We start from the raw sequence: 142,324 nt of genomic DNA, 5'->3' as shown, positions 1-142,324 counted from the left end.
CTGAGGCTTTGGACCACTGACCTCTCAGCCCCCACCCTGTGTCATCAATATTATTTTTGCATTTTATGTCACAATGGGCTTTTCGTGCGAGGGGGTCGCTCACCGAAACACACACCCTCCGTGCCTCCCACCTGTGAGCTCCGTGGGCGCTTTCTGGTTCCACCGGCTTCGGCTTCGGCTTCCAGGCGGTCGTGCCTCCCTGTCACAGCCCTCACTGCATTCTGCTCACTAGCCCTCAGGACGGCCAGAAAATCCCACGCTTTTCCTAATAAAGTTAATATTCGAAAGGATCGCTAAGCTTCCAGATCAAATCCACTGATGAGAGCTTAACAGACAAACCATTTCACCTGACCTGTTCTAAGTGAAGATGACTTTCCACTTCGGTCTCTTCGGTGTTTCCTGAGCACCTGCTATGTGCTTACTGCCGTCCTCCTAGCCACGTCCTGCTTGAGGCACCGTCTGGAAGAGTCTGCGTGCTTAGGACGGACAGACTCTTGAAATCCTAGCGTTCCAAAGGTTTCCTGGAATGTTTGCATCGAACCCACTCTTCCTCTCCAAGGTGACCTCTCTAGATGGGAGACAAATTAAAAGTGCCTGCCTGGAACAGGTATCGGATGCTTCTCAGTGGGATTGCCAATGCTACCAACCAGACCTTCTCGCTATCCGCTGGTTGAGAAGCTGTGTGTGTGAGACCAGGAGAGAATGAGGGAGCAAATACAGCTGTCGCTATTGATTCTAAATGACAAGACTGGTTTTATCACCACGGGTATAATTATCAGTGCTACCTATCACCTTTACATCTTGTTTATATAATAGTCCAAGAAGCTAAAAAAAAAAAATTTTTTTTTTTTTTTGGCGTATCTTAGATTTCACAGACACCCGCTAAATTGGGTTGAATCCTAGCTTCTTCTTAGATCATAAGTGTCTTAGTTTTTTAGGGTCATGTAAGAAATTACCACAAACTCAGTGGCTTCAAACAACACACACTTTTTTTTTTTTTTTTTTTTAAATCTCACAGCTTCCACGAGTTAACTAGGTTCTCTGCACGGGGAGTCACAAGACTGCAGTCAGTGCATCAGCTGGAGCTGGGGTCCCCTCTGGGCTCAGGGTCCGTCCTCTCCCAGGCTCACTCCCAGGGCAGAATTCTCCTCAGAGCTGTATATCTCCCGGCTGTTTTTTTCTTGGAAGCCAGGAAGGGAGAGAGAGAACCTGCTGCTTTGTCTCTGACCTCCAGATTCTCTTGTAAAAGGCTCATCTGATTAGGTCAGACCCACCCAGGATAATTTCTCTTTCGATTAACTGAAAGACAACTGATTAGGGATCTTAATTATATCTGCAAAATCCCTTCACCTTTGCCACTAAGGGAATGAAACACAGGAATGATATCCTATTACCTTTGCAGTGTTCTTTTGGTTAAAAAGAAATTAAGGGCCTTCTCACACCCAAGGGGAGGAGGTTACACACGGGTGGGGGACGCTGGAGGTCATCTTGGAATCTGCAGGCTGGACAGTGATCTGCAGCTTTTCGATCAATTTATGGTTAGCAGAGCAACAGGCACACAATGGAAAAATAATGAATGCACATGGAGAATTTAGTGATTGGGAATGAATGAATGTTTTTGAAGACACACAGTTTCTTCCAGAGCACACCCTGGAAAAGGTCATCTTTTCCCTCCAGTAGGTCTGAAATGGGCTGGGGTGGAGGGAAGCGTGGGCGGGTGACCATTCAGAAAGTACGGGAGCTAAAAGAAACGTGAGCTGGGAAAGCCAGGGCCCATTTCTGTCCTCTGCAAGCAGCGTGAGCTTCCCCTGTCTGGGGAGCACGGGGAAACCGTACCTGCCTTCCCTTGCACGGCTGTTGAGCAGGAAAAAGAGACCGACGAGCTGCGGGGACAAAGGTCTGATTGTCCTGACCCAGGACCGTTGAGGTGCTGGTGGTTAACAATATGCTGAAATCTCAAAAGGTGGGCGGGTGATCACATCACCAGGAGCCGGACTTGTTTTTTTTTTAGTGATAACCAGTGAGGCATTCTTGAGACGCAGCCAAGTCTCTCCCATAAACTGGGGAATGCATTTTCTGAGCCCACATTAGGGAGGAAGAGCCCCTTCCAAACTTCCTCCGGAGTTCTACCCCCAAGTCGAGTTCTAGGTCCAAAAACCCTGCCGTGCAGCCTCTCCAGCCGGCCTCCACCGTCCCCCCACCCATCTGTGGGTGTCCACAACGCACACAAAGGAAGTGAGATAGTGGGGAGTCTGGGGCCATTCTTGGTCACGTGAGAACTGCTGCTCAGCTAGCCAGAGCGGTGCAGCTGCACAGAACGAGCACAGATCCAGTCCAGGCTGGGGACTGTGCTCTGCACGGTGCCCGCCCGCGGAGCAAGCTTCCCTCCTGCAAGGAAACCGTCGGCTGATAATGTGTTAAGATCAGATTAATGTCGGAAATAAACATGTAATAAATAATAATAGTGTAATAATAGTGGTTGTCACTGCGAAGGTTCTGTCTGTTGGAAATATGAGATCCAGAGTGTGGCTTTCTTAGGCTAATTTTGCCCTTATTTAAAAGAAACTGACAGATGTACTTTATAACGTGGAAGATAATTTAAAAAGGAAAGAATGGGAGAACACCAACTCGTTATTTCTTGTTTAGCCGTTGCCTTGTTCTTTTTGGCTCAGAAAGGACAAGAAAGTTTTTGTTTTCTGAAAGAATCGATAAAAAAATTAGAGTCTACCCTCCACTTCTCCCACCCTGGCCTCAGTTTCCCCACGCCACTATGCCTGGGTTCTAAATTCTCCAGGAAGCTACGTGACTTCGCCCTCAATCCAGGGCTGTGGTCATTTGCGTGGAAAGAAAATAAGCATTTTTAGTGCTTTGGAAGCCAGCTCAGTTTATGATTCGCACACCTTGGAGCTTTCGGTTAGTGGAAACACCCCAACGGCGCTATCTCAATGCGTTGTCCCTGACTCATCAGAAGGAACGGTCCCGCGATGGAGGAAGCCGGATTGTGACTTTTCTGTATTCCCGCACCAGCTTAAGCACGCATTCTAGAACACGAAGCAATTTGAATACAGCACCTTGCTTTTGAGTCACACACCTAAGATATTTTCGTATCAGAGATGCTTAAAGCACAACTTAGACGGGACACAAAGACTGAGTCGGACGAGGGCAAAGTAAGAACAGGAAGCGAAATGTCTTATAATAACCGCCTGGTCTGGACTATGGACTGGGTTGGAATTTTCAGATGAGAGGATCTTGTTTTTGAAAGCCGTGTTGACAAACTGATACTGTATTTTTAGCATGCCTCGAATGGAAAGCATGCAAGATATGTGAACAATATATTTCCAAATATGACACATATTTATAAAACACAGTAAACGCATGACAGATTGAGTAGGATATGTGGAAAAATAACAGCTGTGCTACACCCTATTTCTTAGCAAATTCATACACAACAAATGACATTCATGTCCCATGTTCTGCAAAATCTATTTTTTAAGCGTTTTAGAAAAGGATGTAGGGAATGAAAACAAGTTTGCAAACAAACAAAAAAAAAAGACGGATGTGAATTTAAGTGACATGTCATGTAATTAGCATGTAGAACATTAGTTCTGGCGAGGTTACCTCATTTCCCCCAGCATGCGGCCTTTTGATGGAAATGATAGTAAATGAAGCATTAGAAGCGATTTGCATTTTAGGGTGAGCTAAAATGTCACATATAAGGAAAAACATATAGAAAATTTCAGGCTCTAAGACAACCAGTATGTGTGCCAATGACGTGAAGATTCACTTAGATGGACTAGAATTGGCGGCAGTCGTAGTTTGTGGCATCGAAGACAAGACTGGGTTCTGAACGAGAAACATCTGACCAGAGACTCTTGGATTTGAAGAAAAGGCCATAGAGATCCATGCTATGTTCTAAAGCAGGGACTGAGAAGCAGTGTTTTTAAGGAGAGAGTATTAGCGGTAGCAATACTCTATGAGTACAGCGGTAGCAAAGCAATGTGTAAGGACAGTGATATGAGTCCCTTATTTGTGACACAGACATCTACGATTTACACATGAGTCTTCTCATTTTCAAGTCCGTAATCCTATTTGAGCTACGGAACAGTCCTGTGAGTGAGGCCTGTAAGAAAGATTTCATCATTCACACTGTCCTCACAAAGAAACCAAGAGTTTGTTACTTGAGGGTCACACTTAGAGGAAATGCCGAAGCAAGCAACAGGGCTCTTTGTTCATTTAAGATGCTACCTGGGAGAGAGGGGGGTTACAGGCATTTTTTTTTTTTTTACTCTTCTTTTGACTTCTGCTTTTTTCCAAATGTTCTGCAATGAGAAAATATTATAACTATAAAATGACATTAAATATTATCGCTGTAAATAAGGAACAAAATCCCTATCCTTGTTCCTTTTAGACCACTCCCTTGACTCCACTCCCTTGTCTCCACTCCCTGCTTAAAGCTGGACCAGAACTTGCTGGGCCATTCAGTGCGGGGCCTCTGCCCCTAGGCAGAGAATGCAGAGCCCTATTCGCAGGCTGAGCTGGTGTTAGTCAATGCAGAACAGATCAGACTGTGAGTCTAGAATACTGAATTTGCATCCTATTTTCTACAATGCTGGGAAGTTCCCTCATATCTGTGTGCCCTAGTTTCCTGTTCTGTATCCTTTTGGCCAGATAGGGAGTGTTTCAAGATTCCGAAGCAAACATTGCCTTATCAAAGAAAGGTGATGCTAAGATTACATTCTTATGGGAGACTTTGCTGAAACGTTGAAATACAGCAGTTGAGTTCTGCTTGGCCTTGGCCTCATTGAAAGGAGACTTTGGGTAGGAGGAATATGGGAATGGAAGGGCGGGTGGGCATGGGAGTTGGCGGAGAGGGAAATGTATCAGTTGAGTTGAATGGGAAGTCATGGGCGGGTATCCTGAGCTCCTTTGGTCCTTCCCTCGTGGACACGGTTCTAACCGGGCCATCCTCACTTATGGACACGCCACAGAAACTCATGCCAGGAGGCCATCTGACCTAGTGTCGTAGATAAGAACAGACCAGACTGCTTCCTTGACCTTGGGTGAAGCAACTTAGCCTCTCCATTTCCCACTTTCTCTATCTGTAAATAGATGATCTCACTGGGCGCTGAGGGATAATCGAGATCAAATTCCTGAAGGATTTTTAGCTCCTTAGAATGCTTCAGTTTTAACCTTTAGGAAGGAGGCGGGCTCTTGGAACCTTCTGAGAATCCAGTGAGAGCTGGGAGCCTTCCTCCCAGAACAACATATGCATAACCATCAACTTGCATATAAACTCATATGGTTCATAGATTCCCTGAAGCTTAAACTTCTTTTAAGTTAGAAACAAACACACACCTGCCTTAAAAGAGAAGCGTTGCAAACATGTAAAAGATAAATCATGGGTCATTTTCATCATGTCACTGTCATCCCAGGGACTTCGTTCATGAATCTCATGTGCTATGTTATAACCACTATCCTCATTTCATTATTATTAAAAATACTCTACCGTATCTTTTGGTGTTCATCCTCCCCCTGACCCCCAGCATCTGTTTTTTTTAATTATTATTTACACTCTAAGAGCCTTGGAACCAAGGATGCTTTGCTGCTGGCCCTGTGTGTAAGAGAACATAGGTCTCTTCCATCCAAGTATAATCAAGTAAATAAATAAGAATATGTTTAACTAAAGTGAATTGTTAAAATGGGCTCTTCTTCATCACTCTTGGACAGCTGAAATTACAATGAGAGAAAATGAAAATGAAAAGAGAAAGAAAAATGAAAATGAAAATCTCAACGTGTTATAGAGGACACTTGACACACACATTCAATCCAAGACTGATGAAAATTTGCATACTTATTATACTTATTATTTATTCTAAAATAATAAAAAAGCAGTGGTCTTGACGAAAGAATTAAAAAAAAAAAAGACAGTATTTTATGCATTGGTTCCAAAGGAGCCAGCCCATTTATTCAATAATGAAAAAAAGCATTATTTTCACATTGCCACCTAATGTCTCCTGTTTTCCTCTGTCATTATTTAGCTCAGCTGGAAATTAGGGATATTCCTTAGTTACACTGAAAAAAAAAATCACTGGTATTATGAAAGAGCACTTATCTTTTGTAGACAACTGGACTTCCTTCAGAAAAAGACACTTGTGTGCCGTTAAGGTACCTCTTGGATTTCTACTGGACCCTCCTGTCTTTTCTTTTCCCATTTGGGCACCATGGGTAGGTTTTTAGCACACCAGAATCCGCAGTCCTCTCTCTCTCTCTGAGATATATGTGTGTGTGTATATATATTTTTTCTTTTTACTATCTCCTATAAAAGGAGCCCGCTATTGATTGCAGCTGACTGGGTGGTTTTAGTTGATATCTAAGCAACACTAACCCAGATAGGGATTAGCATTACATCAGCTGTCAGGCGAGGAAGCCTGGCAGCATGCCAGCCTGTAAAAACGGAACGCGTTTGCGTCACTGTTCCCTTGGTAATGCTTCTTGGAGCCTTGTCAGCTGTCCCCTGAGGTTGTTTCCTTAATATGTCAACAGACATTCCTGAATCTTTAATGCTGGATGGCTCTTTTCCTCTTCCAAAAACACTTAGGTGACCAAGCAGCTGGTGTATCCTGTTGCTATGATCTTTTGAAATGTATTTCTTTCATGAAATAGGTGTTTGTTCTATTCAAAACATGCGAGGGGATTTAAGAAGGTTTAGATTTCTGCTTCTCCGTGTTAGAGGACCTATTTTTGAAGAAATAGGGAAGCCAGCTTAGTGCAGAGAGCTGCTTCTCTGCTTTTATCTTCCGTAGGAAAACCCCTTATTCCCTCACCAGCTTATCCGAACCCTCCAATTATCCTGTTACAGTGTGACATTGCATAGAACAAAACAGCTGGTTGAAAGACCGGGCTGGAATTTGCCCCCATTTATGATAGGCTCTCTGACCTTGCTCTAAGAACATCCGTGAGACAGAATAAGGTGTGGACAGCGACCTTGAGCGTCGTCCCCTGCCTATCGAGGACCACAAATAAGAAAGATTTGTCAACCACGGCCCACGTGAAATCTATTTCCTCATTTTCCCGATGCATTTTCTTCTTGCTGTCCTGGCAACTCGATCTCCACTTCCATCTTGGAAAATTTTACACTGAAAAGGACCGTATCTGGGGGGTGGGGTGGGCAGGGGAGCCTCGCGCTCACATGCCTTCTTTCTCCCTCTCTCTCTGCAAGTAAACGTAGCTCATTGGCACTGGGTTATTTCCCCCTGCTCAAGTAACCCTCCAGATCATTACGCAGTTGCTGTAACAGTTAATTACAGTCAATAGTTTGAGCAACTTCAATTTGGAAAGAAGTCATTTGGTTTTTGGAGGGTTAGTGTGGCGGTGTTATTAAATCCACTTAATCATAAGGGACCGTGATGGAGTACATAATCGGGGGAGAAGCCGCTTCCCCCACTGTCGGAGGGGTGCCTCTCACCACCAGCCGCCCAGCGGGTGCACGCCTTGTCCTTTTGGAAACACGTTAAGGGAGCTCTGTGGTCGTGGAATCTGCCTCTGGGCTACGTCTCCCGAGAGGGCTGCTTCCTCATTCTGCAAGCTGATGTAGCAATCCGGTTTCTGTTCCACAAATCCTCTGCCCTCGGTGCCCAGCCTCCTGGGAGCCCCTCGATCATCCCCACTGAAGAGGGTCCCCGTGGTTCACCGGAGGAGAATAGAAACAGAGCTGCCCAGAGGGGGAGAGATTTAGGATCACTCGATTTTGGCATCGGGAGGGATTTTGAGAGATTTAGTGAAACTCAAAACTCGACGTTCATTTTAAGAATGAGAAATCCGAAGTTTGCTGGTGTGGCCCAGTTGGTGTCAGTTCTGCGAGGAGGACCTGTCTGCCCTGGCCTCCGTCCTTCCTAGCACGGCAGCTCTTGTCCAGGGGCAGGGCTGGCTTGGGGCAGACGGGGGAACTCTTCTTCCCAGTTTGGTGCCTTGTAGAGGAGTTGGAGGCTTGAGGACCACTGCGGGAAATGGACAAGAAGAATGAGGTTCAACTCCAGCGGGCTGTCACCGGAACAGTTTCTTTTTTTCTTCACTTAGCTGGGGACCCACGAGAGAGCTTTCCTATATGCACCCCCCTTACTCCAGCCAAGGCACCCCAACCCTGGCTGCACAGGTGCCTTGGCGGGACTGGGGAGGCAGCAGGAGTGAGCCGAGCCGTGGCTGCGAGGCCAGAGGCTCAGAATCTAGATGGTGCTGAGGACAGCATTTAATGGGACTCTTGCTCCCTTTCCCTTAGGATCTCAGAAGGAAAAAAAATATATATATATCACATAGACACACCCAGAAAGTGGAAGGAGGACTTTTAACCTTCACATAAGGCTTGCATATCCAGAAGAAGATTTCCTCGCCCTTGACTTCTCTTTCTCCAAAGTCCACACACCCTCCATGGGCTGGGATGGTGCACTGGGTTTGGTGACTGTGATTCACAGGGAGGACTTTGGGGGTCCAATCTCCTGAGTTTCAGTCCACGCTCGCCTGCTTGGTAGCTGTGCAATCTTAGGCAAGATTTTATACGCAGTGGGAAACGGAGAGAACACTATTTAGTTTAATGGATATCAGCACAAAAGTGATCGGAACGCCTCAGCCACTGCTCTTCCCGTCACTTTAGGAATTCTTGGAGAGAATTCCCAAGGCAATTTATAAACACACATCTTCTGCGTTGTTGGGTGGGAATGCACTGGTAATCAGTGTATCGGCCTCGGGAACAGGAGGGGCACCTATGGACAGGGAGATGGGTTGGTGGGAACAGTGCAAATTACCTAGACCTTGACCTTGACCAAGCTGTGTATCAACACACCTCTCACCTAAAGGGTTAGAGCCAGCTTCCGTTTGCCGGGGAGCCCCACGTTCTAGCCTTCCTGGCTTCTGGGCTCCTGGTTCCTTCATGCAGTCTAGCTACTGGACACAACTGCAGGGGAGAGAGAGAAAGTGCGAAAGGACTAAGGGTTAGCATCAGCACACACGGCACAGGGAGGGCTTTACTCTCTGTAGACAACAGAGGGTTTCATACTATTATCCTTTATACAAATTACAAAAAAAATTCTTAGGTACTCCTGGGTGGCTCAGTCTGTCGAACGTCTGCCTTCGGCTCAGGTCGTGATCCCAGGATCCTGGGATCGAGCCCCACATCGGGCTCCCTGCTCAGGGGGGAGTCTGATTTCCTTCTCCATCTGCCTCTCCCCTCTCTGCTCATGCTCTCTCTCTCTCTCAAGTGAGTGAATAAAATCTTAAAAAACCCCGCATTCTTAGACCATAGGACTTGTCTCAGATTGAAGAGCACATAACTGTGGCCGTGAGGCCTCGACGCTCCTTCCTCGGAATGTCGCTCCCTACCACACGCATTCACATGCCTGCACACATGGGCAGACGCTCACACATGCGGACACGTGCACACACGTGTGTGCACACATGTGCAGGCGCACACACGCACACACCCAGATGGGCATGATATAGGCCAGGAAGACGTTCCCCAGGAGCCTCCAGTGCGTGGAGAGGTAGCTACAGAGATGGGGCTCTGGGCTCACATAAACCCAGGAACCAGGAACCTGTGACGAGCTTCGTGTCCCCCAAGGGACGGGGACAGACAGACCGGGCATAGGAAAAACTGGAATGTCCCCCTTTGTGTTTCCCGAGGTGCCTCTGGCCATCGTGACCAGCGCGAGTGGGCCGCCTTGCGAATCAGCCTTTCTCTCTCAAGCGCTGGAATGAGTCACTTGGCAAAGAGCTTCATGGGGAAATTACAAACCTTCCGTGTCACCTATGGAAACCATGGTGGGGTTTTTGTTTGTTTTTGGTTTCTCTTGCCCTTGTCCTCACTTCTGCTGTGGGAGAGGGCATGGGGAACCACACGCTACACACGTGTTGCACACATGTGCCCCAACTCCAGATGTGTGCCGGGAGCTCAGGCTGGAGGGCCCTGGGATTTCCTCTTTCCAGTCCCCGTCCCACTCCTCTGCCATCGGCGGTGGCTTTGCTTCTCTTGCTTCTGCCGTGGGAAAAGTGGACTCCGGGAGCAGGCGGGGCTCATGCTCTGGGAGGCGCCTCTGCGTTTCCCATGGTGCCAAGGGAAAGGCTTTCTCTGGGAGCTCTTGGGACATGTTTTGGGGAGGGGTTTCTTGCTTCATGTTCTCCACAGGTCTTAGGGGTGACTTTCACCCTCATTACCATGAAACCATAAATCGTCTTACGCCTCTGATACGTATGCTCTTTTCATGGTTGGTTCATTGAAAATGTCTTTCCTGGAAACAAGAGAGTAGCTCCTAATTTTTTAAAAGCAATCTTCTGTCCCAGCGGCTGTCACCCATACACACTCAGTCACTCGGGGGTAGTTTCAGAGCACCTTCTGTGGTTCAGGCGCTGTTCAACGAGCAGAGGCTATCGCAGTGAACAACACCGACACACTTCTTGTCCCAAGGAAGTTGTACTAAATGACTCAAAACACTTCGGAGATAGTCCACAAACCAAACTTAGAATTAAAGTCAATGCACTGAAGCTTTACTTGAATTGGAGAGCCTGGGTGGCTCAGTAGGTCATGTCCAGCCCTTGATGCTGGCTCAGATTGTGATATTGGGGTTGTGAGATCGAGCCCCTCGTCAGTGTCTGTGCTCAGCATGCAGCCTGCTTGATTCTCTCTCCCTCTCCCTCTGCCCCTCCCACTTGGGCTCTCTCTTTCTCTCTCTCAAATAAATAAATATGTCTTTTTAAAAAATGTTCTAAATGGCTCATTTTTCTTTAGGGACATAGAAAACAACTAAGACCCTTCGCTATAGAGAACAAACTGATGGTCACCGGCGGGGAGGTGGGCGGCAGAGGGGCAAAACAGATGATGGGGATGGAGGAGGGCACCTGTCGTGACGCACGTCGGCCCCATGTTGAACCACAATACCGTGGACCCACAGCTAACATAACATTGACCGTTAGCTACACTGGGCTTTAAAACAAAATGAAACCAAAAAAGACGCATATCTTAACAAAAGGAAGCTGTTAGTTGAAGGATGGTTTGTTGTTGTTGTTGTTTTTTAAAGGAAACAACTGTTCAAATAAACTGCTTATTTTTGTAAATCTGGCCCTTACTGGTTTTAATGGGTGGCTCACTCATTCTTTGATTTATTGAACGCTGCAGGGGGCCAGGCACTGTGCTCTGTGATAGAAACACAGAGTTTAATGAGACACGGTCCCTGCCTTCAGGGAGCTCGAAATCCTGTAAGAAGAGCAGAGGGAGAGATGTGGGTGGTAGCCGTGCCACGGGCTGTCCTCGAGGGATGGGCTCCGCCCAACACGGGACAAGTCTTCCGAGAGAAGAAACTCAAACTGTCTCTTTAACATGAGCTTACAAATAAGTCCTTATAAGAGCCAGTGCCTCGTCTCCATCCTTTCCTGTCTAACGTGCGTCCACAGAGGCTGTAAAGGATTTGGCCACATTATCCAGCTACCAGTAAACCGCCACACCAGCCCTTGGGTGGGGGAAGCTGCTTAGTATTCTATTTTGTGCATTGCAGAGATTAAATTCCAAATTCACTGGCGCTGAAGATGAAACAGCTAATTACATACAGTAATTGCATTTAAAACCCATGCCTTTGAGTGACTGATGAAATCTTCTTTTTAAATGCTCCTGAAACTCAATGTACCCAGCCGCGAACTGTGGTTAAGGGGCAGCGTATTTTTAGTCTCGTCGTGTGGGCACACCTCCATCCTCTTTCACCCATGGCCCTTCCTTGAATTCAGTCTCTGAATTGAGAAGAATCCTTTTGTCAAAAAGGAAGAAGTAGAATTGTCCCTATTTGCAGGTGTCATGATATTACATTTAGAAAACCCTAGAGACTCTGCCCCTCCCTAACCCCCACCCAAAAAAAACCCCAGTAGAACTTATAAACAGATTCAGTAAAGTTGCAGGATACAAAACCGATGTATAAGAATCAGTTGCATTTCTACACACTAGGCACAATCTGTCAGAAAGAGAAATTAAGAAAATCCCATTTTCAGTAACATCAACAAGGATAAAATACTTGGGGATAAATTTAACCAGCGAGATGAAAGAGCTGTACCCTGAAAACTATCAAACACAGATAAAAGAAATTGGAGAAGACACAAAAAATGGAAAGATATCCTGTGTTTGTGGATTGGAACCATTAGTATCGTTAAAATGTCCATACCACCCACAGCAATCTGCAGATTTAGGGTTTTTCTTATCAAAATCCTGATGACATTTTTCACAGAAATGGGAAAAGCAATCCTAAAATTGGTATGGAACCACAAAAGACCTTGAATAGCCAAAGCAATCCTGAGAGAGAAGAATGAAGCTGTAGGAACCACATTTCCTGATTTCAAACAAAGCTACAGTAATCAAAACAGTACGGTGTTGGCTTAAAAACAGAGAGATCAATGGAACAGAATAGACAGCTCAGAAATAAACCCACACTTATATGATCAATTATTATTCAACAAAGAGACCAAGGATGTACAAGGGGAGAAGGATAATCTATCTCTTCAATAAACAGTAGGAGAAAAACCAAATATCCAGCGCAAAAGAATGAACCCGGACCTTTATCGCCACCAAACACAAAAATCAACTCAAAATGTATTAAAGACATGAATATAAGACCCCAAAACGTAAAATTCTTTGAAGAAAAATCTCCTTAATACTGGTCTTGGCAATGATTTTTTTTTCTTTATTTGACACTGAAAGCAAAGGCAACAAAAGCAAAAATAAACAAGTGGGATCCATCAAGATAAAAAGCTTCTGCGTGACGAAGAAACCATCAACAAAATGAAAAGGCATCTATAAAATGGAAAAAATATTTGCTAAACTCTATGCCTGGTAGGAGGTTAATATCCAAAATATACAAAGAACCCATACAACATAATAACAAAATATAATAACAACCCAACTTTAAAAATGGGCAAAGGACTTGAACGGACATTTTTCCAAAGAAGACATAGAAATGGCCAACAGATACATGGAAAGGTGCTCAACATCACTCATCCTCAGGAAAACGCAAACCAAAACCACAATGAGCGATCCCCTGACACCTGTCAGAATGGCTAAAACACAAGAAACAACAAGTGTTGGCAAGGATGTACAGAGAAAGGAACTCTCGCCCACTGTTGGTGAGAATGCAAATTAGTGTAGCCACATGGAAAACAGTAGGGCGGTTCCTCAAAAAACTAAAAATAGAATTACCATATGATCCAGTAATTCCACTATTGGGTAATTACCCAAAGATTACAAAAACACTAATTCGAAAATGTACACACACCCCTATGTTTATTGCAGCATTATTTACAAAAGCCAAAGTATGGAACATGGAAGCAGCCAGTGTCCGTCAAGTGAGGAATGGATAAAGAAGATGTGGTGGGTATGTGTGTGTGCGTGTGTGTGTGTGTGTATAATGGAATATTACTCAGCCATGAAAAGAATGAAGTCTTGCCATTTGCAACAGCAAGGATAGATCTGGAGAATATAATGCCAAGTGAGGTAAGTTAGAGACAGACAAACACCATACGATTTCACTCATATGTGGAGTTTAAGAAACAAAACAAAGAAAATGAAAGACAAAAAAACATTAGACTCCTAAATATAGAGAACAAAGTGGAAGTTATGGGGGGTGGGGTTGGTGAAATAGGTGATTAAGAATACGCATAACACATTGAGCACCAATAAATGTATAGAATCGTCCAATCACGATGCTGGACACCTGAAACTAATATAACACTGTACATTAATTATACTGGAATTAAAAAACTAAAATAAAAAAAAAAAAAGAGGAGAGCTCCTGAAATTTAGGAGACCTGAAAAAAAAAAAAAAAAGAGAGAGAGACAAGGGATAACAAATGTTGGCAAATCTGTGGAGAAGCAGGACCCCTGTGCGCTGGTGGTGGGAATGCAAACTGGTGCAGCCACTGTGGAAAACAATTTGGAACTTCCTCAAAAAAATTAAAAATAGAACTACCTTATGATCCAGCAATACCACTTCTGGATATATAGCCAAAGGAAACAAAGTCATTGTCTCAAAAGAATACATGTCCCCCCATGTGCATGGCAACATTGTTCACAATAGCCAAGGTATGGAAACAACCTATGTGTCCTTTGACAGAGGAATGTCAGTAAAGAAAATGTGATGTCTATATAAAGACATAGATAGAGATATCACAATGAAATACTATTCAGCCTTAAAAGAATCCTGCCATTTGCGGCACACGCGTTCACCGGTGGAGGGTATTATGCTGCGCGAAACAAGCTGGACAGAGAGACACAAAAATGCGTGGGATCACTTACATTTGGAATCTTAAACACACACACACACACACACACACACACACACACACAAACTAGATCTCAGACACAGAGAGTAGAATGTCAATTTCCAAGGGCTAGGGTGGATGGGGGGCATAGGGAGGACTTGGTAAAAGGGTACAGCCTTTCAGCAAGGAAATGAACAAGATATGAGGACCTTACGTATAAAAGTGACTGTACCTGATAATACTATATTGTATAATTGCATTTGCTAAGAGAGTAGAATTTATGTATTCTTGCTAAAAACCAAGTTACTCTCTGTGGTGCTGGCCATGTTCGTTAACCGAATTGTGGGATTCCTTTTACAACGTTCATGTTCATGCCATCATCGTGCTTACAGCACAGTATTTTTTTTTTCAATTTTTAGCAGTTTCCTCTATAATATTTGAAAGCTTATAATTTCAATACTTCCAATTTGTAGCATTTTAAATATATATTTAAGGCTCGGTGGTGTTCTCACTCCTAATTTTAGTCATTAGTTATGAAAATGTATTCAGGCATTTATTAGAATTTATTCATGGAATCCATTATTCATTATAAACATCTGGGGAAGGGAAGGTACACAGACCTTGTGTGGTGTGTGAGCTCCCGCCAGGGCTGTGGCTGGGGATCTCAGCTCAGGACACGGCCGTGTGCTTGGAGGACATTCGGTTTCGTTTTCTTTCCCCTCCATGCCTAGCTGAGGCTTCTGGACCTGTTTCAGTTGGACGGAAAAGGAAGGAAGTTATGTCAGATGAATCATTTCACTGTGTGTTGCTTTACAGAATCACTTCCCTGGATAATTAATAAAAGATTGACAGGAAGAATGTCCCTGGAATAATTAGCAGGCAGCTTCAGAATAGGAACGTCTATTTTTCTCATTGCTCAGCCACACAGGGCACCTTGTTTTGGCCACTGGAGCATTTCTGACAGAGGTGGAGGCAAGCCTTCGAGCAGGCTGCACGGCTGACCCTCGTTCAGACACAGAGACCCCGTCCTCCCGACCACGGAGGCACCACAGAAAGCTGCCACGACCAGGAAAGAGCCCCTGCCCAAGCCCCAAGCCCCAAGCCCACCTTTCTAGAATCTTCTGTTCTGCATGCTGTCTTTGGCATTTCCTCGCTCTGACTCACATCTTTATCATGAGGTGAAGTTTCTAGTTTGTAGGCAAATAAGTCAGGCAGTGCAAACTCAAGTGACATAAAGGTTGTTGTTGTCGTTGCTGGGTTTTGTTTGTTTGTTTGTTGGGGGGTTTTTCCCCCTGTTTTTTTTACAGAAGATGGTGCAAAAAGTTTTTGGGGACTGGGAATCCTAAATCCCGTCTGGCCAAAAACCGCGTATTGCTCCCACGACAGCGAATTGCCTTAAACCTTGTTGACTAACGTGGGGACCATCCACTGATTTGCTTTTGGGGTCCAGATGCTGAGCTGACTGCAGCTCCCGTTTTTCCTTACTGTGGTTTTCATATTTTTGCTTTTAAACAAATTGTGTTCCTTTTTTGTGATTATCCTTTCCCTCCTCTTTTACTTGAGCGGAATAACGTCTTCTGATTCCATCGTCACGCGGATACGTATCACAGCTTTATTAATATCTTGACAATCTTCCTCATATTAAGAAGTTAACTCTGGCTCTCATGTGGCCTTTGACCTCTCACAAGTCACTTGAAGGCTTTGAATTTCGGGTCCCCCAACTATAAGGAGGTGGTGGGACTAGAAGGTTTCTGGTTCCTTCCAATGACAAAAAAAAAAAAAAAAATCCGTGGTCCTGAAGTGTGCCTGGGTTGGCTTGGGGCAGAACTTCACTTGATTATGGGGTATGTGAGGACGCCTCAAGACCCCTTTGGGGGCTCTGCCTTACCCCCCCAGAGCCTCCTCCCCCCACCTCTCCCCATCTCTCCTCCAGCCATCTCCCTCCCTCACCTCCCAGCCTTTCAGCGCTCTGCTGCCCCAGGCCAAGAGCTCAGACCCACATGCAGGCTTCAGGGAAGAGAGGCCACAGGGAGTCCAGCCCCCCCTCCTGGTGAGGCAATGTGGGGGTGACTTGGGGCATACAGATTTTCTCGTTTTCTTGCAGGGCGTGCCAGGGAAGGGGCTGTGGGCTTTGCAACCCTCTGGACTGTTCTGGGTGATTTGGACCCATGCCTCTCCTGACAGGTTGCTTTCCTAACCTGGGACGATGGGGCACCCTGTTCATCCCCTCCCACAGGTCATTAACTTTTTCAAGTCTGTTGGAGAAGCTGCTGTTTTGACAGTCATTGTAACTGTGACTTAATCGGCACGATTTCCACGGCTAATTTCACGTGCAGAGGATGGTGCTGTCACACCTCTGACAGGGTTTCTCCCTCGACAAGTGAGAGCCGCCCTCCCGCTCAGACCTCCGAGGAGGGGTGGGACTGGGTCCTGGACAGGTGCCGCCTGTTTACACTCTCAGGGGACAGCATAGACCTCCAGGACGGGAGTGGGGAGACGATTTCAGATCGAAACCCAGTGTGCCCCAGCCAAACCCCATCACGCCTCAGCTGCCCGTTGACAACAGGGTGCTAATAAGGGACCCAGCTCACCAGGGGGTGTGGGTGCACTTGAACTGATTTTATGTAGCAGGCCACAAGTGCTCAGTATTATTACAGTAATAGGAAGAGAGCCATCATTAGCATTTTTAAGCCCTGGGGATACTTGAAAATCAGAAACTCGCAGAGGTGCTGATAACGGGCCCGCCTAAGAGCTAGAACACAATCACCAAGCTGCCGGCATTTAACTCATCACTGTGCACAGTAATTTGGATTACATCAGTCTGAAAGGGGGCTGGGAATGTGGAAGGGGTGGTAATTAAAAAAAAATCCTTTTCTATGTGTTCATTTAATCAACAAATATCGGCAGAGTGTCGGGATTTGTTCCTGGCGGGGGGTGAAGGTACCCCGCGGCGCAGCCCTCCTCGGGGAACGGGAGGGAGGGGGGAATCAGAGGGTGGGGGTTATTCGGGAGCCTGGGGAGAGCAAGCAGCAGGATCCTGGGGCAGATGGACAAGGGTCGGGGGTAGGGGAGCCCTAGCACAGGGCCTGGCGCCCTGTGGACCCCCCCAGAATGTTCTGGAATGAATGAACTAAACAAGTAAGAAGGAAAAACAGTCAGAAAGTCCATAGAGGGGTGGGATAGGTTCCGCCGAGTTAGAGGCGGCAAAGCCCAGGAAAATCATCGCGTTCCGGGGCGTGAGGCCCCGGAGGAACAGCATGATGGTGGCGGACGGCCCAGATACAGACCTGGGTTGTTCCCAAGAATCCGGGGCACAAAGGACAGAGAGAAAGGAAGCAGGGCCAGGCCTTGGGAAAGGAGCAGACCCAAGTAGCTCCTCTCAGCAACAGTTCTGAGTCCTCTCTGGTTCAGGCAGGCCTCCTCCCAGCTTCCCAGCAGGTGATGTTCTGAGCTGTTCTTGCGATTCCGTCCTTGCTGTGTGTTTTAATAAATATTTTTCCACTTCATCCTCACAGCCATGATTTGGCCGTTGGCACTGGCCCGGTTTTTCAGATGATGAACCTAGGCTCAGAGAGGTTCAGCCGCTTCCCCGAGGTCACACAGCAGGTGCACATGAGAGCTAGGAGCTGGAACCAGGTATGTCTGACTTCAGAGCCTGGGTTTGTGGTTTGTTCTCCTTCATCAGCGCATTTCATAGACTCACAGAACCTCCAGGCTGGGAGGGAGCTGGAAGATCCTATAGAGGAGCCCTCCGAGTGGGGCGGGGCTCCTTTTCCAGAATTCAGCATAAATTGCTTATGCTCTTGCTCCGGAAGCTGCAAACAAGGACGAAAAGGGGGGAGAGAAGGAAGACGGGGAAAAGCGAGGGAGGGAGAGAGGCAGGGAGGGAGGAAATAAAGTCCCCCTTCCATGGACACACTGAGAATCTCATTGACAGAAAAGCCTGGCACGAAGCTCTTTTAATTTCGGCGAACCTGAACAGTTTGCACATTATGTTTCGTGTCGTTCTTGTGTCCAGTTACATTTGGAGGGGGGCCCGTCGCCTGCTTGGGGCTGGAAGTCTCGGGCGGCCCTGGCCAGGCTGAGCTTTGTCCTGGCCCCCGAGACGCGCTCTCTTCTTCCCAGGCCGTGCGTTTTCTCCTCCTGACAAAGGTCCTCACTGGCTGCCCTCCTCGTGGAGCTTTTCTATCACATCCCCCCAGTGTGACCCCATGTCGGTGGCAGCCTGGGGGGCCCCATCCCGCCTGCCCAGGCTTCCTGAGTGAGACCAGACCCAGGGAGAAAGTAGGAAACAGGCCGCGGGCAGTCTCCCAGCCGCGTTAGAGAACAGCGCGCAGCTTTCCTGGATCTGGCACCTCGGGGAGACGCCGCTCCAAGAGCCTGCGGTGAAATGGGGTGCAGAGAGGTGACTCGGTTACTTGGCAAGTGTTTGTGGGGAGACCGCTCTGGGACCTAGATGAGTAGCAACTCTGTCTAAACCTCGTGGTTTGCAGATACGAGGGCTTTCGTTCTGTGCGCCAGGGAGCTGCTCTGGGGTCCCCGAAGAGGGGGGACGGGGCCTGCAGGAACTCCACAGCCTTCTGAAGAGCAGACGCGGCTGTGACCGGCCACGGTTGCCGCCAGGCCCCTCCTGATGCCTGAGAACGTGCCGGAGGGCGCCAGGAATCTAAGGGCGCAAGAAGGAAGGCTTCCTGCCCTCTGGTGGCTTCGAGTCTAGGCCAGGGACAAATGAGAAGACACGGAGGGGCTGAGCTAGGTGACAATACCGGTAAGGACAGTAGAGATTTAAAAAGGAAGAGACAGGTGCGGACGCGGGTAGCTGGAGGAGCTTCCGGCACGAGGAGGGGCCTGAGGAAGGCCTGGGACGAATCTGGGTGGAGAGTGGGAAGGTGGACGCGGGATGGCGAGGGCAGAGTTGAGGGTGGAGGAGCCGGAAGGATGTTCCCCCACCAGGATGGGACGGGTCACAACAAGGGACCGTGCTAGTCCTCACCGGGATGGGACGTGTCACAACAGGGGACCGTGCCGCCTACATTTATCACAGGTCTCAGAGCAACTCTGCGTCTCGTGTGTCCTGTGACTTCACCACATACCACAACGTGTCAAGCTTTCTTGACAAGTTCAGGGAGATGTGGCCCCGTTCTCCGAGCACAGCTGATTGGGGTGGGGGCAGGGGCACCGCACCCCAGGTTGGACTTTCGAATTTGGAAACCCAGAGTGGTTCCCATGAGTTTTTCCCCAGTGCCTGAAGCTGTAAGAGGCAACGTTTGGAAGACTGGGAGAGGAGAGGCAGCAGGTCTGAAGGGGGGGGGGGTGTGTGCAGAAGAAGCAGGTGAACAGATTCAGGGGGATCAGGGGGAGCGGGCCCGTGGTTCCCCTTCCTAAGCCTCTTAGGTCTCAGGAGAGAATGAGGCTCAGTGAGAAATTTGCCCTGAGTCATCGGCCAGGAAGTCATGAAACCTGGACTCAGACTCAGATCTGTCTGATTTCAAAGCCCAGGGTCCTCACCCGCGCCCCCCAGAGCATCCTGTGTTAGTCAGCTAGGACTCTTCTAACGAAGTTCTACAGACTCGGTGACTTGGACAATGGAAACTCACCGTCTTGTGGTTCTGGAAGCTACACGTCTGAAATCAAGATGTCACCAGGACCCTGCTCTCTCTGAAGCCTGTGGAGAATTCTTCCTCGCCTCGTCGGGCTTCTGGTGATGGGAGCAACCCTTGCTACATGATGGCCATACCTCTTGGTGGGTGTTTCTTTGTCCCTTCGAAGGACACCAGTCCTACTGGATTCAAGGCCCACCCTTGTCCAGCAGGAGCTCGTCTTAACTTGACTACATCGTCAAAGACCCTATTTGCACCTCAGGTCCCATTCGACACATCTTCAGGGACACAATTCAACCCATAACCCTCCTCCAGAGGATGAGAAGTCATTGCTGGTGAGGAAGCCGAGACCAAGAGATTCGGGGACTGACGCAGGCCACCAGGCCATCGGTCTGCAGGGAGCTGGTGCTGGGAACTCTCTCCTCTTTCATGTCACGGGTAAAGCTGTCTTGTGGCCACAGGAGAAAAGACACAGAAGATAATGTAAACTGGGGAGGAGTGAGCCAAAAGCAGATGTTTAAATCCTCGATGATAAAGTGAGAAGGTGAGTGGGGGCCAGGGGTAAGGAGGAAGGAGGGGCTGGCAATGAGATCACAGCGACCCATCTGGCTGGGCGGCTCGTTTGTTCCGTACCAAGGGACTCACGCGTGTGCAGTGCACGAGGACGTGTCTGCCACACCGTCCACTTTCGAGGGGAGGCTCAGCGCTCCAATGCATCCGAGCCCTCACACTCCTGCCTGCCGTGGTTTCCTCCTGTCTTCCGTTACGTGCCTTCAGGTAGATCTTCTGGAAGATCACTGTGCTTTACAGTCATTCAAGAACCAAGATTTTTGGCCTGCTCCTTGGGTTTGGAGATTGGCAGTACATTATTAAAACCAGCGTCTTTTGGGAAGAACCAGAATTAACCAAGCAAGAGAAGAAAAATGTGACGAATTATGCTAAACGTGATACGACAATTGAGTTCATTTCTGGAAAGTCCTAGTAAATAGTTGTCTTCGAAATAGACTTCAAATACTATTCTGCACTGAGATCTTGTTCTTTTATATAGAGATATAATATTATATATACCAAAGGCTCTCAGTATGTGTATATGTGTGAATATATGTGTGTGTGTACCTTTAAATGTGTGTGTGTGTGTATAGCTTCTTTTTATTTTTTAAAGCTTTTAAAAATTTATTTATTTGAGAGAGAGAAAGTGAGAGAGAGCAAAAAAGTGAGAGGGGAGAGGGTCAGAGGGAGAAACAGACTCCCGACAGAGCTGGGAGCCCGATGAGGGACTCGATCCTGGGACTCTGGGACCATGACCTGAGCTGAAGGCAGTCGATTAACCAACTGAGCCACCCAGGCGCCCAGTAGGTTCTAAGTATGTGTGTGTGTGTGTGTGTATAGGCCCTAAGTATATGTGTGTGTTTGTATACATATAGAATGGTATATGTGTGTGAATTTATATATACACATGGGTGTGTGTGTAAATACACATGTACTATATACATACTTCTATATACACTTCAGATTCTAATTAACAGGCCTTGGTTAAATGTCCGTCACCTTCAAGATCTCCAATGTCACTTTAGTCTCGATAACCAGGCAATGCCCTGGGAACATAGACTATTACACCATTTGGGCTTAGGAGACCAATGATATTTGTAGCGAGCAGAATCGAGGGGACCCCCCCGAAAGAGGAGGTGTGTGTTGCAGCATTCTGTATGAAGCACAGATCTCCAGCAATTGGGTGCTTCCCACAAAATGTCTTCCCAGTTCCCCAATTCTCTCCCCAGTTTCTGACACCAGTGTCGTCATGCTTCCCGTTCTCCCTCGTAGCCCAGGGCTGCAGCCCAGACACCTTACTTTTGGAGGTGCCCCCTCCCCCATTACACCAGGCGTGTTCAAATACCCCCCACCCTCTCCAGTAATCGAAGACCGCATCCGGGCTGAGTTCAGCCGTGAGGCCGCGTTAGCACCTGACACTTTGAGACGGTCGGTGAAACGCTTATCAATTTAGCTTCTTTTCTTTCCAGATTCTGAGGACAATAAAGTCTCCTCTTGAGTAAACGAGCACGTCTGGAATTCCTTATTTGGCATTCACCCCTCTGACTCGCCTCTCCCAGCGACCTCTCAGTATCGAGGGGGCATCGCAGACCCAGCTGAGCTTTGATTCCTGGATCCCCCTTTCTTCCCTCTCCCGTGACCTTCGTCGCAGGTTTGCTTCAGGACCCAGCAGGACCACGTCCTCTTCTCTTTGAACTTCCCTCATCTTGCCCCAGCCTCCAGAAGAGCCCCCCTCTGAACTCTGAGGGCCTCTGGTTCGGCACTTTCTTTTCTATCTCAACTAGATGGGTATGGAGCGAGCCTCTGATCTGGACCACCGCCGCGCTTTTGTGCCTCGCTGAACCTCCTGCCATGACGTTTATTTATAGCTGCGGACACCCAAGCCCAAAGACGCGCAGGGAACAGTCAGCACTTACCTTCTTTCACTGAATCAAGGTGCGCCCGGATTTTAAAAACCTGTCTCTCAGCTTGCCGGCGCTCAAGCCCTCTAGCCCTCTCTCCGCTAACCGAAAGAGCTGAAAGAGTATTTTAAAACCCCGAAAGAGGACAACCGTGAAACGAAGCTGAGCTTTTCAGCACTTCCCATGAAGCCGGCGGCACCTTGAACGTTCAAAACACTCAATTATTTCCTAAAGTGTTTTCTACACGCCGAGTCCTCGGATGGAATATTTATTTTGACTTCCACTAAAGGAAAGGAGGAAATAAGAAATCAGAAAACCACAGCCCCTTCCTTTCTAGGAGACGTACCTCCTTCCAGCACACCTAGGTACATTAGTGAGTCTGTCTTTCAGAATATAAAATAATATATAGAGAGAAGAGGCAACTACCAATTCATCGAGGACTGACTACCCAGTCTGGATTTGACCGAGACTTTGGCTTTTCTCCCCGACCCTCGTGGACAGCCCAGCCCCCGTGGACAGCCAGCTTCAGCCATTACGCTTTGACATCGTAGTCTGGACTCGATTTCTCGCAGCATCCTTGCGTGGTGTTTGTACCTGGTTGTTTTCATTGTTTCCTTGGTACCCTTGGTTAGACCGGATGGCTTCAGACTCGTTATTCAGAGGCCCTTGATGATGGAAAACAAAACACAACAAAGCACCGTCTGCTTGGCCGTGCCCATTGAAGGGCACGGTCTCGTCCTTCCTCTGCCAGCCGGGGCCCAGAGCGGGGCTCATCTACCCCATGCCCCGCATAGAGACCAGCAATCTTTGGGGGCTGGGCAAAGGGGCCAGCCGGTGGCCTGTCCTCCAGGGGGGCTTTAACGAGTTCCTAGTTAGTGGGTCTAAAGTACCCCAGAAACCGAAATTGTTTCCCCAAATGCTAAACAATAAGACATTGCTTCACAGGGCCTGGGTCCCTTAGTTATTTTACAGGAAATCCAACTCCAGCAGCCTTACCCAGCCATTATCACTTAATTACCAATATAAATCTCACTAGCAACTTCCATAACTTCATTTGCAAATGAATGCGCACACCTCCTAAATCATCCCCTCCTTTTCTCTCCCCAAGGCCAGTTCCCAATGCTGGGAACTCGGAGAAACCCCACGCCGGGCGCGCTTTGCAGAGGCTCCCGGGAGCCCCGTGTCCCGCTGGGCCAGCGTGGACCTGGGGCACGGCGGGACGGGCACCCGGTGCCCACTTTCCGCTCACACCCATAAATCCCCGCCGGCCTCGGCGAGGGGCAGGAGCATGGCAGGAGCCTGGCTCCCTCTGCTTCAAAGGTTCACAAGCCACCGTGAACTTCTTAGTGATCTGAGGCCAAGTTTCCGGTATGTAATGAAAACCGAAACCTGGTTTTGGGTTTCCTCCCCAAATTCACACAGAGCTGGTCATGGCGAGAGGCGTGTGAGGCAGCGAGGACAAGCAGCCCTGGGGCTCGACGGAGACGCCCGGCCTGAAGTTCTATTTCGGGCTCTGCCACCAACGTGTGTGGCCTGAGGCCCGCCCCCCACCCTCACTCCCCTTAGGTAACTTTCTCTAGCAGTGAGAGGGTGCTGTTCACCTCGACTCCTCCTTCTGGGACCTGTGGGCGGCACAGGGCAGAGGACTCAGGGGTAGGCGCTCCCCATCTGAGTCTTACATCGCACCCCCCTTCAGGACTTTGTGACCGTCCCGCCCACACTGGTACTTGTCTGTTGCCCTCTGTCTGAGCCCCGAAGCTCTGCTCTCATTTCTTCTAGGCTGCAGCTTGGATTTCAGGCACAATTTATACTTATTTGGCCTTCAGCATCATGGAGACAACCAGAATCATGCCTCCATCATTTTGAGGGCTCACCTAAATGACCCCCCAGATCATTCCCAACACCGGGGGGGGGGCAGTCTGCGAGTCTATGAAATGTCACGGCGGAAAGAGTGTGAACCCAGGCTTTGAAGGCGGGCATACCTGGTCCCAGCTCTTGGCTCTCGAAGCTGCTAGCTGTGTGACTTCAGGCAAGCTGCTTAACCTTTCTGAGCCTAATGTCCTCATCTGAAAAACTGGGCCAATGCCAAGTACCAAACTGTTGCCACGAAGATCAATAAAGTGCTTACAAGACACAGAACAGAGTGTCTAGTGTATGGTGGATGCCAATGTCAACGTTAAATTTGGCTTTTCTTTATTCACATGCATCTCTGATGGGTCAGAAGTGTAGGCCACCGTACATTTGAATATTGCTTCTTTCTCCTCATCCAGGTCCCAGTTGAGAAAGAAGGAAAGAAGGAAATAAACAATAACCCTCAGAGGCCTTGCTGAAAGCATTACCCATCCATTGAAATGTACTTTCCATTCAAAACTAGGTTATTAATTATTCATTCCTATTGGAACCGAAATAAGAACGGAGCTCACTGCTTACGACCCGGAGCTTGACAGGAACAGGGCCCCGACCGCTTGATTTCAATCGTTTCCTGTGATCTATGTAATATATCCCAGATCTGAGATTTGCAGTGTTGAGAATCAGGCAGACTTTAGGCCGAATGACTGTCGGTAACGTTCAGTAGATGCCCCGGAATGACTGTTCACTTGACTTTCATTTCCATTCCAGGCAGTGCATGCCTTGGGGATTATTTCGCTGCATGGGTGGCCCACGTCCCTTGGCGTTCAGCCTCATGGCTCATTCCACCGCTCTGGGCAAGCAATAACCACCCCAAAATGCAAGCTTTTCTTTCATGCCCCAGTGGCATGAGTAACATCATTAACTCTTCGAGGCTGAGGTTTGGGATGACGTAAAGACCTTACACCCTGCTGGGTTAGCAGCCGGAATACCAGAGTAACAAAGTGTTTGCAGTCTGTTTCTCATGCCAGAAATGTGGTGGCCCTAATAAACAGTCCCTGAGATATTTTTTCCCAGCGATCACATTTCATCAGGATTGTGGATTTCAAAATGGAAGCTAAATCCTCCCTCCTTGTAGTTCCAGCGAGAAGAAACACGCAGGAAGAGACCCGGCCCTGAAACTCATCGGGCCGGGGAAACGCTGCTGACACGTCCCCAGGAGCGAAAGGACAGGAGGAGCACAGCTGTGCGGTATGATGTTTCACGGGCTCCTCCGTAGATGAGCTTTCGAAAGGGTAAAGTAAAAACCTTGCAGGACACTCGTGAAAGGAGACACAGTAACACATTTCCTATGGGCCTCGGGCCAGGGCCGGAACAGACCGGAGGCGGCGCACCTGCACTGTGGATCCCGCGCGCCATCTGGTGGCTCCGTGCTGACAGTGCAGGCACCATCCGGGCTTTCGCCACGGACGCTTCACTCACACGAGGGGCCCCTAAGCAGGTTTCCAAGTTCTGTTGGGAGGTGATCACCCGGGCCCCAGAGGAAGACACCAAGCGCCAGGTGTTCTGAATTCCGTTCTCTATTCCACAACAGGACACCGAGGGCCCCGGGTTCTCCTGGAAAACAGAGATAACTATTCTTCTTGCAGGATCAGCCTTCCTGGGACACAGCCCCGTGCGCCATCCCCTCTGAGCCACCGGCCTTCGTGTTCTCCTTCCTACGTCATGATCACCCAGGTCTGGGCACAGGAGTCCCCTCTTGCCCCCGCCTGGAACACACGTATGTCCTCATCCCTCGACTTCTGGATCTCGCACTACCCAAGACTCGGTCCACAAGCATCTTTACATTCTCAGAAGACCTGCCTCCGTTTTTGCTCACCCTGGTGTTTCCAAAGCATAGTCCAAGAACACTGGGCTTACATCAAGAACTGCAGCTTTGGAGTGCCTGGCTGGTTCCGTCGGAAGACCACGTGACTCTCGATCTCGGGGTCGTGAGTTCGAGCCCCATGCTGGATGCAAAGATTACTTAAAAAATAAATAAATAAATTTAAGAAAAAAGGAATCATCCCCTTAAAAAAAAAAAAAAAGGCATCCACCTTGGGAAACCAGTGGTTTTCCAACTTTTATACCAAATTAAAACAGATGTTATTGTGGACATCTCAAGAGCGTCAACATTCTGAGATCCTGGCAGATTTTTAAGAAGGAACTACTGTTTGCTATAGTTGCTAAACTTATTTGATATCAAAACCATTTCCCCACCTCCACCCTTGAAGTGTTTCTTGACATGCTGCATTTGACACAGTAACTTCAGAGAGGAAATGGTCTAACCTACTCCCTTGACTAGAAACCCATCCTTTCACAACTAAAAGACATCTGTGTGCGTCTCCTCCAGCTGTCGTAACAAAAGTACCACACATGGTGTGGGGGGGGGGGTGGAGCTCACACCACAGAAATTTATTTTCTCACCATCCCAAAGGCTGGAAGTCTGAGATCAAGGTGTGGGCAGGGTTGGTTTCTCCTAAAGGCCTCTCTCCTTGGCTTGTGGACGGCCATCTTCTCTGTGTGTCTTCACGCGGTCTTCCTTGGGTGTGTGTCTGCATCCTGTTCTCCACTTCTTAGAAGGACACGAGTCCTACTGAATTAGGGTCCAGCTTCACGACCTCATTTTAACTTAATTACTTCCTTAAAGATCCTATCTCCAAATACAGTCACATTCTGAGGTACTGAGGTTAGGCCTTTAGTATATGAATTTTGAAGGGGGACACAGTTCAACTCATGATAGCATCTTAGTTTTATATCTATTGGAGAAAATTTGTATATCGATGGAAAATTATGCATTCTTTAGAGCAGAGCCAGCAAACTAAAGCTAGGGGGCCAGATAGGGACTGCCACCCATGTTTATAAATGAGGTTTTATTGGCACAAGGCTATGCTCTTCCTTCACAAATTGTCTATGGTTACTTTCATGTTCAAATACCATATGGCTTGCAAAAACCAAAAATATTGACTATCTGGCCCTTTATAGAAAACACCTACCAATGCCTGGTCTAGAACACATCCCTCGGGGCTATCTAATTCTGATTCTGTAGGGGCTCTGCCTCTTTCCTTGTTCTTGAGCTATTTAACAACTCAGTAAGTCGTAGATAATAGGTAGCAATGCAAAATAATCTTTGCTTTTGGACACAAACAAGCCAGTTCTGCCTCCCCTTGCTCATTCCCTTCAACATCCCTCACCTATAAAAGTGGTGGTTCTTTCGATTCTCTTTTGATCTGGTGGTGACATCTTGCAGTGCCCTCATTAATCATGAGTTAAATAAAATCTTTAACACATGGCCATTTTATATCTGAATGAGCGTCATAATTTTTTTTAAGATTTCATTTATCTATTTGACAGACAGAGATCACAAGTAGACAGAGAGGCGGGCAGAGAGAGAGAGGAGGAAGCAGGCCCCCTACTGCGCAGAGAGCCGGATGCGGGGCTCGATCCCAGGACCCTGAGACCATGACCTGAGCTGAAGGCAGAGGCTTTAACCCACTGAGCCACCCAGGCGCCCCTGAGCGTCATAATTTTACCTTTTTGAAAATTTTCCTTTAACATGTCAATGTGATTATGCTTGGCTGTGATAATAGCATTGGAATTATGAAGGATGATGGTTTTGTTCTCAGAAGATGCATACTGAAACATTTAGGGGGGGTGTTATGACACCTACAATTTACTTTCAAATGTTTCCGCATATATGTATAGATAGATACACGTGTGTGTGTACATGCTTACACATATATAAGGTGTATGGAGGGGAGGACAGAGAGGAAACGGAAGAAGTTATGGTAAAATATTAACAGCTAAGGGAAAGCCACATCATACACTAGAATGTCATACTACTCATTTAACTCTTCTGTAGACTTGACAATTTTCAAAACAAAAAGTTGGAGGGATAAGATTATGTCACATTCTCAGCTCAGCATGGAGTCAACCCCACGTCCTATACCTGTGGGTGTTTCTCCAGTACTTCTGCAAGCAGCCGGGTCCGGGCCTTTGTCAGCTCTCTGACTCTTTGGTGTCCGAGCCACAAAGAATAAGCAAAGGAAACATCGATGTTTCTGTTTTCACAGGGCTCGGTTTCTTGAGAGTCCTAATGGTACCAAGTGAACAAGATATTAAGGTAGAATTTTTTACCTAGATTTCTCACATTCCCAAAGAATTCCTTTAAAATAAATAAATATTAGGGCACCTGGGGGGCTCAGTCGGTTAAATGTCTGCCTTCGGCTCGGGTCATGATCTCTTGGGGTCCTGGGATTGAGTCCCACATGGGCCGGGGGGGGGGGGGTCTCTGCTCAGCAGGGAGTCTGCTTTTGTCCCTCTGCCTCTGTGTTCTCTCTCTTTCTCTCTAAACAAACAAACAAACAAACAAATATTTTCAGATGAGCCCAGGATCTGAGGACCGCTCAGAGGACATTCATGTTCAAGCTTTGGGTACAACTTTCGGGGGGGTGGGAGTTGAGGTTTTTGTCTTTCAATGACTGCACAGAAATTGTATGAACCACCCCCCCCTCAGGAATGACATCATGGCCTTAACACAGTTAGGGACCCCATTTATTGTCATGTGCCCGCTGCTTGAGTTGGGACTGTGAAATTCGGAGCGTCTCGCACACTTAGAGCTCTGAACGGCCAGGTTACAAGGAGGAAAGAAAGTAAGCGGCATTCTCAAACATTGTGTCATTTAGCGTGAAGGTTGGGGATTGAAATTTTCTGCCTGAGGGAAGCAGAAAAAATGAGTTTTTGCAGAATGCTGCCTGTTTCTAAATCTAAAAGGCACACGACAAATAGCTCACGGGACGGAGCTGCCCGGTGGGAGTTCCTGCTCCGGGAATCTGTCCTCCAAAGCTGCGGCTCCCAACAGCCCCGAGAGGGTGTGTGAGCCACGACGGGGTTCTCCGAGCTGCCTTCCGCTCACGAGGAACCAGGGGCTGGAGTGGACGGAGATGCTTTGTAATCGAAGGAGCCCCGGGGAGGAGACTTTCCACCTCCGGCAAATGCTGATGGTCCTCGAGGGAGAGGCGCGATGTGGGCTCAGAGACCCGACCGCCGTGAAATCCACAAGAGCGAATGGGCTTTGGCCGTGACCGACACTCATGCTGAAGAAAACTGCCTTTTCTTTCCCATCCCCACTGAAAACGTGCTGTTTAAGACACGGATTTCTCTTCTCCGGGTTATCACCATATCTGGGTCCTATGGATCTATTTTTGCCCGCGGCTGTGCTTCTGACTTACCAGACTCCTGAATCCTCTTCTGTAGCCCGTTTAGATCAGATTGTTCTGTTTTTAAAATTTCCCGTCTGCATGGAGATGGCCAAGGCCGCAGGATATTCATTTGTCTAAATCTCCACGTGTTTAGTGTAGTGTCTTTCCTGGAAAGGGGATTCAAGAAATAGACTTTGAGGGTATATCCTCAAAAGAATATTTGAGGCCATGTAGTCCCTTAAAAGCAGGGACTCAAAGAGCTGTCCCCATAGCCATGTTCACAACAGCGTTGTTCGCAATGGCCAAGGGGAGGGAGCAGTCGGAGCGTTCGTTGACAGACGAATGGACGCATAAATGTGGTCTATCCATACAATGGAATACGAGTCAGCCTTAAAGAGGAAGGAAATCCTGACCCAGGCTACAACCTGGAAGGACCTTGAGACTATTCTGCAGAGGGAAATAAGCCAGTCACGAGGACATACACTCTATGATTTCACTCCTAGGAGGTTCCGACTTCAAATTCAGAGAGACAGAAGGTAAAATGGTGGCCACCAGGGGCTGGGGGCTGAAAGGTGAGTTATTGTTCGATGGCGACAGAGTTTTGGTTTTGCAAGGTGAAGGTGAAGGTGGTCCATTTTATGTTTGTGGGTTTTGCCCCGATTAAAACAGGAAAAGAAATACTTTGACTGTTAAATGTCGAATTAGCAAGCTCGTGATTTCTGCGGCACCTGTGCGGTCCTGCTGTCTCGACAGCATCACCACACTCACGCAACATGCAAATCTTTCGACATTCCCTCCTCCCCCCGAAAAGCCCTACCGTGGCTTCCCACCTAGAATCAAGTCTGATATTCTTAGCACAACCTTTTGGGCCGCCTGGCCTGGCCTGGCCTTCCTGGCCTGCCTCATTACACACAGGCGTCCCTCATTCTTCCGTCTTTCCTCCTGCTCTCTCTGGTCTCAAGGTTTCCCTGTAGTTTCCCCTGGGGGAAGCTTCCATCAGCTCCTATCTGGCTAATCCCCCTCATTCTTTCAGTATCGGCTAACATACCCTTTATCAGGGAAGCCAGTCCTACCCCCCAGACCAGCTGGGGCCTCTGCCTCTGGGCTTTCCGTGTACTTTTTGCTTGGCCTTGCATAGTACTTATCCTACCCATTGTTAATCGCTCATAAAATCGTTCAGACTGTAAGCACCACGAGGACAGAGACACGGACTGCCCCCGCGGCCCATCGCAGGCACCCAGACGTTTGCTGGTTGAACAAGCCTGATGTCACATTGTCCTTTGTGATGTGGAGACTTTCTGCCAGCCCCATCATCAGGGGTATGACACATGCTAAGACCCCAGGCAAAGTAATTCATGTCACGTGCAGCCCTCGGTCGTCCCCTAATGCAAAAAAGGTCAAAGTCACAAGTGATAACGAGCTCTGCCATCATTCCTAACCAAGGGGGATCAATATTTACAGACAACTGTCATCAGGTGCTCGGCCTTCGGCCCTGCTTACTCACAGGGACATTAATATTTTTCCACAATGTCAGCTCTCGATATAAGAGGAAATTGCCCGCAGACTAGATGGAGTGTTAGTTTGCCAATACCTAGATGTTCACACTGACGGCAAACAAGCTCAAGGACTGTCTTCCACCCCCCCCCCACCCCCACCCCCGGCAACCCCGGCACCGTGCTCTTCTTCGCAAAAGGAACTGGGTGTTCGTGATGGGGTGGAACGTTCTGGAACAACTTACTATTGTTTTGTTCCCACTATTTCTTTGTCCTTTTTACCACTTTGGCTCACACCTCTCCTCTCCTTTCCTCCCCACTGCACCTGTTCCCAAAGTTTTCTTCCTCTTGGATCAGGCCTCCTGAAGTTAGAACATTGAGTCTTTTTCTGTTCTCACCATCTGCTGCTGGATAAGGGGTGGAATGCTCTGTGCGTGTGCGGGCGTGCATGTGCGTGTGTGTGTGTGCGCGCGTGTGTGTGTGTGTGCGCGCACGCACGTGTGTGTGTGAGGGGTAGGGTGGTCTTCAATTTTTTTTTTTAACATTTTATTTATTTATTTGACAGAGAGAGACACAGCGGGAGAGGGAGCACAAACAGGGCAGTGGGAGAGGGAGAAGCAGGCTTCCCGCGGAGCGGAGAGCCCGATGCGGGGCTCGATCCCCGGACTCTGGGATCATGATCTGAGCCAAAGGCAGATGCTTAATGACTGAGTCACCCAGGCGCCCCTGGTCTTCAATTTTGAGGATGAGGAAAGAAACAGGAAGACAGCCTCCAAAGTCAGGTCTCTGGGTAGAGCATCTTAAAAACAATTCAACCTTTCACGCCGAAAAGATCACCCCTCCTAACATCTCTCCCATACACTCTTGGGTTAAGTGGCTGCCCGTCCCCTTCCACCTGTCCCTTGCCTTACAAACACTCCCCTCTTTGAGGCACAGAGAAAAGACACACCTGAGAGAGAAGCCACACTGACTTTTATAAACTGTTTAAAGGAGTATATAGTGGATGGATGCTGGATAAATTTATCTCGACTGAGTGGCTGATTGAGAAAAGTAAGTTACATAACGCCTATTTCTTACAGACTCAGAAACACTGTAGTATTTATTAGCCAATGAGAGCAATGTGGAACTTAAAAAATAGAACTACCGATCATTAGGAAGACATGAGATTATCAACTTAAAAACACAAGAATCTTTAAAATGAAATTCAAACATTCAGCAAATACTTTTTTTTTTTTTTTTAAGTTAGCATGGCATTTAGTAAACGATGTTTCCAGAAGTACTTAGGTCATTGGGAATTCTTGTGTATCTGTCGGGGGTCTCCAGAGAAACAGAACCAACAGGGTATATGTAGCATATAGAGAGAGAAAGGAATTTTTTAAAGATTTTATTTATTTATTTGACAGAGAGAGAGAGAGCACGAGCACAAGCAGGGCAGAGCGAGAAGCGGTTTCCCTGCCAAACAGGGAGCCCGATGTGGGACTTGATCCCAGGACCCCAGGATCATGACCTGAGCTGAAGGCAGACACTTAACTGACGGAGCCACCCAGGCAACCCCAGAGAAAGAGACTTTTAAGTTCTTTAATGTGATTCTGGAAGCTGACAAGTCCAAGTCTGCAGTGTGGGTCAGCAGGTGGGAGACAAGAGGGCCGGTGGTGCTGAGTGGTCTGAAGGCATCTGCTGCAGTGTTTCTTCCTGCTTAGGGAGGCCCGTCTTTTTGTTCCAGTCAGGCCATCAACTGATTGGACGAGGCCCACCCACAATCTGCTTTACTTCAAGTTCGTCCATGTCATATTCATCTCAACCAAAAACAACTTTCACGCTGACACATCAAATTAACCATCACATTTTGTATGTGCACATTGACAAAGAAAGAGAACGCAGCAGAGGACATATTTCAGTGAAAAAAATAAAATAGCTGCCCCCCTGCCCAAGAACTAGGACCAAAGCTGGGAGCTGCACCGTGGAGGTGAGTGACATCTCTGGCATCTGTTTCATGGGCTGTAAACCACTCCTGCCCCAACCCAACAGGAAAAATACACACCACAATATCCTTGCCTGAAATCTTGAGAACGGTCTCTGTAGCTCACCTTAAAAGCTTTGTCCCACCCCCAATGAGGAATCAGCAGTATCTGCTTAATGGCCTCTGGCTCTGAGCCCAGGCATCAGCATTTAAATCCACATGCCAAACCCTCTCTAAGGACACCTACTTATCTATCAGGGAAAGGAAATTCCCAGCGTTTTGAGAAAAATCTCCTAGTAGCAGCTACTACTGAGGAGAATTTGATTGGCCTGCTATGTCCAAGTTCGGCTGAATGCGGCCTTTCGATGCTGATCACCAGACAGCAGAATAAAGACAGTCCGTCAGGGATTTCATCTCCTTCCGTGTTGCAGACGCAGCGGTGAAAGCCCCTCCCACGCGCTCACGTTGGCATTGGCCTTGGCGTTGGCCAGAACTCTCTCTGCCTCAGTCTCCCTGCAGTGACGTGCTGCAATTCCTCCTTTAACGGGATCCTCGGGTGACGGTAGACCCTGCCACCGCCTCCCCAGGGCACAGCAGCAACAGAGGGAGAGATGCTGACAGCAAGAGCCAAGCTTGAGAATTCTGACTTTTGCCTTGGAAAAGGGGTGAGCATGCTTCGTCCTGCTCCCTGCGCCTGTAGAACTCCTAGGGATGCCCGCCCGGGGAGGAGCGCGGCCTCAGCGGGGCGCTGGGCACTCAGGAGAGCAGGGAAGGATGCTTCTGTAGAACGCCTTCTGTTTGCAGAAAACCAAAAATGGAGAGGAAAGGATCTAGTGGTAGGAGCAAAGACAGTTTTTTTTTCCCTCTTTTTTATAAAGCTCTTAGATTGTGTTTAAAAGATAAACTGATGGAAAATTTCACGGCCCTCATAGCATCTCAGTGTTCCATTGGGATCTTAGGGGAGACAACACATGGCATACGGGGAGTGAACGCGTCCGTCCTGGGGACTGCTGTGAACACGATCACACCTCCTTCCCTCCCCTCAGTGAGGCCCATGACTCACTCTCTCTCTCTCTCTCTCTCTCTCTCTCTCTCGGTTCTTCATGCTTCTCTCTCTCTGCATCTTCAAATGAGCGAGGCAGCCTGGGGCAGAGGCAAGACAGTGTCTGTCTCTCATCGGCTGATTTGCTGAGTGTCCGAAGGATGTCTTGTCCCCAGAGAGTGAAGTTTTCTCTGTCTCCCTTCCTCCCCTAATTTCCTGTGAATATCTACCATGAGAGGTAGGAAGTGCATCGGGGAGCCATTCTCAGCCAGCTCGTGGAGCTTTCCAGAAAAAAATATGGACACTGGGCCCCATGCTCTGAGTTTCTGGTTTGATTGCTCCAAAGTGCGGCCAGGCGTCCTGTGTGAGCAGGCTGCTCTGGGGGTCCAAGACGCCTGGCGATTCTCCTCGGCACCAAGCTGAAAGCCAACAGATTCTGGGGGAGGCCCACACTAGGGAGGCTCTTACTTCCGAGAAAGGCAGAGCTGGAAGGCATGTCTTCATGGGATGCCCAGGGCAGACCCCTCCGAACTTCGCCTGGACCATGCACTTGAGTACAAGCCGAGAACAAGGAAGAGTGGATGCCCAGGATGACCGTGTCGTCTCCTTTTGAGTGGGGTCATGAGTCGCAGGGCTTAGCACAGTGAATGTGGGGTTCGAGGCCGAAATGACTGTGGCACCTGGTCAGAAAGTCTCAGCCCTGAAAGGGGGAGAGGGTCGGATCTGATAGAGGCAGCGATAGGACATAACGTGCAGCCGGGCGGGAGCTCTGCTTCGGGTACGAGTATTTGACTGCAAGGATGGAGAACTCAACGAGAGATGCTCAAGCAGACCGCGCTTATGTTTCTCATATAATAATAAGTCCCGAAATAGCTACTTTCCAGCAGTGGCTGAGCAGCTCCGAGGAGGCCGGGTTCTTCCCATGCTATCTCCCCTGCCACCTTTAATGCGGGGTCTGTCACCTCGCACGTGCTCCCCGATGGGCTCGACAGGGCTCCAGGGGTCCCAGGCGCACACCGTGTTCAGGTGAGAAGCAGTAGAAGCAGGCTAGGGCAGTGACAGTCTTTCTTTTTTTATCAGAAAGCAAAAACTTTGGGACTCCTGGGTGGCTCAGTCGGTGAAACACCTACCTTCAGCTCAGGTCATGGTCCCGGGGTCCTGGGATCGAGCCCCTCATCAGGCTCCTTGCCCAGTGGGGAGTCTGCTTCTCCCTCTGCCTACCGCTCCCCCTGCTTGTGCTCTCTCTCTCTCTCTCTTTCTCTGACATATAAATAAATATAATCTTCAAAGAAAGCAAATGCTTTCCCAGACATATAGCTAGTGGACTTCTGCTGGGGTCTCTTTGTCAAGGACAGGGACACAAGCCAGCCCCCATTCCCTAACTCTAAGGAAAGGAAAGTAGGGAACAAGATTGTCCTGCCGGCTTCCTAAGCATAAGCCATTCTCGGGGGGCGGGGGTGGGGGGTTAACACACCATCGTCCAGAATAAAATCAGGGTTTTGTGAGCAAGGAAGAAGGGAGGATAGATATTATATAAACAACTAATGGTATCTGCCACAGGTCCCCAAAGGGAATTCGAGGCTTCTGGATATCCCCCTTCACATAACCCTACTCCTGGTCCGGCTACGGCAATTTTCTCCATGGAGATTCTCTGAGGACCTTCATGGGACACATCACAAGGCAAAAATCAAAAAATCTCAGACAGAACCTGTCAAGCAGCTCCCTCCCATTCTTAGAGTCTCCGAGGTAAACGGCTGAAGACTCCAGCTGACATCTTGCCAGTAGTGGCTCCTTTCCTTCTAGACGTGTCTTCCACTTTGCAACAGCAAACGTCAAGGACGGAAGAGCACACCGCCTTGACAACGGCACCGTCTTCTACCGGAGAAACGTCAGCTTCTAACCAGATCTGCCCATCCATCCCAGAGTGCGCGTGCAGACGAGACACAGGCATTTAAAAAGGACTTTTTCAGTGCCTTGTGAGCCCTGTGTACCTATCTCTGGAAGGCTGCTCATCCTTCACTGTTTTCTGTGGCTATCCGTCACACACAGGATTGGGGTGCTCTGGCTCGCTGGGTCCAGGAAGCACCCGGAAAGACCCAGCTAAGTACCTGCAGGAACTTCAGCAGCAGCAAACAGGGAGTTCGCACCAACACTCCTCTAAGGAAGAGACATTTAAGGAAACATTGACCTGGATGACTTTCTCTATCGGGCACTTCCCCATTCACCTCTCTTCATTACCTTCCAAAGAGGAAGCGGTATTCATTGTAAATTGGAAACGGGAGAAGAGTCGGGATTAAAACTCAGAGGAACTGCCAAACCATCCCATTTATAAGGGCACTGTTTCAGCTTAGAAGGGAATCCAGGATATCCATCTTTAGAGAGCTCATGGGAAGATTTAAAATATATGGTGTAGGCAACTAACGCCCATAAATCTGGATGATTTGTGTGTTGCAGCCCGTTTCGTGAGAGCGTAAGCAAGGGGGCCATTCGGCTGTGAGCAGGGAGCACATCCCGTGGCCATCGCCAGACGCTTGCATCCACCAGACAAAGCACAGTCTCTTTCTCAGAAGCAGACACGTTCATCGCTGGAGGAAACAGCAGGTGGCAAGCTTTGGGTGTAAAGGATGCAAGACAGAATGCGGAATACGTGAATCCTTGAGCTAAAGTAGCTAAGAAAGCAGGGGAGACTGTGACACTTGCCTCCACTGGCACCTGCTTTTGCTGTTAAGATAACCGCTAGTCATAAACTCTATTCACTTACGGATGGAGCAGGGAAATGGCAAGGATTAGGGACCACCACAAAGGATTCTAAACCCCATTCTATCACTCGCAACCGACAATTCACCTTTGCAAGGATGAGGAGGGGTAGGTAGCTGGAGATTCTGGGTCTCCTCTACCAGAGCAGCGATTTATTACATGTTGATCCAAGCGACAAGGACGTCAGCTCGCAGAGGCTCATGTTTCAAGAGTGATTGTGTCACTGCGAATTTTCTGACTATTGGGTTTATCCGGCTGTCACCACAAAATACTGAATTCTTACTTATCCAGGTTCGAGCACTCACTGCAGGGTTACTATGTTTCTGGCACTTTGTTTGGTGTGTAGGATACAAAATGAATTAAAGCACAACCCTGGTTCTTAAGGTGCTCATAGGCTGTGGCAGAAACAAACGCATTCATCCGTTCGCACAATAGTTTACTGAACGGTTTCTCCAGACACTAGCAGGGGCTGTGAGACAGTTAACCTGACACGTTCATTGTGTACTTTTCTCTCTTGATGTTTTAGAGGTAACACAGAGCAGGGCGCGTGGCTTTGAGCCAGCTCGGCTGCTTTTTTGGTCATGCGACTTTGGGGCAAATTCCTTAACCTCCCCCATTCTTGGTTTCCTCTTCCATAAAACGAGAAAAATAATAGCACATCATTCATGAGTTGTCTTGAGGGTTAAATGTATTAATACATATAGAAAAATATTACCACGTCTTCTTTATAGTAAATATGATGGGTAACTGTTAGCCACTATTATTGCTACAGTGGAAGGTTTGGAGAATACAAAAGTAGAAGCTGGTTATGATTCGGGGCATTGGAGTGGATTATCGGAAATGCCCTGTAATTTGGGTCTTCATGGAGGAATTAGAGACGGTCAGCCTGTCAGTAAGCATTTCTCTCTTTTCTTAAGGATTTATTTATTTGAGAGAGAGGGAGCGAGTATGCATGCGTGTGAGTTGGGGGGGGGCAGAGGGAGAGAGAGAATTGTAAGCAGACTCTCTGGTCAGCATGGAGCCCTACTCGGGGCTCGATCTCAAGACCCATGATATCATGACCTGAGCTGAAATCAGGAGTTGGGCCCTTAACTGAGCCACCCACGTGCCCTTCGATAGCGTTTCTTGAGCGTGAAGTAGGTAGAGGAGCACGTGCTGGGATTAGTGTGATTAAAGACAATAACCTCATACCTTCTCCCCACCACCCCTGGCCCTCAAATCGCTCACGGTGGGGAGGCGGCTAGAAACATAAACCTGCAATTACATCACGACATGACAAACGCAGTGTTAGTGATATGCGAGGATGCTCTGGCAATTTGGGAGAGGGTCACCTGCCCAAGTTGGGGGTGGGTGTTGTTGGTGGGAGTGGGGTATTAAGAAACGACTGTCGGGAGAGGTGACATTTGAACAGTGTCCCGAAAGGAACTGTGTTTAGTCATGTGGAGTAGAGGTAAGGGCTCTCTGGATGACGGAAAGGCTTCTGAAAGAGCAAAGTGAGAGCACGTGGCGTGTTTTAGGGACTTCCAAATCCCGGTGTATATGGGGGCATGTGGGAGATGGGGCTGGAGAAGTCAGAAGGGGCCACCTCACAAGGCATCTTGGGTGTCACATTAAAATAGTGAAACATGATTCTGAGGGCTGTGGCCACAAGTGGTTTGGTTTCAGGAAGAGCATCTTGGTAGCAGCATGGAGTGTGTATTGGAGTGGAGAGTGATTTAGGCGGGAGGCTGCTGCTGTTATCTTAGTAAGAAAAGAGAAGCGTCGAAAACTAAGGTATCGGTTGGGGACAAAGGAGGGGGGACGCTAGAATTTTAGAAATACTTGGGAAGAAGTAAGGATGCTGGGGGAATGAGGGCAATGGCTTAAGTTTGTAAAAGTGTAAAGTCGGACTGATGCCCTGAGGGGTATGCCAATGGAGACGTCTGGCAGGCAGTTGGGTAGATAGGTTGGGGGTTCAGGAGAGAGATCTGGGCAGGAGATACGGATTTTTTCTGATCATTAGCACGTAAATGGTAGCCCAATCTCTAGTTTTAATGAAGTTACTCCGGTAAAATTTGTAAAGTGAGAAGAACAGGGGCCTGAAGATGTAACTGTGGAAACAGGTCAGGAGGAGGAAGAGAAGTCTTCCTTCAAAGAGGTGGAGGGAAGAAAACAGGAAGAAGCTACGTCATGAGAAAAGGAGACCTGGAGGAAGACAGCGCTTCAGGAAAAGGAAATCCTCAACCATCAAGGACGGAAAAGGCAGCTCTGTAGTTAGGAGACCCCTTGCCCATGTTCCGCGTGGCTGGAACATGGGGCACAGTAGGGGAATTCGCTAGGAGGCTGGTTGGCTTTCAACAGAGGCCGAGAAGCCTTCAGTGCACGTGCCGGAGCTGGGCTTTATTCTGTAGGTAACAGGGCATGAAACACAGGCCAACTCATGAATATGTTCCTAATAAGTCATTTTTCTTAAAAACTGAGGTAAAGCTTACATGCACTGAAATGCCTAGATCTCAAGGATTCATTTCAAGGAGTTTTGACAAGTGTGAAACTGTGTGACCGACACTCTAATCAAGAAAAATATTTCCATTACCTCAGAAAGTTCCCTGGTGCCCTGTTCTGTTTTAATCTCCACTTCCTGTAGGCAAGTACCATTCTCATTTCTACCCAAAAGATTACTTGTGTCTATTTTTGAATTTCACATACATGGAATCATGCAGTATGTAAACCTTGTTCTCTGGCTTCTTTTGTTCGACATAATATTTTTGAGATTTACCCATGTTCTTGCACGCATTAGTAATTTGCTATGGATGAACAGCAAACATTATTCTATGAGCAGATCACAATGTATCTGTTCCTCCATCAAGGGGCGTTTCGGTTATGATAAACTTTTGGTTATAATGACTAATGTTGGCAACAACATTCCTGTACAAACATTTCTGTCGTAATATGTTTTCATTTATTTTAAGCAAATATCCAGGGGTCGAGGTATAAACGTCATTAGAGACAACTTCCCAAAGTGAGTCCATGGCTCTTTTCAATCTTTGAAATTTTAGCTATTCAAAGGGGTGTGAAGGGGTATCTTTTTGATGGTTTAATTTGCATTTCTCTAACAACGAATACTGAACACCTTTTCAGAGATCTGCACTTGCGTGTCTTCATTTGACAAGTGTCTGCTCCGAGAGTTTGTCCATTTTTATTAGGCATATGAGAAATGTATCTTGAAGGCAATCGATATTTACTCTGAGTGGGTTTACAATAGAAGCATTTGTGCATCCTGTCAATGAAGAAAATGGACAGAAAGATGGGAAAAAATCTTGCATCCATGGTGTTTAGTAACTTTAAATTTAGATAACTTTAAGTTACATAAAATCCAAAATATAAAATGACTTTATGTAAAAATAACCTTAACTTTAAGTAACTTTAAATTATACCCTATCAATTACGTTTATGACATGTCAAACTTTTTGAAGGTGGGGTAGTATTTTCTCCATTCACTAGGGGAGAGAGCTCTACGGTTAGAACGCAAAGAAAACCCATGTCACAGATTCGGTTTGCCTGGGAACCAAACCAGTAAGATACATGCTAACCTGAGGCTTTGTTTTTGTCTGTAGCAGTAGATGCCGTCACAAACACAGAAAATACATGGATGGTCAGTTTTTGAGATGGCACAGGGGAACACAAGCACTGCGTAGAAACATCTGCATGCTACAGTCAGCTTTGGACACTGACTGCAAAGGCCGGGGTGGGCCTCTTTTTTTTTCAGCCCTGCCTATCCCTAACACATAGCTAAAGTACTTTTCAGGGCCTCTGAACCACTCTCACGTTTTCGGGGTTTTTTGTTTGTTTGTTTTGTTTTGTTTTGCAAGTGTCCGGAATCCATTTCAGACCCACTGTGTCAGTCTCTTTGGTGGTGGTGGGGGGGGGGGGGCGGTGACAGCCTGTGCCTTTTTGGAAAATGAGCTTCTAAGTGGCTGAGAGCTGCCCTCAGGTGTACCTCTGGCCTGAGCTCTCAGGAACACCTGCTTGATTTAGGGCCCCGGCAGGCCAATCTCCAATTAGGACCTGGTGGAGCTGGAGCACATACTACAGCATCTTTTAACGAGGGGCACCTCTCTTCTGAAAACCAGTGAGGGTGGGGCGAGGGGGACCCGCTGCAGGCGGTGTAACTGACACGTGCCCAGGGCGCGCGCGGAGCGGGACCGGGGCGGGGCCGCAGCCCCCTCCCAGCGGGCGCCCGGGCCGGCCGCGCACGCGCACGCACTCGCGCACGCCCGCCCCTCATTGAGGCGCCGGGTGGCCGCGGCGGGGCGCGCGCGGCAAATGGAGCGGGTCCTCGCGGAAACGCTGCTGTCGCAGAGCCGGGACCCTCGGGTCCTGCTCAGGGCGCTGTGCCGCGGGGAGGCGTCCGCGGAGCGCGTGGAGACGCTGCGCTTCGTGCTGCAGCGCCTCGAGGACGAGGAGGAGCGCGGTGGCGGCGCGGGTGCGGGCGCGCTCCCGGAGGCGGCGCGCGAGGTCGCCGCCGGGTACCTGGTGCCGCTGCTGCGGGGCCTGCGCGGGCGCCCGGCGGGCGGCCCGGACCCTGACCTGCCGGCCCGGGACCGCCGGCGCGTGCTGAGGGCCGCGACCGCCGCCTTGCGCTCGTGCGCCCGCCTCGCCGGGGGCCCGCAGCTGGCGGCCGCCCTGGCGGAGGAGGCGCTGCGCGACCTTGTGGCCGGGGGGCCGGCGCCCGGCGCGGAGGCGGCGGTGGAGGTGCTGGCGGCGGTCGGGCCCTGCCTGCGGCCCCGCGAGGACGGGCCGCTCCTGGAGCGGGTGGCGCAGGCCGCCGTCGCCTTGGCGCTGGGCGCCGACGGGGACCGGGACGAGGCCGGGCCCGCGGAGGACGCGGCGGCGCTGGCGGCCGGGAGGCTGCTGCCGGCGCTGGGCCAGTGCGGCGGGGCGGCGCTGCGGGCCGTCTGGGCCGGGCTGGTCGCGGCCGGGGCGCCCTCGGGGCCGGGCCGCGTCGGGCCGCAGCTGCTGGTGCTGAGCGCCCTGGCCGAGAGGCTGCTGCCCGAGCCCGGCGCCGACCGCGGCCCCCGAGCGGGCGAGGAGGACCCCGACGCGCGGCGCTGCGGGCGCTTCTGGAGGACGGTGCAGGCGGGGCTGGCGCGGGCCCCGGACGCGCTGACGCGCAAGCGGGCGCGCTACCTGCTGCAGAGGGCGGTGGAGGTGTCGGCGGAGCGCGGCGCGCCCTGCGCCTGTGGCCCCGGGGAAGGAACCGGTACTGCCCTCCCTGCTTCCGTCCCAGCCCCCTCGGCCTCCTGGGTGGGGGTGGGGGGACTCCTGCTTCCGAAACCAGCTCTCCGCCCTCCGTGCCCGATGCGTGTCCGGGAACCCTAAAGCCTGGAAACCTTGGGACCCTCACCTCGGGGGTGTCTCCAAGCGACACGATTCTCGGCAGCTGCGAGCGGTCCGCGCTTCCTCACCTTTCTGACCCAGAGCGGGGCGCAGCCCTGAGCCGGGGAATGATGAGGAACGGGGCTGAGTCCGAGCAGGGTTTGACAGTCCCAATCTGAGCCATCTCGGGGTAGGTCCCAGCTCACAGGGAGGAAGGGCTCGCGTCCATCAAGTTGAAAGACCAGCGGGTTGGGTTGTGCACGGTAGAATTCTGCCCTAGGAATCATCACACTCCGGAACTTTCCCTTGGTAGTTCTCTTTGTAAAATGTTTGGTCCTTAAGCCGTCCTTTGGAGGGTGTTTTTGCCGTTGATTTAATAGGGTGAGTCCGATTTTAAGTAATTTTTAAGAAATCTTTTGAGGCGATGCTTCCTACTCCTTGATGACAAGAGTGGCCCAGCTACCAAGGACTCCCTTCAGTGTGGTACTTACTGTGGATTGGTTTGCTCGCTGAAATGTGGGAAAGTGCCCGTCAGTCATCTTTCTGAGCTGTCCAAGACCAAGATAGAATGATTCAAAATTGTCCCCATAGAGGAGCGCCTGGGTGGCTCAGTGGGTTGAGCCTCTCTGCCTTTGGCTGAGGTCATGATCTCAGGGTCTTGGGATCGAGCCCCGCATCGGGCTCTCTGCTCAGTGGGGATCCTGCTTCCCCCTCTCTCTCTGCCCACTTGTGATCTCTGTCAAATAAATAAATAAAATCTGTAAAAAAAGGAAAAGAAAAAAAAGTCCCCATAGATAATTTCTGCCTGTTCAACTGTACCCCCTCTCACTGGTAAGGGTTTTTTTGTTTGGTTGAAGTTGGGAGTAGATCTTCATGTTTGTCTAAAACATTAGTAAATATTTTGGTAGTCCACAAAGTAGTGATCATCCAAGGAGAGTTTTCACCGGAGAACACTTTTTAAATGACCAAAATTGAAGTCATTTATTTCAAAGAGTCATTCTACAGAGTTTGAAAGATGAGCAGTGGTCTCTGCTTGTACCTCTTTTAGCTGGTTATTTTGGACTTATCTCCGTGTCTTCCAATAATCTGGGTAAATCAACATCATTTGCCACAGTTACACTTCAGTTAAATGTAAGTTCAGCGTTTACAAAGTTATGACTGAAGATGTTCACAGATGACCCATGTAGTAAATTATGATTTTTTTCCCCTTCCTGCAGGTTTTTTCTGGAATTAGGTCATTTACAGATTTGTTTGGTTCTCTCTATATTTATCATGAATTCAGCCTTGAAGTGTTAGCTCATCCTCTAAATCTTTCTTAAAGTCCAATCATTTTCTCGAAGACGTCTCTCCTAGATTCCCCTTATAAGCTCAGCCTGGTGTGTGGCGGCCAGTTCTCAGCTCTGCCCTCACCTGATGCCTGGCTTGGAATTCTCGTTTCCTGGAGTTCAAACTTTTATCTTTTTTGGTTTTCTTACTTGTTTTGGTGTAGGCATCATCCAGAGATAAAAATTTTTATCAGAGCATGTCTGATATGTTTTTAAAGATTATTTATTTTAGAGAGCGAGAGAGTATGCGAGCTGGGGTTGGGAGAGGGACAAGCAGACTCCCTGCTGAGCGTGGACCCCCCCCACCCGACATGGGGCTCCATTCCAGGACCCCGAGATTATGACCAGAACCTAAACCAAGAGTCGGATGCTTAACTTTCCAGGCCACCCAGGCGCCCCTGATGTGTTTTTATTTCTTTTATGTCCGTCTGACACTTAATTTCCGTTTCCTGAAAATCCCCATCTGTTCACACAGGTTGTCCCTCTCCCCTAGATCCCTTAACGTGTGAGTCGTAGTCCTGTATGAGTCCTCTGCTCGAGCCATCTCGGAGTTTGGTTTTGTTTTTTCTTTTATCGCTGGGCAAGGGGGTCGCTCTTGTCAGTGGAGTGACGTGGATCTCTATGTCTAGGGATGGGCGCCCTCCTCTCCCGTGAGGCCACTAGTGTTGGGGGTTGGGTCACGCGAGTCTATGGTGAAGCTGGATTGGGGTCTTGCTGCCATGGTTGTGGGGTGCTCCCTTGTGTTTAGGGGGAAGCCGGGAGTCCCTAAAAGATTTTCCTTTGTGTTCTGGTCTTCTGAAGCCGTTGATGCTAACACCACAGATGGGGTCTTTCCCTCAAGGGTAGACGGCTGATGTCCGTGACTTGGTACAAGGCTTGACATGGTCCAGGGGGTGGTACTTTTCATCTCTTCCGCTCCATCCTCTTCTTAGGCCCCGTGTGCCCGAACCTCAGGCTTCCATCCAGCTTTTTTGCCATCTCTGCTCCCTCCTCCGGGGCATATAACCTCACGTCCTACTTGGTGAAGGGTGTAGTGTTCCCTCACCCTCTCCCGTGGTGGCTGCATTCTGCTCCTGCCTGTGATAGGACTTGACCGCTGGTTCCCTGCCCTCCCCCACGGCAGCAGACCCGCTTCGTATCCCCCCCCCGGATTCTGCACATGAGGGGTTTCCTCCCGTCGGTGCAGGGTTGGGCGAACGGGTTTTCTCTCCATCTCCCGGGGCGGCCAGTGTTTGCCTGGTGTCGGGACAGGGACAGGCGTGGGGATGTGGCAGGGTTTCCTCCAGGGGCAGACCGCTTTGGTCTCCTGTTTGAGGAGGGTCCTGGGGGCAGACAGGCTTCAGCACTTGACCACCACCTTGTACTGGTGTAGGGCTGGGCTGGCCTGTTTCGGTTAGTCCCGCTGTCCTCTCAGACCTGCTCGGGCCCTGCACGCCTGTGCTCCGGTCTCTTGCCTTTCCCGCCGTCTTCCTCAGATCACTTGGGGGGATGCCTAAGGAAGAGAGCTGGTGAGAGGTCGAGGACTCCCTTGGGGTTCCTGGGGTTCTAGGCTGTCAAACTAGCCCACACCTCGCCTTGGAAAAAACTCAACCTTCATTGGGTTCTTTTTTTCTTTTTTAAAAAAAGATTTTATTTTAGATCGAGAGAGAGAGAGGTGAGCAGGGGGAGGGGGAGAGAATCAGACTCTGCACTGAGCACGTGGGGCTCGATCCCACGACCCTGAGATCATGACCTGAGTGGAAACCAAGAGACAGACACTTAACCAACTGCGCCACCCAGGTGTCCCTGCTTGTTTTTGTTTGTTTTTTTTTTTTTAAACATTTTTGGTGACCACCTCTTCTTCCTGCTCTTGGCCAGAGATAGATTGAGTTCGAGTGTCTCGTGTGTTCTTGGAGAGAGGCCTTCTGCCCTGTGCGGTTCCGATCCCCTGGAGGCATTGTCGTCTCAGGTGTCAGGGTTGAGGACTGTGTGTCCAACCTTTCCTCTTTGTCCGTATGGCAGGAATGTTCTGTAGCTTTGTCTATCCTAAGTGGAAACGGAGACCAAGCTTGTCTAACTGCCTCTGTTTTCCCATCACATTTATTTATGGTTCGATGGAGGTGGGGGTGGAATTCTAGTTTAGAAAACATTTCCATTCAGAATTTCGAAGGCACCGATCTGTTATCTTAGGAGCTCGAGCTTCCGGGGTTGCTGTCGAGCCGTCTGAAACCGTTCCGAATCGTGTGTGTGTGTACGTGTTCCATTTCTTCTGACGGAAGTTAGTGGGGCCCGGGCGCCTTCATTCTCAAGTTTCACAGTTTTGGTACCTGTCAGTTTCCATCCTTGCCCTGGGCACTCGGTGGACCTGGTCAGTCCGGAAATCATGATCTTCAGTTCTGAGAACTTTTCCTGAGTTACTTTCTTTGCTCCCTTCCTTTCTGCTTTCGGTTCTCTTGTTGGATATTGAAGCTCCTGGACTGGTTATCAAAGCATCTTTTCTGTCCTGTTTCCTATGATTTTGTCTCTTGGTTCTAGTCCCTGGGTGACTCCCTCAACTTTATTTCCAGTCCTTTCTTTGAGTTTCTGGGTTTTTCTCTCAAATTTCTATTCTCATGCTATCTTTTTTGTTCTTATAATGTCCCCTTATCAATCGTGTCCTGTTCTTATGAGAACATGAGGTTTTCTTCCTCTGGCATATTTTTGTTCTCTCCAAATTTCCTGTTTGTTTTGATCTTGATCTTTATGTGGCTCTTTCCCCAGATGGCTGGTGATCTTAGATACCTGTTTGTGTTTAAGAATAAGGAACCAGTGGGGGGCCTGTGTGGCTCAATCGGTTGAGCTTCATCTCTTGGTTTCTGCTCAGGTCATGATCTCAGAGTCGTAGGTTTGGACCCTGCTTTGGGCTCCACACTTGGCCAGGAGTTGGCTTGAGGATTTCTCTTCCTCTCCCTCTGCCCCTCCTCCTGCTCGCTCGTGAGCTCTTTCTCTTTCTCTCAAATAAATAAATCTTTAATAAAAAAAAAAAATAAGGAACCCCAAATCTGAACACATAAGTGGTACTTGCTGACCGTGAACTTCACGGCAAGGTGATCTGGCCAAGCCCCACAGTATTGGGTAATCTCTGACAGTAGTATTTTCACGTCTTTCCTCTTGGGCTGGCCAGATTCCACGGAGACCTTCCAGTCTGTTGCTGTATAGTGAAGGCCCGACCAGCATCCTGGGACCTGAGGGGCTCCGGCGGTGGAAGGGGCAGGTAGAAGGGGTGGGGGTCTCAGCATCCAAGGTGCATACATGTTCACTTACTCTCAACCCTAGTAGGGTCCAGTGCATCTCAGTCTAGAGACCCACAGTTTGACCTTCTCCAGAGAATAAATTCCAGGCTTTTTCATGCTCGGAGCACAAGAAAGGGCACTGAGGATCTGATTCTTAACACACCAAACAAAATTCTTTTTAGTTTAGCCTTGCTTTCCCCTCCACTTACGGAGTAACTTTTGTTCCTTAGGTCCTTCGGTCTGGAGGGCTGAGTAAATCGGGTTTTTTTCTTGGCTTTCCATGTGCCACCTTATATTCACTTTTCCTGAGTGTGCTTGGTTTTTCTCTGATCTTCCAACTAAGTTTCACTGGTGTTGGCTTCTGGGTTTTTGCCATTCTTGGGGGTTTTTGCCTTTGAAAAATCCTTGACTATTATCGTGAGGTTCTTAAGGAGAGAAAGTGGGGTTTAACTGTTCAAGTCCCTGACCCTTGCTGAGAACTCTGAAACAGTAATCTTAGTTAAAGGAAAAACAGAAACAAAAACCCTTTGAGATTCTTGTTAGCCGAAGCCTACTATCTAGGCTTTGATACAGGGATGCCCCCCATTATTAGAGGATACAGTATTGGCTAATAGTGGCATTATTTTTAAAATGTCATTAAGAAACCTATGAAATCTAAAAAAGAAGGAACTAATTTTCCTTTTTAAACCCTATCAGGCCCAAGTCTGTTTTGGTGGTCTGAGAAGAAGAAAGATGAGCTGCTAAAATTTTGGGAAAACTATATTTTAATTATGGAAACTCTAGAAGGAAATCAGGTAAGTGTTTTCAGATTTTATCAGATCCTGTGTAGATGGAGTTCTAATTTTTTTCAAACAGTCTATAAAGGCAATGCAGAAAGACCAATTTGGGTAAAGCATAATAAGATACAAATACACTTTGGGGCACCAGGGTGGCTCAGTGGGCTAAAGCCTCTGCCTTCGGCTCAGGTCATGATGCCAGGGTCCTGGGATCGAGCCCCACATCGGGCTCTCTGCTAGGCGGGGAGCCTGCTTCCCTTCCTCTCTCTGCCTACTTGTGATCTTTCTCTCTGTCAAGTAGATGGATAAAATCTTTAAAAAAAAAAAAAGATACAAATATACTTTGTTTTCTGGAATAAATGTAATTTAAAACTGAATGTTAACTCAGGAATTAAAGCATACTTTTAATTGACTTAAATTGTCACTCGGAGAGTTTTAGTCTTACTTGTTCTGCCCTTGACATTTACTTCTGAAGTGTTAGTTTTTAGTTTCTCAACGTTATGAATAATCTTCAAAGAAATACAGACTTAGGAAAATGTTACTTAAAGCAATTTGAGGTAAATTGTTAAGTAAATAATTGCCCTTTAATTTTGTAGGCCTGCCTGCCTTTCTTCCTTCTTTCCTCCTTCCTTCCTGTTTTAGTTCTTAGAGCTGTGTGTACTGGTCCTACAAGTGGGAACCTGAAAAATCATTTTCAGTTAACTTTGAATTAGTTTTTGTAGAATTTTTAAGTTGAACTCAATCTCTTAAGATGACTAAGCTAGCACAGTGGTTCTCGACCTAGATGGCTTGTTAAAGTACAAATTGCTGGGTCTGGTCCCCAGAGTTTGATTCAGGAGGTCTGGGGGGGCGGGGCCTGGAAGTCAGGTGTTTCACCAGTTCCCAGATGATGCCTCTGCCGCTGGGGCAGTCACTCCTGGAGACCCAGGGTGGTGCAGGGCCTCCCGTTCTGTCTGCTGCAGACCTCTGAGGGTCTTGCGGTCCCGGTACTCATTGTTAGCTGTCACCCCACGTGTGCACCAGGCCTTGCTCGTGGACTGAAAGAATTACTCTCTTGCTAAATGTACATGAGGAATAAAGAGAGCATTTCCAAATTCAAATACACTTTCACAGTTTTCCTTTATCAGTAGATACGTAAGACTCCGTAATTTATTAGAAACTCTAATTTACCTACATTTGCCTACAGTAGTCTGGCCCTGCTCTACACATGTGACCTTGAACATCTCTTGAGTGCCTTGAGAGAATATTTTTTTGCCCTCTTTGTCATCTGTTGGTATTATCAGCCCTACCTATTTCCCAGGGCAGTTGAGGATTACATGACATAACGCTTTATGATAACGGTGTACAAATGTGACGTTACTGTCACCATATCCTAGGCCCTGCACATTAGGTTTGCCACACTCAGCCTCGTATCCAGAATTCATAGGATATAAAAACCGGAAGAATCAGGCACCTTCTGCGTAGTAGGGCTACTGTTGTACAATAGGTGAAAATAAGTTTCATCTGAATTTTTGAAGTTTATCTTAATTTTTAAAGGTTTTTATTTCATATGTTTTTTTGTTTTTGTTTTCAGATCCACGTTATAAAGCCAGTTTTACCAAAGCTAAACAGTCTGTTTGAATATGCAGTGTCAGAGGAAAACGGTAATGGTTACTTCTATTTTGATTTGTATAACGTTTATAGCTTTTTTTCCTCCTTGATTTTATAAATAACTCTTAACGCATTATAGAGAATCTGGAAAAACCTTCAAAGTGTAACAGGAGATAGGCTTCTGCTGCCACCAAGAGAACGGCTGTTCACGTTTCAGATACGTGCCTTCAGGACTGACGGTTCCTAACGTTCTGGCTTATCGAGCGGTGTGTCCAGATGCGTTGACTTGTACCCTGAAGTAGGCTTTGAGAACATATCTTTAAATGACTGCGCGGTTTGCCGTAATTTAGCGATCTGGTTAATTTTGTAAACTTCTGATCACAGAGCATTTGAAACACTTACAGAAGGTGGGGGAATAAGTAAAGTGAGCCCCACCGCCCAGCTCCAGCAGGGACCAGCCCATGGCCGGCCTGTGCCTCGACCCTCTGTACCTCCCCCACCCCCTCTGCCCGCCATGGATCCTGAACCCCACCCCCACCCCCACCCCCACAGCAGACCCTGTTGTCTGAAGTCATTTGGTGTGCACCCTTCACAGCTGAGGGCTCTTTAGGAATGTTTTGATGATGGTATATTCTACATTTTTCATGATGGCTCTTTGGTATTGTATATTAACCGCTCTCCATTCTTATTCTCTATCTCTGTTTCATTGTTCGTTACTTTTTTGGGATTTCAGTCCTTATTCTAGATCTTGGACTTTTAGGAAGATTCCAAGATACAATTTTAAGTGTGGTGGTTAAGCCTTTAATCAGTACTGTGTTTTGGGAGCTTCTTGGGAGAAATAGAAAGAAACTGGAGCTTCCTACCATTATTTCACGAGACTGGGCTTGTATCAACAAAACAGCTAAATGCAGTTTTGTGTGTTTGGTTTGCATATGAATGATGAGCTGCTGCACTATCGTGTTTACCCACGAGAATTAACCTGGGTAAATGGATTTTAGCGCCGACTCCAGATAATTACAACTTTAATAGTTTGACCCCTCAGGAGCTGAGCTTTCCCCAGTAAGTCCTGTAGTTGTTTTCTGATACAGTGGGATTTTTCATAGACTCTGTCGTCCCCTGGGGCTAGAATTTAATTGAATCCTGTTGTGACTTCACTTATGCATTTACTAGTAAAATGATTCTCTTATTACCACGTTTTGCCCACGGCTCTTGGCAAACCAAATCAAATAGCAGTGACAGGTTTGGAAAAACTGCCGTCGCCAGAGCATTGAACAAGCAAACATCTTGGTGTGAATGACAAATAAAGGACCGGTTCGTTTCTGGAATACCATGAGTTAAAAATGCTGAGTAATTTTTTTCTAGAAGAATTAAAAGATACTTCAAAAGAGTTTAAAAAAAAAATACCTCTGGGGTACATATTTATTCCCTTTAGGGTTTTTTTCCCCCCACTCATTTATATATTTAATGGAGATTCACTTAGGGTCCAGGATATGCTAAGTGCTAGGGATAAAGGGGTGAGATAGACGTACTGTTTTTCACATAATTTTTGTCTCTTTTCCATGAAAAAAAAAAAAAAAAAGTAACGATAAGTTCGAGGAAGGTACCAAATAAGGGATGGGAGTGGGTCTACGGGGAGCGGGGCCGTCGGGGCAGGCCCACCGCAGGAGCGAGCGCGGAGCTGAGACTGCAGCGTGTGAGGGAGCCCTGAGCTGGGGACAGCCCGGCGAGGCCGAGGACCCAAAGGCCCAGCGTGGCCCAGGGTGGTGGCGCCGGCCTCGTTCTCACGGTCGCTTCGTGCCTCGTTGAGATTTTTTTCCGAGAGTCTGAGGAGCCAGTCAAGGGTTTTAAGCAGAGGAGCGACGGGTTCAGATTTCCGTGGATCCGTGTCAGCGTCGCGTGTCTGTCTCCACAGGGTGCTGGCTCTTTCACCCCTCCTGGCACATGTGCATTTATAAAAGAATGTTCGAAAGTGAGAATAAAATCCTGACCAAAGAAGGTGTCATGCATTTTTTGGAGCTGTATGAAACGAAGAGTCTTCCGTTTGCACCAGAGTTTTCTGAGGTAATGACAGCCTTTTTCTTCCCCCTTGCTCCCTTTGTCAAGAGATGAGAGGTGGGGGCGCCTGGGTGGCTCAGTGGGTTAAAGCCTCTGCCTTCAGCTCAGGTCGTGGTCTCAGGGTCCTGGGATTGAGCCCCGCGTCAGGCTCTCTGCTCAGTTCTCTCTCTGCCTGTCTCTCTGCCTACTTGTGATCTCTCTCTCTGTCAGGTAAATAAATGGAATCTTTAAAAAAACAAAAAACACGAAACACATGGTCTGTGTTTAAAAAAAAAAAAAAAGATGAGAGGTAAAGACATTTGTTGCATCGTCATGTTCTTCAAAAAAATCTCTACGAGGGCGCTCTCAGAGCAAGTGAGCTTTTATAGATGAGCATACTGATGCTGTTTTCAGGGCCCCGGATCTCTGAATCATTGCTGTTTGTGCAGTGGTGCCGCTCCCCCGGTTCTGAGCCAGTGACTATTGTCAGCACCTGTCTTAAGCAGACATGGCCTTTGAGCTGGATTCATGAGCGTCTCTACTTGCATATGTCAGAAATCACACCGGGACTTGAGAATTACCGCTGGGGTTTTAAGTCTTGGAGTGCCACTGAGTCACATGATCACCGGGGGCGGGGGGGACGCTTGCCCTCGGAGGTACCCGGTAACCCTTCCTAACTGATGACGTGCTGTCGTGTTCTGAGATGCATCATTTTCCACGCTCTCCTGCCTTTCCAGTATTTCCTATACACTTGCTTTTTGGACCCAATACCTTTATATTTTTGAAGATAGAATTTTCTCCCATTTTGTGTTCCAGACACGGGGGCTTACGTTTTCTCTGAGTATCTCTTTTGTTTTTCCGTGTCACTATGCTTATTTTCCTCTGCGTATTTCTCCTGCGGGCTCCTTTGTCCTCGCTGGCCCTCTCTGATCTCTCTTCCTCAGTTTCCACCAGGTGGGAAGGTTCTGCACTTACTTGGTTGTGGCAGTGGAATTCAGGTGCCCTCCACGATGAGCCCCGAGTGAGCCTGCAGCGGAAGAGATCAGCTTTGCTCAGAACAGCTCGTCTGCAGGCCTGTCGATATGCAGCTAAGGCAAGCCGACTTCCCAAAGTTGCAGCTGTAACTTAACGCCAATTACATTTTTGTTTGTTTTAGTTTATTATTGGACCATTAATGGATGCGCTCTCGGAGAGCTCTCTGTATAGCAGGTAAGCAAACATTGTGTCATCCTGCAGCCACGTAGTAATACGTCCTCCATACAGAAATGTCACGTGTTCATGAAATATGACCGGGCTGTTAACGCATTTGGTACACGACACGTGTACCGAACAGACATTCAGCTTTTTCTTACTATGAAGTCCCTTCTGTGTGTATTCGTCTTCTTGCTCTCCTTCTATTGGTTGTATCAAGTGTTCCTTCTTTTTTTGTTTTGGTTTTCTTTCTCACCTTGAACCTTCCACGCTTGGGGTTTATGGAAAGCGTCTCTCGCCAAGCTCACTTTCTTCCCCTCGCTCTGATTCGCATTCTCTTGGAAATTGTGGTGACTTTGGCTGAGTAACGCTCTAAATATTTTTTCCTTTTTAACTTTTCGTTTTGACTTAAACTTGCAAGGACAATACCTAGAATCCCCATCTATTTCATCCATGTTCCCCCGATGTCACCGTGTCACCACATCTGTTTCATCGCTCTTTCTCTCCCCGTGGGTGGACATTGGTTTCCCAGCTCTGTCTGCTGAGCAGACTTACCCACCTGTGTCTGCTGCAGGGTCTGTCTGTCCATCCATCCACCTCCATCCACACGAAAACCCACCAGTTCACCTCCGTGGGTCCGATTCCAGTCCAATGCCACAGGGCTCACTGACCTTGCCTTTTCCTAATCTGACAGAGGCTGCCGTGATTGTAAATATGTCACTTCCTGCCCCTTCTCTGCAGGCAGTTAGACAGTGAGAACGGTTGTGCCACAGCCTCGTTTTCTGAGCCTTCTCTGTACTCTCGAATTACACCTTCAGGATGGTCCCCTGCCTCTGACCTTCAGTGATCTTTTGAACCCTGATGAACTAAATGTATACGTGCAAGTCTTTGGTTCAGTATCTCTAAACAGGCAAGCCCCTCTCCTCCCACTGCCAGTTCCTTTAAAACTTTTAAATTAGTTTGTGCTAAGTTATACTAATATTTAATTCTATTTAATAAATACCGAAAGAGCATAGCAACACTTGATTTGCCAATTAGTTTTCAAATAGCTCATTACTATCGAACAGTTCTGTGAAGCAGTTAGACAGCTGGAGAGCAGTAAAACCTACTCGGTGCCTCTCAAGGAGGCGACAGACACATTTATTATGAAATGCCTTCAGTTTCCTCACACTCTAATGTGTTCAATTAACAGATAATGTTCCTGGCGGAAGCATATAGCAGGAGACAACATGACTTTAGTAGACGTTGACAATTAAATGTTCTTGCAGAAGTCATTAATTACTCAGATATGTTTTTCTATGAATGAATTTTCTTTTATTTAATACTTAAAGATTTTAAATCGTTGGATTATATGTTGGAAACAATAAAATACGATTGAAAATGATCACTTTTAGACTTTTTTAAGATGATGCTATTTTAGCAAGATTCATAGTGTGTGTCAGGGAAAGTGTCATAAAAAGGAAATCCGCGTCTACTTAGTGCGTTATGATACTAACTCATGTCTGTTTTCCTGGAAGATCCTGATGTTTTTATATTCAGAAGGATCTTCGGAATTTCACTGATAAATAAAATGCAGGTTTAGAAAAAGATGATCTGATTGTTGTTCAAAGACTTTTGAGCCATAGTTCACTTAGTTTCGGTATGCTTACTTGTAAATTTTAAATATTTGTGTTTTTTTTTTCCCCTCATTTGTCTGTAGGTCCCCAGGCCAGCTGATAGGAAGTGGTTCTCCACTGGGATTGAAATTACAGAAGTTTTTAGTCACTTATGTTTCTCTTCTTCCAGAAGAAATAAAGAGTATGTGTCACTAAGAAGTTTTTTAATTTATTAGCTTTAAAATTTTTAGTATATTGGTGATAAGCACTATCCTATGACTATTATAATCAGTACTGTCAAAATAGTTTTCTTTTTCTGGAATATACATATTTTGCCAGAATCACAGAGGTGTTCATTGTAGTTGGGTACAACTTTTGCCTTTACACGTAACACCTGTTGCCGGTTTTGGCTCGAGGAGTGTTGGAGTCATTGTAGAATGTGTGCAGCTGTTGGCCATCTTTTCTAGTTTTCTCTATTCGCTTCCCCAAAATTAGTAAAATTGGTTGAAGAAAGAGCGACCTGGGTTCAGGAAAAAGTTGCAAACAGAATATGCATTGTGGCAAAACTGTCCCACGATGGACAGGAACTTGACAGGTAGAAGAAAAATACTCCTGCTTTATGTAGAGCTTGTATCTTAGAAATACCCACTTCTTTGGATTGGTGATTTACCTTCCTTTCTGGTGAGTTAAGTTGGTAAGCAGAGAGCGACACCAGTGTTACTCTGTTAGTTGAGCAGCAGAAGGTCTTAACTCTACTTCCTGGGTCCTTTCTTCACTCGTGGCTTTGTGGCTTATAAAGTGACCCTGGGTATGAAACAGACATACATTTCCTTTTGTATTTTGTCTGCAAATAGGGTGAAACAATGACCAATGGTAATGTCTGCTCAGAACTCAGGGATAAAAAAAGCAAAAAGATGATCTGTGTATCCCAACTTTAGGCTTCTAGAAAATTGGATCATTCGATTACTTTTTTTAAAAAATTAGTTCGTGGAGAAGATTCTCTCGGAAGTTCTATAGTTTGCCAGAAGACAGAAGCGTATGCAGTCTGGGGATTGCTTTGCTGACCATGTTGGCCCATCCCAGGTCAGCAGTGCAGAAAGAGGGAGGGTGCTGGGAGTGCCCCGAGGGCATGGGTGCCTGCTGTCCTTGGCCATGGCCAGCGTGCAGTGGACGCTTGTAAGTGTGTTGAACAAATGTGAAATGGAAGCGTGGCCATCCCCATCTTCCCTGTGCCATGAGTGAGGCGTTAGGCAAAGTGGAACTTAATTAGTCCAACAGAAGAGAAGGCAAGTACAGTGTTTGCTCAGTTTTTTACTTAGTAGATTTCTCAGTCAACAGTTTCCAGTATCTTAAATGTTTCGTGCTAGGTATTTGGAAGATATAAAATATATTTTATATATAAAATATAAAATAACTACATAATACAAAATATTGTTTTATAAATAAACGTAAAATAAAACACAAGCTCCTTTCAGGAGCTTCCGAGGATTTCTTGGGTCGTTCTACAGTGACGATCAGAGGAAACAGACATTTCACTAATTACGTGACTTGAGGGTCTTTAAGAAGTCACTCACTAGCAGAGAAGGCAGAACAGAGAGCCTTACCTTGGTATCTCAAGATGGAAAATTAGTGACCAGATCCGGGGTGAGTAAGAAATGGCGTATGTGATCAGATGTTACTGTACGCAGATACGAGAGGCCATCTGTCATCAGTAATTCTTACCCCGTTTTTCTTTAACCTCTCCCAACAGAGGACTGGTTTCTAACAGTAGAAAAAATTGATCTTACACTTTAAACTTTTTCTTTTTTTAATAGCTGCATGGTTATCAGAATCTCTGCAATATAGTGTATTTATTTTATGGGACTGGGATTGAAATAGCACTTTTTTCCCCCAACAGGTTTGTTGAGCTAGAAATCACAGACCACAAAACTCATCCTTTTAAAGTGTTTCTTTAATTGGTTTTTAGTGCATTCACTAAGTTCTATGACCGTCACCACTAATTCCAGAATATTTTCATCACTCCCAGAAAGAATATTTTCATCACCCATCACCGATCCCTTTCCATTCTCCCTCCCCACCAGCTTCTGTCAGCTACTAATCTCCTTCCTCTACAGATTTGCTGATTCTAGACATTTCCTGTAAATGGAATCCTAGAATATGTGGCCTTTTAATTTATGTCTGGTTCATCAGCCGTGAACGAGTTGTTCATCTAGTAAGGACCCATGTTTCAGTATTTCATTCTTTTTTATGGCTGGATAATACTCTACAGATATCACACATTTTATTTATCTGTTAGCAGTTGGTGGACATCTGGAAAATGCTACTGTGAATATTCACGTACACGTTTTTGTACGAACACGTGCTTTCCGTCCTCTTGAGTGTATGCCTAGGAGTGCAGTTGTTGGCTCCGATGGTAGTTCTCAGTGTAACTCAGTGTAACTATTTTGGTGTAACCGTTTTCTACACTGGCCGTGCCGTCTTGTGTTCCACCAGCAGTGTACGAGAGTTCCGGTCTCTCTCTCCGTGCCAGCACTTGTTAGTGTCTGTGCTTTTGATGAGAGCCGTACTCGTGGATGTGAAGTTCTATCTCATTACTATTTTTTTTTTTTTAATTTAAATTCAGTTAGCCAGCATATAGTACCTCATTAGTTTTTGGTGTAGTGTTCAGTGATTCATTAGTTGCGTGTGACACCCAGCGCTCATCACCGCACCTGCCCTTCTTAATGCCCGTCACCCGGTTACCCCAGTCCCCCACCCACCGCCCCTCCAGCAACCCTCAGCTTGTTTCCCGGAGCCCAGAGTCTCTCCTGGTTTGTCTCCCTCTCTGATTTCTTCCCGTTCCGTTTTCCCTCCCTTCCCCGACGATCCTCTGTGCTGTTTCTTACGTTCCACCCATGATTTTCGATTTGCATTTCATACCTGCTGACGGTGCTGAGCAACTTTCCGTGAGATTCTTGGCAACAGTGACATTTTAAAACCTTCTCTTTCAGGTAGTTTCCTACTTAAGTTTATTCAGAAGATGACAAGCAGACATTGGTGTGCCATTCCCATTTTGTTTCTGTCTAAGGCTTTGGCAAATGTCCCAAGATGTAAAGCCCTGGGTATAGAAGGGCTTCTTGCTCTCAGGTAATCCACTCTGTGTTCACACATGTTCGTGTGTTCACATAGGGTCGTCTGCAGTAACTTTCCGTCAGTAAATTTTGTTTTCCCCTCTGCTTTAGTCTATAGTGAGTTGTTTTAGTTAATATTGGCATTGGGATGTGAGCTTGCTCTTTTGAGCTCGTAATTTTATATTGAGAAGTAAAAAGTTGACTTATATGGTTGGACTTAATTTTTTTTTATGAATTACTAATTTAAATATGTGCCACAATACATGCTATTGGATTTTGAAAATTTTAAGACCAGGCCAATAAGGTTTTCTTACATTACATTGATATGCAGAAAACTAGAGATAAAATATCAAACAGTATTAATGATTGCAAAGTATTTCAAAAAATGTAAAACTCTTACTTTAATAGTATCTTTATTTACAGTTTTTTGGAAGAGATGTATTTCATATTAAAATCGAGCTCTACCAGAGAGGCCTTAAGGAAATAATAGCTTTGAAGGTGTACTGACAGTGACTTTCTACCTTGGGAGTTGTAGAGACTCTAGATCAGCTTGTCAGTATTTACAAGTTACCAGAACTGTCTTTGGAAACATGGAAATGCGCGTTTCTGTTTTCTGACATCAGGGACGTTCTGCAGCGCACGATGATCACCCACCAGATCCTGCTGAGAGGGGCCGCGCAGTGCTGTCTTCTTCAGACGGCCATGAATTTAGTAGATGTGGTAAGTTTGTCTTTTACTCAGGATACTTCGGTTTATGAGTCTTTCTCCGTGAGTAAGTGTGCAAAAACGTGTCAATGGAGCAGGTCTGCAACGCTGTCACTAGAAAGCCCTGCCCGTAAAGTCGGCCTGGCGCTTGCTGGAGGCCTGGAACATGGGTGTCAGGAGGGCTCCCCCTGTGCTGACTCGGGAGAGTGATGGACTGTGCCCGGTGTGTACACGAACGGTGTGGTTTACACTGACACCTGCTTTCCTTCTCGGAGTCTGGACTCTTCGTGGGTGCTCAGCAGGGGTGCCCGTAAAAACCCTCCCAGTAAGAACGCTGAGCCGTGGGTCTGTAACCAGCTTCCCTGGTAGACAACAGTTCACACGTTGGGACAGCTTGTTGCTGGTGGAATTAAACCTGTCTTGGGCGACTCCCCTGGGACAGGACCCTTGGCAGCTTTTGCCTGATTTCCTCTATACTTTCTCTACACATCTTCCCAAAAATTGGTCTTCAAGAAGTCTGCGGTATCTTTTGTTTTTTACAGATCCCCTTTGCTACTATTGCTGAGAATAGGGGTCAGCAAACTTCTTCTGTGAAGGGCCAGAAAAGTCCTTTTTTAAGTTCATGGTTTCTGTTATAATTACTTAAAAGCTGCCATGGACACTGCCATGGACAGTTTATAGATAAAGTGGCTAAAATAAGCTAAAACTTTATTTACAAAAGAGCTGAGTGGTTTTGCGGACACCTGGCCTAGAGCAAGGTATCTTAATTCAAGATGTACAGCCTTAAGGGAATGAAAAGACTTCTGTGGTTTTCAGAAGGCTGGGGGTCGTTTTCATGGCTTTGAAAGTAAGCTTCACTTTTCGACTTAAGCAACTTCTTATCGAATGTGTTTGTTTTTGCTTTTAGGCTCTAACCATCTTGTCTCTAAGACAGTAATCTTTTTTTTTTTTTTTTAAAGATTTCATTTATCTATTTGACAGAGGGATCACAAGTAGGCAGAGAGGCAGGCAGAGAGAGAGAGAGAGAGGAGGAAGCAGGCTCCCTGCTGAGCAGAGAGCCCGACTTGGGGCTCGATCCCAGAACTTCAGGATCACGACCTGAGCCAAAGGCAGAGGCCCCAACCCACTGAGCCACCCAGGCACCCCTAAGACAGTAGTCTTGATCATAAGAAACATAGACTTAGAAAATAATCTTTCACTTTGTATAGTAACATATTGATTGCTTGTAGTCGATATCTTTTCTAAAGTCAAAAATTTTTTTTAAAAAGCTTTCTTTTGATTTAACTAATAATATTCTACTTTAAGTGGTATGTTAACTGGCTTTTACAGTGATTTCATTTTATTAAAAATTTTTAAAGGAGTCATTTTTTTAAACTGCCCTGACACCATCCCTCTCTTCCTCCCTTATAGGAGAAGGTAACCCTTTCAGATGTTTCAACTTTTCTCATGTCTCTGAGACAAGAGGAGTCCTTAGGACGAGGAACCTCATTGTGGACAGAGGTGAGATGGAAAATAATAATAATGTCTTTGAAAAGTCATAAAAAGTTGTTTTCTAACTGAACTCACTAGTCACTTATATAAAATATAATGATGGCTTTGGTGCCTACCAACAGAGGTTTTTAAATGTTGTGTATTTGCTTTGAGTGAACCTAAGTAATCATGCTGCCAAGAATCCAACGGGGAGACCGGACAGTGTTTGGGATAGAGAGAGACTTAGAAGAGAAAGGAGGCGCTCGTGGGCAGATTGCAAATCTGGTTGAGGTGGATCAGGAGTGAGGAAGACGTTAGACTCAAAAACGACACGGACCTCCTCGTGCTGTTTTTTTCTGTCTATGGCACTTCATCTGCCCAGTTGCCTGAGTCTGATATTTTGGTAATTGCTGATTCTTCCTGACTTTATGCAGTAAACCCATCATGAAATCCACACGCCCTTCCTCTTCGGCAGCCAGTGCTCTCGGGGAGACCCTGCGACGGCGCTGCCGGCCCCTGGCCTCACAGGGCTGCTCTTCTGTGTGGGGTTGTCAGGGCTCTGCGTCCTCCCGTCTGGAGCTCTGGTCACGTCATCCCCATCGGCTCTTCCCCTCGCGGAGAGCTGGGTCCCAGTCCGGGTCCGCTGTAGGTTCTGTGGTTTTTGAGGACAGGGAGCTTTTTAAGAAAAGAATTCTGTTTCTCCGCTGCTTAAGAGATCACAGAGGGCAGAGGGGTGATTATTTCTTTTAGAAGGCAAGTCCGTCTGTGGAAGCCCAGAGGGAAACGAGAAATCAGCCAGAACCGTGTTAAGATAATTCAGGTGGGAAATCATAAGGGCATAGGGTAGGGTAATGGAGGGAATGAAGACAAAGAAAATCGGGGTCTTTCAAAATGAGAATTTGGTTTTCTTAATCATAATTTGTCTAATTAGGTGGAATCTGAAAAATAGAGAACCATACAAAGAAAATAAAAATCACCTGTGATGTCTACAGCCAAACTAAATCCAGATTTTTTTGGCTTAATTATTAAGTTTTTCAGTATACATATTCTCAGTCTTGCTTTCTCACTATATAGTGATATAATAACATGTATGATTTTCTAAACAAAGTAACGGTTATACCGTTCCGAATTTTATTTTTCATCTTCACATACATTCGAGCATTTTAACATGTTGCTAAATCTCCACTATTTAATATTTAAAAATTCAGTTGCAACACTTTAGGATTTATTCAGTCAGTTCCTTTTATTAGACTTTTGTCTCAGATCTTACCATTTCGTATGGAAATACGTGCTGCTAAAAGATAAAGACTTTGAAAGGGCCTGAGTAGGCTCTTCTCATACCTACAAATGTAGACGATCATTTCTTGATTTCAAATATTTGGTGTTTAAATTGCTCCAGATGTCGAATAAGTGTGTTTGTTCTTTGCGTTTTGTTCATATATTTTGCTTTGTTCAAGTATTCGGATGAGGTCTGTCATTGCATTGATAGGTCTTGTTTGCAAATTGTGGTTCATCCGTCTGGAATTTACTCTGGTGTGTGGCACGAGCTGTGAGGTGTCCTTGAGAAAGTGCACGTGGCGATGTTTCAGACGGTGCTTGGTCCCCACCAAGTGTAAGCACACTCTGCCGTTACGGTCTTTTCCCCCTCGACCAGCCAGATGTTGTCTTGTTGCTGGTCAGCAGGCAGCCCCGCTAGATTTCCTAATTTGTTCTCCTGATTTTCTCTTTTCTCTAATTCAGTAACTTGTCTTCTGTTTTTCCTTCTTTTTAACTTTCTCTTGGTATGTTTGCTTATCTCTTTATGTCTTCCTTGTTTGAAAACTATTTATCGGACACCTTGTACACCACAGTCTCTGAGCTGAGTTTTGGGAATAGAAGGTCAGCGAGATCAGCACGGCCGCCGCCTTCAGGAAGCTTACGTCTGGTGGTTCAGAGCTGAACCCAAACTTTAATTCTTTGGTTTAGAAATAGCAGCAAATATATATATCCTCTAGTGTAGACTTGGCTATAGAGTCTAACTTGCAGTGGAGTGGTGTTCTCATTATTGTGTAAATCTCTATATGTTGAATCATGTAAGATCATTGATACTCAGTCCCTTTTAACCTGAGGAAATGGCAGTTTCGTCTAGCTCCAGCTAAGTAAGTTTTTAAATGAACAGACTTTATTTTTCAGAGCAGTTTTAGGTTCACAGAAAAATTGAACAGAAAGTCCAGAGAGTTCCCACACCCCTCCTCGCCGCCCCCTCCACCCCTCTGTTATTAAAATCTTGTACTAATGATTGATGAGCCAATATTGATACATGATAATTAAGTAATGTCCATAGTTTACATTGGAGTTCACTCTTTGTTGTATATTCTATGGACTTTGACAAACGTATAATAACGTGTACTCACCATTATAACATCACACTGGTTAGTTTCACTGCCCTAAAAATCCCCCGTGTTCCACCATTTTGTCTGTCTCTTCTCTCATGCCACACCCACCCCCCAACCCTTGGCAACCCCTGATGTTTTCTCTGTGTCCATGGTTTTGCCTTTTCCAGGATGTGGTATAGTTGGGATCTTACACTATGAAGCGTTTTGGGATTAACTTCTCTCACTAAGAAATATACATTTAAGGTTCTTCCACGGCTTTCCATGGCCTGTTAGCTCAAGTCTTTTTATCCCTGAATAACATCCCGTTGTCTGATGTACCACTGTTTGTACATTTACCTCCTGAAGGACATCTTGGTTGTTTTTAAATTCTATCAATTATGAATAAGGCTGCTATAAACATGCACATGTGGGTTCCTGTATGGACATAAACTTTCAACTCATTTGAATAAATACTAAGGAGCACAGTTCCTGGATTAGATGTTAAGAAAAATTTTCAGTTTTTTAAGGAGCTACCAAATTGTCTTCCAAAGTGGGAGGACCATTTTGCATTCCCATGGCAGTGAAGGAGCGTTCCTGTTGCCCCGTATCCTTGTCAGCTTTTGGTGCTGTCGGTGGTGTGGACTTTAGCCGTCCTGTGAGGTGTGTAGTGGTAGCTTGTTTTAATTTGCAATTCTGTAGGGACCTGTGACATTGAGCATCTTTTCTTATGCTGTTTGCTCTTTGTATATCTTCTTTGGTGAGGTGTTTGTTTTTATCTTTTGCCCATTTTTAAAAATCAGATCGAATGTTTTCTTAATGTTAAGTTTTAAGAGTTCTTTGTATATTTAGGAGACCAATCCTTTTCCAGATATGTGTCTTTTACAAATATTTCTCCCCAGTCTGTGGCATCTTCTCATTGTCTTGGCAGAATGCAAGTAAACTTTTGAGATTTGCATTTTAATGGGAAATCAAGGGAACCTGTCTCCCAGAGAATGCGAGGGAAATGCCATTTTGAACCATAATTCTGACATGAAAACTCTTTGGAGAGAAAACGTTCTGAATCCTGTGACATATTTGGTAGAAACAGCAAGTACGAATTTGAGTTTACTTGCCAGTTTAGTTATAATAGGACGGTGCTTGTGGGAAATGAAAGATTTGTAAAACCTCATGCATTTCATAGCAATAGTTAAGAAATGTAGTGTGGCCAGTTTGACAGAAATACAAAGGAAAAGTCTGTCCTGTCGAAAGATCAGTCTCCTGGCTGACCTCACCGTTAGATTTTACAACGACCCGACTCGGTAAAGACCTACACGGAGCAGCTTCTTTACTGTTACTGAACTGCTCGTTCGTTGGCAGCGATGGGACATCAGCTTTAGTCTTGGTGGATTTGTTTGTTCATCTTTGGTCAAGTGACACATAATTGTCTCCTTGTATGTAATTTTGGTGAACTCTAATGCAAGGAATACTTTTTTAAAAAATTCTTACTTTTTAGAAAGACTTACTTCATAGTTATTTACTTCGTATTTAAATTCATATGTTGAGGGGCCCCTGGGTGCCTCAGTGGGTTAAAGCCTCTGCTTTCGGCTCAGGTCATGATCCCAGGGTCCTGGGATCAAGCCCCGCATCGGGCTTTCTGCTCAGTAGGGAGCCTGCTTCCTCCTCTCTCTCTCTGCCTGCCTCTCTGCCTACTTGTGATCTCTGTCAAATAAGTAAAATCTTAAAAAAATAAATAAATAAATTCATATGTTGAATTTGTAAAGAGATTTGCTATAAAAACAAAACTGAGAACATTATTCGATTTCAAAACAAAATTCACAACTACTTGTGATCAAAGATGAATTATTTGACTTTTAGTTTTGCAAATCTTTTAAAAAAGATAATGAAGAAGGACTAGTATTCCTCTTTTAAGTTAATATGTTTTAAAAAATGCACATGTGATAGAAAGTACACTTGTGAGGAGGGTAGGGACTTTAATTATCACTAATACAAAAACAAACATATCCTTGTTTTAGTATAGGAAGCAGGAATGAATTGCAATTTAATCTTAATTAACGGTTGTAATTTGGTTTACATAATGTGTCATTTTTCACAGAAATGTTCTTTAGAAAAGCTTACCAAAATGTGCACTATATATTAGGTACTTTAAAAATTCTTGCCTGTAAATGAAGTTTATACATTCATGTATAGATACGCATACACGAATGTATATGGATACACCTTTTTTTTTCTGTCTACACTCTCTGTAGAATTCAATCGTGACTAAATGGTCTATTACTTTGTTGTGTTGAGATTTTTTTTTTTTTTTAAAGATTTTATTTATATGAGAGAGAGAGGTGGCACGAGCAGGGGGAGGGACAGAGGGACAAGCACACTCCTCGCTGAGCAGGAAGCCTGAGCCGGGACTCTATCCCAGGACCCTGAGACCATGACCTGAGTTGAAGTCAGCTGCTTCTGTGACTGAGTCACCCAGGCGCCCCTGTTGTATTCAGATATTTAAATTTAGTTTATTGTGGACGAAAGAAAATTGGCTTAGGGAAATCAGAAACCCTTTGCTCAGATAGGTTTTTAAAATAAAGTAATGACTCTTTTCTTTCCTAGCTCTGTGATTGGCTGCGTGTTAATGAAAGCTGTTTTGGGCGAGCCTCAGCCTGTAATCCCACTGGACTTCCCGAGACACCGTCTTTAAATGCTTACGTGAAGAACCTAGTTCAAGAGTATATTACGTCACCTGCTTGGGAAAGTAAGTCTGAAGTCATTTATATGATTCACATCACCAAATTACTTCCAAAGAACTTTTAACTAGTTTTTCCAATCCAGATATAAGCTTAACCAAATGTGTTCCGACTTTCTGATCCCAAACTCGTACTTTGAGCCAAATAATGTAAAGAAACGGAATGTAAAAACACGTTTCCTAACTTGTACTTTATCTAGTCTAGGACGTGAGATTTTAAACTACTTTTGTATGTTTTGAGAAACTAGTAAGTTGCCATAATAGGAACTGGACAGAGACAACCTGTTTCTATGATTATTGAATCTTCATGGGCTAGATACCGCCGATGTGTTCTTAAAGCTAAGTGGAAGTATTTGTAGATAAATCACTGCATCTTTTGTGTGCTTTTGATGTTTTCAAAACATCACATGTAGTATGAACTCATGTGAAAAGTAGTTTTAGAGAAAAATTACATTTGAAAGGATGGTTTTGTTTTTTTCTTTTTACCAGATACTCAGTCAAGATCCATTTTCCAGCTTCTTTAGGGAAATGGGTAAGACCGCACTGAGGAAGAACTACTAGCAGATTCATTAATTAGGGTTCTTTTTACATTTCTAATGCTGCTTCTTCATTAAAGCCCTTAGTTGATAATTTGGGTAAATTGCATCTTTGAATTTAACATGTCTTAAATTTCCCAGCTTTATCTCAGACTGAGTCGTTTTCATGTACTGATTTCTCTAATCTGATCCTAGAATAGGCTTTAAATGATCAGATAATTATTCTTCTGAAATACATGAGTTTATCTGTTTTTCCTTCTTAGAGCATTTCTCTTTCATGTTTTATTCTCCCTCTAATAAATTCTCTGTGCTGTTACTTGGGAGGATTCTTTTGTTAGGCCTATAAAAGTAAATAAATTTTCATCCCTACTAGACTAAACATACATTAAAGTCCCTAAAATGTCTTCAGAACTTGTTTTATAATTTAGAGTATATAACAGCATCAGAGCTGACTAAATATTCAAAATCATATGAAACAATATTTTTAGAATTTTTCTGTAATATTTCTAGGACTTAAAATATACTGTTTAATAGGCTATTCTAAATCTTTAAAAAACTTAAAACTTGATTTTAGGTGCAAAAGAGGTATTTGTGTGTGTTTTAATATTTTTGTTTGACTTTTAATGCCCTTGGCTGAGTGCCTTTATAAAGTTTAATTAGCAATTACTGGGGCAGTTTTCAGAGCAAGTTAATAAGTTCCAAAGCAAACACAATTCAGCTTGAGTTTCTGAACATAAAAGTACTATTCAGTTTTGTTCTTATATAGGGACTTATTGGCCAAAACACTATTTTCAATCAGGTTCTACATCTAAAGTAGCTTTTTCTCTGGGTTTTGGCATAGTTAGTGCAGATAGATTTTGCACTGTTGATTCGGCAGACGTATATCAAGTGTTTTCTAAGAGCCGGGCACTGGAGTCACAGAGATAAAAACTGTATCCCCTGCCCTCAGAGAGAGTGTCGTCTAGCAAGGAGGTTGATGGGCAAGCAGATCATCTTAGCACAGTGCCTCGAAAGACGTAACAAGCACCAGACTGGGGAACCTCTGTAAGCAGTGCCTGCTTGGCCTGGGTAGACCAGCAGAGGTAGAGGGAGGTCACCCGATGGGTGACATCTGACCACTGGGCAGAAATGAAGGTGAAAACGGGAGGGAGTGTCCCACAAGGCTTGCATGAACTTGCATCCAGGGAGCTGAAAGTAGGGAGGCGTCCGTCTGTCTGTGTATTTATATATCTGTCCTCTGTCTGTTGCATGGAGCCCAAGAAGGAATGGTAGGTGGGAAGGATGGATATGGGGCACACACACACATAAACGTGCACACACGCACCCTGTTGGACACCCGGTACGCAAGACAGCAGAACAGCAGAATAGCAGCAAAACCCACAACACAACCAGCATCACCTGTGAACAGACGGATGCCGAAGACCTTTTGGGGCTGGCTTTCTGAATCACGGAAAGTCAAACATAGTTTTTGAAATAGCCCTGAAGGCTGGTCAGACCTTGGACGTGCTAAGATTAACCAGAGAGAGAAATACATTTGAAGAAATGTATACTTAAATCAAGCGGTCCCATGGAAAGGACATTTGTAGTTAAGTGATATGCCTACTTAAAGTGTAACCAAGAGGGCGCCTGGGTGGCTCAGTGGGTTAAAGCCCCTGCCTTCAGCTCAGGTCATGATCTCAGGGTCCTGGGATCGAGTCCCGCATCAGGCTGTCTGTTCAGCAAAGAGCCTTCTTCCTCCTCTCTCTCTCTGCCTGCCTCTCTGCCTACTTGTGATCTCTGTGTGTCAAACGAATAAATAAAATCTTTAGATTTTTTGGTTACATTTTTTTTTTTTAGAGACACAGACTAGCCCTGAAGTAGTATATTGCAAATGTATAACACGTTTTAAAAACAGCGTTGAGGTATGATTGACTTACATCACACTGTACATGTTTAAGCTGCACGTGTGATGGGTTTGGACCTACGTCTGTCGAAACCCACCAGCATAGCGACGTAACGTGCCTATTCTTTCAGGCTCAAAAGTGTTTTCATGCCTTTTTTAATCCTTCCCTCCACTTTACCTTTCCTCCACACCCCAGATGAGCCCTGTACGCTCTCCAACATCACAGACTAGTTTGCATTTTCTAGAATTACACTCAGTGTTCGAAATTCATGGTAGCAAGATTTGACCGTGATTCGGGGCTGAAAATGCATTCAGGTGATCAGTCATAGCCAATGATTCTTTTGTCTCTTTAAAACCATTGTTGCTTCCACTTTTCTAGCTTCAGTGAGCGAAATGGGGAATTCTCCCTCAGGGGTTTGCAGAGTATGGTTTCCAGACCAGCAACACCGGCATCACCTGGATACTCTTTAGAAAACAAATCCTCCAGCTCTGTGCCAGGCCTGTTGAATCAGACTGGGGGGTGGTGGGGCGCTTGCCCTCTGTACTGACGAAGCCTCCAGAGGACTGTGCACCAGGCGCGGGTTTGAGAGCCACGCTCCGTAGCGTGGACTTGCTTCGAGTGGTGGCCAGGTCCTCAGGGAGCACCCCGTGGCAAGTGCACCTGCCGGAGCGTGGCTTACACTGGAGAAGCAAGGCGCTCTGTTGTTCTGGTCTGGACTGGTGGCATCCCTTGACATCAGAAGTCATTAAAACTCTGCTCCACTTCAGATCAATAACCTTCCCTTGCAGTATCCAAGGTGACAGGTAGCCTAGGATGTCGAGCAGGCTCTGTGTTTCTAGAACGCTGCTGTGCTGAAGGAAGTGAGAACCGCCGCGTTAGCCGCGTTGAGGACGTGCTGTGTGTGCTGGTCATTGCCTCGCGCATTGTACTTGAGGCCGGGCACCCCCTCCCCCAGCTCCTGCGATGTCCAGGGCGTCTGCTTGCAGGACTGCCCGTGAATGACAGCGTCTTAGTCTGTGCTTATGAAGGACATCGTATAAGTGTGCGGCAGGCAGCGGTAATGTGAGGAAAAATGTTCCCAAGAACAAGTTTCAATAACTCATCTTTACGACACTTACAGATTTAGCCTACTCGTTTTCCGAGATAGCTCCAACATTGGGATTTTAAAAAAAAATATGAGCAGATTTTTTTTACTGATGGCAACTAAGGGACATTTATAGCATTTAAAAAATAATCTATAACATCCTTTTGTTGTGTTTTTTAACTGGGTTTGTCTTTTGTAGTATTCCATTAAATTTATGTTAAAATATATGAAATTACCCCCAAAATATATTAGCGTGTTTAAGAAAATGGTTTAAGTATTTAAACTACTGGGCTGGAAAACTAGATCTCTTACCTAAATTTTTCTTGGGAATTGAGGTAAAAAGTGTGATCTTGCTATAATAATACACCATGAATGAAAAAGAAATCTGTTCATGGCTTATTCTTGCTTAATTGGCTTTTAGAGATGGTAAAATACTCATTCTGTTAACCATGTTCTGTCTTCCAAAACTTATTCTAGAAACTTTGAGTAAATTTAATTTTTATAATAACCCCAAGGAGAGTCATAGGTTTTATTAGTTTCATTTCACAGAAGAGGACCTAAACTTTTTCTTTTTTTTTTTTTTTAGGTTTTTGTTCTATTTTATGTCTTTGAGTGTAGCTGATGCATAATGTTATGTTAGTTACAGTGCAGACGTAAGCTCTTTGAGCGGGTAAGCTGTTGTCCCAGGGTCCCACAGCTAAGGAGCACAGCGCCGGGGCTCAGACACGGGTCCGAGGCTCCAGAGCCTCCGGGCCCGCGCCCGTTCCCTCCCCCCTTCTCTCCTGCTTACATTTTAGGCAGTTTTCCTTTCTCAACTGAAATAACTAGACTTGCCTCTTAATGCGTCACCTCGAATCTCCTCTTGCTTCCCATACAGTCCCTCTTCTGCATCGTACCCGGAGAAGTCTTTTTAAACTACTAATTTGGATCTACAGATATTTCGTTTTCTTCGCTGAGCCTTGATGTGGCTTCCCCTAGCCTGCAGGGTCAGCCAGGAATTCTCTGCACGGCCCGCTACGTCCCCTGGTCTCTTCCCTGGGTGTCTGTGGCACCTCAGCTCGGCACCCCCTCCCACTCCCATGCCCTGCTGCACGGGCATCCTTCTGTCCCCTGGAACGTGGCGTGCCCCGTTCTCCAGAGGACCTTTGGCATGTTGTGCCTTCCTTGGGGACGCCTTGCCTCCCTCACCTACTGTACTCCTTGCCAGCCTTCGTGCTCAGCCCGGTTGTCCTTCCTCAGGGGACTTTGTCTTATTCCCCAGACAGATGAGGGCTTGGCTCCTAGTGCGCACCCCCGTTGTGCCATTTTATACCGCTCACTACCGCGGTCATCGGAACAGTGAGCTATGCCCGAGTGTGCTTTTGCACACCTCCATGCTTCTGATTTGATAGTGATAATGCATACTCATGGAGCTCTTTCCTTCATGAAACATCATCTTTGAAGGGTTTTGTTCATGCTTTACAAACCTCAGCTCTTGTTATTTAAGCAGGAGAAGACTGCTTTATGCCTGACTGGTCTGAAGCCAAGCTTGTCGCTACGATGGTCTTGCTGGCTGTAGATGTGGAAGGAATGAAGACGCAGTACAGGTAAGTGTTTCCAAACTTGGAAAGAAAGCTTTTTTTCTTTTTTTCTTTATTTTTTTTTTTAAAAGCCTAATCAGATGTATGGTCCCTGTTCGGACTTTTCTATGATGGGTGTGGAATTGATCACAGTGTATGAAAGGGAGAAGCCAGAGCACTGGCGGTATGCTAGAGAAATGTCTAAAATTAATAACAAATTGGTAGGAATAGGGACTTGTGAGTCTTTTGAGGAAAGTTCAACTGTTAGAGAAAAAATATATATACTAATCACTGGTTTTATAAAAAAAATATTAAAAGAATAGGTTATAAGATTCTAGCATAAGATTAGGTAAAGAAATTCAGGAATTTGACCCCTGTAAAATGTATAATTTTTTAATGTAATAAAGATAAAATTCATTCATATTTCAAGAATGTGCACAAATCAGTTCTCACCAGAGTATAATTATTGCAAGAAGCAGCGTCATTTGCTAGTGTATTTGCATATGTGGTTGATTTGATTCACATCAGATCTCTTCTGTAGACAAAGTTTTAGTATGGAAGTTGGTTATGATGGTTTTTTATAAACCCTTAATTTCGTTGTATTTATTGTTAGCATCTCATTTCCTCAACTAGTATATGTTTTGGGGTTTTTTTTGAATTATGGTATCAGGGTCTCAGCACTTTAATTTACAAATAAATTGGGTATCGGATTTCCTTCCTACTTGTGCCTGGAGTCGAGTATGATATGTTCTTCCCTGTGCTTCCTTTGTGAGCGCACGGAGACGCTACCGAGAAAGCCTAGACTGTGAGGTCAGCGAGGAGCCGGAGGGGAGGTCCGTCCCAGTAGGCGCCAGCTGTCCGCAGTGTCCGTGCGACCGAGCCTGTCCAATTGCATCCAGTAGCCCCCCAGTTCCACGAGTTAGAGATGGAAAGTAATTTCTTCATGCTTTTGCAATGCTTGATTTGGGCATGTCTTTTAATACCTAGTGAAAAGAGGAGAACACAGAATGTATTAAGGATATTCTTAGACCCTCTCCTGGACTCCCTTCTGAAGTTGGGCACCAATGCCTACATGCCCTTGCTGAGAGCGGACAGATGCCTCCAGTTGCTGTTGAAGCTACTGCACACTTGCATGTTGACAGGTTCCGGTGCCCGAGATGGTGAGGACACGCAGTTTCTGTCGGTGTCTTGCTTGGTGTATGGTTGGTGGTTAGAATGAGGAAATTCCTGACCTTTTAAACCAAAGGATTCCCCCACGCGTTCTGCAAACATTGACCGAGTGTCCCCCAGTGGTGCTGGGGAGACCGCGGCGCAGGCTCACGGAACTGGCGTCTAGCGTGTACAGTCGCCAGTTACTGTTGTTGTGGAATGCGATTTTATTTGCTTTTTTTTTTTTTCTTTTTTCATTTACACTCACTCATTAATTTCCAGACATGAAGCTGCTCCCTGTTTCATGTATGGTTAAGCAGGATCCATTTCTCATGGCCACTCTGCTAGACGCGGCAGAGCGTAAGCTCAAACACGACAATGGTGTCATTTCCCGACGACTTGTTTTCGAGTACGTTCGTCTCTGAGCCCCTCTTAAGTGGCATGTACTTCCTGCAGAAAGTGGAGTGGTGGAAGCATTGAGCTCTTTGTTCTCTCCTTAAACCAAGACTCATGCGAGACAGTAGCAGAAAACCACGGACACTAGAGACACTCTTCAGTGAAGAGCCTCGGCTCCCGATCCCGTCCCACCACTTCCACTTGGAATTCTAGAAGCCTGCTGTGTGAGAACCCCAGGGGAGCCTCAGCATTAGACTCACCCTGAGGGTAACACTGATGGGATTCGATTTTAATAGGCTTAGGAAATGTTCAAGCCAGTTTCCAGATTCTGATATTTTTAAAAATGGCAGTGGAACCCAATGCTGTACACGTAACAGTCACTTTTCGTAAGGCTTTCATCTCCTTAAGGGCATAAATATGGGTTCATTTGACATGCTTTGACTATTTTTACTAGGGTTCGTGCTTTCAAGAGCAGGACTGGGTCATCGGTGCCCTTTGGAAAACTGTGATATTTGACACACACACACACACACACACACGAGTGTGTGATGGTTATACATACGTTATGATGCCAAATAATCAAATACATATTATGCAACCTAAGAGCACATTACCTGTTACTCCTCAGTTCCCTCCTTTTGCTTCCTTATTTTGACTTTTGCTTTTTCACGTCCGTGCACTTTAAAAAATGGTTTTGCTTCATCTGTAGATATTCCTCAACAACACAGTGTCTTCTTTCCCTGCTCTCGAGCTCTGTAGAAAACTTACCTCACTGTGGGAAGTCTTCTTTTCTCACTGTCACGTGTTTTTAAGATTCATGCGCATCCTTTCTTCGACTTCCTTATTTTCCCTGTTGTATAATCTTCCTTGGCGTGAAGACACCACATTTTCCCTGGTGCTGGACTTGGGATCGTAGTTAATTACTGTGACGGAGCGTGCTGCCACGAACACTTGTCTGCGTGTCTTCTGGGCCCGGGTGTGCGTCTCTCTAGCACATGCGTTGGTTCCTAGGGTCTGTGCGTGTTCAGCTTTATAAGATAATGAAAATTGTTTTTCCAGCTTTCAGTTCCAAAGTATGTACACATGTTATGTTCTTAGCAGCAGCAAAACCCAAGAGTTCCTCTAGCACCTCACGCAGGCCTTTTTCTGTCCCCAAATAAGAGCCAAGGACGTACCTGTTTAATTTTGATGCCGGTGGTGTCAGTGTGACTGGTAAACCATGTCACGCTTAATTATCTATAAGAGTTCTTCGTCCTGAAAGATGTCTTTTATGAGAGAAGAGGAAAATAGCGACTAGTTATTTCCCGTTACAAATGAGGATGCCGTCTGGGAGTTAATTACCAGTTCCAGGGTCACTGAAGACGGACCAGGTAAAGTCAGAAATACATTGAGGTTCGGCAGTATGCGGCTGTTTGGGGCAACTTTGCCTTGTTGTGTTTGAAATTCTTTTAATTTTCGGTATTTTATTATGGAAATCATTAAATATATAGAAAAATGGAGCGATCATAATAAATCCCCGTGTTCCCACAGCGGCTTCAACATCTGTCTTTCCTGTGTCCTTCTGAGAGAGTACAACTGTTGTCATTTCCATTTGTCGTCCTTTTTTTCCTTTTTTTTCCCCCCCTTAACCTATTAACCTTGGAACGGCGTGTGGGCACGTGGGGAGAAGAGCCGTGGGAGGAAGAGGCTGGGTGTGCGAGTGTCTGTCCCGAGGCCTTTCCCCCTTCTCTTCCCCTTAGCCTGCCCCAGTTCCTGTGCTGATCCTCAAGGTTTGAACTTATTTCCGTCTTAATGGGGGGTGACTGTGGAGAGCCTTTGAGCTGGGGCTGGGGAATTCGTTCAGCGAAGAAGTGCTGATAGTCTGCATGCCAGGCACTGTGTTGACACTAAGGTGTCCGCGTGGAAAGATAGAGGAGATCCCTGCCCCTGTCGAGATCGCCTGTGCTGGGGGGGACAGGCGTGTGGTGGGCAGAGGGATGGTGAGCAGGGACTGTACAGTATGTGGTAGTTGGACAGGTGTTGGGGGAAAACAAGGTAGGAAAGGGGGCGGGACGCGCTGGGTGGGGTGGAGGTGGAGGGTTATAGGACACTGACTGGTCGAGGAAGACCTCCTGTGAAGGGAACAGTCCGTCAAGCAAAGACTGTACCTGTTGAGGGACGGAGCCCTGCGCACACGCCCGGGAGAGCGCCCGGCGAGTGAGGGGGTACCCGCGGGGGAGCTGGCTGCCGGGGAGGAGTCCCGAGGCATCAAGGGAAGGATACCAGGACTTGAACTTTGAGAGGGAGATGGGGACCGTTACATAGGACTCCCTCCCTGGGCCAGTTTAAGGTGCGGCTCTTACTAGGCGTTGGAGCTGGGGGGTGCTGAGCTCTGAGTTGAGTTTGAGGACAGTCCCCGGGCCCTGGTGGTGGGAGAGCACCAGCCGGGCGGGAGCCGAGTCGCGGAGACGTGCTCTGAGGCCTGCACGACTGCTAGCCGTGGATGCGCTGAGTGGTGCTAGGACTTTGTATTTGGATGGTTCTGCCGGCAGGACTTGCCGATGGGTTTGGATGTGGGCTTTGAGGACAAGAGAGAACTCAGAGGTCACGCAGCTTTTGGAGAAGATGGACAGATGGGAATTGCCTTTAACGGAGGCAAGAAAGACTGGAGTCAGAGAAGGTTTTGGGGTAAAGGTGGGCAGTTCAGCATTGGGGAGATTAAGTGCGGGGCACCCGGGACACCTGGGTGGCTCAGTCGGTTGGGCCACTGCCTTCAGCTCAGGTCATGATCCCAGGGACCTGGGATCGAGTCCCGCATCGGGCTCCTTGCTTGGCGGGGAGTCTGTTTCTCTCTCTGCCTCTGCCTGCCACTCTGCCTGCTTGTGCGTGCTCTCTTGCTCTCTCTCTCTCTCTCTCAAATAAATAAATAAATAAAATCTTTAGGGAAAAAAAAAGTGCGGGGCACCCGTTAGCTATCCTGGTAGAGCCGGTGAGCTGGTTTGGCCCTCTGAGTCTGGAGCTCGGGGAGAAGCGTGGGTTGGAAGTACGGATTTGGGGGTCATAGCCTAGCAGTGGTATTTATTTATTTATTTATTTATTTTTAAAAGATTTTATTTATTTGACAGAGATCACAAGTAGGCAGAGAGGCAGGCAGAGAGAGAGGGGGAAGCAGGCTCCCTGCTGAGCAGAGATCCCGATGTGGGGCTCCATCCCAGGACCCTGAGATCCTGACCCGAGCCGAAGGCAGAGGCTTAACCCACTGAGCCACCCAGGCACCCCTAGCAGTGGTATTTAAAGCCACGACGTTGGATGAGAACACCAAGGGAGCCAGTGTAGACGGAGAAGAGGTCCAGGTGCGTGGGGAGCACCAGTGTCTCGGGGGTTGGGGAGGAACTGGCGGAGGACGCTTGGGAGGAATTCACTACAGCACGTGAAGAGAAAAACCAGGAGAATGTGCTGTTCTGGAAGCCAGACGGAAGGAGTGGTAACGGCCCCAGACACTGCTGGTGAGCCGAGGGTGACTGTTGGTTTTGGCAACATGGAAATCGGGGGTCACCCTAACAGAACGTTTTGGGTGGTGGGGGGCAGCGCAGGGGGTGGCAAGGAGGTTTGGAGTCTGGGCAGGTCTTTCAGGGGGTGTTAGGTGTGCGGGAGCAGAGACACGGGACTGCTGCTGTGGGACGGGAGAAGTTTTATTTCCTTTGGGGGAGAAAATAGTGGTGTTTTGTGCCGATAGAAATGATTCGGTAGAGGGGAGTTTTGAAGATGTGAGGAGGGGACGTCTGCTTCCCAGTGGCTGAGAGGAGGTGAAGGTGCTTGGGGTCCGGGGTACCGGCAGAGGGGCTGCCTTCGACGGGGCGCTGAGGGGGCCACGTGTGGATGGGTGGGCAGAGGCCGGCGCGGCGGCGGCCGTCCCTTCCTAACTGTGGTGTTTTCTGAGTGAAAGAGGGAGCCGAGGCCGGGGGGAGCACATTCGCCTGGGAAGGACGATTAGTGGGAGGACTGGGGACCTGTCGCAGGCTTGTGGGGGAGCCCGAGGGTGCGGTGGAGCCGGGGCTTGTGAACGTGGGGTGAGAGCGGGCCTGCGGCCGTTCGCCTCCAGCCCGATCTGTCAATCTAATCGGATCGGACTCGGGTTGAGATGCTCCTTTTAGTGCATCCATGAGACGCATAAATGAGGAGCTTTCGTGAAATGCTGTTCTAACCGTCCTTTTTTCAAATCTCAGGATAACTGTGTGCTGCTTATTTTTATGTTTGTGGAAATGCTGCTCTAGTGGCCTTACCGTGTCCACTTGAACTTTCCTTCCCGAGGTAGCTTTTATTTTTTTAAATTGTGGTAAAATACACGTAACCTAAAATGTGCGCTTTACACATTTCTAAGTGTCCAGTTGGTGGCGTTCACGTTGTAAATTCGCATCGCCGCCATCCGTCCCCAGAACTTCTTGTCGTGCCAGACCGAGCCCCTGTACCTGCGGGGCGCCGGCTGGGTCCTCATCCCCCGCTTCCCCAGCCCCTGGCGACCCCCTTTGAACTTTCCGTCGCTGTGAATCCACTGTTCTAGGGACCTCAGATCTGTGCGATCATGTGTGTTTGTCACCTCACACTGGGCTTATGTCACAAACCGTAATGTCTTCATGGTTCGTCCGTACCGGAGCGGGGGTCGGACTCGGCTTCCTTTTTGAGGCGAATACTCCATGGTGCATGCAAGGTTGCCCAGTCACCCGAGGTGGACACGGGCTGCTTCCAGTTTTTGGCCACGTGAATAAGGCTGCCTTATTTATTTATTTATTTATTTATTTATTTCTTTATTTACTTATTTACTTATTTACTTATTTATTTATTTATTTATTTATTTAACAGAGAGAGATCACAAGCAGGCAGAGAGGCAGGCAGAGGGAGAGAGAGGGAAGCGGGCTTCCTGCCGAGCAGAGAGCCCGATGCGGGGCTCGATCCCAGGACCCTGAGACCATGACCTGGGCCGAAGGCAGAGGCTTTACCCACGGAGCCCCAGTAAGGCTGCTTTGAACATCGAATGTGCAAATAGCTCCTCACATCCCTGCCTTTCGTTCTCCCTTTGGTTGTGCACCCACACGTGGAGCGGCTGGACCCCGTGGTAACTGTTTGACGTTTTGAAGAGCCGCCATGCTGTCTCCCTGGCGGCCGCGCGCTTCCACGTGGCCGTCCGGTCCGCAGTGCGCGCGCGCGGGTGCCGCGCGGGCTCGCGTGTCCGTCCGCGGGTCGAGGCCGTCCTGGTGGGTGCGAGGCGGCATCTCGTCGAGGTTTTGACCGAGGAGACCGCTTCTGACCAGTTCTGGTGCCGCTTGTGGGGCGCTGGTTGCCACGGTTGCTTCTATGAGGCGGAGAGTGGGGAGCAAATACGTAAACCCGCTTCTGGTGGACGTTGTTTGCGCAGTTGGCGCGTTAGGAGGAGCCGTTGGGCTGGGGGCCGTGGCAGGGCCTGCAGGCCTGGGACGGTCCGGACCGCGCGGCTGACGGGAAGCGCCCTGAGGGCGAGGGTGGCGGACGGAGCGGCCCCTGCGCTTCTTCACGTCCCTCCGTTCTGCGCCCCGCGAGCCCTCAGCTTTCCCTGGGAGCCTCGGGGTAGCTTCGTTTTCACTTCTTTGTTCTGTCCCCGGGTCCGTCCGGGAGAGAGAGGAGACGGGCGGTCGGAAGGAGGAGATTCCGTTCTTAGTGTAGTCGTGGGCTGTGATGCTTACTTTTAGAGGAAAAAGTTTTACCTTTCGGGGCGCCTGGGGGGCTCAGCGGGTTGAGCCTCTGCCTCCGGCTCGGGGCATGGTCCCAGGGTCCTGGGATCGAGCCCCGCGTCGGGCTCTCTGCTCGGCGGGGAGCCGGCTTCCCCCTCTCCTGCTCCCCCTGCTTAGACTCGTTCTTTCTCTTTCTCGCTCTGTCAAATACATAAATAACATCTTAGAGAAAAAGAAGAAGAAAAAGCTTTACCTTTCAACCATACTTGTGGCTTCTTGACCTGACAAGTGATTTTTGACCTACTTGAGAGGCCACATAGTACCGTCTCTGCAAGAAGTAACTTGAAAATTTTAAATTCTGTAACTTTTAATGCTATGTGATCTTTTAAAAAATAAACATTTCTAAGAGTGGTAGATAGCACATTTTGCAAAGTGTCCACGTTTTTTACCTATTTTAAAATTGAGTTTTTTGTTTTCATACACTTTGGATGAAATAGGTATAATGACAATTCCTGATACAGTCTGGATACAAGTCCTTTGTTGGATATGGGATTTACAGATATTTTCTCCCAGTCTAGCTTGGCTTTTCAGCTTAAGTGTCTCTTGTAGAGCAAAAGTTTTCATTTTGGTGAAGTCCGGTTTGCTTTTTTCTTTAGTTTTATTGAGTGTGCATTAGGTATCGTATTTAGGAAACCTTTGCCTTAACCCCAGGTAACATAGGCTTTTCTCTTATTTTCTTCTATTTTTAATATTTTTTTTATTTTTGGATTTATGATACATTTTGAGTTAATTTTAAAGGTGTAAAGTTGAGGTTGAGGTTTTGTTTGTTTGTTTGTTTTGCCTGTGGATATCCAGTTTTTCAGCATTATTTTGTTGTTGAGACTATCCTCTCTCTGTTGTTTTATACTGTTGCAAAAAATTTTTTTAATTGGGCGTGGCAGAAATAATCCAAAATAGTTGGATGGATGGATGGATAAATGACGGACGTATCTATACTTGGCCATGGAAAGGAATGGATTACTGATACACACCACAACATGGATGGACTTTGGAAACAGGTTAAGTGAAAGAGACCAGTCACAGAAGACCATATATTATATGACTCCATTTATATGACACGTCCAGAAGAGGCAGATCTGAGACAGAAAAGATTAGTGATTATGTCGGGCAGGGAGGGGGGAATAGGGTTATGAGGGTGATGCTCAAAGGGGGTGGGGTTTCTCTTTGTGGTGGTCAAAGTGTTCTAAAAAGTTGGCCCCGGATGATGGTTGCACATATCTGTGACTGTCCTAGATACCATTGAATTAAATGCTTTCAATGGGTGAAGTATGTTGCATGAATTATATCAATAAAGTTGTTTAAAAATAATTGGCCGTATTTGTGTGGCTCTACTTCTGGGCTCTCTTCTATTCTGTTGATTTATATGTTTGTCCCTTGGCCAGCACCACCCTGTTTTGGTTACTGTAGATTTACAATAACTCTTTAAATGGGTAGGATGCTTCTTTCAAATTCTTATTTCTGGATATTCTAGTTCTTTGCCTTTCCATATAAACTTTATAATCAGCTTGTATTTACAAAAAACAAAAATCCTGCTGGAATTTTGACTGGAATCACATTAAATCTATAGATTAATTTATGGAGAATTGCCTTTATTATATTGAGACTTTTGATCATGAACATAGTGTGTCTCTCAATTTACGTAGGGTGTCTTTGATTTTTTTCATCAGAGCTTTTTAGTTCTCAGCATATAGATCCTGTACAGGTTTTGTTAGATTTGTGCCGAAGTATGTCTTTTGGGGGAAACTACTGGAAGTGATAAATTTTTAAAAAATTTTTGGTTTTCAGTTGTGTATTGCCAGTATACAGAAATGTGATTGATTTTCGTATGTTGACCTTGTATTCTCTGACCTCGCTGAAGCTCTTGTTATGAAGGGGTTTTTTGCTTTTGTTTGTTGATTTGTTTGTTTTAAATGGTGTCCTTGGGATCTTTCTTTATAGATGGAACATTTATATTTCTAGAATTGTCCATGGTAATCTCTTCTCCTTTTAATGTGTGCAGCATCGGGGGTCTGTGATAATTTGTATCCTCTCTATCTCTGCCTCTCTTAAGACCAGCTAGTGGTTTATCAATTTTACTGACCTTTTCAAAACACCAGCTTTTGGTTTTCATTGATTTTTTTTTTCCCAGTTTCATTGATTTCTGTCTTTGTTTGCTTCTGTCTGCTTGCTTTGGTTTATTTTGCCTTTCTAAGGAAGTTAAGGTGGAAGTTTAGGTTGTTGATTTTAGATCTTCTTTTTGAAAATGACCTGTAGTGCTATACATTTTTTAAGTTTTGCTTTAATTGCATCCCAAAACTTTTGATATGTTGTGTTTCCATTCAAAGTATTTTCTAACTTTTCTTGAGATACTCTTTTACTCTCGAATTACTTAGAAGTGTGTTTAGAGATTTTCTTCTCATCTTTCTGTTGTTACTTTTCATTCGACTCAAGTCAGCATACTTTGCAGCGTTTCAGGTTTTGAAACTTCAATTAAGGGTTATTTATGATCAAGTGTATACTGTTCCATGCACATTCGGAAACACCTTGTACTCTGTGGTTGGGTGGAGTGTCCTATAAATACCAGATCCAAGATTTTCGTGGTATTTTTCAGTTTTACGTCCTTGCTGTTTTTTGTTTACTCTGTTACTAAGAGAGGAGTGTTGAAGTCTCTGGCTTGAGTTTGGGTTTATCTCTTTCTCTTCGTAGTTTTATTATTTTGGCTTCCTGTCCTGCAGTTCTGTTGTTAGGTGCCTGTGTGTTTAGGATAGTGCATTTTCTTGTTGAATTGACTTTCCTTTTTATGCAGTATCCCTTTTTATCCCTGGTTATTTCTTCTACTCTGAAGTCTGGTTTGTCTGGTAGTAACATAACCACTCTCACTTTCTTTTGATTAGAATTTGCATAGTAGTATTTCCTGGCTTTTTACTTTTATTCTATTTAGATTGTTGTATTTGAAGCACATTTCTGATAGCATGTAACTGGGTCATGATTTTTTACTATTTGCATTTAATATAATTACGTATATATTTTGATTCCATTTTATTTTTTGTATTCTGTCTTTCCCTCTCTTGGGTTGTTTTGGGCAGGTTGAACATTATTTTGTATTCCATTTTCTTTAAAGATTTATTTACTTATTTGACAGAGAGAGAGAGAGACAGAGATCACAAATAGGCAGAGAGGCAGGCGTGGGGGGGCGGGGAACAGGCCCCCTACTGAGCAGAGAGCCTGATGCGGGGTTCGATCCCAGGATCCTGAGAACATGACCTGAGCCAAAGGCAGAGGCCCAACCCACTGAGCCACCCACGAGCCCCCATTGTATTCCATTTTAATTTACCTATTGTGTTTTTTACTAAATATCTAATGTTCTGTTTGTGTGTGTGTGTGCACGCATGTGCGTGTGTGTGTGTGTGTGTGTGTATTTGCGATTGCTTTAGGGACTACAGTATGCACACCTAACTTTTCAGTCTGTTTAGAATTAATGTTTTACCACTTGAAATGAATGGAGAAGGTTTTACCACCGTGGGGACTCCTTTGCCCCTTACCCGCACCCCGGAATTAGAGTTGTCTTATGTCTACGTTTGCTGAAAACTACCAGACAATGTTAGAATTTTTCCTTTCAACCATCAAAGAGATTTTAAAACTCACAAGAGAAGACCCTGTTGTATTTGCCTAGATGTTTGCAGTTTCTTTTGCTTTTCATCCCTGACGCCCCCTGTTTTCCTGGGGCAGCCTATGCCCTGTGTTTGAAGAGCACTTTTAGCATTTCTTTTGGAACAGGTTTGCTGACAGTGAATTTTCTTAGTTTTCCTCCATCTGAGAATGTCTTTATTTCACCTGAGGAATATTTTCGCTGGATATAAAATTCTAGTTTGACGGGTCTTTTCTTTCAGCAGTTTAAACGTATTTGCTTCTGGCTGCCTGCCGTGGTTTCTCATTAGAATTGTGTAGTCATTCACTGTGTTCTTCACCTACGTGATGTGCTGTTTTTCTCTGCTTCCAAGATTGTTTCTTTGTCTTTAGTTTTCAGCGGTTTGGTTACACTATGTCATGTTGCATATCATTTATTTTATTTTGTTGATCTGTTTTCAAGTTCACTGACTCCTCTCTCTTGTTTCTCTTTTCTGTTGCAGTTTCCATCTGGTGAGTTTTTTAAATTTCAGTCCTTACAGTTTTCAGTTACAAAATTCCCATTTGGTTTTTGGGTGTATCTTACGTTCTTTGCTGAGACTTTGTTTTCCTGTATGTTCCGAGAGGGTGTGTTGATTGATTGCTGAAGCGTTTTTACCATTAGCTGTTTGGAATCAGGGTTTTCTGGGGTCAGCATCATCTCACTGTTGGCATTGGCCGGCTGTCTTTCCCCTTGTGAGCTAGGAATTTTCTGATGCTCCACATGCCCGGTTATTTTGGATTGAATCCTAGATATTTTGAATTCTATGCTGTGAGACTCTGGGTCGTGTTTAAATCCCGTGGAGAAGTTGATCCTCTTGTGTAACAGACGCGCAGCTTAAGGTTAGGCCTTTATCCCCAACGTCCCAGCTCCTGTGCATGTTGCTTCTGCCGTCAGCATGCGGGGCTGTCTTCACCCGCGCCGCACGTCATCCCTCCAGGGGTCAGCGTGCAGCCTGGGCCACTGTCTCCGTTCGTTCAGTTCGGAAACTCTTTGGGCTGCTTCCTGCTGGCAGGTCCAGGCATAGCAGCTTGGGGGGGAGCCCGGCACTTGACAAACCACTTTCTGGGGCCCTTTTCCCAAGTGCCTTCCCCTCCGGAACCTCTTAAGGGCTCATTGTCTGCTTTTCTGGGGTTCCCCCTTTCCACTGTCTGATCAGAAAGTTGGGGCCCCCTTGCTGCCCACTTCTGTGACTGCCCTACGCTGGGTGTCAGGCTGCGGAGGACCGGGGTGGACGCGCTGCTATTGGGTGTTACACTCTCTGAACCTGTTGGCTGCTGTGTACCTTTTACGGTCTCCGCGTAGACGCTCGGATCTTCTGTCCAGGTTTATAGTGAGAAGCTGGCTGCCCCTGTCCCATTTTAGCCAGAACTAAAACTCCTAAATGATTTTTAAGGTGGATTATAGATTGCCCCATGGTACTAATGACTGTTCCATTCTTGGGATTCATTTTTGGTAAGTGATTCGCCCATATGCTTAACAGAGTTGTACTTTTACTAAAAAATCCGGCATATTTTGTACCAGGTAACTTATATTTCTGTCATTTCAGTTACACACTTTTTTTCCGCTGTACAGATGAGGTGTTCACACTTCTCCAGAGCTTTGCCATGTCTGCTACCGAGAGTATTTCTGATTTTATCCTCCGACGGCTTACCATGAATGAACTCAGTAGTGTAAGTACTGACGGAGTCACTTTCCATTCTTCTCAACTGTATTTGAGGGATTACTTACTGGCAGGCACTTTATGAAATTGAGAAAATTAATGTGCTACTTTCTAGAGAAGCCGCCTTAGGAAGCAGAAAAAACTCTAGGATTCGGAGTCTCCTCATTCCATTCCCCCCGGGTCACACCGAGGCCTTGGGAGAGTCAGGCAGCTTTTCTGAGCCTCAGCTTTCTCATCCACAAAATGGAGGTAATACACACACTCCGCAGGTGCCAAGAGGTCTGCGGGGTCTGACCTCGCTAGGGTGCTTCAGGCATTCAGACGTTTGGTCCTGGTGTCCAGAGAGTGGGATTTGGCAGGGTTGGGGCGGGACCAGGTGTCAGCACGGGTCTGTTTCTAAAGCTCCGTAAGTGATTCCGAAACACAGAGTAGATAGTAGTCGGTCTGCGGTGAGTGTCCCTTTCTGTCGTCTCTATTCTCCACGTGCTTTGTTCCCTCTAGGACTGCTGAGAACACCCGAAACTAATAGAGCACTGCATGTTAACTGCCCTGGAAGTTTAAAGAAAAAAAAAGAGAAAGAATTTTCCTTTTTCTCAAGAATATTTTGAAAATGCTGATTCTTATAGAAAAGCTTATTCTTAATTTTTTTTTTTTTTTTGGTTGCAATCTCTAGGGACAAATGTTGAAGCTTTAGAATCAGTAAATTGTTAATAAGGTGCGAAGGTAAACTTATTTTAATTTTTATTAGACTACTCAGTTACGTACAGGTGTTTGATAGGCTCGTGAGCAGGTGTGAACATACCAAAAGGCAAGTTCTGTACTGAAGGCCCTGAGCTGTGGTAGTAGGAAGGCAGGAACCTATGAAGAAACAGCCCTCTGGCGTGGGGAGTGCCACCTGTAACAGTTGTTGATCGTGGCTTTGCTATACCTGCATTTCCAAGAAGTCATTTAATAAATACCTCTTCTGGTTTGTTTTGCTTCAACATCACTTCATTATCATCAGTATTGTCTTACCTCCTTTTTAGGGAAATTTTCAGACACACACAGAAGAAGTATAATGAACCTCCATATACCCATTATAGAACTGTTTTTGTTTGGAATTTGATGCTAGAAATAGCTTTAAAAAGGGGAAGGGTTCATGTGATTTTGTTTAATAACTGCTCTCAGGGAGGAAAGCCCTGGTTTGTGGTGTCTGTCCATTTCCGTGGTTGATTTCAAGCTACAGACGTGAGGCCCCAGCATCAGGGAGTGAGGACGGGCCCTGGTGCTTGCTGCAGGCTACTCTGGGGGCGCCTGCCCTCGGCCCCCCAGGGAGCGGCAGCCGCCACACTCTGAACCTGTCCCCCGGCCTCCTTGGGTGCTGCGGAGTGTGGCCTTGTCCTCTGCCATCTCTCCAGGACCTGACTGTTGCCGGTTTCCTCGCTCCCCTCCACCCCTGCTTTCTCTCTCATGTTCTCGGCATCTCCGTGTCTCCTGGATTCTTTTCGTGAGCCCAAGAACAGCTTTGACAGTCCCTTATCTCGAGGAACCCACTCTTTTATTCCCTGGTCCCTCCAGCTCCTCATTTCCTTCTCCCCTTAAGCTGAATCTATAAACACACCCCACAGCTCCGTTCTCATCTGGTTTCTGCCTCTGTTCAAGCGCGGAAGCGGCTCTCTCTGAAGCTGTCAGTGACTCCTTTGTTATAAACCCGATGGATACTTTTAAAACCATGGTTTTCTTTCTTTCTTTCTTTTTTTTTTTTTTTTTTTGGTGAGAGAGAGAGCTTGAGCGAGAACATGAACAGGGAGAGGGGCAGAGGCAGAGGGAGAAGCCGGCTCCCCACTGAGCAGGGAGCCTGACGCAGGACTCGATCCTAGATCCTAGGGATCATGACCCGAGCCAAAGGCAGATGCTTAACCCACTGAGCCACCCAGGCGCCCCTCAAACCATGGTTCTTGTGACTCCTCAACCCTACTGGACATATCAGCCACTTTGCCCTCAAAACACCAGCCATCCCGAGTGTCCCTGACACCCTGTTCTCCTGGGGTGGCCCCATCTCTCTGCCACCACCCCCACCTTCCCTTCAAACGTGCATTCTCCACTGGAGAGCCCCAGACACGGGAGCTGTAGAAAGCATGGCCTGGCCCTTCTTCTTCCCCGTTCTTCCCGTGTGAGGCGGTCTCGGCTGTGCCCCCAGCTTCAGCTGTGCCGGGGACCCTGCGTCTCTGTCTCCACCGCAGGTGTCTCTCCCGAGCTCACCGTCCCGTCAGCCGGGTGCTCTTGGACAACTCCAGTTGCATTTCTCACACTGAAGCCATTCAGAACTGAACCCCTTACCGTCCCCTTCTCAGGACTACACCACCATCCGGCCGGGTTCCTGAGCCTCACGTTTAGGAATCCTCTCTCGCACCCGATCCCTCGCCCGCGCCGCTGGCCTTCCGTCTTCACCAGGCCCCGTGGTTGTTACTCCCCGTCTGCGCCGTGTCCTGGCATCTGGCTACGTGCCGAACATGTTGTGGTCGCTCAGTAAACACCGATTAAATGCAGGAGTCGTGTGCCGGTGTCCTGAAAGCCTGTCGAGGATACAGTAGTTGGTTTACTGATAATCCCCGGGACCATCACTCAAGGCTAGTCTGCTGACCATACTTTGTCTCAGGTCTTTGAAAAACCCCATAGTGGGTGGCTATTACCCTCCCCATTTTGTGGATGAGGGATCTGAGGCCTGCAGAGGCTGGGTCACAGAGCTGGCGGGTGGTAGCGCTGGACTGAACCCCGCGTCAAGTCCAACGTCACAAAGACCTGCGTTTAATTCCGTCTCTCCCACTTACCAGCTCTGAGATGCTGGCTGAGCTGTTGTTGGACCTCTCCTAAACTTAGTCGTCGTCTTAGGAAAACAGGGCCATAACCTTCCTAGTAAGAATGGAGGATCATGACCTGCCTAAAGCAAAGACAGTTGTCCCTGCTGTCATTGTTTTTGAGGATCTATTGGCCCTGGGATGTAAGAGTTGGTAGAACATAGTTTCTGACTTCCCGGGTCTCGTGGTCAGAGCGTGAGCCAGATGAGTGATCATGACATGTGCTGCCATTACACTGAATGCAGAGTTGCTGTGTAAGCTCAGAGAAGGGAGTCCTTAGCTCTGCATGGGGAGATCATGGAGGGCTTCTTGGAGGAAATGACTTTTTCTCTCAATTCTTATTTTAGTACTTTTAAATAAGGTTATTTATTTCCTATCTGAACTCTCATAGTTAAGTAAAAATTACAGACCCTGTGTGTTAAGTGTTACTGTTTGCCTTTAGGTTTCGGATCTGGATCGTTGCCATTTATACCTGATGGTATTAACTGAGCTTATAAATATCCATTTGAAGGTTGGATGGAAAAGAGGCAACCCCATTTGGAGAGTTCTTTCTCCTCTGAAAAATGCATCCATCCGGCATCTTCAAGAGATGGACAGTGGACAGGTAATCCTTTATTCAAGGTGTGTAGTTACGTTGAATAAGGCATACATAGAATACAGATTGGATTTATTAACATTCTGATATGAAGAGCATCAGCTGAAATTTAAGATAGTATCCTTTGTTCATAATATTTGAAGATTTGGAGTCCTATAGGTATATGACAAAGATATGGTGACTTAAGTCTTAAAACCGTTCAGATACAGTTAGTGGATTTGCACTGAACTGAGTCTTTGCCCAAATACCAGTAAGGGACACTTCAACATGTCTAAATACATGTATGACACCTGACATACATGCGATATGTGACATATAACACATATGCAATATATAACACACGGTGTGTATGAATACATCCAGCAACCCGTATTCTTGGCCATCTACCTTGTTGTCTACCCTGGTCTCCTGCTGCCTCTTCTCCCTCTCCTCCCTGCGGTACCTTATGCTGCAGTGTGTCCCCAGCCAGACTGTCGTAAGTGCAGAGCCAGGGTGCAGCCTCGTCCCTGAGGCTCGTGAGGGGCTCCGAGCTGCCGGGCTCTGTCACCTCTCCAGACACAGCGTGCAGCTGGCAAAGGAGTTATATACGTGATGCCTGAGCCTTGTTTGTTTTTTCTTAACAAAACTTCACCAAACAGTTAAGGCTCATCCATAGAAATGTATCCAGATGTGCATGTGAGTAAGAAAAAGGCTGAGATGTGCGGCTTCCCATACACGTGGAGGTCTGGTAGGCAGCTGCTGTGTCACGGACCACTTCCAGGAGCGCACCTGCCCAACTGACGCGATCAGATGGTCTTTTTAGTCGGAACAGCTGCATTTTTATTGCCGCTTTAAACTTGGTCACTGCCACGTGAGGTGGTGACGCTGATGGGCTTGGAGTATTGGGTTTCCTTTTGTTGCCTCTGACGTTGGGTAGCAGGCAGGGAGAGGGGAAGGCGGGCGGGAGGCGTCCTTCGCCGGGGCACTCGGGTCCCCACGGTTAAGATTGGCTCGCATGAAGTAAGAGACTGGTGCGTTTCCCCCGCAGGAGCCGACCCTTGCCAGGCAGATCCAGAGGGTCATTAGCATGGCTGCCTTGGCCACGGTGTGTGAGGCTGTTGACCAGAAGCCAGAACTGCAGCTCGACTCCCTGGAGCCGGGACCCGCGGAAAGGTTCCTCGCCTCCCTCCCGCTCAATCACGCGCTGCAGAAGCCGCACCCAGAGGACCACAGCAGGTGTGTCCGCGCCGGCGGGCCGTGCACGTGGGAACGGCACCTGTTTGCCGATGTTTAAAATTTCATTTTTGTTTTCATCGTTGAGATGATGAGTGACTGCCCAGCCGTGTTCACAGGGTGTTGGGAAGTTGAAGATGATAATGTACTCCAGCATCTCTGTTGCTGGATAGCCGCGGACTTTACCGTGTGCCGTTCTCAGTTAACCACTTATGGGGAAGGGAAGTGCCTACATTCAAAGGAGTTAGGAACTTGAGGTTGTGTGGTCTCCTTGCTTTTTGTGGGACAGGATCTTTAATAGCGATTGTGACTTTTTTCCTTGTAAGGATCGTTACTCCGTGCACAGGGAACTGAGCCAGACTGGAAGGAGCAAGGGATGATGACTCTCTGTTTTGTTTCAGTTTTTCTGAAGACTCGGCAGCTTCCCAAGGATGGGGGAAAGTAGTCGCACAATATATTCATGATCAGTGGGTCTGCCTCTCTTTCTTGTTGAGAAAATATCACACCCTTATACCGTCGTCGGAGGGTGACGTTCCGGATGCCGTCCTGCCTGCTGTTCAGATGCCGGCGAGGACCCTGCAGTCTGCGCTGGGAGCCCTCACAGTCCTGCCTTCAGACCAAGTCTTGCCTGTGTTCCACTGCATGAAAGTTCTGGTTCCCAAGGTACGTTTCAGTGAGACGGGCACTGAGGAGTAACTGCCGGACCAGAGATCAGTTTCTGAAATGAAGTCGTTCTTTCATATTTCTTTCCTTCCAGCTTTTGACCTCCTGTGAATCACTCTGTGTAGAGTCTATTGACATGGCTTGGAAGATTATATCTGCTTTAAGCAACACTCAGCTGATATTCTGGTCTAATTTAAAAGCTTTTGTTCAGTTTGTTTTTGATACCAAAGTTCTTACCATCGCTGCAAAAATCAAGGGCCAGGCATATTTCAAGATAAAAGAGGTAACTTTTTTCTCAATGGGGTAAAATGTAAATTTGCCATCTTATCATCTGTAAGTGTGCAGTTCCGTAGAGTTAAGAATGTTCATATTGTTGTAACAGGTCTCCAGAACTTAATTAACTTGAATTAAAACTCCGTATCTGTTAGACAACTCGCCTTGCCCCCCTCCCGCAGCCCCTGGTAATCATGATTCTCTTTCTGTTTCTGTGAATTTAACTGCTCGAGATTAAAAGGAGATCACTTTTTGGTTTGTTTTTAATTTGCGTGACCTGTAGCACACGGGCTAGGAGAGAGTTACATTTGTAATTATGTATTAGATTTGTTATCATGTATTCATTCTTTTCGTCCACAAATACTTTGAGCCTTCTTCAGGGTTGTGAATGACAAGCTCTGTCTGATGGATGAGCAGCCGGGGGGCCACACGGACTCATTTGATGCATATAATGCTTTAGCATTTTAAAATTAATTGCCAACTTTTAAGAATTGGGAAATTTGCAAGCAAATCTGTACTTCCCCTTCTCTCGGAATGTTGGAGAACTGGATGCCCTGGCCGCCTGCCGGCCGGCCGTTCTTCAAAACTTCCCATCCAGAGAGGGCGTGCCCCTGCTACTTCCCGGCTCAAGGGCAGTAGGTCCTTGGCTCCCAGATACCAAAGGCAGACGGTAGATGGCAGGTGCCATTTGCCCCCCACATTTGTGCCGTTGCTTTCATCGTATAGAGAAATATTTCTCCGAACATAATCTTATCAAAAGGTCCTCCTGGTTCCTGGTGGCGTTTGCATTTACAACCCCTGATAGTAGGGAGCCTGACGTGGTGGATGGCGTCATGCCTAGAAATTCTGTATACCTCGTTACCCAAAGGGAGAATGGAAGGTAGAGTCCTTTTACTGCGCCGCTGTCCCTGTGCACAGGGCACACAAGAGACTGGGGTCTTGGCTGCCTCGGGGAAGGCAGGGGTGGTAGAGGGCATGGGCAAAATGCAGAGAGGACTGAAAATGTCAAGGGGGCATGTTTTTCCTCCCCTTCATTCTGTTTCTTTGGGCAGTCGTTTCTCTTGCAAAGTCCCAGAGGGATATCACTATCAGTAAAATTTTATTTAGTTTTATTATTGAGAAATGAAAAGTTAACATTCTGTGATTATTAATCATCTCACAAAATTTTAACAATAAAGATTTTTAATTTTTTATACTATGTGGTTATGTCGAAATTGTCATTTGAAGCCATTCAAGTAATTTTTCAGCAACACTTTTTTTTCCTTAACTAAATGGGCCAAAGAATAAAATGACCATTGTATTTCATTCCAGATTATGTACAAGATGATTGAAATGTCTGCTATAAAAACTGGAGTCTTCAATACACTGATAAGTTATTGCTGCAGATCTTGGATAGTTTCTGCTTCAGATGTGTCCCAAGTGTCTTTGTCAAGTGCTAAAAATTATAGCGAACTTATCCTCGAGGCTTGTTTATTTGGAACCGTGTTTAGGCGTGATCAAAGGTAAAAGATGCCATTATTTCAACCTGTCATAATTCATATCAAGTATCTACTCAGTAGAATTAGGTCTTTATTTTTAGGCTTTCAATTAGAAGCATATAAAATGTTAATTAAGTTTGGGGCTTTAATTTTTTCACATCTAAAACCTGTTCTTTGTCAAATATTTTTTATGGAAAGACTTATTCAGGATGTGCAGACCTACATAGAAAATCTCGGACACGATTGTGCAGCAAACACCGTTATTGAAAAGTAAGTATGGTAGATTTTCCACATCTTGATATAAATGGAATATTCAAAATTTAACATCAGATGAGAGATATCCTATATTTGTTTAAATTTAATAAATGTTTATTAGAGATCTCTATAAGATATTGAAAGAACCTTCAAAAAGCATGTTAGAAATCCTATTCCCCTGCTAATATTTAATATAAAACTCCTTGCTAAAATTTGATAACCTTAAATAATTCCTTAAAGATGAAAAAAAAAAGTGAGAAGAAATTCTAATAGGACATTGGAAGATTTTTTTTTACATTGTTACTACCTTCTTGATGGGAATAAGTGAAAATTTTCTGGGGGAAAAAGCTTTAGTGCCAAGTCCAGTATAAATAAGAGAATGACAGGGTCACCTGGGTGGCTCAGTCGGTTAAGCGTCTGCCTTCAGCTCAGGTCATGATCCCAGGGTCCTGGGATCGAGTCCCACATCAGGCTCCCTGCTCAGCGGAGAGCCTGCCTCTCCCTCTCTTTCTGCTGCTCCCCTTCATGCTATCTCCCCCTCTTACTCTCTCTCCCCCCGCCCGTCAAGTAAATAAAATCTTTAAAAAGAAAAAAAGATAAAATGTCTATGGGGAACATAAAATCCCATTCCTCTCTTTCATTTAGGTGGGGGCTGAGGGTCAGCATACACACGTCATTCTTTTTGGGGGGTGTCACAGTTCACCACTCGACAAGTCAGTATACCACACACACAAGCAAAATTACCCCTACCATGCTTTTAAAGGTTCTTTTAGGATCTTAGGTTAACGTTTTCATTTCTAAGATAAGACTGTTCTTATGTAACCTCTACATTAATTTTTTTGGAGCTTGTCAAGTAGCTATTTTTCATTTTATTTTTCCATGTAATTTTTAAAAATGTGTGTTTAGATGTTTATAAAAAAGATATATAAATGATAATTTTATATAGCTATGACAGTGTTAATTTGAGAGTCATAGTGTGTTTAAATCATTTGGCACTGTTCATTAACTTTATACATTTTTCATTGTTAACTGTTTCTATTTTTTGTTTTCCTGGCAGGTTTAGTATAGTAATAAAAGTGAACATTTTTAGTTGATGATTCCAAAATACTTTGATTTCTACTAGACACACTTTTTGTTGTTAGTTTGTTGTTTGTTTCACTGAATTGATCTTCCCACATTTGGACACAGAGCGTAGCGGGAGGCTCAGAGCCCGTGGTGCTCCCAGGTCTACCCTGCACCTGGAGAACGTGCGGGTGTCTTGCAAAATAGAGACCTCAGGTGTCAGGTGTCCGTGCTCTTCTGTACGGAATTGTTTCCTGAGCTACGATCATTGTTGCCTACAGAGAAGCGCTCATTGGCCTGGGTCGGGTAGTGTGTGCACTGTTCTGCCAGAAGTCCAAGGGAATTTGCTCCAACTCTGTACACGCTCTCCTTTTAAGATACTCTCTTGTTATCCTCTGTCATTCTGAATTGAAAAAGCACTGTCATTAAGAAGGGAGCTGCTCTTAAGTTTAGAAATTCTTGGAAGGTTTTGATATTTTGAAATGAATGCTTGACATATTTTTCTGTTTTGAAAATGTATTAACATAGTTTGTCATTTTACATTTTTTTAGTACTAAAAGAGAAGACCACTATGTGAGAATTTGTGCTGTCAAATTCCTGTGTTTATTACACGGCTCAAATATGTCTCATAAGTTGTTTATGGAAGATCTTGCAATCAAGCTATTAGATAAAGTAAATATGCCTTACTTTACTTTGTTTCTGTGCAACTAACAAGTCAGAATCCAACATTTGCTCTGTATGTTGACACATTATGTAATCTAAACATATTTCTTAAGATTTATTTGACAGAGAGTACAAGTGGAGAGGAGAGGGAGAAGCAAGTCTCCCACTGAACAGGGAGCCTGATGTGGGGCTCAGTTCCAGGACTATGGGATCCTGACCTGAGCTGAAGGTAGACGCTTTACCAAGTGAGCCACCCAAGACCCTAAACAGTTTTTATCAGGAAGAAACATGAGGTTTATGTTCCCTAGTTTTAGTTAAGTTTTGGTTAGTGATTATCCAACTTGTTTGATTTTAGAGAAGAATGTTTTCCCTCTGCTGTCTAAGCTTTTCTTGGTGTATATCCTAGGGCCAGTCAAAAGCAGTTGTGTTTAGAGTGATATAACCATACATTATTTTGTGTAAGGAATGGAATAAAAAGATATAGGAAGTGGCATAATGTAAAGAATTGATTTTGATTTTTTTTTTTTTTTTTTTTTTTTTTGGTCTACAAAATCATTTTATAAATCTGGGGAGAAGCTAGGAAGGGGTAAAGTCAAATACATTGCTCTCTTCTGAATTTGAAGCTGGGATAGACAGAGTTCTGGTCTACTTTCTGACCTCTGGGCTCCACTGGGAAGTAACTGATGACCGTAGCCCCCACTTAAGCCACTTGTATTGAAATAACAGTGTTCATCATGCATTTATTTTCTGAAAGTAGCAGATCAGCTTCAGTTATAAACAATCTGGGAAGTTTTTGTTTTTTCTCCTAATGTAAAATTCCCCCCGCCTTTTGCACTGTTGGAGTCAGGGAAAACGTGGCAGGAAATAGTGCTTATGGATTCCCTAAGGATGAATGGTAGAACACAAAGATGTATTATAGTGAATATTGATGCATGATACAAAACATAAGAGTGCTTGGAAACAAAGTAAAGCAGAATAAGGAGGGAGAGCTATTTAGAGGGTCGGGGAGGGCCTCTCTAACCGGTGCCATTGAGTGCACTGCCAGTGAGGTTGGAGGATGTCCAGAAAGGCTGGTGTCCCCAGGCAAATGAGGGAGGTGCTGGCTGGAGGTGTGGAGGGACATGAGGCTGCCTGTTGGCCCTGAGATTGGGCAAGAAGGCTGTCTGTAGTCACCTCTACAAAGACCTTTTCCTGGGATGGTGAGAACGAGGACCTCAGTGGAAGGTCTGAGAGGAGTGTGGCTGGGGAGCTAGGGGAGACCATGAGTACAGGCACTCTTGGCTTTGCTCGGATGAGAGGGAGTGGCTGGGATGGGTCTGGGGGGGGCGTGTTTGTATGTTGAAGGAGGTGACCCAGTAGAAGGGAGATGGGATGGTTTTGGAGAGGCTGGCGGTGGTCACACAGGCAAAACCCTCGAGTAACCACTTCACATTCACTGGGAAGGTTGTTACAGCAAACAGGCTGAAGATAACCAGCGTTGGTGAATATTAAAGTCATTATGCTAGGTGAGAAGATGGCCGTCCTCAAGAGCCACACGGTGTGTGATTTGCAGGAAGTGTCTGGGTAGGCAAACCTGTAGAGTCCGAATAGATTCGTGCTGCTGGGTCAGGGGCGAGGCGAGATCAGGATGCGATTGCACAGGGTTTCTCTTCAGAGTGTGGGAATGTTCTGGAATAGATAGTGGTGATGCTTGCACAGCTCTGTGAATATACCCAAACCCGCTGAGTGGGACACTTTGAAATGGTGATTTTTATGGTACGTGAATTGTATTTTTTTTAAAAATCTTCGAATAGTCTAGATTGGCTCCAATGTCCAATAGAGGTTTTGGCTTTCATTAGGAGATGGAAAAGCAAAGACAAAAAAGTTATGTATTAGACAACTGGCTCAGGCCAAGCAGTTGTTTTTAGAAGATGAAGAAAATCGAGCAGAGCAACTAATAAAAGGGTAATTTGAAAATAAAGAAAAATGGAAAAAAAAAAAAAGAAAAATGAAAGAATAATTCTAGAGAAAGTAGAAGAGGGTCTCATCCAGAGTGGATGGGCGGCTCACCATAGCCAGGAGTGACCTCATCCTCTGAGCTAGAAAAGGGCAGGGCGGGTGGTGGCGAGTCGGTGTGAGGGAGGGATCGCCAGGGACCCTTGTGTTCTGAGCCAGGAAGCAGGGTTGTTTCTAGAGGGAAGAGGCGGGAACACGGTTGGCATTAAAGACCGAGGGGAAGGTTGAAGTTAGCAGCGATCTCAGTTAGAATTAGTATCGGGTAGTGCTTGAAGTCAGTCTTTCCCACCGGAGTGCGGAAGCCTTGGGGGTGGGGATTACGCACTGCTGTGTCACAGCTTCAATGCTGTGTGTCTGACGTGTCATCTTCGAGGTTCTGTTTTGAGTCCATGGATGGAGAGTGTGAACCGGGAGGAGGTGGAGATGGTGGCCAGCTGGGGCGACCTTCAAGGACCTCCAGGCGCATGGGGTCTTCCCCACTCTCTGTTCTTTAGGTTTTAGTGAGGCACGGGGTGGAAGGGTAGGTTTTTGTTTGCTTTTTACTGGAAACTTGCAAATAGTTTATAAAAGTAGCTTTAAAAGGGATCCATTCCTGGCCCGGCCTCAGCAACTACCAGTGACAGACAACCTTGTGGGGCCCACCTCTGACATTCCCCCCAACACAGTATTTTGAAGCCAATCCCAGCATCACTTTCATCTATAAATATTTCAGTAGGTATCTCAAAAAGATAATTATTTTGTCCACCATAACTACAATACGATTTTCACACCTGAATTTGTAATTCCTTCATATTATCAAATATCCCATCAGTGTTTAAGTTTACCTGATTGTTTTACTTTTTTTTCAGTTTCTTTGTTTGAAATGTGACCCAGATAAGGTCCATTCCCTGCCATTGGTTGGTTGGGATGTCTCCAAGGTCTCCTAATCTACAGACTCCTCTCATTCGTTTTAAACCTGGAATGTATTTTTTGGAGAAAGCAGATTGTTTTCATCTTAGGGACTTCCTCAGTCCGGATTTTGCTGTTTGAATTTCCGTGGTGCCCTTTAAGATGTTTCTCTGATCCCCACTTTTAGACAAGATGGCATTGAGATCGAGAGCCTTGATCAGATGGAGGTTTGATTTTCCTTTCTGGAGACAGAGGTGGGGCGAAAGTGTCCATCCGTCAGGAAGTGTTGAAGATTTGGCTGTCTCTGAGGAGTTGCCTCGTTCTGTTAATTCTGTGGGAGCAGCAGAATGGTTGTACTCTAATTCTTGTATTCTTTTTTCATTTATTAGCTGAAACTCGTCTGTACCCAAATATGACGTATTTAGACACCCCGAGGTATGTTTCCTGTAGGAAAGGCAGGATCAGTGTTTGCTTTTTTTCCTGTTATTTTTCAGTTTTCAAAATAATGAATTGGCTTCCTACTGTCCTCCAGTTTCTTCTGAAGGTGATCAGTGAGTTCTTCTGTTTTTCATTTTTTTTAGGTTAAACATATGTGTTACAGTCCATTGTAGTTATTGTTAGTGTTTGAATTATCCCAGTTTCAGGCGGGTGGAAGAGAAGATCTGAGAACATGACTTGCTGTTGGGCATCATTGTGAAATTGCCCAGGAATGGGCAGTTGGAATAGGGTATTTAGGAAAGACATGGAAGCCACTGTGCTCAGTGATAAATGTGGACAAGACTCTGGAGGGAGGCCGAGAATGGGGATTTAGGAAACACCAATACTTGACGTATATTGGTAGCAAAAAGACCCAGAGGAAGATCAGGAGAAAGAGGTTCGAGAAGCGAGACTAGACCCAGAATCGGATGCTGCTGGGCTGGTGTTGCTCTAGGCCATAACTTAGCTCACTGGAGGGTCTTATCTGTAAAAATTCAGCTGCGGAGCCTCTATGAATTTGTCCACAATGATAACGCTTGATCTCAGAGCCGGCTCTTGCCTCCCTCCCCCGCAAGCTGTGTCTCGGTGGCTGTTGGCGGTGGTGTCCACTGTGGCCGAGAGCAGGTTGGGCTTGGGGGGCAGGAACTGGGGGCATTTCTGGGTTTTCAGCAGCACGTTGGGGTCCGTCCGGCCAGTGCCCCGTAGAGCGAAGGGGCAGCAGAAGTACAAGGGGAGAGTGGGACTTCTTAAAAACTGGTCTGATGGATCTCCGAAAGGGATGTAGGACCTTCCTCCCACAGGGGAAGATAGAGGTTGAAGACAGAAAGTTGAATCAGGGAGGTTGAAGGAAGATTGTTGAAGTAGGGAGGATCGTGTGGCCAGAGTAAGAGACTGGACAGGGTTAAAGCCGTGAGAGGAATAGTCAAGATTTCAGACTCTCCTTGTGGAAAGAGGAAGGGGACGAGACCGAGAAGAGCAAAGTGATTGGCAGAGTAGCTCGTTCTTTCTTGAGTGTAGTTGACACACACGCTCCGTTGGCTTGAGGTGTCCAACACAGTGGTTTGACAGCTCACCACGGCGTAGCTGCCATCTGTCCCCTTACCTTGCTGTCCTGTATCACTGACTGTGTTCCCCAGGGCTCTGCTTTTTAACCTGGGGCTTGCTCCTGCCCTAACCGGAGGCCTGCACCTCCCTCCCCTTCATCCGTTTCTCCCGTCCTCCCGCTCCTCCCCTCTGTGCTGATCATTCTGACTCTGCTTTGTTTGCCTGTTCATTTTTTTTAGATTCCATTTACGAGTGGAATCTTATTCTTAACTTTCGTTCTCTGGACCGGCAGCTGCAGTGTCACCCGGGAATGTGTTGGAAATGCAGGTTCCTGGGCCCCCTTCCCAATTCTCCTGGATCAGAAACTCTGGGAGGGGGGCCAGCAGTCTGCTTTAACGAGCCCTCAAGGTGATTCTGAGCACTGCGGAGTCGGAGACCCCTGGTCTAGCGGCAGTGAGGGCCAGCTAAAGCTAGAATGTGTGCTTTTAATGAAGTCTGTGGGGCCCTGTGGTTTTTCTTCAGTGGTCTTGACAGCTTGAAAGGAGGATCCGATTCTTTAAGACCACTGGGTTGATTCAGAAGAAGGGAATTTGCAACTGGGTTGGAGGCTGCAGTGAAAAGAATGGAAAGTGCTCTGGATGAGACCGTGGAGAATATTCTTGGGGTGCAGGTTGGGTCTGTGAAGTGGATAGATAAGTAGAGAGAAGAACTTTCTGAACAAAAGAGCACAGTGGGTAGAACAAGTAAGAGAACAGTGGATTTTGAGCTGCAGAGGGGTGAGGACAGTGACTCTGCTGAGGCCCCGAGGGCCGGGGGACCCGGGTGCAGATGCTTCCGCGTGCCTGCTGCCTTAGTTGAGAATCCCGTTCATAGCTGCATCAAGCCCGAGCAGGAGGGGACACCTGAAACACTTGTGTCAAAAGAAAATGTCCCCAAAGAAACAAAGGGAAGAGAGGAGGTTGTGAGACTTGAATCATGGTGAGGAGTCATTAAAACCGACGTTAATTTAGCTGTTGTAAAATCTTACACACACGGAAGTGCCTAGAATGGGAGCACAGAAGAAAGATCACAGAATTTCCCACGTAATGAGGACGGTCCACATTAGGTGACAGCGGTTTTGGAGATGGTGGACGACCTACTCTTCTGCCTTTAAAACCTTTGAATATGATACGCCCTTTAGTGCTATCATAACTTAGCGGCTAAGCACTAGTAGTTAAAGAACCCAAGTCAACCTGGCAGTTGGCCAAGTTTAGACGGGACAGACCTTCGTCAGCGAGAGAGGGAGCTCTGCTGCTGGGGACGGCTCTGTGCTGCCATTGTCTGTGTCTGGTGAAGGTGCTGATCACAGTGTCTCCCATGCTTCTGCCTTAGCGGGCTCCACCTCGGACTGACATCACTGCCACCTTTCCCGGGACACAGGGGCAGCGAGTGAGACGTGCCCACGTTGGTGCCTTGCAAAAGCTGTCCCATTTCTCATCTCTTCTCGCCCCGGTGACCCCGTGTCTCCACCTTAAGTGGCCACCAAGTTGGAGACGGACATTTCCAAATCCTTTTTGCACCGAATACGGTTTTATGTTTCCTGCTCTAATTTTAAAAGCAGATAGAGTAGATAAAAGCAACTGAGTTCATTGTTCTGAAAGGAAACAACATGCTTATAAGAATGTGTCTTTCTTACCTGCATTCTGCCTTTGGGAGGGTAATAAGCTCCTGCACTCGGCCTAAAGCTTTTAAATCTGCGGTTGTCGTTGGTTTTGCTTTCAGGGATCACAGACCAGTAGGTAATTCAGTGCCGCTTCTCTCCCCACCCCAGGATGAATCGGTGTCCAAGTCCAGGACTCGGTACTATGTGAACTCCCAGCAGCACCGGCTGAAGAACCGGGTGTGGCAGACGCTGCTGGTGCTTTTCCCCAGCTTTGATCAGGTACGACTCTGACTCTGCGGCTCCCTCCGAGCACCGCGCTTTCTACGGAAGAAGCGAGCAGACACTGGCACGTGCTGTCTTAAAACTGAGAAAGTAATCTGCTTGAAATGTGTACCTGCGCTCTTAAAATTGAAGTTATCTAGGAGTGTTTTTTTAGTAGAAAGAATCCCAAGGCAATTAGATGTAGAAATAAATTGGAAACTGGTTTACAGGGCACCACTTAATACTTTTTTTCTTCTTTTCTTCGTTCTTTAACGTAAGTAACATTTTAGCTGTGGAATGTCTGGTGTGCCGTTCAGTTAAAATATCCACCCATGAGCTGCTCATTTTCCGCTATTTCGGAGTGCTTTTGTTTGGGGGAGGTTGTCATTTTCCGTGGCTGATTGTGCCCCCTTAACTTTGTGAGTCCTGTGGGCGTATGAACCAGCTAAGCCAAGGCCGAGATCTTGATCTCTTACAACAGGGTCTTTGCCCAGAGTTCCCTTTTCTCTTCCCTGAGGAGGCAAGGGACAGGGGAGTGGCCTGATTTCTCTAACCAGGTTTGCTTAATATTCCTGGTAAGAAAATACATCATTATGTGAATTTCACACAATTTTAAAAGGCATTTTTGACGACAAAAATTTCCCTCGTGGACTTCAGTTTCTTGCTGTCCTCCCCTCCTAAACTCTTTTAAATGTTTTAGAGAATTTTAAAAACATATCAAACTCTTTTTTAGTACAACTTTACGAGGCTTTATATCTGTAAGAGAGAAACAGTTTAGTAACTGTAAGTGTAGAAGTATAGCCAGATCAGTTGTCTCGGCAAATGTAAGAAGAAATGGCTGAAAGCGCTCTTCCTGGGGAGGAGTGTTGGTGCGTGTGTGCGGCTGCTGATTTTCGTCAGAAGCCTCGTCATGCTGTTTGATTTTTAAAATCCTGCACATGTCACGCTCAAACTCTGAAATGCATTTGAAAGCAGTGCTTCAGGGACGTTTGGCTCCGTTACTGAGAGCACATTTCGACCTGGACTGGGGAGGCCCCAGGGGGCAGCTTGTCAGGAAGTTGAGCACCAGCTTGTCCGGCCAAGCAGCAGGTGCTGAGAACCTCGTCGTATCTGGTGTCTGCGTTTCCCCTCCATCACAGCCTTTCAAAGCGGGCACGAGTGGTGCTGTTTTGTCCATGGGCCCTGCAGTCAGGGAGCTGGGGGCCTGCCTGTGACCTAACACGGCCGGCAGGGCTGGAGTTGCAAACCGGGCCTCCCTGAGTCGGCACCGCCTCTTACCGCGTGGCCCGGGCCTGTAGGTGAGCTGCTCCGCCCCTCTTCTGCCAGTTAGAAATGGTTAAAAGATAGATTGTTCTTTAAAATAAAGAGTATACATAATACTGTTTTTAGATCTTATGCAAGTAGATATATATATGCATTTTTACCTGCTACTTGGATATGTTCAGTTCCCCAGAAGAGGGGCCTGGGGCAAGGTGGGGTGACGTGGGAGCCCCGGGTCTTGGAGGCTGTGCGGGCGGGCGACCACCCTCTTCTCCCGGACCTCGCTGGTCTCCTGCGGACTTAGGCATCAGTCATTCTTTTTCCAGGTTTAAGCCCGTGACATTTTGGCAGATGCTTGTTAAAAATCTGGGTTCTGGGGCACCTGGGTGGCTCAGTGGGTTGAAGCCTCTGCCTTCGGCTCAGGTCATGATCTCAGGGTCCTGGGATCGAGCCCCACATCGGGCTCTCTGCTCAGCGGGGAGCCTGCTTCCTCCTCTCTCTCTGCCTGCCTCTCTGCCTACTTGTGATCTCTGTCTGTCAAATAAATAAATAAAATCTTTAAAAAAAAAATCTGGATTCTGTCACCTACTAGGTTTTGAGGAAAATACTTAACTTTTCTGAATCTTTCCCCTGTAAAAATACAGAGAGTAATAACCCTCCTCATAGAATTAAAATGTCCAAGGAAAGTGTAAAGTACTCAGTACCTCATCATTGTATTTCAGTAAACAGATTTTAGGGTTGTTTAAAGAGTTACAGATCTGATAATTATTTACATTAAACTTTAATCTGTTTTGGGGCACCTGGCTGGCTCAGTCAGTGGGCCAGGTGACTCTTGATCTCATGATTGTGAGTTCAACCCCCACGTTGGGCATAGAGCTCCCTAAAAAAACAAAACAAAAAACCCAAAAAACTAAAACAAAAAGTTAAAAAAAAAACATTTTAAAGTTACAATTGGGAACTATTTTCAAAAGTTGCTGCAAGACTAGATCTTCGTTGTTCCCACCATAAAAGAGAAATCATTTTGTGATGTATTAGAGGGAATGCTTTGGTGGGAATCCTACTATGATGTGTGAATGTATCAGATCAACAGGGTGGACACCTTAGACTTACACAGTGTAGTATGATGTTTGTAGCTTGATAAAATAAAACAGTTAATAACCCTAACCTACCAGTTTAATTTATGAACTTTATTTTTCTCAGAATTTCTTGAATAGAATTATTGACAAGATTTTCCAGGCTGGTTTCATCAATAATCAAGCATCCATAAAATATTTCATAGAATGGATTATTATATTGATTCTTCATAAATTTCCTCAATTTCTGCTGAAGTTCTGGGATTGCTTTTCTTACGTAAGTAAAAGATTTTTCGTAATTTTTGGAATTAAAAGATTTGGGTTATGCTGGGAGGTTTCATTTTAATAGTTGCTTTTTGATTGCCAGTTGTCCTGTTCCCATGTGTTGACTTCCTAAGTTCTGTTCTGCGAGATCTGAGTTAGTTTTAAAGGCAGAAATTCCTGGCATTCGTCTTGCGTTACCAGTCTCTATTCTAAGGAAGTAAAGTTGGAAAGGCTTATGTTAGGAAGTAAGAGGGGCGCCTGGGTGGCTTGGTTGGTTACATGTTTGACTCTTGATTTCAGCTCAGGTCATGATCACGATCTCAAGCTCCATGTCGGCCCCCACAGCCAGGGTGGCGCCTGCTTGGGATTCTCTCTCTCTCCCTGTGTGTGTGTTCCCTCGCTCGCTCTCTCAAATAAAATAAAAAGAAGAAACGGGTGCCTTCTCTATCCTTATTTACCAAGCAATGTCTTTGTTTGATTTTAGAAATAAGAATGATGACAAATTAAATACAGTCTTTACATTTCAGAGAGCTTTTTAGTAGGGAGGTTTCAGGCAAGCACAGGAGAGACACTCGAAGGGAGCTCGGATCACCCGCTAAGAACCCGTCTTACTTCATCTGTACCCTCATCCGCACCTCTAATTGCCCTCTGCCCAACTTTTCTTATAACCTGAAAATCATTTTTAAGGAACGGATAAGCGGTACGGTTTGCAGTTGCAGCGTCCTGGCGAATGGTGAAGTGTTTATAAGCATACGTTCTGCGTACTCGCCTTGAATGTCATCTGTTGGTTCCCAAGCACACCCTTCCCTTTCTTTACATCCACGACCTTGCCTTCTGCTCAGTGTGAGAATGGACACCCTTCCTTCCTCCAAGTATCTCCTCTTGAATGTCTTCCTGTTTCATCGGAAGAAAGTGATGTCTTTGTCCCATCTGTCCTCGTGTCCTTACTTGTATTTTCTTTTGGAGACTCTACTCTCCGTTCTTTACTCTTCTGTTGACTTTTCCTCTGTCCAGCCGTGTCTCAGCGCCGCCACAGCGTTTGTGGTGGTTTGCTGACTGCGTCCCGGAGACCCTGCGTCCTTGGCCAGTGGGAGGTTTAGGGCAGCCCTGCGTCAGGCAAGTCTGTTGGTGCCAGTTTTCCAACAGCATGTGCTCCCCACGGGGCTCTCTGTCACATTTTGGTAGTTCTCACATTTTTTTCAAACATTTTCATTATTTGTTATGGTGATCTGTGATCAGTGATTATGATGTGTCAAAAGCGCAGATGATGTTTAGCTTTTCTTATTGCATTTGAGGCATAATTCTGTTGAACACTTACTGGTCTCCTCCAGTCTAGTAAAGGTCACTTTCATGTCCGTCGTAAAGTCAAGAGCCCTTTGACTCACTTTTAATACTCGCTGTTGGGATGGTCTAGAACCAAGCCCACTGTGTTTCTGAGGTGTGTCGATATTAAACTTCACAAGGAGTGATCTTTGCCTTCCTCTCTTGCTTTACTTAACCCACTGTGGTCGCTGGTGAGGATGTCATCGCAGCCACACACAGCCTTTTTCTTGGTCTTCCCCTTCCTGACGTTTCACGCTGGCAGCTGATGTGGTGCACGCCACCATGCCCTTCGTGGCCCCCTCCCCGTCAGGTCGATGACGTCCCTGTCCCTCTCAGGGGTTCCCTTTCCTTTTCCCAACCCTCATGCTGGGTTTGATCCTAAGACTCATTCTACACTTGCGGTGAGCACAGCATAGCATATAGACTTGTTGTGGTACCACAAACTAGCATCCCTAAAACCAGTGCGACGTTGTGTGTCGGTGGTACTCAAGTAGGAAAAATGCTGATGAAAAAGAGATCTATCCAAGAATGCCTGTGTCTGTATTGTAGTAGACTCACATCTCTATCGGTATGAAAACGAGAAGAATCACCCGTTAGTCCCAGTGCTTCTCTTTCTGCAGTCCCCTTGCTTCGGGGACCCCCGTCGGGGCTGCCTGCGCTCCTGGCCACCATCCAGGCTTTCGCACGCAACCACTGCAAATCCCCACACACAGCCGAACTGATGAGGGCAGCTTCCCCTGACGCTGGTCTCCTTTCCGTCGTCCTTTCTCCGAGTCTCCATGCTTGAAACCTGGCTGTCCCGTAAAGCCGCGGCTCCAGGAGCCCCATGGTAATCCTGAACACCAAGTCAGCCCGTTTTTTGTTTTTGTTTTGTTTTATAATTTACTTATGAAGACACTGAGGTTCAGAGACAGGAAGTGATTCGTCACAGCGGTAAGAAATGACATTTGTGTCATTCCCACAGCTGTGTTCTTTTTCACTGTTCCAAGATTCCTTATCAGATACCCCCTTCCCCTCTCATGTCTATGGAATTAAGAAAAATACTCCTGTTGTTTTTCCTTGAATTGCTCCTGTCTGTTCTTCACTAATGTCATCTGTTTTGTCCACTCTCCAGTGGCGGGTACCGCCCCAGAATGTCTCAGCAACGGCAGGTTGACTCTGGTGTCCTTCTGAGACGTCCTGACTCTCCCGTATCCCCAGTAATGCCCCTACTCTGTGAAGCTTTTCTACTTAGCTCAGTCTCTCTCTCCTAAAGAGCTTTCAGACCTTGTGTATTGTCTTCAGATCCTTTCTGTGGACACCTCTCTAGGGTATTTCTTGTAAACAAATGAAACAGCTTCTGAATGAATCAGAAAGGGATCCTTAAAACAAGCAGTGCAGGAGCGGGGAATGGGGAGGCGTGCAGAATGCCCAGATTCGGGGCAGAATCAGGCTTGGGAAATAAAGGAGGTTCAGTGGCTCCCAGAGCTGCAGCCACAGCCGCACCGTGGAGCTGGCCCGGTGGGGTTGCTGCTTTACCCCACCGGGGGAGGGGGGTGCCATCACCATCCGCGTCCATCTGCCGCCTCGGGGGACTTTGCCCCTCACAGTTTGCGGTTCAGGGTAGATGCCTTCAGATCCAAGCGTCAGGTGCCTTCCCTTCAGCTGTGCAGACGCTGGGAACAGGAATGTACCCGGTATCTTCAGCTTCCCACAGACCTCTAAGCGGGGGGAGAATTCTCTGAACTTGGAAGGGGGTTCAGGATAGATACCCAAAAAATGGCAGACACTACACCCTTTTCTTCCTTTATCAGAAGTAGACGACCTCGACTTCTACTTTTTTAAGAAAACAAATGTCCTCACGTAGGAACACCTGTCCCTTCTCTGTAGCGGTCACACGTGTCTGCCCGTGTCCGTATCCGTCCGAGACTTCCTCCCTCCTTGTACTGTAGAGGACCTGGGTCCTGTGTCGAAGAGCGCTCTCCTGCCTTCCTCCGACTCCCCTTCCTCGGCCTTTTCGGACCCTGTGCTTTCAGTGTCCCCTGTGCCCCGTCTCTCCTCAGCCTGTGGTTTCCACCACTCACGTCTCCTCCGCTGCCGCCAGACATGTGCCCCGCACTTCCCGCCCCGCCCCTGTGCCTCGCACGTCATGGTCATGGTCAGACCTCCTGCCGGAGGCTTTCCGCGTCCTCCCACCCACCCTGCTGTCCACACTGCCCTTCGAGGAGGACACGCTCCGGGGTCCGTTGTCAGCCAGCTTCTCTCGGCCCGTCCACACTCTCGACGACCTGCTTGATCTCGGTTCAGCGACACGCTCTCCGGGGTCCTCTTGTCCCTCTGTCCCCTCTTCTCCGTGTCCTTTCCAGCCTTTTCGCAGCTAGTGAATGTCCGTGCTTCTCCCGGCGAGGCCTCCTCTGTCCTTGTCGTATCACCAGGACTCCCGTCCTCCCTGAGGCAGTGGCTCCCCAACTTCTGCTTCCGTTCCTGACCTCCTCCCTGCGGGCGAAGTTGGGAGCCCACGAGCCGCAGTGAAGCTGGGCCTCATGGTTTGGGTGCAGTGGAGCCTGGCCGGCTTGTTTGCCTGGGGTCTGGCCCGGTGTGTGCCGAGCGGCCGAGTTCAGCGGCTGCGACGGAGCCCGTGCAGCCTGTAGAGCCACGTTTGTATCTACTGTTCGGTCCTTTCCAGAAGCCGGCTGGGCCTGTGGCACACCTCCTCCTGGAATGGCTGTAGAGCATGCGGAACTCCAGGCGCCTTCTCGTTTCCCCAGATGCGGTGCCCCACCTGTGGCGAGCCCCACCATCTCCCTCACAGTCGCACAACCCGGACACCCTGTGGCTTTTCGTGCTTCACGTGACCCCTGCGTCCGAGGGTTTCCCCTATGTTCTCTCCGGCCTCTGCCTCCCCCTGTGGCCTTCTCCCTCGGGTCCCCTGCGTCCACTCCTGCTTCCATCTCAGTCCGTTCCCCGCACAGAAGCCAGAGCAGGGTTTTCAGAGTGAACGTCTGGTCAGGTTATCCGCTTGCTTCAGACACTGTTCTGGAATAAAGACCCAGGGTCCTCCGAATGGCCTGCCGGTCTCCGGTGATGGTACGCCGTCCTCCCTCGCCAGCCCCTCTGTGCGCCACCTTCCCTGTCTGCACGCCAGTCTTGTGCCGGGCTCTGCTTTCTGTTGCTCAAACAGTCCAGAAACCGCGAGTGTAGAAAGTGGTGTTCTAATGTTTTTCACGATTCTGGGTTGCTTGGGCCCCGCTGGGCAGTTCCGCACCGCGTGGAGCCTGCTGGGGCTACGGTTTCCACGTTGGTCACCCCAGCGGCAGTGGGGGAGGAGCTGTGGTGGCTGGGCTCTCTCCGTGCGTGCCCGGCCGGGTGGCTGACCTCTGTCTGTGGTGCCTCAGGATCCTCAGCATGAGCATCTTAGGACAACACGTCATGGTCTGCACGTGCTTCCCCAGCCTCTGGCTGTGTCCTGCGTGCTGGTGTCTCATGGGCCAAAGCAGATGGTGTGACCCAGCTTCCCAAGGTGGGAGGGGCCTGCGTTAGGGCACAAGAACGGGGAAGCCGGGGTCCCTGGAGGCACAGAGGCCGCAGTGGCAGTCTGACCTTTCCTGAGCCTTCACATTCCTCACATGTCCTCTGGCTCAGGCCATTTGCACATGCCATGCCTGTACCTGAAATGGCCTTTATCTTCTTCATTTACAGAATCGTCTCTCTCCCTTAAGATCTCAGTCCACACATCCTTTGTGTCAATTCTTAAAGGAAGGGTGGTTTGGATCCCCTTATTAGAGGTTTTTGTAGTATGTGAATAGTGCTTGGTATAATCGGAAATTTAACTTACTGTGGATTTGGTCTTTGCAACCCACTAGAGGAAGCTCCTTGGAGGCAGGAACCGTTTTCCACGATTTCTGACACAGTACTTGGCACGTAGAAGACATTCAGTAGCTGAATAAATCAGCTATAAATAAATCACTATCATTCTGGATGATAGTGTCTGTAGTCTCTTTCCTTTCTGGTCTGTCTGGGGCTCATCAGTTTATTGTCACTAGAATGATGTGTTCTTCCAAATCCCTGTAATTGGGAAGGTCTCTGAATCCCAGCTGAACACCTACATAGCTTTACGTCCTTGGCTCTAAAGTTGTCTGCAAGGTCCCGTCTAACTTCGGAGCCTGTCTCTGCCTTCCCGTCCCCTCTCTTTGTGCATCTTACTCCCTTTTCACCTGTTCTCTTTCCTTCAGGCTCTCCTGGGCCGCCCGTGCCTCCTCAGAGGTGAGCACACCCTTGGCTGTACCACTTACTCCACAGTTAAATTAGTCTTGCCTTGTGGTGTCTGCTGGCAGGGGTGTTGGTGTTTGGCCACTGGAAGTTACTTCCCTCCTGTGTCTGCGATCCCCGTTCCCCACCCAGGCCGGGGCTGTGTCACAGCCTGCCTCACGTGGGCCTCTGTCCTGGGCCCCAAAGCGGCACAGGAAGCCTTGAGTGACTGTTTGATTTATCTGATTTTTTTTTTCAGGGTGAAGAAAACCTTAAAACAAGCATTTGTACATTTTTATCCATTTTGTCACATTTGGACATCATCACTCAAAACATTCCAGAAAAGGTAAGTTTAAGTGAGAAGAGTTTAAACCAACAAAATAGAATTGTTTATGTTTGTACTAATTTTTTTTAAACGTTGAGTATTTCTTGAGATTTTTACCACTTCTCCTCTTCCCTCCCACTACTCACTCACTGTGCGCACGCACTTAGACACAAATCCACAGGCCGGCGTTAACCCACGTGAACACCCCCCCCCCATGCATCTGTGGACAGACCAGTGGGCAACTTCTAGTGGTAGATTCTTAACTCTATACAAGTAGTTACATAAGATGATCTAAGTGAGACCTCCTGTGTCACGTTTAACTGCTCCTTGAACACAGGCTCGCGCAAAGATTCCGACGGTCTGAGTATTAAGAGCTGCGGGGTAATTGGAGGCTGATGTGCTGTGGGCCGCAGTTCTGCCCTCTTTCTCGGGCTTCGAGCGGTCTCCCTAGTGGTTTACCCCACAGGCAAGTAGAGAGCGTAGCTAATCCTGGTTAATCGCTTTGGCGAAGCTGTTAAGAATTCAGGAAAACCTGCCCATGAGGTTTAGAGCAAGCTTCTTCCTTACTGAGTGTACAGGGGAGAGAGTGCTGAGCTGTGAACTCTGGGAGAGACCTGGATATACGGGATAAGAAGTGCTGTTTGGTGTTGAAAATAAAAGAAAAATTCAGGGGAAGAGAGGTTTCCTAGAGTATGTCCAAGTGTTCTTGTCTTTAAACGGTGGTAATAGTCAAATTTAGTTGTTAACCTATTTCATGAATTCTAAGACCAAGAGATCTTTTCCCCCCACCATAATTTAGCTCCTAAAATCCTGAGATCTTGAAGTCATGGGGCGCCTTACAGCATCTGTCAGCCAGATGGCAGTGTGAGAGCTCCCGTTCCCTGAAGGCGTGAGTTCACAGCTTCTGCTGAAATCAGGCAAACTCTAGCCTCAGGAAACGTCACGTGTTACCTTCCTGTCTTAAATACGTGCAGGAAAGAGATCTGTTTGCCATCTGCCGAGAGAAGCAAGGTACTGTCCTCTGTCAGGGTGGCTGAGATAGCTCACAGCCATTCAGACAAGTTCTGAAAATGAACTTATCTTAGAAGATGCTTCTCCTAGATCCGGAATAAGTAACAGGGTATCATTTATTTATTTATCAGATGGGGAGAGAGCACAGGTGTTCTGGGGGTATAGGGGAGGGACAGAATCCCAAAGAGGCTCCGCACTCAGTGCAGAGCCCAACATGGGGCTGATCCCACGACCCTGAGATCATGACCTTAGCCAAAATCAAGAGTTGGACGCTTAACTGACTGAGCCACCCCGGCGCCCCAATAACAGGTTATTTTCCCATTCGGCCCTGTTTATACTGACTGGATATTATACATTTTAGATTTATTTATTTTCAAAGCATCCAAAAGAAGGAATGCTGATAAGCGGACTAGAATAATCTCAATTTCAATATCTTCTGAAAAAAAGAAATCTAAATGGAGAGATCTAAGACCAGACCAGACTAGTATACATCGTTAGTCTGTCCAAGTCCTTCACAGTGTCTGCTGCGAAGTCTGTTGTTACCTGACAAATATGTTTTTGTTTAAAGACTTCTTGGAAACAGTCACTCAAGACTTTCCATTTTCCTCGAAGTATGGAAATATTGCACTTGTATGGGTTCATGCTAAGTGGTCAAAAAAGATTCAAAACTACCGCCAAACAGGACCGAGGGCAGAATGCTAAATGTCTATGGAGATTGAAAGCAGAGGGAAGACACCGTTCTCTAGCGTACTCACGGTTGTGTATTGTCCTGTCATCTTGTTCTGCGTGTCCAGACCTCGTTAGCAGATAGGAGATGACATCACTGGGGCTCAGTCCCGAACAGTGTGTCTCTCAGTCTTGGCCACAGCTTATGATCGCAGGCAGCACCAGCATATCTGACTATAGGATTCATAAAACGATTGTATTCCCTGTTGAGAATTATGCTGGATTTTTAAATTTTTATTTCTTGTATTTACAAGTAATCTGTACCTAGCTCCCAGATACTGCTTTCTAATACCGTTCTCTCATAAAAGGAACCAGGGCTTCTTGGAAAAACAGCTGATCCTAGAAATAGGGCAGAAACTACGCAAGGTAAATAGAAAAGAAGTGCCGGGGCGGGGCAGGGTGGAGGGACACGTGGGCCAGATCTGCCAAGGGGCACAGGAGCCCCCGAGAGTCCCCCTAGTGGCTAAAGCTGAGACAAGCAACACAATACAGTAACACTGGGTTACAACCCAATGGAATCAATATTCATGAGTTTAGACCGATCTAAGTGAATGATTAAATAAACCAAAGGGAAAATCAACAAACCTGTGCAGAATTCCAAATAATTTCTGTGGTCACTCTGGCTTTAAGGAGAGGGCACATAACCACGCAGTCCTAAAGTATGGGCTGCCCTAGCGATGTCCTTCCTCAGAGCAGAGTAAGGAAGGCGAGCCCGCGACAGCGCTTAGTCATGCCATAGTCCGTGCCCTTGGTAGGACGTGATGGAATTGGCCTCGTGGTTTCCCTCCCCGACACCGTAACCCCAGTATAGGCATGAGAAAAACATCACCCAGATCCCAGCCGACCTGACCACTGCTCCTCAGAACTGACGAGGTCGTCGAAAACAAGCAGAGTCTGAGAAACTGTCACAGCCAAGAGGAGGGTGAGGGGACACAAGAACTAGAGGTAACGTGTCCTGGATGGATTAGGAACAGGACACGGACATTCGTAAAGACTAAGGAAGTCCGAGTAAAGTGTAGAGTGAGGATTAAGGTTATCCGAGAGCGGCGAGAAATTTGAAAGGGGAGGTAGGCGTTTGGACTCGATTCCTCCGGTTTTCCTCTGCTATAAACCGGACATGGTACTACCTGCCTCACAGGATCATTGTAAGGACTGAATAACACAGAGGTTACACTCTTGCCGCTCAGAAGTGTCCTTCGTCCTTCTCTGTGCCTGTCCGATTCAGGGACCGAGCCCTCTGTGTCACTCACTTGAACTGGTGTTAGCGCTTCCTCTACCGAGCACAGCCCTGGACCTGGAGATCAGGGAAGCAGGATGCAGCTCGGTCTGGGGGCGTGTGGTGGGGGAAGTGCAGCGGGCTGGGGGGCACCAGCAAGATCTCAAACCTCGGCCCACAGGGAGGATTTCGGGTTCAGCAGAGAGGCCTGCGGGGCAGGGGAGCGGGGCACGGTGGGAGTGGGGAGACGCTGGAGATGGGTGGGAGCTGCAGGGCGGGCAGGGCCCAGCGCAGAAGGGCCTTTATAAAGCAGGTTTAGCACAGTCTGTGAGTCGGGGGTCCTAGCTCTAGGGGACCTGGGATCCCATCTCAGTGCCCCCTCCTGCTTGCTGTGTGAACGTGGACAAGTAGCTCCACAATGGGGCGGACACACAGCAAATGCTCCGTGTGAGGAATTTGGACTTTATCCAGAGGGCACGGGGGAGGTGCTGCAGAGGGTGACGTGGTCCGATTTGCGTGCTGTGAGTGTGCTGTGTAGGATCAGTCATGGGGTCGAAATGAAGCCGCTGGGGAGCTATCGCCGTGATCTCCCTGCTGTCCCATGAGCCGCGCTGGGGCGTGGCGTGAAGGTGGTGGAGGGATGGATGTGACAGCTGTGCGCTAGCAAGGAAAGCCAGGGCTCGGTGGATGGTAGTGGTGGCGCGAAGGCAGGAAACAGGGAAGTGACCTGGGCCGCCAGGGTCGGTGGCGCCTCTCACTGGGCAGGAGGCAGCGGGAGTGGATGGGTCGTGGGTTTGTCACTCGTGGGGAACCCCAGGGCTCTGGGAGGCAGCAGGTGCACGGAGGGCTCTGGGGCTCAGGAAGAGGGCCAGACAGGAAACACGACTTGAGCGTGGGCATCGGTTTGGGGACGACTCCGAAACCTCAAGGGGCAGGCGTGGAGGGTCAGTGCTGCTGCTGTTAGCGTAGCTCGGGGAGCGTGGAGGGACTGCGGATGGACTGCGGTGCCCTGGTCCCCTGCTGAAGGTACGGGGTTCACCACACCTTCTTGCTGCCGAGCCTGGAGCACAAAAGCCTGTTTTGGAAACACCGTGTCGCCAGGGGCTCAGGGTGTCCGCACTCGCTCCGGACCTGGGAGCAGAAGCGGGCCTCTGCTGACAGGCCGGGTCGTTTGTTTCCTCTGGGACGGGGTGGGCAGGGGCCCGGGGTCCTGGCTCCGGGAGCGCAGCTCATCGCCCTGCTTGTGCGAGCCACGGGAGGCCTGCATGGAGGAGGCTCCGTATGCCGTCGGGGAGGAGAGTGGTGGGTGCGGGCTCCGCGGTGTAGCTCTCAGCCGTGAGCCGAGAGCCCATCTCTTCGCGCTTCCAGTGACTCTGTGATAAAGATCCATTTCTGTCGCACTCCCACCGGATTCCGTGCCCACAGCTCGCCTCTGACGGCTTCACAGCACTGCCGGTTGTATAAAAAGTGGCTGCGGGGAGAGGAGTGTGGGACGGAGGTTGGGGGAGGGGGGTTATGAAAGGACAGCAGGAGGGTCCTCGGTGTGGGAACTGTCCAGTTTCGTGACGGCGATGCTGGCTCTGTGAACCCACACGTGTGATAGAATGGTCTAGAACTCAGTACAGACACACCTCATGCTCAACTGGGGTCAAGGAATGCTGGGGAAACCCCAGTTGCACCCGTAGGTTGTGTCCCTGACCGTGCCCCGGTTGGGATGCTGTGATTTGCCCCATGCTAGCAGGAGGGGACCTCGGTGTGACCTCCTACAGCTGCGCCCGTCTGCTGCGAACGCGGCCGCACCTCGGTTGAGAGAAGAGAAGTAGCTGCGCTGTGGCTCGCCCGCTCGGGGGCCCTGACTGGACGGAAGCCGTGGAAGCCAGTGCAGGGAGCGCAGCCTGACAGAAGAGGGGAGCGGGGACAGAGCCCAGAGCAGCGCCGGCATCTGAGGTCCAGGAGAGGAGGAGATTGAGAAAAAATGCAGGAGGGCGAGGGGGACCAGCTGAGGAACGAGGTGTCCGGAAGGTCATGGGAAGAACTCTCTTCAAGGAGAGGAAGGCCGAGAGGGTGCAGCGCCTGCAGAGGTCAGGAAAGGGCTTTATCCATAGTTTCCAGCAGCGGGGAGCCTGCGACGGGGACGCACTCCATGAGGAGCACAGGAGGGAAACAGGTGGGGTAGGAGATGGACTGAGGTTGGGGCTTGGGGTCAGAAGTTGGGATATCTGGGGGCGCCTCGGTGACTCAGTCATTTGACTTCGGCTCAGGTCACGATCTTGGGGTCGTGAGATCAAGCCATGTGTCAGGCTCCTCATTCAGCGGGGAGCCTGCTTGGCATTCTTCCTCTGCCCCTCCCTGTCCCTCTCCAAAACAAATGATAACTTTATTTTTTTACTTTTTTTTTTTTAAGATTTTATTTATTTATTTGACAGCGAGAGAGGGAACACAAGCAGGGGGAGTGGGTGAGGGAGAAGCAGGCTCCCCGCTGAGCAGGGAGCCCAATGCAGAGCTCGATCCCAGGACCCTGAGATCGTGCCCTTAGCTGAAGGCAGGTGACCGAGCCACCCAGGCATCCCTAAAACAAATATAACTTTTTTAAAAACTTGGAATACCTGCTTCAAAGGTTTTGGAAAGAACTCCAGGTTCTGTGATAAGGGCTGCGCTCTGGCAGACCTACTCGGTGTCTCTCTGATGGCAGGGAAACGATGACCCGAATCACGCTGGGGATCGGAACGGGCGCAGACCCTCTCGTGGCTTCGGAGGTGGGCGAGAACGGTTAGGGGTTGGAGGGCATCGTGGGGGGAGGGCTCCGAAGCCTCCATGGAAAGGTTTAGAAGGGCGGGGAGAGCCGCACGAGCCACTTAGAAGAGAGGGAAGCACTTGTCCTTGGGGAGAAGACTGACTTGGAGATGGGGTGGGGGGTGCAGGTGGTTGACCACAGGCCCCGCTGGAGGGGTGTCTGAGCGGTCGTCCCTCCTCCTCCCTCCAGTGTAGTCCTGCGCCTTCCATGTGTCCGGGTGGATGGTTCCAGTCCTAGGAATTCTGCAGTGAGCAAAACCGTCACCACCATCATTCTGGTGTGGGGAGAGATGATAAGTAGACATTACACTGTTAGGTGGTGATGCAGGTTTTTCTTTTAAGATTTTTATTTATTAGAGAGCACAAGCAGCGGGAGAAGCGGGCAGAGGGAAAAGCAGGCTCCCCGCTGAGCAGGGAGCCCAACGTGACTCGATCCCAGGACCCCAGGACCATGACCTGAGCCGAAGGCAGATGCTTCGCTGACTAAGCCGCCCAGGCATCTGAGGTGGTGACACAGGGTTTGTAGAAAACGCAGAACAAGGGGTTGGAAATGGGGTATCTGGGGCAGGATGGCTATATCAGGAGGTAGGTTCAGGGCAGACCTTCCCCAGGAGGTGAGTGAGCAACCACACGCGGGTCCGGGGCACTTTCCAGGCCAGGGGACAGCAGGTGCGGGCCGCAGGTGAGTGGTCCTGTCCTGCCTGGAAGTCAGTGACTGGCACGGAGTAAGGGCAGGGGAGGGTCAGGGGAGTGAGTACCCCTCTCCTCCCTCCTGGGGGTTATAGGAAAAATCAGGAGTTCAGTTCTGAGCGGGTCATGTTTGGGAGGGCCGTCCTTTGACTGACACCGTCTGGTTTGCCTCATCTTTACCCGGTCCTTGTGAAGCTGTACGTATCACAGACAGCCTACACGGCATTTGGGGTCCGTGTCTAACACTGTCGGCAGGATGTATGTTTAGCTGTTCTCACACGTGTGCCTTGTAAAATAGTAAAGGACTACAAAATATTAGTAATTATTAATACTCTCTTTACCTCCTCTTTTTAAATTCTCTTCTCATGGTGTTCCAGGTATCCTGGATAACCTGTCTTGGTTTTCAACTTTTTAAAATACAAGTAAATAATGGGGCGCCTGGGTGGCTCAGTGGGTTAAAGCCTCTGCTTTCGGCTCAGGTCATGATCTTGGGGTCCTGGGATCAAGCCCCGCATCAGGCTCTCTGCTCTGCAGGGAGCCTGCTTCCTCCTCTCTCTCTGCCTGCCTCTCTGCCTACTTGTGATCTTTGTCGAATAAATAAATAAAATCTTTAAAAATAAATAAAATACAAGTAAATACTCGTGTGTCACTCAGAAGTTGCCACTTTCCTTCACCACCCTGACATTTCTGTCTTCCTTCTGGCCAACTAAATCTGTTTTCTCTGTGCTGGATTTCCTGATTTTCTCAGATCAGCCTTCCTTGCCCCCTTCTTGAAAATTGTTCTTCCTCTGTAGCCTTTTTGCTGGGCCCCATCTGCCTAGTTCCTGGCTCTGGCGGAGCTCCGCATGCTCCTGGTATTGGTTCGAGGTTCTCCTCACGGGGCACGGTCGTGCGTTTGTGACAGTTACGCGTGTGTCTCCCCCTGGTGTCCTTGGGATGCTGACAGTGCAGCGACCTTGGATGAATGTTGACCGTATTTTGAATAAAGGACTAAAATAGGATCCTACATGTCTGTATTTTGTCCTCAAAGAGGCTTGGGGAGACTGAAATGTGCTGTTGACCGTGCAGGGTGTTGGTCAAGTCTTCCGTGAGCTCGGTTGTTTTTAGTCAGTGGAAACCGTAGCAGTGTCCGCGAGGTGCAGCCCCACGGATGTCTGCAGACCAGCCATTTGGCATGAGCATCAAGGCAGCTCCTGACGTTTTATTAAACGTTTCCGTCCACCTGGTTTGCACATTGATCTGTGTCACTTCTTTTGCCTTTCACTATCTGCAGACCCGTGTGGTTCTGGAAGTCAGGGACCGTTGCTGCCTGAAGTCTGCAGGCTGTGAAGATGGGATAGTCTGTGAATTCGCAGGGAAAGACTACAGGGAAGTTTAAACTTTTACCACTTTCCTCCCCATTTTTACATTTTCCTGCCACTCCTCAGTGCTCGGCGGGTCCAAGAGCATCGTGAGGGAAGCAGTTGTTCACAAAGACCCGGAGGAAAACAGCCCTGTCGGAGGGCCCTGCTTTAGAAGCAGTTGGACGTGCACCAGAAGTGGGGGCTCGGAGAACACTCATGACTTTTGCTGCCCGGGGGGCTGTTTGCACATTGTGGTTGCGTGGCGGCTAGTGTGAAGGGGCTCCGTCCGCTAGCCCAGGCGTGGCTGTGAGGGGAACGTGGACTGCAGCCGCCTCGTAAATGGAAGTTAAGGAGCTGGGAGCATCTTTCTTCCTTGAGGAAATCGCTCATGCCAGCGCACCTGTGTCTGAGAAGGAAGGAGGAGCCCTGCTCCTGTGTGAGAGTCCGTGAGAGCAGGGGGGCTCCCGTCCGCTCGGTGGGACGGTCCACGCACCCATGTGAGGACTTTTCCCCCTTTCCTTCCAGAAACCAGTCCTGAAGCAAGCCCTTGTCACCGTGCTGCAGTGGTGTTTCAGTCACAACTTCAGCATCCGACTGTACGCCTTGGCCGCCCTGAAGAAGGTCTGGAGCATGTGTAAGGCGCTGCGCGTGGACGAACTTGAGGCGTTGACGTCTGTTATTGAATCCAGCCTGAACCAAGTGGAAAACATGCCTGGAACGGGGTAAGCAAAGCTCGCACGCTTCCCCTTCCTTCCAGCAGCACACAGACAGGACGAACAGGGGCTTCAGCCTCGTTAGCTTCCCATTATTTCGTCGTACTCGGAGAGCAGAGCTCGGACAAGGCCCCGTGGGAGCAGTGCGCCCTCCGCTGTGTAGCTTCCTGACGGCTCTAACTGTGGTCAGCTCCGTCAGGGCCTTCTTTGCTTTCTTATCCTTGGTCCTTCGTTTTGTAAATAATCTCGTACACACCTTCAGATAGCTGTCTTCCGTATGGCTGTTACCGTCCTCTCTTGTCAAAGAGGTACTGAGGAGCAGAAGCATCTGGCTTTAAAGACATGCTCTGAACCCCACGGCTGTGCTAATTAAGGACGGAAGCTTTTTTCTTTTCCTTTTCTTAGAGATTGTCTTTATTTCCCAGAGCGAGTCCTGCACAGATGCTCGCTGTCGAGCAGGCACCGCTGTGCTGTGGACGGAGCGGGGAGGCCGCTGGGCTCCGCGCTCTCTCCGGGCCCTGCTCCCGCCCCACTAGGGCGGGCTGCGTCTCCTAGTGTCTGCAGGTATCTGAGCTGATTTCCCCGGCTCTCGGGGAGTTGTTGTTTTACTTTATTATTATTATTGATGACCACTGTCCAGGAATGCCCAGATTTTTATAATTTTCAGAGACCCAGGCACTACCCATCAATATAAGAGGTTTCTTTCAGACCCTCTAAGCACTCACAAATTTTTATAAACAGATAAAGGTGAGAAGCAGAATGTGAAGCATACGAAATAGTGTTTGGGAAACCAGTAACCTAGAGGGTCTTCGCTGGACCATCAGGGTAACAGGTGGCTTAAATGAGACTGTGAATCCTTACGAAGCTTTGTGTGGGGCTGGGACGGAGGATTCCGTGGCCACAACTACTACCTTCTAGGCCTTCTGCCTGCTTCTACTTTCAACACATCCGTTGAAAAGAGGCATTTAGGTGACTGAGTAAAAGAGGTTTTGGCGGTTCAGGAGGAAGAGTTTCAATTCAGTAAATACAGATACTAAAATAGAATTACATGGGCTACAACAGAGAAAAATCAGAAGGAGAGTTAGTGGGGACATAGGACGGATGACAGGTGAGGGACGCAAGTGCGAAGGAAGGGGCTGGACGCCTCTGACACGTTGTACACGTTGGGTGTTTAGAGAGCCAGCTCAAGTCCTGGTTCCAGCTAATAATCATTAAAATTAGTCGTTCACCGCAGCAGTGCCTAGAATCCCCACCCTTCCAGGAATGTTCCAGCTGCTGGAGTTCCTGATCTTGTCGGGCAACCCTGAACGACCCGTTGCTCCTCAGTGGGCGGGTGTGTACACACCGCAGCCCCTCAGTGGAAGGATGTGTGAGGGTTTGAATCCATTTGACGTGTGAATAGGCGTTGTCAGTTTGTGGTTTGCCCTGTGCAGAAAGCATAATTTGTTTGGTGTTGCGGTGTTTTGGTTGGTGGTTGATCCTATTCAAAGTTCCTTGGTCGCTGTGTTTTGATTTCTGAAAACAGTTGGTTCGGCTTCTTTTTTATTAAGCAGTAAAACACCCTTTTACGCAATACCATTACTTTTAAAATCCTAGTGCCGGGTAGGAGACATGCCCAGTTAAAAAAAAAAAAAAGGACCCCGGGCATCAGACCATCCCTGCTCTTCGAACACACGGCAGAATCGTGCTGTGCAGGCTGAGTCCTGGGGCCTCGGCGGCAGACCCCGTGGATGCCCCGGCCTCATGTGGCTCCTGGTCGCTTGAACAGGACAGCACGTAAAGAGTCACACGGTAAAGTAACTTAGATCGTGGTAGGTACTCCAGTGAGAAAGTAAAGATTGTGATGAGAAAGTGCACACTCTTTTCTAAGTAACAGAACCTGTGAGTACCCTGTAAAGGACAGGTGGGAAGGAGGCAGACGAGGCGTGGGGACGGTGATCTCTGGGCAGCGCCGAGGCAGGCATGTGCGACTGAATGGGGCTGGTCTGGCCCGAGAGCGGTGAGTGTGGGCAGCGGGACGCCAGGGGGCTTGGGCTCCTGGGGAACAAATGGTTTAAACTCAGGAACAACCTCACCTGGTTTGCTTTTGCCATTTTTTAAAGTAGGAGGAGCAGATCAGAGGCAGGCCGTAGAAAATGGGAGGAAATCGTGTGTTAGATGAGGGGGGGGCAGAGAAACGGACGGATTTGAGTAAGTGAAATGAGAACCTAAAAGCACCCACTGGATCTAGCGAGAGCCCCGTCAGCAGCCTCGCTGGTGGGGCCGACACAAATTAACGTGGCTTAGGAGTGGTGGGACGATATGTTACTGTTCAATCCGGGGATAGGCTCATTGCTGTCTGTTCATGTCTTCTGCACTTGAATCTATGAAATTCTTCATGTCTTTAGTTTAAAAAAAAATGGCTGATGAAGGTAAAACACAGGCAAGTCGTAGATAATTCTCTCCAAGCCTCCTCCGAGATGGTCAGCAAGAAGGTTTTGGGTGTGTTGTCCAAGGAGGCTTTCTTTTCATTTTGTCACATCTGCTGTTCTCCCTAAGGGTTCCCGGCTAGGAAGTCGGACGGCGAGGAAGGGTGTCAGACCCAGGCCAGACCGTCTCCTGCCCCCTCCCTCCTGCCCCCAGGGTGGTTTCTCTCCTGAGGGGGTTTCTTCCGCAGCCGCCCGCTGCTCCCTTGCGCTCCCTCCCGCGCCGACCGAAGGCACTGTCGGGCACTGTCGCACGCTGCATCCTTTGTCAGATCGGATAGACTCGGGAGCAGCGCGGGGACAGTTCAGGGAGCGGGATCTAGAGCATAAGCTGGGTACCGTCCCTTGAACAGAGACCCCTGCGGCGAGGGGACCGGAGGGCAGGTGTTAGGAGGCGCCCGAGGTGAAGGCTCCCTCCCTCACCCCAGTGCTGCAGAGGCTCCGCGGTCAGGCGCAGAGGGGCAGGGGGCGCTGACGGGTAAGGGAGGCCCAGCGGCCAACACGGGAGAACCGTCTTGCAGGAAAATGCCCCCCCAAATTGCTACTTTGCCTTGGGTTGTTGATCATGAATTTAAACTGACCCCTGCCGGTGTGTTTTATGGTTTTCATCCCTGCGGCCTTTGCCTTTTAGAACGTGGCAGGTGTGATGGGACTTAACAGCCTGCTCGTGTTACATTTGTCTGGTTTGGGAATGCTGGTTCAGTCGGGCCGTGTGTCATGGATCTTCGGAGTAGAATAAGTGTTTGCTGCTGGACGGAGACCTGAAGACTCCGTGCCAGATTTCTTACATGTGCCCTTTCAGAATTCTTTGTCCCAGAGCCTGGAAGCCGTCCGTCCCGCAGGCCCTGCCTGTGGTTTCCACATCGGTGACAGCGGATGGCCTGTCTGCTTCCCGTCGCCTCTGACAGAGCCCGGGCCTCTGCACCCTCTGCTGGAGGGTTTGCTCCTCGTTGTCAAGCTGTGAAACAGTCCTTTCTTTGTCTTGGACTTGCATTCAAAATGTCAAATTCAGTGTCCATTTTTAAGTATATTGATCTTGGAGGGAAGAGTATATAAGTCTTCAGATAAAATTCACAAAATTTTCCATTCATTCTAAACTCTGCAGTACCTTTATGTGATTATCTAATTGATTCCGCGTCGTCTCACAGTCCGTACCTCATACCATACGTTTCACCCTCAGGAACGCCAAGAAGAATTGGCAACGCATCCAAGAGCATTTCTTTTTTGCCAGTTTCCACCCAGTTCGGGATTACTGTCTGGAGGTGAGTGGAGAGTGTCCTTTGTAAATTCTTGACTCTGTCTTTAATCCCGGCGCCTCCTTTCTGCCACAGTTCTTGGAAACTTACAGTTAGGCGATTTTTTTTTCCTCTTACAACATCACCTTCACGTTGTAAAGTTCTAAGTTTAATTTTGTTCCTTCGTGCCGATGACTTGCGTTTCCCTCAGAAGGAGTGGAAACGGGCGAGTCATTGTCACTTTCTGTTTCTCAGGCCGTCTGGCTCATGAACCCTGGAAGGGGGAGGATTTAACTCTAAACAGAAATCTGTTCTGACATTAGAAGGAAGTGAGTGAGAACATTTGTGCAGGGGAGATCTTGTCCTAATGAAGCCCGTTGCTAACGAACGCAAAACGATCTGTTCTTTTGTTACTTGCGGTGTTGCGGTTCTGGGCGACCAGAGAATCGTGTAGGCCGTGGTACACCACCTCCTCGTAGCCCAGGGTTTTCGTGTCATTTTAAGAACCGTAAACATGTTTTGTACAATTAGCATGCGAATTAATAATACAAATTATTAGGATTGTGTGAATCGTATCACTTTCTTCCTTTTTAGACTCTAAATGTAAGGTTCTGCCTTTGCATTTAAAACACGTGACCCGGGACATTTCCACAGGAACTTTAACTGCCGTGCAGGCGCGATCCGGGGGGTCAGTGACTTGGAAACTGGCCTTTTAAAAGAATTTTAAAATTCTGTGTATTGTGAGGTATTTGCTACAGAAGGTCCTGCGCTCTGTGCGGCTTCTGTGCACTCGTGTTGCTTCAGTGCAAAAATGCAGGATTTTATTTTCCAGGTATTTTAACACACTCTGTTCCGTGTTCTTCTGCGCCCAGAATGCGTTGCTGGGCGCCTTTCTGAAGGACTCGGAACAGGTCTCTGGGGTCAGGTCAGCCCCTACTGTTCCGTCCTCCAGCAGGACTAAGTCCCTTCTTCCCTTTTGGCTTCATCTCTGTCCCCGACGCCGCACGTCCCCCTTCTGGGTGTTTTCTCCTCCATCAGCGACAGGAGCTGTGGCTGCGCGTGGTGGTAACGTGACGGCCCGGAGAACCCTGCCTTGCTCTGCGTTTGCTCCGGGCCCGTTCCCGCCCCGTCCACATCGCGTGCCGGTCGCCACGTGGAGCCGGTGCAGAAAGCCGTTCTTTACTGCCAAGGCCATTGGGAGGACATGTGCCTCGTCACGCGTTTTCTGTGTCGCTTTTAAATCGCCTGTTCCTTGTGCTTCTGGGTGTGCCTTTTCACCTGCGCTGACTTCCTCTCTGGTTCCGTTTCGGTTGGTAGGTAAGAAAAGGCCAGGATTGCCTACATAGTAACTGGGCGGTTACCGTGCCCAGCGGTGTCACACTCTGGTTTACACAGCCTCGAGGGGCTCTTTTTTTTTTTTTTTAATTTATTTATTTATTTGACAGAGAGAAATCACAACTAGGCAGAGAGGCAGGCAGAGAGAGAGGAGGAAGCAGGTTCCCTGCGGAGCAGAGAGCCCGATGCAGGGCTCGGTCCCAGGACCCTGGGATCATGACTGGAGCCAAAGGCAGAGGCTTTAACCCACTGAGCCACCCAGGCACCCCTCTCGAGGGGCTCTTTAACCTGATCGTATCCTCGTGACAAATGAGGAGGTTGAAGCCAAGGGAGGCTAAGTGGTCTGGCTGACGTCACAGCTAATACACGGTCGAGACAAAGTTCAGATTCAAATTTGTCTAATGGGAGCCAGAGGAAAGATTTGGCATCGGAAGAGCTGAACCTTGATTGTCTGTGGAGGAGTTCGGTTTTCAGCAAAGGGCACTGACCTAAGTGTTGCCCGACACTAACATTGATCAATCCTATAACACTTCTTGTTTTTGTCAAGAGCGCCGTGGTTTATTACATACGGTGAGAAACACCCGAGTAGATCTGCCTGCCCTGAAGCATTTCCTAAGTTAACTCCCGATGGCTTAGAAAAGATGAGAAATGTGGCAGACAGTTCCTCCCAGATATAAATGAATGTATATAAGATGGCCACTGTGATAGTTTGGGAGAATAGATCGGTAAGAGTAAATAAGTTGTACTTTAAACATGTTACCATGTATTTCTTTGTTATTTTTAAGGGGAAAAAATTTAGATTTTACAATTCTCTTTTCAGACCATATTTTACATCCTTCCACGCCTTTCAGGCCTGGTCGAAGACGAATGGATTGCCATTGGTAAATTTACCAGATTCACGGACATCCCCTCAGATGCAGGGTTTCAGTGGTACCTTTCGCCGACTCACCTCTGTGAACTGAAACCAGGTGACTGGACTCAGCAGGACGTAGGTAAAGAAGTGTTTTCTTCTTCTCCCCTTGTTAACTCGGTTAGCCTTACTCGTTTCAGTTCTTGAAAACAGAGAGGTGGTCGTACCGCTTCTCACTGACGTGCTGACGTCTGTTCCTCCTCCACTTAGAGGAAAGACTGTGAAAAAAGGTGCTATAACTTTGGTATTTTTAATTGCTTGGCTTCACTATAAAAAGCCAAGGAGAGCCTAATCTGCTTTATTATAGAAAGCTAGTAACTTCGCTTTTCTTTGAAATATTACTGTTAATTAAAAAGGGTCCGATTATGAAATCTCATGTCTTGGCCCGTTTAGGAGTGAAGCAGAGCTTTCAATTCTCGCCCCCGCGGGTCTGGCCGGACCTCACGCGTCTGCTCGGCCTTCTTTCCCGTTTCTGCACCTTCTGTGTCACTGCTTCCCTTCGCCTTTCCGAAGGACCCACATCTCCATCAGCTGCTCACCTCCTCCCCATCCCCCGCACAATCCAGTGACCCCCGGAAAAACCAAGGACCCGGTCTCCCACCCATCCTGGAAACCACAGCGAGTGTTAATGGCCGGGGAGCAGCCGTCTCCCATTCTCCTCACCGCGGCCGCTCCTTTGGCCCTCGTTCTGGCTCTCCCTGACCCAGAACCACCGAAGAATCTTTCAGAAAATCAGAAACGGTCTTTGTCTCCTTCATAGAGCCTAAGTGGGCGCTCTTCCCTTAGCACACCTGCCCTGTATGGCGCATGGATCTGCTAGCTTCTTGCTGTCCTGGTTTTCCTCTTCCATCTGACTCTTCCCCTCTTTAGGAGTTCATCTTTGTCCTGTGTACTTGTAGTGTTCTAAAATGTTAATGTTTTCAAGAATTCTTTGGACAACTTGTGTAAAGTACAGATACTTGGGTCCCCCCTCCCCACACACACTTAGATTTTAATTCAGTGTGTGTGGAGGGAAGTTCTGGAAAAGTGCATTTCTTATCAAATACTCTGGATGGTTCACTACTACATTTTAAGACATAATCACCTTAAATTTATTTATTCCTTCAGTCAGGACTTATCGATTGCCTCCTGTGTGCTGGACAGAAGGCCAGGTCCCTGCCTGAGGCAGCTTACACTCGTTTCTGCACAAGGGATACCATAAACACAAAGCGGGGTGGAGGTAGTGGCAGAGGATCGAAGAGCCCTTCCTCAGGAGCCGACACTGAGTAGGACGTCGGTGAAGCGACAGCAGTGGAGCAAATATCCAGAGGGAGAGCGTTCCCAAAACAGAGGCCCACAAGCAGGGAGATCTGGGGAGAGAAGACGGTGACAAAGCGGCTCCATCAGTGTGGTGGGGACGGCCCCAGTGGGGCGGGCTGAGCAGAGACGGAGGAGAGAGGAGGACAGCACACATGGGCAGCTGGTTTGCATTGGGTCGCAGAGCGGAGCTGAGAAACCAGGTGTCTCTCGGGTGGGGAAAAGGCTGAGGGGGTCTCTGTTTGTTTTGTTTGGGGGAAAAAGGGGGTGTTGCAGCGCCGTCTTTATGCGAAGACTTCAGCGTTAGCATCCCCTGGATGTTTTCACTGGCCTGGCTTCCTCATTCTGTGTGCTGTCCCTGAGCATTTGTGTTAACTTCCCCAACTTGAAACCACCACCTATACGATGTGACTTCTCGTCTTTGTCCCCGTCCGGCCTCTTTCCTGAGCTGCTGGACATTGCTCCGACACCCAGAAACTCTCGAAACTCAGCATATTCGAACTGGATTTCCCTCGCTGCCCACCCTTGCCTCCTCTATAAGCCCTTCCGTCAGTAGTGCCAGTCGGTCACCACAGAAGTCATTCTCTTCTCCTGTGCCGTATTCATGTCACCAGATCGGGGTGATTCTGCCTCCCAGGTCTGGCTGCTTCTGCTCTTGCCTGGGCTTCATTTCCACTGTCGTTGTCTTTGCTGGGACAAAGGCCCCAACTTACCCTCACCTCACTTTGAAGAGGGATTTTTCCTAAAACACAAAACCAGTGCTGCTGTCCCCCTTCTTAAAACCCTTTAATGGCTCCTACCTGTAGAGTAAGTCCTTTATCATTCTATACAAGTCTTTTATGATCTTTTTGTGTTCTGGGCCATCATGTTCCGTCCACGGCACACTGTGAGCTACAGCAGAGTTCTGCCACTGCCCGGGTCATGGTCCTCCCGTGCCCTGTGCACGTGCACACCTGTCCCTACAGTCTGCACTGCCCTCCCACACTCGCTGTTTGCACACTCCTCCCTGAGCCTTCCTGGGTCTCTCTCTCTGCCCATCCCCTCCCTCCCGCAGACATGACACCCCTCACTACAGCCCCGTGTTCTGGTATTTGCATGTCCCGTCCGTCCTGGTAGGCTCTGTGCTCCCTGATGGCTCAGTCAGCAGTCTGGAGCAAAGCCGTTGAGGAAGAGCCTGGAAGGGTAGTCTCGGTCCTGTGCTGCAGCTCAGAACGCTGCATCGGACAGGTTAATACCACTCTGCATACTCGTAGCATTGGTTAAGGCATAATTGTCTCAGAAGGCATCATCATTTTTCTAACTATCAGTTGATCATTTTATTTTATTTTTAACATATAGTGTATTGTTTCAGGGGGTACAAGTCTGTGATTCATCAGTCTTACACATATTACTCATTTTAGGGAAATTCCCCCAAGTGCTTGTAAAATAATTTAGGATTAAGACTGCATGTTTGTTTTCAGGAATACACTGTTGTGTATAAGATACAGCATTACTTTGTGGACCTTTAAGAAAAAAATGCTAAAATCATACTGAACTAGGTCTGTCTGAGATGCTTCCCGTTTTGGATATGCTAAAATGTAGACAACAAGCACATATTCTATTTTCATGAAATGTTGTAGTATATTAGTTGTTAGAGTTGAATTTGAAAATTTAAAATTACTATTGAAGGGGCGCCTGCACGGCTCAGTCGGTTGAGTGTCTGCCTTCAGCTCGGATCATGATTTCAGGGCCCTGGGATCAAGCCCTGCATCAGGCTCCTTGCTCAGTGGGGAGGCTGCTTCTCCCTCTCCCTCTGCCTGCTGCTCCCCCCTGCTCATGTTCTCGCTGTCAAGTGAATAAATAAAATCTTTAAAAAAAAATTAATTACTTTTGAAAATAGCAGTAGTGTCTGAATTCAAGTAAAGTTCTTTTGTTAATGAATCTCATTCTGAACTATCATTTTTAACTCTACAATGTGTGTGTATGTGTATAAATAGATTTTCATATATGGGATTATTTCCTTTTCCTTCTCAGGTTCTCACTCGGGTGAAGCAGATAGCCAGTCTGAGTGGACAGATGTTCAGAAGAAGATTATCCCCTGGAAAAATAATGCTCCAGATTTAGATCTGGAGCTAGTATTTCAGGATCGAGTTGCCAAGCTTGGAAAGTCGATTAGCAGACTGATTGTAGTGGCCTCGCTCATTGATAAACCAACTAATTTAGGAGGTAAAATTACAGTTTTCCAGGGGGCTTGCTTAAAATCTTTCGATCCTGAAAACTTGTATTGAGTCCATGGCCATTTTGCCCGTTTTGCTCGTTTAACCCTGCTGGGGAGCGTCGGGGGGATCCATGGCCAAAGCGAGCCCGGGGGAGGACGGCTACCAGTAACCATCGCCCTTCGCGCACAGGACTGTGCCGGACCTGCGAGGTGTTCGGGGCCTCGGCCCTCGTGCTGGGCAGCCTGCAGTGCGTTGGAGACAAGCAGTTCCAAGGCCTCAGCGTCTCCGCAGAGCAGTGGCTGCCTCTAGTGGAGGTGGGTAGAAAGTAATTTGTTAGTAAAATGCTGATTTGCCGAAGTCTTCTGTGGTTCTCTGTCTTCAAGTATTAGTCCTTTGGCACTACTTTATATTGTAGCTTCTATCTCTGTTCCCCCATTCCTTTTATTATCTCTCACTTTGTTGTATTTTTGGAATTCTTTTTTTTTTTTAATTTTATTTATTTGAGAGAGAGAAATTGAGAGAACCCATGGGAGCAGGAAAGGGAGCCGCAGACTCCCCACTGAGCAGGAAGCTCAGAAAGGGGCTCCACCCAGGACCCTGGGATCATGACCTGAGCCGAAGGCAGACACTTAACCGACTGAGCCACCCAGGCGCCCCCAGAATTCTTTTCTGTAAAATACATCCTGTTGCAACTCAGGAATACTTTTTATAAATATATTTGATGTTGGGGAGGTTGTTTTTTTTTTTTTCTTAAATTTTTTTCTCTCTTAAAGATTTTACTTACTTGACAGAGAGCAAGGGAGGGAACACAAGCAGGGGGAGTGGGAGAGGGAGAAGCAGTTTGTTTGTTTTTTCATAGAAGTTTTTTTTTGAAACTGATTTTACTCCAAGTAAGGCTGTAAATGAATAATTTATTATTCTGCTCTTGTTAAACTCACTTTAAGGTAAAACCACCTCAGCTCATCGATTTTCTGCAACAGAAAAAAACAGAAGGTTACACCGTCATTGGTGTGGAACAAACTGCCAAGAGTGTAGACCTGACCCAGTACAGCTTTCCGGAGAGATCTCTGCTCTTGTTGGGGTGAGAAGATTCGTTTGAGTCTCAGCCGAGAAAAAACTTTAGGAAATGTGACAGTTCACCGACACTCCTGACGTTACACCCACATCAGGGGTTTTGACTTGTAATGTATATGGAAAAACCCCTAGTTTTTGTTTTATTTCACCTCTTTGGGATGATCGGGTGAACCCAAATTGACCCATAAATCTGTGTTACTTATTTCCCTGGTGCCACAGACTTCACTTTTTATTTTGTTAATCTGACTGAGGGACATTCAGGATATCGGAGGGAAAAAAATGTGTTTATTACGAGAAAACTAACCTTTCTTCTTCCATTTTTCTTCACCAGAAATGAACGTGAGGGAATTCCGGCAAATCTAATCCAACAATTGGATGTTTGTGTGGAAATTCCTCAGCAGGGCATTATCCGCTCGCTGAACGTCCACGTGAGTGGGGCTCTGCTCATCTGGGAGTACACCAGACAGCAGCTGCTCAGGCACGGGGATGCCGAGTCATGAACTTTGTGCCTTATCTGAGATCAGTTATCGGTGCTCTTGAAACCTTGTTTTAAAGACTGTACTAATGAAATCAACTCAAAAATTTACCAGGATAATTTGTATTTCTTTTTCTTGCCAAATTAATGCCAAAACTTTTCCATGTGCCTTAAATATATGACTATGTTTACCCCTTAAATAAATATTTTTAGCTAAATTGCATTGCTTCTTTAATAAAATATTTTAAGCAGTTGTGGAAATAACAGTGTATTTTAAGAAGAGAATTTCTTTCAGAAGTGTGGACCGTCATGGCAGTAAGGCAGAATTTCGGCAGCTGTCACCTGCGAACGCCACACGCTCCCCTCTCCAGGAGCCGTGGTGGGTGAAAGCAGAGGTTCTGCCCGCGGGGAGAGGAGTCCTCTGCCTCTGTTTGCTGCTTCCTATCGACTTATTCCCAGGGAGGAGACCTGCCTGGCCAGCTGTTGAGCGAGCTTCCCTTTCCATGATGCTCAGATAATAGGTTTGAATTTCCTTTTAAAGCCACGGAATAGGCCATTATCATTCATAGGAAGTTTTTGGAAAATTTCCCTACACTCCCTTTGCTCCGAGAGTTCAGATAAGGTTAGTAATGGTCTGTATTCTGACAGACGTCAGCATCAACCCAAAGACAGTGAATTATTCTTACACGTCATCACCAAGAGGGAGAATGGAGCTGTCAGTCTGATTTACTATTTCTGTTGTCCTGAGGATGTTTTTGTTTGATATTGAGAAGACTTCAGTATTGAATGGGAACCATTTATCCCCGTCTAGCAATGAACTTCAATCATGTGTGGGTCCTTTTTAATAATACTTGAATTTCAGAATCTGTTGCCAGTATGTTTTTTTTTCTTCTGTAGCTTTAATAATTTTTGTTTTGCAGAAGAGTTGCAAAGATAGTGCATAGTCTGCCTATGCCCTTCCCCCAGGCCCCTCCAGTAGGATCTTACAGGATCGTGGACCTGTAGCAGAACTAGGAAATGAACACTGGTAACGGTGCTGTTCGCTAAGCTGCAGACCACCACTCCGACCTCCACTGGGATTTCTCATTCTGTTCCAGGACGCTGCATCGCGTTAGGCAGTCAGGTCTCCTCAGTCTCTTGCGATCTCTGACAGAGTCTCAGTCTTTCCTTGTCTTTGCTGACTTTGACACTTTCAGAAAGTACTGGGTAGGTATTTTGTGAACGTCTCATGATCTGGGTTTGTCTGGTGTTTTCTCGTGATCAGAACGAGAGCTGGGTTTTTGGAAGGACCCCGCAGTGCCGACGTGCCCTTGTCATCACATCTCAGCATGAGCTACTCCCGATTGTTTGTCGAAGGCACCGTTCACTTCGTTCTTCTCAGTGAAGTTCTGCTTCTCGCTCTCTCTGCTCTGTTTGTGAGAAGCTGGGTCACTACGCCTTGCCCACACTCCAGGTAGAATATAAGCTTCACCTCTTGGAGGGAGGATGACCAGAAACCGGGGACAGCTGTTGAAACTGCGACGGTAATTAATAAGTATTGTGGGAGAGCGACCTGGAGGCTCTGCGGGGAACTTTCTTTCGAGCGTGTTGCCCGCTCAGTCTAGTCCTCTGCAGGGTGTTGCCTGCGGTGTGCTCATGGTGACGGTCTGTTTCCCTCACTTCTCCATTTGTGACTCGGGATTCTTCTGTAAGGAACACCGGATTCACTCATTTGTTCAGATCAGTGTGGCTGGTTGGCTCGTGCCCTCCCGACCTGCTCCCATTCCTCCAGTTCTCTTTTAGAACGTCCTTTCTCTCCGGCAGCTCGCGGGGCTCCAGGCGCTTTCATTTTACCCACTCCAGTTCTAGAATCCAACAGTTCTGCAAGGAGCACGGGTGGCCCTTTCGGTGGCTGAAGCTAGGGAATTCAGTGTCTACACCACGTGTGTGCGCACACACGGTGTCTAGATGTGAAGGTGAACGTGAGTTCTTAGAGGCCTCGGGCACCAGTCGGCTCCGCAAAGTTAATCCTGACACTCATTTCTCATTTTTAACTGCTTTTTCTGACTTAAACATGCCTCTCATTAGTGCACTCTGAGAGCTGCTAAATCAGAACTATGAAATTTAGCAATTTTTGTACGTTCTTTTTGTCTTCAGCCTGAAAGGATCCTGTCAGAACACCATTTTTCAAAGTTATCTAGGTCAGCTCCTTTCTTATTCACCCCTTCTAGTGAGGAATGTCCTATATTTATAATATAGTTAGATTCACTTATCACAGTATACTTTCTAAACGGGAATCCCTCCGAAATCCTCATTGACCTGATTTTACTGTGCATATAGCCCCCGTCACTCACGTATCCAGTTCTTGGAGTTTTGGGGAGTGCTTACTCATGAATCCACCACAGTGCCACAGCAGACCATCTCAACGCCTAAGTCCCTTGGTGTGACCCCTTCGTGGTTGACGCCTTTCCCCATTCCCAACCACTGACCTGTTTTCTGTACTAAATTTGCCTTTCCCAGAATCCTGTAAATGGAAGCACAGAATACATCACCTTTTGGGTCTGGCTTCTTACACGCAGAAAAGCGCACAGAAGGTTCCTCCGTGCTGCCGCAGGACTCACGAGGTTATTCCCTTCTCAGTGCTCAGTAGTACGCCGTCGCAGAGATGGACCTGCTTTTCCCTCCTCTGCTTCACTTTGTAAGAAGTCGGTGTGGATGGTTGGCTCGTGTCCCAAAACAAGTCCTCTTGTTCTGCGTTCTCACCAGCAGTGAGTGTGTGTTTCTGCTGCTCTGCAGCCCCATCAGCACTTGGTACTGCCAGCTTTTTAAATTAAGCCGGCCTATTTTGGTTTTAAAGATTTTATTTGAGATAGCGCGCGCGCGCGTGAGCAGGAGAAGGGGGCGGAGGGAGGGGGAGAAGCAGACTCCCCACTGAGCAGGGAGCCTGATGCGGGGCTCGATCCCGGGACCCTGGGATCATGACCTGAGCTGAAGGCAGAGGCTTAACCCACTGAGCCACCCAGGTGTCCCAATTTATCCATTTTCTTAAAGCTGGGGTGATTTACTTTTTTAGAGTTTTAAGAATTCTTTATTCTGGATACAAGTTCTTTATGATAAGTAATTTGTGAATATTTTCTCCCCGTCTGTAATTTATCCTTTCATTTTCTTAATATTTTTCAGAGAAAATATTTTTAGTTTCTATGAAGTTCAGCTTTTACAAAACTTTTCCTTTGATGGATTACACTTTTGATGTCATGATCTAAAAGTTAATATTTTCCAACCTAAAATGCAGAACTCCTTTGTATTTTTTTCCAGAAGTTTTACAGTTTTACATTTTATTTTGTTCTATGATCCATTTTGAGTTTGTCTTTAATGAGGTGTGCGGTGTGTTAGGCTTCATTTTGTCATATATGCATGTGCACTTCCCAGCACCCAGCACCACTGTTGAAAAGAGGATTCTTTCTCCACTAAGTTGCCTTTGCAACTTCATTCAAACTCAGCGGACTATTCATGTGGGTGTATTTCTGGACTGTTCCCCTGAACTAGGTATCAGTCCTTTTGCCAATACTACAGTTTTGATTACTGTTCCTTTAGAATAAGCCTTGAAATCATGTACTACGAATCGTATAAGTCTATTCCTTTTAAAAAAAAATTGTTTTGGCAATTATAGGCCTTTGCCTTTCCATGCAAATTTTAGAATCAGCCTGACAATAATGTCTACACAAAAAAGCTTATTGGGATTTGGGGGTTGTGTTGAACAAACTGGGAGAACTTAACAGTTTATTAAGAATATTAAGGGGTTGGGACGCCTGGGTGGCTCAGTTGGTTAAGCGGCTGCCTTCGGCTCAGGTCATGATCCCAGCGTCCTGGGATCGAGTCCCGCATCGGGCTCCTTGCTCCAAGGGGAGCCTGCTTCTCCCTCTGCCTCTGCCTACCACTCTGTCGACCTGTGCTCGCTCGCTCTAACAAATAAATAAATTAAAAAAAAATTAAAAAAAAATATTAAGGGGTATCTGTGTGGCTCAGGTGATAATCTTGGGGTCCAGGGATCACAGCCTGCATCAGGCTCCCCACTGAGCGAGGAGCCTGCTTTTCCCTCTGCCTCTCCCCCTGCTTGTGCTCTCTCATACAAATAAAATCTTTTTAAAAAAGTGATTTCTCGGATCCTTGACTACAGTGTATCTAATTAGATCCTCTCTGACTTTTAAGTTTTTGTTTTTTTAAATATTTTTTTTATTTGGCAGACAGAGATCAGAAGTAGGCAGAGAGGCAGGCAGGGGACAGGGGAAGCAGGCTCCTTGCGGAGCAGAGACCCCGATGCGGGGCTCGATCCCAGGGCCCTGGGATCATGACCTGAGCCAAAGGCAGAGGCTTTAACTCACTGAACCACCCAGGCACCCCACTTCTAAGTATTTTATGGCTTTGTAGTTCTCAGATATAGGTCCTATACATGGACTTATACCAAATATTCATTTTATTTTTTTAGTGCTACTATAAATTTAGTGCATTTCTTATTTTAAGTTCTAATTATTCCTTGCTATAATACAGGAATAGGATTTTCTTTTGTATACTGACCTTGTTTCTTGCCATCTAAGATTCAGTTAGTTCTAGGAGCTTGTCAGTTTTTTGGGACCACTGGCTCTCACCGTGTGTCGGTCTCACAGTTTAGTAGTTCTCAACGATATTTCAAACATGTACATTACTATGTAGGTTCATGGTGATCTGTGATCTTTGATGCTACTATTGTGATCATTTTGGGGCACCATGAACTGTGCCCACATAAACGGCAAACCTGCCTGATAAATGCTGTGTGTGTCCTAGACTGTTCCACTAACCAGTACTATTCCTTCTCTCTCTCCCATGCCTCCAACCTCCCTGTTCCTTGAGACAAAACAATGATAAAATAAGGCCAACTTATAACCCTACAATGGCCTCCAAGTGAAAGGAAGAGTCCTACATCTCACTTTAAATGAGAAATGATTGGGTTTAGTGAGGCAGACACATCAAAAACCAAGACAGGCCAAAAGCTAGGTCTCTTTTGCCACACAGCCAAATTCTGAATGCAAAGAAAAATTCTTGAAGGAAATTTAAAATGCTACTCCCATGGGGCACCTGGGTGGCTCAGTCAGTCAGGCATCTGCCTGCAGCTCAGGTCATGATCCCAGGGTCCTGGGAGCCCCATGTTGGGCTCCCTGCTCAGCGTGAAGATGCTTTGACCTCTCCCTCCCTCCACTTGTGCTCTTTTTCTAATAAAAACTTAAAAAAAAAAAATGAGGGGGCACCTGGGTGGCTTAGTGGGTTAAAGCCTCTCCCTTTGGCTCGGGTCATGATCCTGGGGTCCTGGGATCGAGCCCCACATTGGGCTCTCTGCTCAGCGGGGAGCCTGCTTCCTCCTCTCTCTCTGCCTGCCTCTCTGCCTACTTGTGATCTGTCAAATAAATAAATAAAATCTTTGGGAAAAAAAATGCCAGTCCTCTGAACACGTGCATGATAAGAAAATGAGACAGCCTTATTACCGATAGGGAGAAAATTTTAGTGGTCTGGATAAATCAAACCAGCTACAACATTCCCTGAAGCCAAAGCCTAACCCAGAGCAAGGCCCTAATTCTTCAATTTTATGAAGGCTGAAAGAGGTAAGGAAGCTACAGAGGAGAAGGCTGAAGCTAGCAGAGGTTGGTTCACAGGCTTAAGGAAAGAAGCCGCCTCCTTAACATCAAAGTGGAAGGTGAAGCAGCTCGTTATCCAGACCTACTAAGCTAATCAATGAGGGCGGCTACACTCAACAGACTTTCAACGTAGCAAAGGAAGGAAACAGCCTTGTCTTGGAAAAAGACACCATGTGAGACTTTTACAGCTAGAGAGAGAAGTCACTGTGCCGCCTCAAAGGACAAGCTGCCTGTCTGTTGAGGGGCCAACGCCGCTGGTGACTTTAAATCAGAGCCTCTGCTGTAGAAATGGAACAACCAAGCCTGGGTGACAGCACATCTTACAACATGGTTTACAGAATATTTTAAGCCCACTATTGAGACCTCCTCAAAAAAAAAAATTTTTTTTTTCCTTTCAAAATACTACTGTTTGTTGGCGATGTACCTGGTTAGCCACAAGCCCTGGAGATGACAACCAGATGGTTGTTTTCGTTCCTGCTGCCACAACGTCCGTCTGCAGCCCGTGGATCAGGGACACATTTCGACCTTAAGAAATACATCTTGTAAAACCAGAGTTGTCAGAGACAGTGACGCCTCCGATGTGTCTGGGCAAAGCAAGCCCGGAAAGGATTCACCACTGTAGGTGCCATGAAGAACATGCCTGATTTACGGGACGAGGTGGAACTAATCAACACGAACGGGACTTTGCAAGCAGTGGATCCAGCCCCCCTGCACGACTCTGAGGAGTTCAGGACTTCAGTGCAGGCGGTCCCCGTGCATGTGGCGGAAACAGCAAGAGAACCGGAACTAGAAGTGGAGCCTGAAGACGGGACTGGGTTGCTGCGATCTCGCGATGAAGCTGAAGGGCCGAGGAGTTGTTCCTCACGGATGAGCAAAGAAATCGGTTTCTTGAGATGGAATCTACTCCCGGTGAGGACGTCGCGAAGGCCGCCGAAATGGCAGCAAAGGATTTAGAATACGACATAAGCTTAGCTGGTAAAGCAGCAGCAGGTCTGAGAAGACGGACTCCAGTTCTGAAACAAGTTCTGTGGACAAAATGCTGTCAAAGAGCATAAGGTATTAGGAGAAATCGCTTGGGAAAGGAAGAGTCAACCCGTGGCAGACGTCATTACTTTAAGGAAAGGCCACAGGCCCCCAGCCTGAGCGGCCCCCGACATCAAGGCAAGAGCCTCCACCAGCACGAGTCCGGCTCGCTGCAAGCGCAGATGAGGGGGAGCACTTGTTTTAAGGTATGTTCGTCATTTTTAGACATAATGCTATTCCACACTTAAGACGTCAGTACGGCACACGTAACTTTTACATATGAGGAGAAATCAGACTCGCTTAATTGTGCTGTTTGCTGTGTCGCCGCGGTCTGGAGCCGAACCTACAATGCCTCCAAGGTCCGCCTGTATTTAGATCGTCGCCTGCTGCTCCGACCAAAACAAAACAGAACAACAACAACAAAAAAAAAACGTAGGTTTTTATAATAGGCTTTAATTTTTCTTAAAATATAGCTTTCTTACAAAATTAAAACTAAGCATTTCGATTCTTCATAGTCTGAATGATGGGATCTCTGTTATTTGATCATTTTAAAGAGTTGTTTATGTGGAACGAGTCATGCCGTTTACATGATCCAAACCACTACTGTCCCATAGGGGAGCATTTTGCAAGTTCCGACAGAATAACGTCAAACCTTCTGGAAAGCTCAGGGGCAGCCTAGGACTGTGCCGTCGTTTTTGAAGGCTGGAACTGTCCTGCTTCAAATTTTTCTTTGAACTTTAAGTAGTCTCTTCTTTTATCAAAATATTTTATCTGTTGAGAAAAAAAGTGTTTGAAACAAGGGCAAGTTTTGCGGCTTAAACAAAAGCACAGATTTAAATGTAAGAAATTATTCAACGTAAGTTGAGTAAGTGGCCTAAGTGACTGTATTCTAGAATCACTCTGAGTCAAGGTGTACGACGTGTAAGAGTCTCCAGAGATGGAGACCAGTGAGCCCCAGCCCCTCCTGGGTTACAGATCCTGTCGAGAACTCAAGTAACCCGTGAACCTTCTCCTTGAGAAATGTCCCTGGACTCGGACACGTGAGTCTTGCCGTGTGGGCTCAGAGTTCGTAGACCATAAAACGTCATGATTTAAAGACACTGTACAAGTTTTTATCAACTGTACATTCAGTAAGTTTTGCAGTTCATCAGCCATGATCGTTTATCTCATCCAGAAACACGTATTTGTGACAGATGTTTAAAATTTATACTTAAAAACTATGAATGAGTGGATGATAAAACTTCAATTAAAGACTTCGTCTTATTTATATCCTTCTCTTGCCATAAGGAGTTTGAAGTATCGTGAAGCCCCGTATCCTGAAACAGTAAAATTACAGTAGAAAATCAAGGTCACAAACAAAACTGTCACAGTGTTGGTATCTGAGCTGCTTTGCAGACAAGGTGAAGGCAGAACACCACACATTTTCACTGTCAGGATTAAAAAAACACTAGTTCTTTTGTTAAAAGCTTTTCTTTGGCTCCACTGCGTGACTTAAGAATTAAATCCTAAGTGAAAAGTAGACCGAGAACGTACACGTCTGTCTCCAGCTGGCGTGAGAGGACAGAGTTAACACTTCTCCCAGGGATACAACAGCCATGGAATGTCCTCAGTCCCCCCGAGTGACTGCAGCTGGCTTATTGACCAGGAAACCTTGTCCTCTAAAACCACAGACTATCAAAAATTTGATCTCGGAGGTTAGAGCAATAAAAATGAAACATCCTCCCTTTGCCTGGAGGCTCTCAGGCATCTAACACAGAGCAGCAGCCTTGATGTGCAGCCCAGGAGCAGCAGCTCAAGTAACAGATTTCTGAATGTGACATTCATCTTTAAGAAAATCGGACCCTGGGTCCCCTCTCAGTCCAGAGCCGACAATGACCTGTTCATATGCAGCCCTGCTCTGAGCTCATCGAAGCAGAGATATTTCATTTTACCTAACTCCCACCCTGCCCCCTGCCCCTGAATCCTCGGATGACTCCCTTCCTGTACCTGGGGTGACACCCACAGCTCCTCTGGGGCGCGGTCTCCATGGCTACCAGACTACAGATTTACCCCGGCTGGGGGGGGGGTGCTCTGCATAAAAGATACCCAGTGTTACCAGATCTTTGTGACCGATCCTGTCACATCTCCACCTGCCTGCCTGACAATTCGGTGTAGATGTCCTACTAGCAAACCCAAACCAAGCTCCTCTGCAACCGTTTTCTCGTGTAATACTTCCTTCAGTGACCGCACCACGTCCACCTAAGCACTTCCGTCCCACTCCCTCTTCCTCACCACACCACAGCCCTCCGTTCTCACCTGGATTACTGCACCAGGACTGGAACTGGCTTCTCTCCCCTCAATCTATCGGTCATGCCGTGGCCAAGTACTATCTTTTCAAAACCCAAATCCGGTCATGTCCCTGGCTGGAAGATCTTTCCAGGCATCCCTACAGACTCTAAGGTCAACATCCAAACTCCTCAGCGAGACAAACAAGGCCATTCTTGGCTTAATCTCTGCCCAGTTGTCCTCTCTGAATATGCCACTGACCCCTGAAATGCCGGCCATCGAGAGCTGCTCCGGGTCCTGGACATGCTTAGTTCTCGAGCGCTGTGCTTCCCGGCCTCTGCCTGAACCGCGCTCCAGCCCAGCCTGCCCTCCCGGGGGAGCAGTCGGGGATCCTCAGCACGAGGCCATGCTCTCCCTGTCCGGGCTCAGGAGCCCACGGGCACTCACTGAGGGGGACCATACTGGGGTGCTAGCACCTTCCACGCCCTTACAGGAGACGGAGGACAGGAGCGCGAACGCCACAACGCCGGGATCTGAAACACTGCCACGGTTTATACGAAACACAGCTTCTGAAACTGATACTGGGATCAGTCTCTTGGATGAGGCTGGGATGAAGGATGGCTCCCAGCCCCGCTCCCTCCTCAGCCATGAGCCAGCAGACTGTCGCAGTCGGCCCGTCACACAGGTTAGGCCGCTGAGCACCATAAAAGCAGCAAAGCGCCAAGAAAAGTAATTCATGCCAGTGACACCTGGCATTTTAGTTGTGTGGCATACTTATTACGTAACAAATCTGAATTTATAGCTTTACTGCTCAGCTGGTCTTGAGCAAATTATCTCACCTGAGCCTTAGGTCCTACTGTGTAAAACAGACACACAAGTGCTCCCAAAACTGAAAACTAAAGCTAATAAAGATGCCTCATACAAATGGACCCAGACGATACCTCCTCTTCTGACCCCCTTCCCCCATGTGGCTCCCCACCTTCTCACAGGACTCTGGAAAAATCTTTCCGTTTCTAGTTGATGGCTACGGTAAGACTTCAGAGGCAATCCCCGAGCAGAGCGCACAGGTGAGGAGGGGGCAGGCTGAAGGAGGACGGCACTGCAGAAGGACACAGTGTTGTGAACACTTAACACTGTCAAATGCTGCAGAAGCCAACTGGAATATTCTGCCACCGCACCCCCCCCCCCTTTGCTGGGGTCGGCTGGAGCTCTGCAGCCTGTGCCTTCTCCACCAGGACTCCTGTCCTGATGCTCCCTGACCGCTTCAGTGAGCTTGTCCTCCACCCGGTCTTACCCCCAGGATCAAAGCAGCACGCCCTTTCCATAATCCCAATTCTGAGAGCCCATCCTCCAACCACCGCACCCCCCCTTCCCTCTCTCTCTGTAAGACCCTGATGCTGAAACCCACGGAGCCCACCACCCTTTCAGACTCCCTCTCGTACCTTCGCAGCTCTCCTTCCTGCCGAACTCCAAGCTCTCCAGTGGCTTCCCGCAGCCCTCAGTAAAGCCCACCGCCCCAGCCTCCCATCACCTCCGACCCGAACGTCCGCTGCTCTCTCCTTGCTACTCCTTAAACACACGGACCTGCCCCCACCCCAGGGCTGCTACGCCGTCCCACTTCCCTCCTGAGGGTGCTCCTCCAGTGAGTCCCTCAGTGAAGGGTGAAGCTCCGGGGCTGTGTTCACGCTGGTGCCCTTCACTGGGGTTAGGAGCATGGGAGGAGAGGTCCGCTGGGTATGGGACGGGGAAGAGTTCAGTCTTGTACATGCAGAGGTCAAGGTTGGTCCCGGGATCATCGAATCCTATTGCAACAGCTCATCGGGGCCTCTGGAGCTGGAGAAATGGCCAAGCTGGAGCTGTGGACGAGGCATCAACACCCGAGACCAGACTGCCGTGGGAGAGCGAACAGCCGAGAAGCGCGCTGGCATTCACGGCCGCACAGGAAACCTCTCCAACAGGCATGGCTGCTAGACAAGCAGGAGGACAGCCTGGGGCAGGGGGGGGGGTCATACAGGCACCCAAGGAGATAGGGCTTTTGTACTGAAATAGACTACAGTTATGACTAAGTTTCTATAACACCATGAGACTTGTGTAGGCTATTTTCATGGAAGGAGGATGTGGAGAAGGGAAAAGCAGGGGGTCCACACTCAAACTCCCGCGCTCCAAGCCTGGCTCTGTCCTTACAGGTGACTTCATTTCAATGCACCGTGTCTTTGTCTGCAAAACTAGGTGACAGCTCTTGTGAGAACAGTGGAAGTGGAGGGCACATCTGAAGAGCATATACTCAGTAGATGAGCTGTGAGCAGGACACAGTAACCTGGAGAGTGTGGCATTCAGCCAGGGTCCTGGTGGGAGTGGAAGGGACAGAGAAAAACCCTCTATAATGCAGAGAGCAGAAGCTTCGTGAAAGGAGGAGAGTGGGAGGGTTTGCTAATCACCGGACTGGAGAGAAAGTAGTGGGTCTGCGAGGAGAGGGAAAGAGAGAGGCTAAAACAGGACAGAAGCGTGACTTTCCAAAGGGGCTAAAACAGATTCCTAAGCATGGTTATCGGAATCACCTGTAGAGCCAGAGCTGTGTCAAAGGCTCGGGTTCTATTTCCAGACCTTCAGTGAATCTGAGGGGAGGTCTGGGACAGAGCTCTTCAAAAACCTCTCCACGTGGGGCGCCTGGGTGGCTCAGTGGGTTAAGGCCTCTGCCTTCGGCTCAGGTCATGATCCCAGGGTCCTGGGATCGAGCCCCATGTCGGGCTCTCTCCTCCACGAGGGGCCTGCTTCCCTTCCTCTCTCTGCGTGCCTCTCTGCCTACTTGTGATCTCTGTCAAATAAATAAAATCTTTAAAAAAAAAACAAAGAAAAAACCTCTCCACGTGATTATGACGTGTCACCTGAGTGGAAAATCATGACAAGGCTGTCAAAAGGTCTCACGGGGACAAAATTCTCCTGAGAAAATCCAGGGGTGGGATGAGAACAGAACCCACCAACACCCCAGCCACCAGAGCTCCTGCCCTGTTCTCAGCTGCACCCTGCTCTGTGACCACAGGGCCAGAGAGCCCAGCGAGAAGGGGACAGCACAGATAGTAAAGGAACCAGAACGCTCACGGACTCAGGTATGAGACAGACCAAGCTCTGCATTCTCCGCCTACTTCTGAAACCAGGAGTTGTTCTTAGTACATCAACCCTAATGGGAAAACCAGGATGTCTAACAGTTTTCGCCTAAATCATTAAACAATCCGATCACAAAACCCCACATTGATCATGTTTCTATTTATATGTCAAGTTAGACATGGAGTCTTCATAGGAATCCCATGAGGAAGGCCGCATTATGCTGCTTTTACAGAAGAACAGTTCATCTAAAGCACGGTCTCCTGACTGCATTCGCGCCCAGCCCAGCCCTCCAGCATGACCCCCCACCCTCCTGCTGGTCTCCCGCACACCTCCGGCTCCTCATCTAAAACTGTGAGGTGTGACAGGGAGACCTAAGCCACGGCCTAAGATGAGCCGTTCTCACAGCTATTTGGTGTACTTTGCCCAGCAGCATGACAGTGGAAACGCACAGACAAATTCAGGTTCAAATCTTACACCAGCCAGCCGGGCCTGACTTAGAATTACTAATTGTCCTGCCACTTGCTGACCAATACTGAGCAAGTTACTTCAATGCCCTGACTCTTCCAGAAAACGAGAGCAAACCACCCTCTGAGAGGATAGAGATGCAGGAGTATCGAGCACTGAGCCGGGACAGTTTACTGACCTCATTGTTAGCTCCCTTCTCCAGCCACTCCCGGACTAGGGACAGGCAGCACACAGCAGGACAGCGCTCAGGGAGGCATCTGGGGCAGCACCGATCATGGGAACATCCTCCTACTTCCTAAACCGCTCATAATAGTTTGGGTACATGAGCGCATGATTTGGGGAGCACAACAGAGAATGCTTCATTTCTGATAGAGGCTCCAGGCCAGCGAATCCGCCAACCCCTGCCCCACACTGAACAGTGTTCTTAGGATCCTGGAGGAATCTACCGAGTGGGCTGGAATTTCTGGTTCTCAGTTACAGGTTTGTTTTCAGTGATCTTTAAAGTGTCAGGTGACCTTTCCCAAACGCCCGCCTGACCTAAGAACATAAACCAAGTCTGGATTACCAGACAGCCGCCTCTGCTGCTCCACAAACCGGACCCGACGAGCCTCCGCCGCGCTGCACCCCTGACCCCACCGCACACCCTCTCAGCTCGGTGCCGTCTCCCAGGGACCGACACCCGCCGAGTGTGCCTTACCCACTGCTGGGGACACCTGGATTCGAACGCGCTTCTCAACTGCTCGCACTGGGAAGCGTCCTCGGCCTTCTCGTCCAAACACTTCCAGTACTCGTCCCGGGCTCCCCAGCACGCCTGTCTTTCTTTCATGGACGGGGCTGCCATCCCTCGTGGGCCCAGGCTGTTGACCAAAGTAACACCGGGTGTGAACCAGGACCTCGCTTCGGAGACGGCAGGGCGCTGACACTGTCCGTCCTCCCCGCCCAGCCCCTTTCTAAAATTCCGCCCTGGGATTTTGACGGCGCCACCGAAATCACCCAGTTCTAAACGGAGGCCGGCAGCGCTCATGCCCCCCGCGATGACACGGGACCCGCCGGGGGCGGCGCTCTCAGTCCCGGCCCTGGGAGGAACCGCGTCAGCCTCTCGAGCCCGTGTCCCCACCTGTAAGACGGGGCAGCCGCGCCCACGGAGAAGGCGGCCTGCACACCAGACGCTCCACAAGGAAGCGCACGCGGCGACGGACCCGGCGGCGCCCGCAGAGCTACCAGCCGTGGCGAAGGGGAGCCCGAGACGCGCGGAGTCGGCAACCGCCGGGTCCAGCCTCCAGCACGCGCGCCCGCCGGGACCCACCCGCAAGCTGGCCTCCCCCCGCCTGCGACCAGGCTCCCTTCGGCGCTGACGGGAGGAAAGGGTCATGAAACTTGACAAACTGGGGGGAAAGGGGGTCCGGTGCCGAGTCCCGGCGCCCGCAGGCTCGCCTCGCCCGAGGGGGCTCGAGCAGCAGAGAACTCACCACCGCAAAGCAGCACGTCCCGCGGCGAATCGGCCCCCCTCCTTGGAATGACCCTTACGGGATCCCGTTCACCGCTCTAGGAGGGCGGGACTTCCGGCTCCGCTCTCTCACCTGTTGCAGCGACTTCCTTCCGGACCTGCGGGGGAGGGGAGAGGAGGCGGGGCCTGGGGGGTGTGGCGGCGGAGAGTGGGCGGGGCTGTGTCGGAGCTCGGAGCGGCCTCTACCTCGCGGGCGGCTCCGCGCGTCTTTCCCTGAGGCTCGTAGCAACGGCGAGGGACCTGCTCCTCTCGTGACTCTGTCTCCGTGTACGTCTCACGCGCGCCGCCTGGAGGGCTTGAGTTCTCGAGCCGGCCGGACCAGGCGGCCTGGGGTGGAAATTTGCAGCCAAGGGGTGAGCGCTCAGCCGCAGGCTTCCCGATGGGGACGGTCGGAAGGTGAGGGAGGGGCAGAGAGGTGGGGACGGGGCGGGGGAGGGGAGGGGAGTGCGGGCGGGGGTGGGTGGAGGGCGGAGTGAGGAAGCGGCAGAGCACCCGGGAGAGTTGGAAAATGAGCGAATCCAGCGAATCCAGCGGTGAGCCCGAGGCCTGGTGCTCCCGGTCCCCGGCTGAGGGTTCGTCCCGGCTCGTCGCTCCGCGTCGGGGCCGCTAGCCCTGGCGGCTTCCGCGGACGTCCCTGGGTCGGTGCTTGGAGACGCGGTGAGAGCGCGTGGAGCAGAGCCCGCCGGGCCGAGATGCGGCCTGAGGATGCGAGCCCGACTGCGGTTCACGGACAGACCCTGCCCTGGGGTCGGAGATCCGTGGAGGGTAGTTCAGACGAGGAGAATGGAGGAAAATACTTGCTTTTCTCTTTAGTCTTACTCGTGGCTTTCCTGACGTCCCAAACACCAAGGTATTTGGATAAAGGAATGAAAAGAGCTGCTTCCGGGTAGGTTTGAAAGGACGGTATTTCTGACGTACAAACAAGTTCGTGTGTCTGAGCGGAACCTGTAAAGCACGTTGATGGGTAAAGATCAGTCATCCGGGGTCTGGTTCTCTTAACAGAGTCCGCGTGCGTCGTCCGGTCCTGCTGAAGTGCTTCTAACACCCGAAGCGACCTACGGCTCTGCAGTCAGTGTTTGATCCTGTCCAGATTAAGTACATGCAGGTTTCCAGAGTAGCTGCGTGAAGCCAAGTTCCACCAAATGTACGTTCTACAGTATGGACAGTCCTTCTGCAGGTCAGTGGACTCTGGAAGGCAGTAGAATGCTTCATCTTTACCAGAGCTGCTCATTTCTTTTACACTGTGTCTACCAAGGGCAGTTTATATAAAGATAATATCTCCTGAGTGTGACTGATGAGATATAAAAAGGGTGGAAAGAGTCTTGGGTGACTTCAGAGTTGAAAAAGTAAATAAATTTAAAATTTTAAGTTTATACATACCTAATGATAAATATAGAAAGTGAAACTTGACCGAATGACAAAGAAAAAACTATAGTCATATTAGGTTACTTTAATAAGCCTTTCTCAGTGATTTTTAAGACAGACAAAAGAAAATAAGGATATAGAAAATGTGAATAACATGATCAATAAACTTGACCTAATACACAGAGCAGTACCAAAATTAGAATGTACATTTTTTTGGAATACAAAGATGGCACCATCCCCAAATCAACCACATACTTAGCTGTAAAGCAACCCACAAAAAATTTTAAAGATTGAAATCATTCAGCACATGTTTTTTGACCACTATGCAATTAAGCTAGAAATCAATAAAGAATTACAACAAATCCATATAAACCCTTGTCAGAGAAGGAGTCATAATGATAGTGAGAATATATGTTGAGCTGAACAATAAAATACAATAGCAATGCCTGTGTGATGCAGATAAAACAGGGCTTAGAGGAAAATTTATAGCCCAAAGTATATAAGAAAGAGTCTAAAAAAGTCTTTAGCTTAAACATCCATTTTCAAGAAGTCAGAAAAAGGAGAACAAGATTAAAGAAAGTAGAATGACAGAAATAATATCAAGAGCAGGAATGAATGAAATGGGAAACAAAAGTAATGTGCCAGAGATTGTACTGATACAGGAGAGCCAATTATGCATACCTCTCCCCTACTCCATGGCCACTAACCTCAAATTAGTGGCATTGTCCATGATGATAGTATTCACTCCATGGAAATCAAAAAACAGGCTGGTGTTTTGTTTTGTTATCTTCGGAGCCAATCTACTAGAGGACCACTACATACAATGGATTCAAAATCCAAAAGTTGATTTTTTTTTTTAAAGATGAATAAAATTGACAAATATCTGTTAGTATTGAACAATACAAGGAGAGATGTTAACCTATATTAGTAATCAAAAACTATAGACATCAAAAAAGGACATCTTACAAACAATTCAGTGCAAATAAAATTTAGGTAAATGCACAAATTTCAAGGAAAACACAACTGGCAGACTCTAGAAAATATGAATCTTCCAAACCATATTTTATATCAACAATAAAGAATCTTCCCACACAAATTCCAGGTTCACGGATCCACCAGTAAGTTCCTCTAACCTTTGAAATAATTCTGTCCTTATGTATGAGGCCTCCATAACTTATGTACTAATTACAAAAACCCCACATTTATGAAACACCAAACTCTTTGGAACTCATTAGGTGGAAAATGTGATTTAGTGTCATGAAGTTCTTTATAGTGATTATTTATATATTACTTAGGTGACTACATATGTTTTGCTGCAGAAATAATAATGTATGAATATTGGTTTTTGAGTAGAGGTGCTCTTCCAGGTCTTGTTGAGAGTGTTACAAAAATATGCTGTATGTGTTCCATTGTGCCTTCCCAGTGTCTGAAAAAGTCTGTATTCCAAAACACATCTGGCTGCAAGAATTTCAGATAAAATGTGTGGACCTAGAGAAGAATGTTTTTATGACTTTGGGGTCAAGAACAATTTTTTTTTTTTAACCATAAAGGAAATGATCAATGAATTCAACTACATTAAAATTTGTTTTACCAAATAAAATTTTTGTTTACCAAAACAAAATACTGTTGTTTACCAAACAGTACCATAAGGCGAGGAGAAAAGACAAAACCACAATGTGGGAGAAATTTGTAAAACAAAGGATTGGTACCCAGAGTATATAAAGAACACTTAGGAATCAATAAGAACGGGACAATGTAATTTTTAAAATAAGTGAAAGGCTTAACTAGGCACAGCAGCAAAGAGGAGATACAAATGAGCAGTGTAAGAAAATACC

The 142,324-nt window shown here is 47.5% G+C and overlaps 2 protein-coding genes across 5 annotated transcripts; one reads left to right on the top strand and one right to left on the bottom strand.

The window, feature by feature from the left end:
* Window positions 1–40,972: 40,972 nt before the first annotated feature.
* TARBP1 (tRNA guanosine 2 -O-methyltransferase TARBP1) lies at window positions 40,973–125,372 on the top strand (the record flags this gene model as incomplete). Of its 3 annotated transcripts, none has more annotated exons than XR_013967917.1 (30): window positions 40,973–41,909; window positions 47,298–47,395; window positions 48,951–49,020; window positions 50,880–51,028; window positions 52,158–52,210; window positions 53,892–53,989; window positions 56,778–56,913; window positions 57,521–57,617; window positions 59,013–59,102; window positions 64,025–64,166; window positions 69,147–69,246; window positions 70,207–70,379; window positions 81,730–81,827; window positions 85,097–85,258; window positions 86,277–86,464; window positions 86,863–87,124; window positions 87,219–87,407; window positions 88,709–88,899; window positions 89,074–89,145; window positions 90,744–90,864; window positions 97,070–97,180; window positions 99,623–99,772; window positions 105,569–105,655; window positions 113,344–114,135; window positions 117,772–117,853; window positions 119,982–120,153; window positions 123,381–123,572; window positions 123,755–123,879; window positions 124,510–124,646; window positions 124,971–125,371. XR_013967917.1 is itself a non-coding variant. In XM_080822828.1 (30 exons), the coding sequence occupies 30 exons, from the start codon at window positions 40,973–40,975 to the stop codon at window positions 125,137–125,139; spliced, it is 4,845 nt and encodes a 1,614-aa protein (XP_080678954.1). In that variant the 3' UTR covers window positions 125,140–125,372. The 3 variants fall into 3 exon arrangements, 2 of the variants coding, with proteins under 2 accessions (XP_080678954.1, XP_080678953.1); XM_080822828.1 differs by having other exon boundaries at window positions 69,150–69,246; window positions 113,939–114,135; window positions 124,971–125,372; XM_080822827.1 differs by having other exon boundaries at window positions 113,939–114,135; window positions 124,971–125,372.
* Window positions 125,373–132,215: 6,843 nt separating this feature from the next.
* COA6 (cytochrome c oxidase assembly factor 6) lies at window positions 132,216–139,218 on the bottom strand. 2 transcript variants are annotated; one of them, XM_080822825.1, is made up of 3 exons: window positions 139,087–139,218; window positions 138,315–138,474; window positions 132,216–132,553 (listed from the first exon to the last, which is right to left on the bottom strand). In XM_080822825.1, the coding sequence occupies exons 2-3, from the start codon at window positions 138,456–138,458 to the stop codon at window positions 132,458–132,460; spliced, it is 240 nt and encodes a 79-aa protein (XP_080678951.1). In that variant the 5' UTR covers window positions 138,459–138,474; window positions 139,087–139,218; the 3' UTR covers window positions 132,216–132,457. The 2 variants fall into 2 exon arrangements, with proteins under 2 accessions (XP_080678951.1, XP_080678952.1); XM_080822826.1 differs by having other exon boundaries at window positions 138,735–139,092.
* Between the last annotated feature and the right edge of the window lie 3,106 nt (window positions 139,219–142,324).

This window comes from Martes martes (genome assembly GCF_963455335.1).
Source record: "Martes martes genome assembly, chromosome: 14".
NCBI lineage: Eukaryota > Metazoa > Chordata > Mammalia > Carnivora > Mustelidae > Martes > Martes martes.
Note: the sequence above shows the minus strand (reverse complement) of the source record. Positions and strands in the feature narration are given on the sequence as shown.

What these genes read in the sequence shown, in the direction of transcription:
- COA6 (XM_080822825.1), bottom strand. Translation starts at nt 138,458, where the DNA reads ATGGCAGCCCCGTCCATGAAAGAAAGACAGGCGTGCTGGGGAGCCCGG. An exon ending in CCAGGTGTCCCCAGCAGTGG is followed by an intron (nt 132,554 to 138,314) that starts GTAAGGCACACT and finishes TTTTCTCAACAG; the next exon opens with ATAAAATATTTTGATAAAAG.